Consider the following 144179-nt stretch of genomic DNA (forward strand, 5'->3'; position numbering starts at 1 on the left):
TGCTACCTGCTCACCCCTCCTAATACACAGGGACCAGACCTGCTCACCCCTCCTTATATACAGGGACCAGACCTGCACACCCCTCCTAATACACAGGGACCAGACCGGCTACCTGCTCACCCCTCCTAATATACAGGGACCAGACCCGCTACCTGCTCACCCCTCCTAATATACAGGGACCAGACCCACTACCTGCTCACCCCTCCTTATATACAGGGACCAGACCCACTACCTGTTCACCCCCCCTTATATACAGGGACCAGACCTGCTCACCCCTCCTAATATACAGGGACCAGACCCGCTACCTGCTCACCCCTCCTAATATACAGGGACCAGACCCGCTACCTGCTCACCCCTCCTAATATACAGGGACCAGACCCGCTACCTGCTCACCCCTCCTAATATACAGGGACCAGACCCACTACCTGCTCACCCCTCCTTATATACAGGGACCAGACCCACTACCTGTTCACCCCCCCTTATATACAGGGACCAGACCTGCTCACCCCTCCTAATATACAGGGACCAGACCCACTACCTGTTCACCCCCCCTTATATACAGGGACCAGACCTGCTCACCCCTCCTAATATACAGGGACCAGACCCGCTACCTGCTCACCCCTCCTAATATACAGGGACCAGACCTGCTACCTGCTCATCCCTCCTAATATACAGGGATCAGACCTGCTCACCCCTCCTAATACACAGGGACCAGACCTGCTCACCCCTCCTTATATACAGGGACCAGACCCGCTACCTGCTCACCCCTCCTAATATACAGGGACCAGACCTGCTACCTGCTCACCCCTCCTAATATACAGGGACCAGACCTGCTCACCCCTCCTAATATACAGGGACCAGACCTGCTCACCCCTCCTAATATACAGGGACCAGACCTGCTCACCCCTCCTTATACACAGGGATCAGACCTGCTCCTAATATTCAGAGATCAGACCCGCTACCTGCTCACTCCTCCTAATACACAGGGACCAGACCTGCTCACCCCTCCTAATACACAGGGACCAGACCTGCTCACCCCTCCTAATATACAGGGACCAGACCCGCTACCTGCTCACTCCTCCTTATATACAGGGATCAGACCTGCTCACCCCTCCTAATACACAGGGACCAGACCTGCTCACCCCTCCTAATATACAGGGACCAGACCCGCTACCTGCTCACCCCTCCTAATATACAGGGACCAGACCTGCTCACCCCTCCTAATACACAGGGACCAGACCTGCTCACCCCTCCTAATATACAGGGACCAGACCCGCTACCTGCTCACTCCTCCTAATACACAGGGACCAGACCTGCTCACCCCTCCTAATACACAGGGACCAGACCTGCTCACCCCTCCTAATACACAGGGACCAGACCTGCTCACCCCTCCTTATATACAGGGACCAGACCTGCTACCTGCTCACCCCTCCTAATATACAGGGACCAGACCTGCTCACCCCTCCTTATATACAGGGACCAGACCTGCTACCTGCTCACTCCTCCTAATACACAGGGACCAGACCTGCTCACCCCTCCTAATATACAGGGATCAGACCTGCTCACCCCTCCTTATATACAGGGACCAGACCCGCTACCTGCTCACCCCTCCTAATATACAGGGACCAGACCTGCTCACCCCTCCTTATATACAGGGACCAGACCCGCTACCTGCTCACCCCTCCTTATATACAGGGACCAGACCTGCTCACCCCTCCTAATATACAGGGACCAGACCCGCTACCTGCTCACCCCTCCTAATATACAGGGACCAGACCTGCTACCTGCTCACTCCTCCTAATACACAGGGACCAGACCTGCTCACCCCTCCTTATATACAGGGACCAGACCTGCACACCCCTCCTTATACACAGGGACCAGACCGGCTACCTGCTCACCCCTCCTAATATACAGGGACCAGACCCGCTACCTGCTCACCCCTCCTAATATACAGGGACCAGACCCACTACCTGCTCACCCCTCCTTATATACAGGGACCAGACCCACTACCTGTTCACCCCCCCTTATATACAGGGACCAGACCTGCTCACCCCTCCTAATATACAGGGACCAGACCCGCTACCTGCTCACCCCTCCTAATATACAGGGACCAGACCGGCTACCTGCTCACCCCTCCTAATATACAGGGACCAGACCCGCTACCTGCTCACCCCTCCTAATATACAGGGACCAGACCCACTACCTGCTCACCCCTCCTTATATACAGGGACCAGACCCACTACCTGCTCACCCCCCCTTATATACAGGGACCAGACCTGCTCACCCCTCCTAATATACAGGGACCAGACCCACTACCTGTTCACCCCCCCTTATATACAGGGACCAGACCTGCTCACCCCTCCTAATATACAGGGACCAGACCCGCTACCTGCTCACCCCTCCTAATATACAGGGACCAGACCTGCTACCTGCTCATCCCTCCTAATATACAGGGATCAGACCTGCTCACCCCTCCTAATACACAGGGACCAGACCTGCTCACCCCTCCTTATATACAGGGACCAGACCCGCTACCTGCTCACCCCTCCTAATATACAGGGACCAGACCTGCTACCTGCTCACCCCTCCTAATATACAGGGATCAGACCTGCTCACCCCTCCTAATACACAGGGACCAGACCTGCTCACCCCTCCTTATATACAGGGACCAGACCCGCTACCTGCTCACCCCTCCTAATATACAGGGACCAGACCTGCTACCTGCTCACCCCTCCTAATACACAGGGACCAGACCCGCTACCTGCTCACCCCTCCTTATATACAGGAACCAGACCCACTACCTGCTCACCCCTCCTAATATACAGGGACCAGACCTGCTACCTGCTCACCCCTCCTAATATACAGGGACCAGACCCGCTACCTGCTCACCCCTCCTAATAGACAGGGACCAGACCCGCTACCTGCTCACCCCTCCTTATATACAGGGACCAGACCCGCTACCTGCTCACCCCTCCTTATATACAGGGACCAGACCCGCTACCTGCTCACCCCTCCTAATATACAGGGACCAGACCTGCTCACCCCTCCTTATATACAGGGACCAGACCTGCTCACCCCTCCTTATATACAGGGACCAGACCCGCTACCTGCTCACCCCTCCTTATATACAGGGACCAGACCCGCTACCTGCTCACCCCTCCTTATATACAGGGACCAGACCTGCTCACCCCTCCTTATATACAGGGACCAGACCCGCTACCTGCTCACCCCTCCTAATATACAGGGACCAGACCCGCTACCTGCTCACCCCTCCTAATATACAGGGACCAGACCCGCTACCTGCTCACCCCTCCTAATATACAGGGACCAGACCCACTACCTGCTCACCCCTCCTTATATACAGGGACCAGACCTGCTCACCCCTCCTTATATACAGGGACCAGACCTGCTCACCCCTCCTTATATACAGGGACCAGACCTGCTCACCCCTCCTAATATACAGGGACCAGACCTGCTACCTGCTCACCCCTCCTTATACACAGGGACCAGACCCGCTACCTGCTCACCCCTCCTAATATACAGGGACCAGACCCGCTACCTGCTCACCCCTCCTTATATACAGGGACCAGACCCGCTACCTGCTCACCCCTCCTTATATACAGGGACCAGACCCGCTACCTGCTCACCCCTCCTAATATACAGGGACCAGACCTGCTACCTGCTCACCCCTACTTATATACAGGGACCAGACCCGCTACCTGCTCACCCCTCCTAATATACAGGGACCAGACCCGCTACCTGCTCACCCCTCCTTATATACAGGGACCAGACCCGCTACCTGCTCACCCCTCCTAATATACAAGGACCAGACCCGCTACCTGCTCATCCCTACTTATATACAGGGACCAGACCCGCTACCTGCTCACCTCTCCTTATATACAGGGACCAGACCCGCTACCTGCTCACCCCTCCTTATATACAGGGACCAGACCTGCTCTACCCTCCTTATATACAGGGACCAGACCTGCTACCTGCTCACCCCTCCTAATATACAGGGACCAGACCCGCTACCTGCTCACCCCTACTTATATACAGGGACCAGACCCACTACCTGCTCACCCCTCCTAATATACAGGGACCAGACCCGCTACCTGCTCACCCCTACTTATATACAGGGACCAGACCCGCTACCTGCTCACCCCTCCTAATATACAGGGACCAGACCCGCTACCTGCTCACCCCTCCTAATATACAGGGACCAGACCCGCTACCTGCTCACCCCTACTTATATACAGGGACCAGACCCGCTACCTGCTCACCCCTACTTATATACAGGGACCAGACCTGCTCTACCCTCCTTATATACAGGGACCAGACCTGCTACCTGCTCACCCCTCCTAATATACAGGGACCAGACCCGCTACCTGCTCACCCCTCCTAATATACAGGGACCAGACCTGCTCACCCCTCCTAATATACAGGGACCAGACCCGCTACCTGCTCACCCCTCCTTATACACAGGGACCAGACCGGCTCACCCCTCCTAATATACAGGGACCAGACCCGCTACCTGCTCACCCCTCCTTATACACAGGGACCAGACCGGCTCACCCCTCCTAATATACAGGGACCAGACCCGCTACCTGCTCACCCCTCCTAATATACAGGGATCAGACCTGCTCACCCCTCCTAATATACAGGGACCAGACGTGCTCACCCCTCCTAATATACAGGGACCAGACGTGCTCACCCCTCCTAATATACAGGGACCAGACGTGCTCACCCCTCCTAATACTCAGGGACCAGACCTGCTCACCCCTCCTTATATACAGAGATCAGACCCGCTACCTGCTCACCCCTTCTTATATACAGGGACCAGACGTGCTCACCCCTCCTAATATACAGGGACCAGACGTGCTCACCCCTCCTAATACACAGGGACCAGACCTGCTCACCCCTCCTAATACACAGGGACCAGACCTGCTCCTAATATACAGACATGAGACCCGCTACCTGCTCACCCCTCCGTATACACAGGGACCAGATCTGCTCACCTCTCCTTATACATAGGGATCAGACCTACTACCTGCTCACCCCTCCTTATACACAGGGACCAGACCTGTTCCTAATATATAGAGATCAGACCCGCTACCTGCTCGCCCCTCCTTATACACAGGGACCAGACCTGCTCACCCCTCTTAATATACAGGGACTAGACCCGTTATCTGCTCACCCGTCTTTATACACAGGGACCAAACCTGCTCACCCCTCCTTATACACAGGGACCAGACCTGCTACCTGCTTACCCCTCCTTATACACAGGGATCATATCTGCTCACCCCTCCTTATACACAGGGATCAGACCCGCTACCTGCTCACCCCTCCTAATATACAGGGACCAGACCCGCTACCTGCTCACCCCTACTTATATACAGGGACCAGACCCGCTACCTGCTCACCCCTCCTTATACACAGGGACCAGACCTGCTCACCCCTCCTAATATACAGGGACCAGACCTGCTACCTGCTCACCCCTCCTTATACACAGGGACCAAACCTGCTCACCCCTCCTAATATACAGGGACCAGACCCGTTATCTGCTCACCCGTCTTTATACACAGGGACCAAACCTGCTCACCCCTCCTTATACACAGGGACCAGACCTGCTACCTGCTTACCCCTCCTTATACACAGGGATCATATCTGCTCACCCCTCCTTATACACAGGGATCAGACCCGCTACCTGCTCACCCCTCCTAATATACAGGGACCAGACCCGCTACCTGCTCACCCCTACTTATATACAGGGACCAGACCCGCTACCTGCTCCTTATACACAGGGACCAGACCTGTTCCTAATATATAGAGATCAGACCCGCTACCTGCTCGCCCCTCCTTATACACAGGGACCAGACCTGCTCACCCCTCCTAATAGACAGGGACCAGACCTGCTACCTGCTCACCCCTCCTTATATACAGGGACCAGACCTGCTCACCCCTCCTTATACACAGGGACCAGACCTGCTACCTGCTCACCCCTCCTAATATACAGGGACCAGACCCGCTACCTGCTCACCCCTCCTAATATACAGGGACCAGACCTGCTACCTGCTCACCCCTCCTAATATACAGGGATCAGACCTGCTCACCCCTCCTAATAGACAGGGACCAGACCCGCTACCTGCTCACCCCTCCTTATATACAGGGACCAGACCTGCTCACCCCTCCTAATATACAGGGACCAGACCTGCTCACCCCTCCTAATATACAGGGACCAGACCTGCTCACCCCTCCTAATATACAGGGACCAGACCTGCTCACCCCTCCTAATATACAGGGACCAGACCTGCTCACCCCTCCTTATACACAGGGATCAGACCTGCTCCTAATATTCAGAGATCAGACCCGCTACCTGCTCACTCCTCCTAATACACAGGGACCAGACCTGCTCACCCCTCCTAATACACAGGGACCAGACCTGCTACCTGCTCACCCCTCCTAATATACAGGGACCAGACCCGCTACCTGCTCACTCCTCCTTATATACAGGGATCAGACCTGCTCACCCCTCCTAATACACAGGGACCAGACCTGCTCACCCCTCCTAATATACAGGGACCAGACCCGCTACCTGCTCACCCCTCCTAATATACAGGGACCAGACCTGCTCACCCCTCCTAATACACAGGGACCAGACCTGCTCACCCCTCCTAATATACAGGGACCAGACCCGCTACCTGCTCACTCCTCCTAATACACAGGGACCAGACCTGCTCACCCCTCCTAATACACAGGGACCAGACCTGCTCACCCCTCCTTATATACAGGGACCAGACCTGCTACCTGCTCACCCCTCCTAATATACAGGGACCAGACCTGCTCACCCCTCCTTATATACAGGGACCAGACCTGCTACCTGCTCACTCCTCCTAATACACAGGGACCAGACCTGCTCACCCCTCCTAATATACAGGGATCAGACCTGCTCACCCCTCCTTATATACAGGGACCAGACCCGCTACCTGCTCACCCCTCCTAATATACAGGGACCAGACCTGCTCACCCCTCCTTATATACAGGGACCAGACCCGCTACCTGCTCACCCCTCCTTATATACAGGGACCAGACCTGCTCACCCCTCCTAATATACAGGGACCAGACCCGCTACCTGCTCACCCCTCCTAATATACAGGGACCAGACCTGCTACCTGCTCACTCCTCCTAATACACAGGGACCAGACCTGCTCACCCCTCCTTATATACAGGGACCAGACCTGCACACCCCTCCTTATACACAGGGACCAGACCGGCTACCTGCTCACCCCTCCTAATATACAGGGACCAGACCCGCTACCTGCTCACCCCTCCTAATATACAGGGACCAGACCCACTACCTGCTCACCCCTCCTTATATACAGGGACCAGACCCACTACCTGTTCACCCCCCCTTATATACAGGGACCAGACCTGCTCACCCCTCCTAATATACAGGGACCAGACCCGCTACCTGCTCACCCCTCCTAATATACAGGGACCAGACCGGCTACCTGCTCACCCCTCCTAATATACAGGGACCAGACCCGCTACCTGCTCACCCCTCCTAATATACAGGGACCAGACCCGCTACCTGCTCACCCCTCCTTATATACAGGGACCAGACCCACTACCTGTTCACCCCCCCTTATATACAGGGACCAGACCTGCTCACCCCTCCTAATATACAGGGACCAGACCCACTACCTGTTCACCCCCCCTTATATACAGGGACCAGACCTGCTCACCCCTCCTAATATACAGGGACCAGACCCGCTACCTGCTCACCCCTCCTAATATACAGGGACCAGACCTGCTACCTGCTCATCCCTCCTAATATACAGGGATCAGACCTGCTCACCCCTCCTAATACACAGGGACCAGACCTGCTCACCCCTCCTTATATACAGGGACCAGACCCGCTACCTGCTCACCCCTCCTAATATACAGGGACCAGACCTGCTACCTGCTCACCCCTCCTAATATACAGGGACCAGACCTGCTCACCCCTCCTAATATACAGGGACCAGACCTGCTCACCCCTCCTAATATACAGGGACCAGACCTGCTCACCCCTCCTTATACACAGGGATCAGACCTGCTCCTAATATTCAGAGATCAGACCCGCTACCTGCTCACTCCTCCTAATACACAGGGACCAGACCTGCTCACCCCTCCTAATACACAGGGACCAGACCTGCTCACCCCTCCTAATATACAGGGACCAGACCCGCTACCTGCTCACTCCTCCTTATATACAGGGATCAGACCTGCTCACCCCTCCTAATACACAGGGACCAGACCTGCTCACCCCTCCTAATATACAGGGACCAGACCCGCTACCTGCTCACCCCTCCTAATATACAGGGACCAGACCTGCTCACCCCTCCTAATACACAGGGACCAGACCTGCTCACCCCTCCTAATATACAGGGACCAGACCCGCTACCTGCTCACTCCTCCTAATACACAGGGACCAGACCTGCTCACCCCTCCTAATACACAGGGACCAGACCTGCTCACCCCTCCTAATACACAGGGACCAGACCTGCTCACCCCTCCTTATATACAGGGACCAGACCCGCTACCTGCTCACCCCTCCTAATATACAGGGACCAGACCTGCTCACCCCTCCTTATATACAGGGACCAGACCTGCTACCTGCTCACTCCTCCTAATACACAGGGACCAGACCTGCTCACCCCTCCTAATATACAGGGACCAGACCTGCTCACCCCTCCTTATATACAGGGACCAGACCCGCTACCTGCTCACCCCTCCTAATATACAGGGACCAGACCTGCTCACCCCTCCTTATATACAGGGACCAGACCCGCTACCTGCTCACCCCTCCTTATATACAGGGACCAGACCTGCTCACCCCTCCTAATATACAGGGACCAGACCCGCTACCTGCTCACCCCTCCTAATATACAGGGACCAGACCTGCTACCTGCTCACTCCTCCTAATACACAGGGACCAGACCTGCTCACCCCTCCTTATATACAGGGACCAGACCTGCACACCCCTCCTTATACACAGGGACCAGACCGGCTACCTGCTCACCCCTCCTAATATACAGGGACCAGACCCGCTACCTGCTCACCCCTCCTAATATACAGGGACCAGACCCACTACCTGCTCACCCCTCCTTATATACAGGGACCAGACCCACTACCTGCTCACCCCCCCTTATATACAGGGACCAGACCTGCTCACCCCTCCTAATATACAGGGACCAGACCCGCTACCTGCTCACCCCTCCTAATATACAGGGACCAGACCGGCTACCTGCTCACCCCTCCTAATATACAGGGACCAGACCCGCTACCTGCTCACCCCTCCTAATATACAGGGACCAGACCCGCTACCTGCTCACCCCTCCTTATATACAGGGACCAGACCCACTACCTGGTCACCCCCCCTTATATACAGGGACCAGACCTGCTCACCCCTCCTAATATACAGGGACCAGACCCACTACCTGTTCACCCCCCCTTATATACAGGGACCAGACCTGCTCACCCCTCCTAATATACAGGGACCAGACCCGCTACCTGCTCACCCCTCCTAATATACAGGGACCAGACCTGCTACCTGCTCATCCCTCCTAATATACAGGGATCAGACCTGCTCACCCCTCCTAATACACAGGGACCAGACCTGCTCACCCCTCCTAATATACAGGGACCAGACCCGCTACCTGCTCACCCCTCCTAATATACAGGGACCAGACCTGCTACCTGCTCACCCCTCCTAATATACAGGGATCAGACCTGCTCACCCCTCCTAATACACAGGGACCAGACCTGCTCACCCCTCCTTATATACAGGGACCAGACCCGCTACCTGCTCACCCCTCCTAATATACAGGGACCAGACCTGCTACCTGCTCACCCCTCCTAATACACAGGGACCAGACCCGCTACCTGCTCACCCCTCCTTATATACAGGAACCAGACCCACTACCTGCTCACCCCTCCTAATATACAGGGACCAGACCTGCTACCTGCTCACCCCTCCTAATATACAGGGACCAGACCCGCTACCTGCTCACCCCTCCTAATAGACAGGGACCAGACCCGCTACCTGCTCACCCCTCCTTATATACAGGGACCAGACCCGCTACCTGCTCACCCCTCCTTATATACAGGGACCAGACCCGCTACCTGCTCACCCCTCCTAATATACAGGGACCAGACCTGCTCACCCCTCCTTATATACAGGGACCAGACCTGCTCACCCCTCCTTATATACAGGGACCAGACCCGCTACCTGCTCACCCCTCCTTATATACAGGGACCAGACCCGCTACCTGCTCACCCCTCCTTATATACAGGGACCAGACCTGCTCACCCCTCCTTATATACAGGGACCAGACCCGCTACCTGCTCACCCCTCCTAATATACAGGGACCAGACCCGCTACCTGCTCACCCCTCCTAATATACAGGGACCAGACCCGCTACCTGCTCACCCCTCCTAATATACAGGGACCAGACCCACTACCTGCTCACCCCTCCTTATATACAGGGACCAGACCTGCTCACCCCTCCTTATATACAGGGACCAGACCTGCTCACCCCTCCTTATATACAGGGACCAGACCTGCTCACCCCTCCTAATATACAGGGACCAGACCTGCTACCTGCTCACCCCTCCTTATACACAGGGACCAGACCCGCTACCTGCTCACCCCTCCTAATAGACAGGGACCAGACCCGCTACCTGCTCACCCCTCCTTATATACAGGGACCAGACCCGCTACCTGCTCACCCCTCCTTATATACAGGGACCAGACCCGCTACCTGCTCACCCCTCCTAATATACAGGGACCAGACCTGCTACCTGCTCACCCCTACTTATATACAGGGACCAGACCCGCTACCTGCTCACCCCTCCTAATATACAGGGACCAGACCCGCTACCTGCTCACCCCTCCTTATATACAGGGACCAGACCCGCTACCTGCTCACCCCTCCTAATATACAAGGACCAGACCCGCTACCTGCTCATCCCTACTTATATACAGGGACCAGACCCGCTACCTGCTCACCTCTCCTTATATACAGGGACCAGACCCGCTACCTGCTCACCCCTCCTTATATACAGGGACCAGACCTGCTCTACCCTCCTTATATACAGGGACCAGACCTGCTACCTGCTCACCCCTCCTAATATACAGGGACCAGACCCGCTACCTGCTCACCCCTACTTATATACAGGGACCAGACCCACTACCTGCTCACCCCTCCTAATATACAGGGACCAGACCCGCTACCTGCTCACCCCTACTTATATACAGGGACCAGACCCGCTACCTGCTCACCCCTCCTAATATACAGGGACCAGACCCGCTACCTGCTCACCCCTCCTAATATACAGGGACCAGACCCGCTACCTGCTCACCCCTACTTATATACAGGGACCAGACCCGCTACCTGCTCACCCCTACTTATATACAGGGACCAGACCTGCTCTACCCTCCTTATATACAGGGACCAGACCTGCTACCTGCTCACCCCTCCTAATATACAGGGACCAGACCCGCTACCTGCTCACCCCTCCTAATATACAGGGACCAGACCTGCTTACCCCTCCTAATATACAGGGACCAGACCCGCTACCTGCTCACCCCTCCTTATACACAGGGACCAGACCGGCTCACCCCTCCTAATATACAGGGACCAGACCCGCTACCTGCTCACCCCTCCTTATACACAGGGACCAGACCGGCTCACCCCTCCTAATATACAGGGACCAGACCCGCTACCTGCTCACCCCTCCTAATATACAGGGATCAGACCTGCTCACCCCTCCTAATATACAGGGACCAGACGTGCTCACCCCTCCTAATATACAGGGACCAGACGTGCTCACCCCTCCTAATATACAGGGACCAGACGTGCTCACCCCTCCTAATACTCAGGGACCAGACCTGCTCACCCCTCCTTATATACAGAGATCAGACCCGCTACCTGCTCACCCCTTCTTATATACAGGGACCAGACGTGCTCACCCCTCCTAATATACAGGGACCAGACGTGCTCACCCCTCCTAATACACAGGGACCAGACCTGCTCACCCCTCCTAATACACAGGGACCAGACCTGCTCCTAATATACAGACATGAGACCCGCTACCTGCTCACCCCTCCGTATACACAGGGACCAGATCTGCTCACCTCTCCTTATACATAGGGATCAGACCTACTACCTGCTCACCCCTCCTTATACACAGGGACCAGACCTGTTCCTAATATATAGAGATCAGACCCGCTACCTGCTCGCCCCTCCTTATACACAGGGACCAGACCTGCTCACCCCTCTTAATATACAGGGACTAGACCCGTTATCTGCTCACCCGTCTTTATACACAGGGACCAAACCTGCTCACCCCTCCTTATACACAGGGACCAGACCTGCTACCTGCTTACCCCTCCTTATACACAGGGATCATATCTGCTCACCCCTCCTTATACACAGGGATCAGACCCGCTACCTGCTCACCCCTCCTAATATACAGGGACCAGACCCGCTACCTGCTCACCCCTACTTATATACAGGGACCAGACCCGCTACCTGCTCACCCCTCCTTATACACAGGGACCAGACCTGCTCACCCCTCCTAATATACAGGGACCAGACCTGCTACCTGCTCACCCCTCCTTATACACAGGGACCAAACCTGCTCACCCCTCCTAATATACAGGGACCAGACCCGTTATCTGCTCACCCGTCTTTATACACAGGGACCAAACCTGCTCACCCCTCCTTATACACAGGGACCAGACCTGCTACCTGCTTACCCCTCCTTATACACAGGGATCATATCTGCTCACCCCTCCTTATACACAGGGATCAGACCCGCTACCTGCTCACCCCTCCTAATATACAGGGACCAGACCCGCTACCTGCTCACCCCTACTTATATACAGGGACCAGACCCGCTACCTGCTCCTTATACACAGGGACCAGACCTGTTCCTAATATATAGAGATCAGACCCGCTACCTGCTCGCCCCTCCTTATACACAGGGACCAGACCTGCTCACCCCTCCTAATATACAGGGACCAGACCCGTTATCTGCTCACCCGTCTTTATACACAGGGACCAAACCTGTTCACCCCTCTTTATACACAGGGACCAGACCTGCTCACCCCTCCTAATATACAGGGACCAGACCTGCTCACCCCTCCTAATATACAGGGACCAGACCTGCTCACCCCTCCTAATATACAGGGACCAGACCTGCTCACCCCTCCTTATACACAGGGATCAGACCTGCTCCTAATATTCAGAGATCAGACCCGCTACCTTCTCACCCCTCCTAATATACAGGGACCAGACCTGCTCACCCCTCCTTATACACAGGGATCAGACCTGCTCACCCCTCCTAATACACAGGGACCAGACCTGCTCACCCCTCCTTATACACAGGGATCAGACCCACTTGCTGCTCACCCCTCCTTATACACAGGGATCAGATCTGCTCACCCCTCTTTATACACAGGGATCAGACCTGCCCACCCCTCCCTATACATAGGGATCAGACCCACTACCTTCTCACCCCTCCTTATACAAAGGCATCAGACCTGCTCACCCCTCCTTATACACAGGGATCAGACCTGCTTACCCCTCCTAATACACAGGGACCAGACCTGCTCACCCCTCCTAATACACAGGGATCAGACCCACTTGCTGCTCACCCCTCCTTATACACAGGGATCAGATCTGCTCACCCCTCTTTATACACAGGGATCAGACCTGCCCACCCCTCCCTATACATTGGGATCAGACCCACTACCTTCTCACCCCTCCTTATACAAAGGCATCAGACCTGCTCCTAATATAGAGATCAGACCCACTACCTGCTAACCCCTCCGTATAGAGAGGAATCAGGGATCATACCTTTTCACCCCTCCTTATATACATGTGGTGTCCCACCACAGGTGTTTTGTAGTTCACACCTGTCGCAAAAAGCCTCTTACTCAAAGCTAAGTAGTGATGAAGGTAGTTTATTATTTCACCACTAGATGTCAGTGTTTTCTATGTGAGCTCTTTTATATAACACAGCTGAAGTAAAGAAAGGGTAACTGTTTCTTATATATTTTGTACTTTTATTGACCAATGAAGATACTCTTCTTTTCTGACCTATCCTTTCTCTCCTCTTCTTTGCACACATTCTTTTCCACCACTTACAGGGACTTTTACACATCCATGTAGGAAGTAGTCATGTGGTGGAAGTGTAGCTTCAGTCTTACTCAAATTCTCCTGGGAGGAGGACACACAGAGCACAGAGCTTTGCCAGGACCGTTGTGTTAGTGGGTCAAGACACGTGTATGTAAAACCAGAGACACTCAGCTTTCCTAGTCTATCAACTATTTCTATAATGCAGTGCTAGACAGTACAAGAGGGAGAAAGTCGGGATCATATCACGCTGAGAACCACTCTACAAAGTGCGGGGCAGTATCCTGAAACACAGAGGAACTAGCCTGGATAGAACAAAGCTACCAGAGGGTCTACGTATCCTATCTCGCAGTGCAGGTGACACTGGGAAACCTCAGATACTTAGACTAAGGACACTTGTATCACCCTAGTAGGATGAGTACTTTGACACTGTATAGCAGAAGGTGGTCAGACACAGTCTAAACACAGGTACAAGTAAACTTCTTACTCTCAAGTATTTCTCTCAAAGTTCCAGCAGAGCACAGTACTTTGGTTTAGGACTCCCTTTGTGGTGTCTTACTATGGGTGTTACTATTGGTTACACCCTTCAGAAAAGTCTGTAGTTATTGTATAGAGGTGGTGATGATGGTAGTGATAAAAGTTTCGCCACTAGATGTCGCTGTTTTAGATATGTGTATTCAGATGCTGCACAGCTGAAGTGTGTAAAGGGTTATTGTTTATTTGTATGTCACATGAATTTGCTAACCAATAGGAATCTGTTGTTCTTCTCTCCTATCACCTCTCTCTTTACTTCTTCTATTGCACTCTTCACCCACTCACAGCGCACTTTAGATACGCTGAGGAAGGAAGTCACATGGGCAGAGGAGGTGCATAGTTCTTTGGAGCTGGACATTGTAGAGGAAGGACCCAAGCTAGACAGCTCCCTACAGTGGTCCTCTCTGGGCCCAGGCCCTCGCCCTCTGCCAGGTCCCCTACTCGGGTCAGTCTTAGTCAGAACCCCGTATGGGTAGAAAGCAAGACAGGACACCACTAACAGTTTTCTTCTCAGTAACGCTACATAACACAATGCAGTGTTAAGCCTCTTCAAGAGAGGACAAGTCAGAGACAACCTCAACCCACGCCGCGGACTAGGAGAGTCACAGAGCAGGACAGTATCCCCAGACAGCAGTAAGCTAGGAACTAATCTGGATAGAGCAAAGATGCGATAAGCCTAGGAACTCTATCTCGCAGTGCGGTTGTCAGCAGGAAACCCTCAGCATTCCGCTCATTCCAGGTATCAAGGTCTGGGCCTTGTGTCACCCTCTAGGACGGGTCCCCCAAATCTAGTGGGCATAAGGTGGTGTGAAGACTAACAAGTCAATACACGGGCACAAGTATTCTCTTCTTCTACTAAGTATTATTCTACCTCATCCTCCAACATCCCGGCAGAGCACAGTACTACTTGGGTTGAAACTCTCACCTACTTGGGTTGAGACATTCTGCTCTCTGCTTTTTTGTATCACTCAACACGCTTCTCAATCAGCACGACTGTACTCTATACTACATTCCTATCTTAGATTTGGTAGCTGTATTGTCACGTCTTCGTCTAGAAGTATTACCAAGTGTCTTATCAAGTGCTTTATCAAGAGAAAAATCTACTGTCAGGGCACAACTGTATAACCTGCTGCACGCACGTACTTTCCTAGTAAAAGTAGGCTTGTTTATGATAAAGAGACTCTGCGATCCTTCGCCTCACACTAACACAGTACACACCGCAACCTTGGGACATTTCCCCTTTCTTTGGGTGGCGGTTCCGATAGTCCGGGAAGGTCATTACACCGTAGCAGCCCGGCAGAACAATGTCAGCAGGGGAAAAGGGTACAACCGGCCTTCTAAAATAAAAGCAGGTGTACCACTTCATCTGTGTGCCCCACTGGCACTGGTGTCACGAGATAACATTTTAAGGTCTGGCTGTATCTCGGTCAACCACCACCCGAGTGGCGTCACACACTACCATCTAGCAAGTGACCGGCCGATCCTACGACACAACATTACCAGTGGCTCACACCACACCTTGACAAACTCCTCTCCTCTACGCTGCTCCACTCTACTCTAAACTAGGGATGGTCTGAACCTGCCGAGGTTCGGGTTCGTACGAACCTGAACTCTCGGCGATGATTCCCGCTGTCTGCCTGCTCCGTGGAGAGAATGGATACAGCCAGGGGACCGCCTGGAAAACTGGGATATAGCCATAGGCTGTATCCCAGTTTTCCAGGCGGTCCTCCGGCTGTATCCACACTCTCCACGGAGGTGGAAGACAGCGGGAATCATTGCCGAGAGTTCAGGTTCGTACGAACCTGAAGCTCGGGAGGTTCGGACCATCCCTACTCTAAACTCTCCAAGCACCTCTATACCTACCTCTATTGTATTCAGCACTTCCAAGTATCTCTGCAGCACAAACCAAGTTAAGCACTCAAGTCTGTACCAAGATTATCTATTTGCTGCCGAGGTGTTCTGTATTATTCAGAGACTGCACAGTAAAGCTGTTCTATTTATTCACCGATTTATTCATCAGCATCAGTGTGGTGTGGTACTACCGGTCATGGACTGAGGTGGTAGCGATGACGCCACTTCTATGGTGGTTGGTAGTGTAGTACAGCTCTGCCAGTGATGGAAAGGTTGTGATGCCAGTGCTAGTTCAGCACACAGGTGTGGTGGTATACCTGCTTTTATGTTAGGGCTGGCTGTACTGTTTCCCAATGGTCGGTGACCTGCCGGGCTGTGATGGGTCCCTTGGGCTCTTGTCACGGTGGTCCAGAATGGGGAGATGACCCACCCGGACTGTCGGTACCGCCACCCACAGAAGGGGGAAAATGACACAAGGAGTATATAGCGGAGAGGTGAAGGTGCTGGTGCAATGATCACTGAATCCCAGTAAAATAAATATAATGGCTTTACTAACAGTCTCTTAGGATACAGGATAGCTTGGCAATAGATAACTTCTGTTAGGTACAGACTTGTGGTCACTGGATCTGTGCGGGGAGATACTTTAAGTGCTGAGGTAGAATAGCGGTGCTTGTGTAGCTTAGTGTTGAGCAGTGAAGAGAAGAGGAGAGGAGTTTGTCATGAGGGTCGCAACCCAGGGTAGAAGTGTGCTCTGCCGGAACTTTAGGAAAAAGACTTGAAAGAAGAATACTTCAAAGAAAAACTTGTGCAGGTGTTTCAACTATAATGTTGCTGAAGCACCTTGTGCCCTGCAGTGTCGGGGTACCCGTCCTATCAGGGTGAAACAAGCCTCAGTCTTGGTTACCTGAGAGTAGCTAAGTGTCTGAAATTATCTGGTTTCACCTGCGCTGCAAGATAGGGTACGTAGATCTTTGTTACGGTTGCTTTGCTCTATCTAGGTCAGTTCCTCTGTAGCTAGGATACTGCCCTGCACTGTTTATAGAGGTTCACAGCGTGGGCTGGGATGATCTCCGACTTATCCTCCTGTTGGGGTCTAGCACTGCATGGTGTATATAGGTAAAGTAGAAGAGAAAGTCTCTGGCTGCTCCATACACGTGTGTCTTTACTCTACTAACACAGCTGGACTGTCCCGGACAGGGGCCCTGGCAGAGCCAGACCCTGGCAGGGATGCCTGTTCTGTGTGTATCCTCCTCCCCAGAGAATCAGAGAGAAACTGATGCTACTCTTTCTCCCACCGACAACTACTTCCTACCAGGGTGTGTAAGAGCCCCTGTGAGTGGTAGAGAAGACAGTGTGCAAAGAGAGAAGTATAGAAATAAGTAGAAGGGAAAGGAGTATCTCCATTGGACTACAAGATCACACAATACAGTAACCCTGTGTTAACTACAGCTGTGCAACATATATATAAGCTCACATACAAAATACTGACATCTGGTGGCAAAACCAATAAATATCCTCATCACCACCTTACTTTTGAGTGAAAAGGCTTTTGTGACAGGTGCCATATAAGGAACACCCGTGGTGGGACACCACCAGCACCTATACACATCCACTACACACCTTGGACCATTTTCTCCCTTTCTGTGGGTGGCGGTACTGATAGTCTGGGTGGGTCAATTGCCACTCAGGACTACCGTGACAGGAGCCCAAGGGACCTATCACAGCCTGGCAGGTCACCGACATTTTTATGGGGATACAGCCAGCCATCCACTACAAAGGTACCGACACCACATAGGTGTGCTGGACTAGCACTGGCGTCACAATATTTACACCTTTGGCTGAGTTGTATCGTATCACTGATAACAACATCAGTCCCAGTGGTCACCACATACAGTGATCAGACCTCTCACCTGCACCTAATATACAGTGATCAGACCTCTCACCTGCTCCTAATATACAGTGATTAGACCTTTCACCTGCTCCTAATAAACACAGATCAGACCTCTCACCTGCTCCTAATAAACAGGGATCAGACCTCTCACCTGCTCCTTATACACAGGTACCTAAACATCCAGGATAAGGGCCGGTTCACACTGAGCAAACACGGTGCAATTCTGCGGCGGAGCTCTCCGCCGCGGAATCCCACCGTGCTCAGTGTCCTGATTTGAGCGAATGGGAGAGCGCGCGCCTGTCCGCTCCCTCTCCTCTCCGCTCAAAGAATGAACATGTTTATTCTCAGAACGGAGAGCGGCGGCAGCGGACGAGCGCGCACCCTCTCCATTCACTTAACAGCAGGACACTGTGCACGGCGGGAATTGCGCCGTGTTTGCTCAGTGTGAACCGGCCCTAAGGGTCTATGTACACAGAAAGATTATCTGACAGATTATCTGCCAAAGATTTGAAGCCAAAGCCAGGAACAGACTATAAACAGAGATCAGGTCATAAAGGAAAACATGAGTTTTCAAATCCATTCCTGGCTTTGGCTTCAAATCTTTGGCAGATAAACTTTCTGTGTAAATGGACCCTAACTGGCACCATTCGCATTAATTTTCCACAATAAAATAATTAATGCAATAAATGATTTTTCATTGAGGGGAGAGGAAATGTGGACGTCATCAGATAATAATACGCCCCTGCTGTTCTATAGGGATGGACGTGTGACACAGGAAGTCATTGCTACGTGATAACGGACTGACAGGAAAATTCCTAAATTATAGTCTGGAATAGGGATCACCAACCTGGAACAACAATTTCCATCTTCCCCGCTCAGGCTACAGATCTGCAGGCATGCTGGGAATTGTAGTTCTGTAACAGCTACATATTACCATTGTGCATAGTAGGGATGAGTAACCTGCCGCCCTTCAGCTGTTGCAAAACTACAATTCCCATCATGCCTGGACAACCAAAGCTGGACAGAAGCTCAGAAGCTATGGTTCTCCCCTCATATGATGCCCCTTGATGCCGCCCCCTGTTGGATGGAGAAATAGTGACACATGACAGTGTGAGGTCAGGGCAGCTTTATTGATGGGTGGGCACAGGCATCGGGCAGGTTATGGATCTTCTAGCTGTATAGGAGCCGAAAAGTCTTCACTCAGGAAGGGAAGCAGAGGGAGCAGCACTCAAGGCAAATGTCCAGGCAGTCTGATGAGCGGCAGCCCTCGTCCAGTATGGCACAACCAGGGTCACAAGGCCACAGACGGGCACACATTAATCCATCGGGGCACAGGGACCCACACAGGGCTCCGTCACCGCAGAGTCCGCAGCTGAGACACCCCAGGACTGTGGAGCACAGGATGGAGACCTCGCAAAACAGGACGGCCAGGAGACAGCGGGCACACCGGTCTATGGGGAGAAAGAGGGGTCAGACAGCGGGCACACCGGTCTATGGGGAGAAAGAGGGGTCAGACAGCGGGCACACCGGTCTATGGGGAAAGAGAAGGGTCAGACAGCGGGCACACCGGTCTATGGGGAAAGAGAAGGGTCAGAAAGCGGGCACACCGGTCTATGGGGAGAGAGAGGGGTCAGACAGCGGGCACACCGGTCTATGGGGAGAAAGAGGGGTCAGACAGCGGGCACACCGGTCTATGGGGAGAAAGAGGGGTCAGACAGCGGGCACACCGGTCTATGGGGAGAAAGAGGGGTCAGACAGCGGGCACACCGGTCTATGGGGAAAGAGAAGGGTCAGACAGCGGGCACACCGGTCTATGGGGAAAGAGAAGGGTCAGACAGCGGGCACACCGGTCTATGGGGAGAGAGAGGGGTCAGACAGCGGGCACACCGGTCTATGGGGAGAAAGAGGGATCAGACAGCGGGCACACTGGTCTCTGGGGAAAGAGAAGGGTTAGACAGCGGGCACACCGGTCTATGGGGAAAGAGAAGGGTCAGACAGCGGGTACACCGGTCTATGGGGAAAGAGAAGGGTCAGAAAGCGGGCACACCGGTCTATGGGGAAAGAGAAGGGTCAGACAGCAGGCACACCGGTCTATGGGGAGAAAGAGGGGTCAGAAAGCGGGGACACTAGTCTATGGGGAGAAAGAGGGATCAGACAGTGGGCACACCGGTCTATGGGGAGAAAGAGGGGTCAGACAGCGGGCACACCGGTCTATGGGGAAAGAGAAGGGTTAGACAGCGGGCACACCAGTCTATGGGGAAAGAGAAGGGTCAGACAGCGGGCACACCGGTCTATGGGGAGAAAGAGGGATCAGACAGCGGGCACACTGGTCTATGGGGAGAAAGAGGGATCAGACACCGGGCACACCAGTCTATGGGGAGAAAGAGGGGTCAGACAGCAGGCACAACGGTCTATGGGGAAAGAGAAGAGTCAGACAGCGGGCACACCGGTCTATGGGGAAAGAGAAGGGTCAGACAGCTGGCACACCAGTCTATGGGGAAAGAGAAGGGTCAGACAGCGGGCACACCGGTCTATGGGGAAAGAGAAGGGTCAGACAGCTGGCACACCAGTCTATGGGGAAAGAGAAGGGGCAGACAGCGGGCACACCGGTCTATGGGGAGAAAGAGGGATCAGACAGCGGGCACACTGGTCTATGGGGAGAAAGAGGGATCAGACACCGGGCACATCGGTCTATGGGGAGAAAGAGGGATCAGACAGCGGGAACACCAGTCTATGGGGAGAAAGAGAGGGGTCGCACAGTGGGCACACCGGTCTATGGGGAGAAAGAGAGGGGTCAGAAAGCATGCACAGCAGTCTATAGGGGGAGAGAGAGGGGTCAGACAGCGGGCACACCGGTCTATAGAGAGAAAGAGGGGTCATACAGCGGGCACACCGGTCTATGGGGAGAGAGAGGGGTCAGACAGCGGGTATACCAGTCTATGAGGAGAGGGGTCAGACAGCGGGCACACCGGTCTATGGAGAGAAAGAGGGGTCATACAGCGGGCACACCTGTCTATGGGGAGAGAGAGGGGTCAGACAGCGGGCACACCAGTCTATGGGGAGAGAGAGGGGTCAGACAGCGGGTATACTAGTCTATGGGGAGAGGGGTCAGACAGCAGGCACACCAGTCTATGGGAAGAGAGAGGGGTCAGACAGCGGGCACACCAGTCTATGGGGAGAGAGAGAGGTCAGACAGCGGGTATACTAGTCTATGGGGAGAGGGGTCAGACAGCGGGCACACCAGTCTATGGGAAGAGAGAGGGGTCAGACAGTGGGCACACTAGTCTATGGGGAGAGAGAGGGGTCAGACAGTGGGCACACTAGTCTATGGGGAGAGAGAGGGGTCAGACAGCGGGCACACCAGTCTATGGGGAGAGAGCCTCCAGTGGAGGGTCACGTAATTTGTAGACTTTATAGGTCTGGTTTGGCATCTCAGCCTTATTCATGTGAATGAGATGGAGCTGGGTCTGAGCTGCAATACCAGACACTACCACATATACTGCAGTGGTGCTATAGCGACTCCTGGGACCCCCAGCAATCCCCCACCAGTCACACAGCGATGGACTATTCCATACGACTAATTATTAGATGCTTTCCCGCTCAGGAGACAGCAGGCAGGGTGCAGAAAGACAGGCACAAGTGACAGCAGACAGAGGAGGAATGACCTGGGTTAGTCAGCGGTAACACATTTCAGAGATTTCCATGGCCAATTCCAGACACTCGGCCGTATGCTGACACAGATCCAGGAACTCACAGTCCATGTTAGTGCAGCAAGAAGAAGAGCAGCAGCAGCAGAGGTCATTCAGGTCCGGGAGACAGCTGTAGGAGCAGAGACAGCGCACGCCGGAGCTACAGGTGCCCGGGATGAGGACCAGACAGTCTGAGAAGTGGCAGAAGAGACAGGCAAGGAGCAGAGAGGCCGTGAGGTCCGACACTGTGGGCAAAAGACAACATTCACACTCTGGCCCATACATGGATCAATTTGCCCTGTCAGGAACTGTCCATGTCAGGAGAGGTTCTCTATGGGGATTTGCTGCTGCTCTGGACAGTTCCTGACATGGACAGAGGTGTCACCAGAGAGCACTGTGTCAGAGTGGAAAGAATACACCACTTCCTGCAGGATATACAGCAGCTGATAAGTACTGTAAGACGTAAAAGGTGTAAAAGTAAATTACAAATGTCTGGCACTTTCTGGCACCAGTTGATTTAAAGAAATCTAGTGAACAACCCCTTTAACAAATAAGAATATGACACTAGCCCCACTCACCGTCCCCTGCGGCCTCCTCTATGTGACTGGCAGACAGTATGGGCCCCTGCAGGCTGCTCCTCCGGGATGATTTCGGCTTCTTACAGGTGACATCTGGGCTTCTCAGAATCTGCTGGTGAGGAGGGTGCGTTACCACCTGGACGTCTCCTAGAACAGAAGCGCACACTGGTGTAATACCCCATCTATATAGGGTCGGATAATGATAAGACTTATGAGGAAAAATAGCAGGATTCTCCAATTTATTCATTATATGCTGAGAAGTTGAAGGGGTTATCCAGAGTTAGAAAAACATTAGTGTTTTCCTACAGAAACAGCACCGCTCCTGTCCTGTGTGTGGTATTTCAGCTGAGGAAGCTGTTACACACAAACTAGGGACAGGGGTAGCGCTAATTTTGGAAGAAAGCGGCCATGTTTTTCTCCTTTAAATCTTTTATATTATACTTTGTGTTTTCATCGCTCCCTGCTGTCAGTGAATGGGGAACCTCCTGTTTACATCCGAAGAGGAAACCCTAACACTTCTCATAGGTGAAGGTTTAGAAGTATATGAAGTCTGGTCTATCTATCTCCTATCTATCTATCTATCTATCTATCTATCTATCTATCTATCTATCTATCTATCTATCTCCTATCTATCTATTATCTATCTATCTCCTATCTATCTATCTATCTATCTATCTATCTATCTATCTCCTATCTATCTATCTATCTATCTATCTATCTATCTATCTATCTATCAATCTATCAATCTATCTCCTATCTATCTATTATCTATCTATCTCCTATCTATCTATCTATCTATCTATCTATCTATCTATCTATCTCCTATCTATCTATTATCTATCTATCTCCTATCTATCTATCTATCTATCTATCTATCTATCTATCTCCTATCTATCTATCTATCTATCATCTATCTATCTATCTCCTATCTATCTATCTATCTATCTATCTATCTATCTATCTATCTATCTATCTTCTATCTATCTCCTATCTATCTATCTATCTATCTATCTATCTATCTATCTATCTATCTCCTATCTATCTATCTATCTATCTATCTATCTATCTATCTATCTCCTATCTATCTATCTATCTATCTCCTATCTATCTATCTATCTATCTATCTATCTATCTATCTCCTATCTATCTATCTCCTATCTATCTATCTATCTATCTATCTATCTATCTATCTATCTCCTATCTATCATCTATCTATCTATCTATCTATCTATCTATCTCCTATCTATCTATCTATCTATCTCCTATCTATCTATCTATCTATCTATCTATCTATCTATCTATCTATCTATCTCCTATATATCTCCTATCTATCTATCTATCTATCTATCTATCTATCTATCTATCTATCTCCTATCTATCATCTATCTATCTATCTATCTATCTCCTATCTATCTATCTATCTATCTATCTATCTATCTATCTATCTATCTCCTATCTATCTCCTATCTATCTATCTATCTATCTATCTCCTATCTATCTCCTATCTATCTCTCTATCTATCTATCTATCTTCTATCTATCTATCTATCTATCTATCTATCTATCTATCTATCTATCATCTATCTCCTATCTATCTTCTATCTATCTATCTATCTATCTATCTATCTATCTATCTATCTATCTATCTATCTCCTATCTATCATCTATCTATCTATCTATCTATCTCCTATCTATCTATCTATCTATCTATCTATCTATCTATCTATCTATCTCCTATCTATCTCCTATCTATCTATCTATCTATCTATCTATCTATCTATCTATCTATCTATCTATCTATCTATCTATCTATCTATCTCCTATCGAACTCCTATCTATCTATCTATCTCCTATCTATCATCTATCTATCTATCTATCTATCTATCTATCTATCTATCTCCTATCTATCTATCTATCTATCTATCTATCTATCTATCATCTATCTCCTATCTATCTTCTATCTATCTATCTATCTATCTATCTCCTATCTATCTATCTATCTATCTATCTATCATCTATCTCCTATCTATCTTCTATCTATCTATCTATCTATCTATCTCCTATCTATCTATCTATCTCCTATCTATCTATCTATCTATCTATCTATCTATCTATCTATCTATCTACCTACCTATCTATCTATCTATCTAGTCTAATCCACATACCAGCTCCTACTGCTGTAACCATAATTTTATATATATATATATATATATATATATATAATTAAGCAGCTTCTGATTTGCAGTGTTCCTGTCCCTGTCTTACAGCCGCTGTATATCTGATACTGTTGAGCGGCTGTTGCTATATGATGTTAGGGTACCATTTATTCTGTGTATGTACTTCTGATTCACTTGTCACACTTAGCAGCATACACCGAAGGGTTTTGTAAATGCAAGAGTTAAAGGGGTACTCCGGCAAAAATCTTTTTCTTTCAAATCAACTGGTGTCAGAAAGTAACATAGATTTGTAATTTACTTCTATTTAAAAATCTTCTCATACCTATCAGCTTCTTTCTATGGTTTTCTATGGGGATTTGCTACTGCTCTGGACAGTTCCTGCCATGGACAGAGGTGTCAGCACAGATCACTGTGTCGGACTGGAGAGAATACACCACTTCCTGCAGCACATACAGCAGCTGATAAGTACTGGAAGACTGGAGATTTTTTAAACAGAAGAAAATTACAAATGTATATAACTTTCTGAAACCAGTTCCCCTTTAATGATTTTCAGATGTATCACTGTGCCACACCTGTGATACGTACGTATGTATGTATGTATGTAGTCTGGTCACACCGCCCCTCCCTCTCTAAATCTGTCAGAGAAGTTCCAAAATCACCTCACATCTCTCCACCAATGGGAGCAATAATCCCCCCATGTCTCTCCACCAATGGGAGCAATAATCACCTCATGTCTCTCCACCAATGGGAGCAATAATCACCTCATGTCTCTCCACCAATGGAAGCAATAATCCCCCCATGTCTCTCCACCAATGGGAGCAATAATAACCTCATGTCTCTCCACCAATGGGAGCAATAATCACCTCACATCTCTCCACCAATGGGAGCAATAATAACCTCATGTCTCTCCACCAATGGGAGCAATAATCACCTCACATCTCTCCACCAATGGGAGCAATAATCCCCCCATGTCTCTCCACCAATGGGAGCAATAATAACCTCATGTCTCTCCACCAATGGGAGCAATAATCACCTCACATCTCTCCACCAATGGGAGCAATAATCACCTCATGTCTCTCCACCAATGGGAGCAATAATCACCTCACATCTCTCCACCAATGGGAGCAATAATCACCTCATGGCTCTCCACCAATGGGAGCAATAATCACCTCATGGCTCTCCACCAATGGGAGCAATAATCACCTTATGGCTCTCCACCAATGGGAGCAATAATCCCCTCATGTCTCTCCACCAATGGGAGCAATAATCACCTCACATCTCTCCACCAATGGGAGCAATAATAACCTCATGTCTCTCCACCAATGGGAACAATGATCACCTCATGTCTCTCCACCAATGGGAACAATGATCACCCCATGTCTCTCAACCAATGGGAGCAATAATCACGTCATGTCTCTCCACCAATGGGAGCAATAATCACCTCACATCTCTCCACCAATGGGAGCAATAATCACCTCATGGCTCTCCACCAATGGGAGCAATAATCACCTTATGGCTCTCTACCAATGGGAGCAATAATCACCTCATGGCTCTTCACCAATGGGAGCAATAATCACCTCATGGCTCTCCACCAATGGGTGCAATAATCACCTCATGTCTTGCCACCAATGGGAGCAATCCCTGATGCATAAAAGGGTGGACTGACACAAGTCTAGGAAGTCTTTACAGATTGACCTCTGGCCAGGGATCATGTCTTTTAGCGCTATTCCTGTCATCCATGAGGCTGTAGTTCTCTATCCTTTTCCCTAAGTCTGCTGAGGCCTACTTCAAGATTCAGATTTCCAGAGGTGTCTCTGAGGTGAACACGCTACATGCAGATTCCATTCTGCTGCCTTTGGGAGCCAAATACAACACTTTCCAAAGTCATGTAAATCTTCGTTCTTTTTTCTAGACCAGGGTTGGAGAAATTGCTTCTTTCTTAGGGGGCCCCTGGCTTTGCCATCCTCTATAAGGCCTCTGGTCAGAGACGGTGCTTGATCGCACTGCGGCATACATCCCTCCTGGTGTGGTTGGACAGATCTGCAGAGCTGTGAGGACAATTGTTCTCTTCTTCTCAAATCACAGCAAGCAAAACTGTGAAGATCCTCGTCCGCAGAGTGAAGCCTAATTGGACTGTGATCTCTTTAGGTAGTTGTTTCTCATACCAACCAAGCTACATATTCCCTTAAACCCGGGCTCCTCAGTTAATCTGCTAAGAGCAGTGATCTTAAAGGGAAAGTGACCAGATATTGCTACTTTCAAGTATTAAAGCTGTAACTTCCTGGTGTGTGTTTATTGTATTTTGCACATGTTAATTATACCACCTGCTGCAGCACCTCCTGCTCACTACAGGTTGTGCTGTTACTAAGCGCTATAGATCTAAACTACAATCAGTGGATGATCACACGGCTTAGCACAGTACCGTGGTCAACAATGATTTCCCCAAAATGGATTTTTGCTGATTTCTTTGCAGGAGGAAGACGCTCTGATGTCCTCACTAATGTTTCAGCGCTGCTGGATGCACAATCACTCATCTTGTGATACCTGAAAACATAAGCAAACAAGAGTGACTATATACAGAGTCTCTCATATCCAGTCACTATACACACAGCCCGTCCCCTCCGGTCACTATACACACAGCCCATCCCCTCCGGTCACTATACACACAGCCCGTCCCCTCCGGTCACTATACACACAGCCCGTCCCCTCCGGTCACTATACACACAGCCTGTCCCCTCCGGTCACTATACACACAGCCCGTCCCCTCCAGCCACTATACACACAGCCCGTCCCCTCCAGTCACTATACACACAGCCCGTCACTATACACAAAGCCTGTCACCTCCAGTCACTATACACCCAGCCGGTCCCCTCCAGTCACTATACACACAGCCCGTCCCCTCCGGTCACTATACACACAGCCCGTCCCCTCCAGTCACTATACACACAGCCCGTCACTATACACAAAGCCTGTCACCTCCAGTCACTATACACCCAGCCGGTCCCCTCCAGTCACTATACACACAGCCCGTCCCCTCCGGTCACTATACACACAGCCCGTCCCCTCCAGTCACTATACACCCAGCACGTCCCCTCCGGTCACTATACACACAGCCCGTCACTATACACACAGCCCATTCCCTCCAGTCACTATACACACAGCCCATCCCCTCCAGTCACTATACACACAGCCCGTCACTATACACCCAGCCCGTCCCCTCCAGTCACTATACACACAGCCCGTCACTATACACCCAGCCCGTCACTATACACCCAGCCCGTCCCCTCCAGTCACTATACACACAGCCCGTCACTATACACACAGCCCGTCACTATACACCCAGCCCGTCCCCTCCGGTCACTATACACCCAGCTGTCCCCTCCAGTCACTATACACACAGCCCGTCACTATACACACAGCCCATCCCCTCCAGTCACTATACACACAGCCCGTTCCCTCCAGTCATACACACAGCCCGTCCCCTCCAGTCACTATGTGGTGAGCCCCCAGAGGATGTTGTAGCAGTGGGACGGATGCTCACTTGCTAAGTGGAAGTGTGATGCCACTACTTGTGGTGGATGGCCAAGATACAGCCGGACCTTTAAGGTTTTGTCACGTGACGCCAGTGCCTGGTGGGCACACAGGTGTGATGGCACGCCTGCTTTTAGAGGATAATGCCGGTTGTCCCCTATCACCTGTGGTCGGTGTCTTGCCGGGTTGCTGCAGGGTCCCATGGGATAGTGTAGTCACGGGTGTTCAGAGTGGTGTAGTAACCCTTCCGAATATTGGTAGGACCCGCCACCCACAGAAAGGGGAAGTGTCCCAAGGTTGAGGTATAGTGCTGTGCAGGTGGTAGCCAGTAATCACAGACTCAGTAATAATGTTGACTTGCTTTACTCTTTGTAAATGTGCAGCAGGTAATACAACGGATCTTCAGGTACACGTCATACAGTTCCAATAAATACATATACAGAGAACCAACAGATCTGTGGGATAAGTGCTGAGTAGGATGTAGTAGAGTTGATAGGGTTGCAGTGAGGCAGTAGAGAGGAGGGTGCCGTGAGAGTCTCAACCTAATTAGTAATGTGCCTGGGAGGTTGGAGTGTATAGAAGAATACTTGTAGAATAGGAAGAAGAAATAACCTGTGCCTACGTTTCAACCTTGTCTATAGTCTTCACACTAGTCTTCTGCCCACTAGCTTTGGCTGAACCGTACTGATGGGTGACACAGGCCCCAAATTCTGTTATCTGAATGGTTAGAGTTCCTAAGTACACTAGCGCTGCAAGATGAAGTTCATAGACTTTCTTAGTAACTTTGCTCCACCCTAGCTCCTAGCTCTCTGGCTTTTTTTGCGGAGACTGTCCTGCACTGTACTGACTCCTATTCCTCGGCGTGGGTTGAGGTTATCTGTAGGCTAGTCCTCTCCCGAAGGGCTTAACAGTGCATCACACAGCTTGTGTGGTGCCTCTAGAAAGAAGTTTGTAAGAAGGCTCTGCTCTGCGTCCTACCCAGCTATCTGAGCTCCGTCCTTTCCCCTACAAAGCTCAACTAAGACTCCCCTTACCCAAGGGACTAACTTCCTACCCAGCGCGTGCGCTGCATTGTGGTTGGGTGGAAAGAGTGCAATAGGGAAACAGGATAGAAAAGAAATCCCACTGGACAACAGAATCAGGTGCATAGACAAATAGTAACCCTTTAGTATACTTCATCCGTGCAGTTTCTAGACTTTAGTTACACACTATAGCAACATCTAGGGGTCATCCGTAGTAACACAACATCTATAGTAAAATCACAGATAAGTACAGACTTTTGTGAGGGGTGTAAAGAATAGCAACACTGACAGTGGGACACCACAACTACACACCCAGCCCATTGCTTCCAGTCACTATATACACAGCCCGTCCCCTCCAGTCACTATACACACAGCCCGTCCCCTCCAGTCACTACACATAACCATACCCTTCCCCTCTATCCGCACCTTTTTCGCTCCCTTGGTTGGACGTGTATCTTCTTCCTCAGTACGAGGTATCATGCTGCATGTAATACACAGTGTTGCAGTCATTCATCATACCCCCAGCAGTCACTTGTCCCCGGTATGGCGGTATGGTCAGTGTACTCACCTTTGCAGGTTGTGCCGGTGCTGTGGATAGATCAGCTCTCATCCCCTCATTGCTCCACACTGACTGTGTTAGTCTTCACACCCTTTCTTATTCTCTCGCATCATTAAACCGTGGATGGTGTTAAAAAGCTTTTGCTGGCGTCACCGTATCCTGAGCGGAGGGAGGAGGGAGCAATGGACAGAGATGAGATGGATAGTGAGGATGGAAAAGAAAACATCGCACTACACAACAGGAAGCAGCACTCACACAGCGCCCCTCATCAGATGCAGGAAAACCCCCACCATCCACACCCTGCATATCTGATATGTGCTGTATCAGGGAGAGGGAACCTTGCAAAACTACAACTCCCATCATGCATGGACAGCCAAAGCTAAAGCTTGATGGGAGTATTTTTGCAACAGCTGGAGGGCCAAGGTTCCCTACCCCTGTGCTGGATGATAGGACTGACGACACATCTCGCTCTTATTATCAGAAAGTCAATGGGGAAAATGTCAAAAATTCACCAAAAATTCATTACACCTGCAGAGTCTTCTTTATCTTTTCAAGGCGGCAATTCCTTCAGTAAGACGGGGTAAGGGGGCAACATTATCAGTCAGACCCCATTGTCCTGTGCCATGTAGGTGTGGGTACGGATCTCTGGAGCTTAAGGGTTATTCCCTCGGGTGGAGGGTCTTATGGGCCCAGTTGTGGGTTGTGTAAACCCAAAAAGGTCTCACATATGGTAGCCATGTATACCTTACCCCTGCACCACCCAGCTGGCAGTCTATGTCCATGTGTCAATGTGCTCCAGCAGCAACCTGACAAGTGTTTCGGCCCCCACCATGGGTTTCGATAGACGTAGTATGGGACGGTTATGGGACTGGCTATGCCCCCTTATAAAGCAAGGCTCAGACAGTAGTACTCTGCGTAATATGTACAGTCCAGGGCAGAGGTTTCAGGGCTATGGAGAGAGACTCTACTCTGCCCTTATACAGATGTGTGAATTCTATGGCTGTGCACATTATGGACCATGGAGTTTGATCTTCTCCCATAGGCAGGATGATAGGCTCGCACTCTCTCCAGGAATACATGGAGGCCTCTATGGGACGGAGCAGAACTCTGTGATTACTGCTGTGTAAGAGAGTGAGTAATGTAAATCCAGAGCTGAGTGCAGGCCGTGTCAGATCCAGATGAATTATTCATCCAGGACTTCAATCACTGTTTGCGGCTGATCCCAGGAGGATCGTAAACCAAAATTATGTAAGATATTGTACGATGGGATGAGGAGAGTGTAACACCATCTTAGTGCTAGTCACCCAGAAAGTGCCGGAAGAGGCTCACCATAGCTGTAAACTCTGACACATGATATTACGTAAGGAAGGATACTGGGGGACTATCTATAGGGGTACACCGATACCATAAGTAAGGATACTGGGGGACTATCTATAGGAGTACATGGATACTATAAGTAAGGATAACCGGGACTATGTATAGGGGTACACTGATATTATAAGTAAGGATACTGGGGGACTATGTATAGGGGTACACTGATATTATAAGTAAGGATACTGGGGGACTATGTATAGGGGTACATCGATACCATAAGTAAGGATACTGGGGGACTATCTATAGAGGTACATGGATACTATAAGTAAGGATAACCGGGACTATGTATAGGGGTACACTGATACTATAAGTAAGGATAACCGGGACTATGTATAGGGGTACACTGATACTATAAGTAAGGATACTGGGGGGGACTATGTATAGGGGTACACCGATACCATAAGTAAGGATACTGGGGGACTATCTATAGGGGTACACCGATACCATAAGTAAGGATACTGGGGGACTATCTATAGGAGTACATGGATACTATAAGTAAGGATAACCGGGACTATGTATAGGGGTACACCGATACCATAAGTAGGAATACTGGGGGACTATGTATAGGGGTACACAGATACTATAAGTAGGAATACTGGGGGACTATGTATAGGGGTACACCGATACCATAAGTAAGGATACTGGGGGACTATGTATAGGGGTACACCGATACCATAAGTAAGGATAACCGGGACTATGTATAGGGGTACACTGATACTATAAGTAAGGATACTGGGGGACTATCTATAGGGGTACATGGATACTATAAGTAAGGATAACCGGGACTATGTATAGGGGTACACTGATACTATAAGTAAGGATACTGGGGGACTATGTATAGGGGTACACCGATACTATAAGTAAGGATACTGGGGGACTATCTATAGGGGTACACTGATACTATAAGTAAGGATAACCGGGACTATGTATAGGGGTACACCGATACCATAAGTAATGATACTGGGGGACTATGTATAGGAGTACACTGATACTATAAGGATAACCGGGACTATGTATAGGGGTACACTGATCATATAAGTAATTATACTCAGGGACTATCTATAGGGGTACACCGATACCATAAGTAAGGATACTGAAAGACTATGTATAGGAGTACACTGATACTATAAGGATAACCGGGACTATGTATAGGGGTACACTGATATTATAAGTAAGGATACTGGGGGACTATGTATAGGGGTACACTGATACTATAAGTAGGGATACTGGGGGGCTATGTATAGGGGTACACTGATACTATAGGTAAGGATAACCAGGATTATGTTGAAAGGTACACTGATACTATAAGTAAGGATACTGGGGGCTATGTATAGGGGTACACTGATATTATAAGTAAGGATACTGGGGGACTATGTATAGGGGTACACTGATACTATAAGTAAGGATACTGGGGGACTATGTATAGGGGTACACTGATACTATAAGTAAGGATACTGGGGGACTATGTATAGGGGTACACCGATACTATAAGTAAGGATACTGGGGGACTATGTATAGGGGTACACTGATACTATAAGTAGGGATACTGGGGGCCTATCTATAGGGGTACACCAATACCATAAGTAAGGATACTGGGGGACTAGGTATAGGGGTACATGGATACTATAAGTAAGGATAACAGGGACTATGTATAGGGGTACACTGATACTATAAGTAAGGATGCTGGGGGACTATGTATAGGGGTATACTGATACTATAAGTAAGGATACTGGGGGACTATGTATAGGGGTACACTGATACTATAAGTAAGGATACTGGGGGAGTATGTATAGGGGTACACTGATACTATAAGTAAGGATACTGGGGGGAGTATGTATAGGGGTACACTGATACTTTAAATAAGGATACTGGGGGACTATGTATAGGGGTACACTGATACTATAAGTAAGGATACTCAGGGACTATGTATAGGGGTACACTGATACTATAAGTAAGGATACTGGGGGACTATGTATAGGGGTACACTGATACTATAAGTAAGGATAATGGGGGGAGTTTGTATAGGGGTACACTGATACTATAAGTAAGGATACTCAGGGACTATGCATAGGGGTACACTGATACTATAAGTAAGGATACTGGGGGACTATGTATAGGGATACACTGATACTATAAGTAAGGATACTGGGGGACTATGTATAGGGGTACACTGATACTATAAGTAAGGATACTGGGGGACTATGTATAGGGGTACACTGATACTATAAGTAAGGATACTGGGGGACTATGTATAGGGGTACACTGATACTATAAGTAAGGATACTGGGGGACTATGTATAGGGGTACACCGATACCATAAGTAAGGATATTGGGGGACTATGTATAGGGGTACACTGATATTATAAGTAAGGATACTGGGCGACTATGTATGAGGGCTCCAGACTAAAAAATTTACCTGGGAGCCATTGGCTCCTAACCTGAAAAATTTAGGCGCCAAATAGAATATTTGGTCGCCAACATTTTAAACCATGTAAAATTAATGTTATGTTAAATGGGACTTACTGTGTGCAGAGGCCACGGCAGCATCCTCCTCCTTTAGATCCTTTCTTTTCTTAGTTTGAAAACGTTCAACATGGAAACTTGCAACTTGACAACCATATACCCCCCTGCTGCCGGTGTGTTCCCTCAGCTAGCTGCCATCTTACCGGCAATGATCTACTATATTATATATAGCCCCCGGCAGCCGATGACATATAGCCCCTGTGGCAATGTATATGGGAAGTGGTACTGTGCAGTGTATACATACACACACACTGAGGGAAGTGGTACTGTGCAGTGTATATACAAACAGACACTGAGGGAAGTGGTACTGTGCAGTGTATATACAAACAGACACTGAGGGAAGTGGTACTGTGCAGTCTATATATACTGACACTGAGGGAAGTGGTACTGTGCAGTCTATATATACAGACACTGAGGGAAGTGGTACTGTGCAGTCTATACATACACACTGAGGGAAGTGGTACTGTGCAGTCTATATATACAGACACTGAGGGAAGTGGTACTGTGCAGTCTATACATACCCCCCCCCCCCCTCGCACCCCACACGCACTGACTACAGCACCTGGCCACCATCACAACAGACACACTACCAATCCCCCGCCCAGGCCGCGGTCCCCCCCACACACATTACTGGCCGGCCGCCACCCCTGCCGTCCCTCCGATTGTACTCACCCACTCACCCACAATCTAAGCTTGGTGCCGCTGGGGTGAACTTGAAGAACTGCCGGGTAAGGAGAGGCGGGAGAGAGGCGCTGGAGGAGTGTGGCGCCTCTGCGGCCGTCCGTCCAATGAATGACGGACGTGCTGGATGACGTCACTGGAGAAGCGTGTCCCCAGTGTGCGGGGACACGCTTCGGTGCAGCGTGCGGAAGGCGGTCATTGTCCTTAAAGAGACAGCACGCCGCCGCCGGGGCCAGTCGCAAATGGCGCCCAGATTAATAAATCTGGGCGCCATTTGCAAGATGTCAGTCGCATTGGCGACCATTTTGGTCGCCATCTGGAGCCCTGTGTATAGGGGTACACCGATACTATAAGTAAGGATAACCGGGACTATGTATAGGGGTACACTGATACTATATGTAAGGATGCTGGGGGACTATGTATAGGGGTACACCGATATCATAAGTAAGGATACTCAGAGACTATGTATAGGGGTACACCGATACTATATGTAAGGATACTGGGGGACTATGTATAGGGGTACACCGATACCATAAGTAAGGACACTGGAAGACTATGTATAGGGGTACACTGATACTATAAGTAAGGATACTGGGGGACTATATATAGGAGTACACTGATCATATAAGTAATTATACTCAGGGACTATGTATAGGGGTACACTGATACTATAAGTAAGGATACTGAAGGACTATCTATAAGGGTACACTGCTACTATAAGTAGGAATACTGGGGGACTATGTATAGGGGTACACTGATACCATAAGTAATGATACTGGGGGACTATATATAGGAGTACACTGATCATATAAGTAATTATACTCAGGGACTATGTATAGGGGTACACTGATACTATAAGTAAGGATACTGAAGGACTATGTATAGGGGTACACCGATACCATAAGTAAGGATACTGGGGGACTATGTATAGGGGTACACTGATACTATAAGTAAGGATACTGAAGGACTATCTATAAGGGTACACTGCTACTATAAGTAGGAATACTGGGGGACTATCTATAGGGGTACACTGATACTATAAGTAAGGATACTGGGGGACTATGTATAGGGGTACACTGATACCATAAGTAATGATACTGGGGGACTATATATAGGAGTACACTGATCATATAAGTAATTATACTCAGGGACTATGTATAGGGGTACACTGATACTATAAGTAAGGATACTGAAGGACTATCTATAAGGGTACACTGCTACTATAAGTAGGAATACTGGGGGACTATCTATAAGGGTACACTGATACTATAAGTAAGGATACTGGGGGACTATTTATAGGGGTACACTGATACTATAAGTAAGGATACTGGGGGACTATGTATAGGGGTACACCGATACTATAAGTAGTGATACAGTAACAGACACCGGCACTAGCCGGACCTATTGGGGATCTATGGCAGTGGTATTGCTCGGCTTGATGACTGATCATAGTTCTCAGCAAGTGCAGAAATATGAGAAAAGTCTATATGTGACTCCAACATGTAAGAAATACTTGCAGCACTCACCAATACGGTAAAACTATGAAATAGCGCAATAAAGCTGTCACCTGTTCCGCATCCCCAGCCATGGTAGAAGTCTATCGCTTTTAACACATTGGTGAGTGGCGCAAGTCTTTCTTTCTTACATGCTGGATTATTAGTAGTGATCCTCGCCGGCTATAAATAAGGAGGTGCTGGCAGCATTAAGTTTTTATGGAGTACTCTGCCACTATAAATAAGGGCTATAAATAAGTACTATTTAGAGCAGCGGTACGGAACCTTGGCTCTCCAGCTTTTGCAAAACTACAACTCCCATCAGCTAAAGCTTCGGCTGTCCAGGCATAATGGGAGTTGTAGTTTTGCAACAGCTGTAGGGCCAAGGTTCTCTCCTCAATTTAGAGGGTGCTCTTAGAGCACACGGACTACGTGACCGGGACTATATTACACCTGTCTGGACAATATTCCTTCTCTTACCGCCCACCTGTCCTTTCAGTTAATGCTGCGTTTACACGGAACGATAATTCGCCCGATCGTACGATTAACGATTTTTTTTTTATAACTATCAGCGTTTAGACTTCACGATATATGGTACGGAAAATTTGTTTTGCGATCGCTTAAGCCTATCTCGCACATAGGTAAAATCGGTGAACGACTGTTTACACGGTACGATCTGCGTATTTTTTGCGAACAATGATTTCAGAACATGTTCAAAGATCAAAATGAACGATTTCTCGCTTCAGAAGCAGCATGGAGGACATTACAGAGCAGCACTGAGCAGTCTAAGCAGGTTATGTCTCCATTTGTATTTCACCTGATGGAAAAATACGCAGTGGAATCTTTTTCACGAGGACGACGCCTACCCTTGATTTCCTGCTATCTTTTTCACAATTTTGGCCCCTTTCGGTAAAGCTAATCCACATCCCGCCTACCATACAATCCGTGAGATAAACACTGCATGGAAAATCATATTTTCTGAATAAACTTGGTAACAATAAATCAGATTACGCATTAAAAAGGCAACATGTGAACACAGCCCGAGATACTCGCTGGTATCACCCCTAAGCATGCTGGGAGTTGTAGTTTTGCATCTACAGATAGGCAAACACTGGTATGGGGAGCGCCACCACAGGTGACACGTAGTATTACACCGTTGTATGTAACCCTCAGACCAGCTGTGGTGACGCTACAACTCCCAGGATGCAGGACACACTGAGCGTCGTAGGTTACAGCCACCACGTCCTATCAGCACACGAAGTAAACTGTAACACCGAACCGCCGCCTCACAGCGTATAAATACTAGCCCAGGCGTGACGTCACCGCCTGTCACCCGGAACCGGAAGCCGCGCCTGTTGCCGCGGAGACAGAAGACCGGAAGCGGCGGTCATGGTAAGAAAACAACAGTTTGGTGGTGTAAATATGCGGCTATTCTTCCTCCCCTGACCCCTATATTCTGTACAATCCCTCTAAAGGCGCCCCCTGTGTGTGTGTGAGTGACCTGCGCGGCTCTCTGCCAGCGGCCATTGTCACTCGGTCGTTGTCTTTGTGTGCGGACATGGCTGCGGTCACCTGATCCCCAGGCTGTGGTGTGAACACGAGCCTACCCCCTGACATGGAGACCCCCCGGCTTCTGTACTTACAGGATCCTGCCATTAGATTTGGGTGACCTGTGATTTCAATCACGTGTTTGTGCCTTATTTAAAGGGGCTTTCCATGTTCAGCAGATGCAGCCTATGGGTTATATAGGAGACACTGTGCGGTTTTCTGACATGGATTTGTCCTTCTTTACATAATCTCAGCTTGCTGTCAGTGAATGGGGAGCCACATTGGCCTCGTGGGTCATGTGACCTGCATTGTTTACATTGGTCATGTGATCGCACACTGATTATTACACAGTACGCGCAGGGCGTGTTCACACCTAGCAATCCTTACCTGTATTAGGCCCTATTCCACGGGACGATTATCGTTCAGATTATCGTTAAATCGTTCGGTTGAATAGCTACTAACGACCGAACAAGAAATTCTCGATTGTTTAATAAGACCTGGACCTATTTTTATTGTTGCTCGTCGCAAATCGTTCACATTGAATAAGACGTCGTTCAGTCGTTCGCAATGGTGGCGAATGCAATAGCGGCGATAAGACGGCCGCAAGAACGATCATAAGTAACGATTATCGGTCCATGGAAATGGGTGAACGATTTCAGGTCTTTCGCAATAGCGGTCGTTTGGATCGTTTATCGTTAACGATTATGCAAACTATAATTGTCCCGTGGAATAGGGCCCTTAATCTTCTGGTGGATGAAAGGCGTCTTTGATGTATTTGCTCTGGAAAAGTCATGTGACTGATAACCGCGTCCATAGTGACGTGTGACTGTGCAGTGTGAACACAGCCGTGTGATCCCACAATCATAGAAGAGCCTCGTATTCTGGATTTAATATTTTATGAGGGCAGAGATGATAGATGAAGATACAGAGTACAGGGCTGATAGAATGGGGGATGACGGGGTCCTGTGTATCTTTATACACTCACCGGCCACTTTATTAGGTACACCATGCTAGTCAGGGCCGGCTCCAGCTTTTTGTGGGCCCTCGGGCGACAGAGTCTCGGCGGGCCCCTTTGAGGAGCAAATCATGGAGAGACAGGTGAGGAAAGATTTGCAGCAAAAGAAACATGCAGCTGCTGCATATCTTTCTCCTCCTGTATCTCCTGATCTCTCCTGCATGCAGCTCCTGCTGTGTGTGTGTGTGTGTGTGTGTATGTATATATACAAGCACACACACACAGAGCAGGAGCTGTATACAGGAGACCTAGCAGCACCAGCATGATTATATATATATATATATATATATATATATATATATATATATATATATATATATATATAAACATGGTGAGACCCCTAGTTCTCCTATATACAGGTCCTGCAGTGATATACAGTGTGTGTGTGTGTATATATATATATATATATATATATATATATATATATATATACATACATACACACTGAACATCACTGCAGGACCTGTATATAGGAGAACTAGGGGTCTCACCATGTTTATATGATAGAGACAGAGAGACAGAGAGAGAAGATAGATAGGTAGATAGTAGATAGTAGATAGTAGATAGATAGGAGATAGATAGATAGGAGATAGATAGGAGATAGATAGATAGATAGGAGATAGATAGATAGGAGATAGATAGATAGGAGATAGATAGATAGGAGATAGATAGATAGATAGATAGATAGGAGATAGATAGATAGATAGATAGATAGATAGATAGATAGATAGATAGATAGATAGATAGATAGATAGATAGGAGATAGATAGATAGATAGGAGATAGATAGGAGATAGATAGATAGATAGATAGATAGATAGATAGATAGGAGATAGATAGATAGGAGATAGATAGATAGGAGATAGATAGGAGATAGATAGGAGATAGATAGGAGATAGATAGATAGATAGATAGATAGATAGATAGATGGTAGGTAGGTAGATAGATAGATAGATAGATAGGAGATAAATAGGAGATAGATAGATAGATAGATAGGAGATAAATAGGAGATAGATAGATAGATAGATAGGAGATAGATAGATAGGTAGATAGATAGGAGATAGATAGATAGATAGGAGATAGATCGATAGATAGATAGGAGATAGATAGATAGGAGATAGATAGATGATAGATAGATAGGAGATAGATAGATACATAGATAGATACAGATATCTAGTTGTTTTGTGTATAGAGGTCCTGCTGTAACATATATATATCCTGCTGTAATAGATATATATATTACAGCAGGACCTCTATACACAAAACAACTAGAAACCAGCACATACAGAACACTTAGCTTGCAGAGCCTACCGTGCTGCCCTCTATCAGGTCAGGTGTCCGATCACATGACCCGTGACATCATCAAAGGTCCTACACACTCAAAGGTCCTTTCCTACTCGGCTGTAGGGAAGATTTGTGAAGGAAGACAGGTGCCCGGGGGCCCCAGTATGTATCGGCGTGGCCCCTAACTGTCACATGCGGCCTCTAGGGGCCCAGTCCCCTTTGTTACTACACTTTTTTTTTCTTTTTTACTAACAAAAAAATGTAGTAACAAACGGGAGTGGGCCCTGGCATTTGCCCTAGTTAGCCGGGTGCTGACGCCGTCCCTGATGCTAGTAAGGGGTTGGACCCCCTTTTGCCTTCAGAACTGCCTCAATTCTTGGTGGCATAGATACAACAAGGTGCTGGAAGCTTCCTCAGAGATTTTGGTCCATATTGACATGATGGCATCACACAGTTGCCGCAGATTTGTCGGCTGCACATCCATGATGCCAATCTCCCGTTCCACCACATCCCAAAGATGCTCTGTTGGATTGAGATCTGGTGACTGTGGAGGCCATTGGAGTACAGTGACCTCATTGTCATGTTCAAGAAACCAGTCTGAGATGATTCTAGCTTTATGACATGGCGCATTATCCTGCTGAAAGTAGCCATCAGATGTTGGGTACATTGTGGTCATAAAGGGATGGACATGGTCAGCAACAATACTCAGGTAGGCTGTGGCTTGGAACGATGTTCAATTGGTACCAAGGGGCCCAAAGAGTGCCAAGAAAATATTCCCCACACCATGACACCACCACCACCAGCCTGAACCGTTGATACAAGGCAGGATGGATCCATGCTTTCATGTTGTTGACGCCAAATTCTGACCCTACCATCCGAATGTCGCAGCAGAAATCGAGACTCATCAGACCAGGCAACGTTTTTCCAATCGTCTACTGTCCAATTTCGATGAGCTTGTGCAAATTGTAGCCTCAGTTTCCTGTTCTTAGCTGAGCGGAGTGGCACCCGGTGTGGTCTTCTGCTGCTGTAGCCCATCTGCCTCAGAGTTGGCCGTACTGTGCGTTCAGAGATGCTCTTCTGCCTACCTTGGTTGTAACGGTTGGCTATTTGAGTCACTGTTGCCTTTCTATCAGCTCGAACCAGTCTGCCCATTCTCCTCTGACCTCTGGCATCAACAAGGCATTTCCGCCCACAGAACTGCCGCTCACTGGATGTTTTTTCTTTTTCGGACCATTCTCTGTAAACCCTAGAGATGGTTGTGCGTGAAAATCCCAGTAGATCAGCAGTTTCTGAAATACTCAGACCAGCCCTTCTGGCACCAACAACCATGCCACGTTCATAGGCCTCAAATCACCTTTCTTCCCCGTACTGATGCTCGGTTTGAACTGCAGGAGATTGTCTTGACCATGTCTACATGCCTAAATGCACTGAGTTGCCGCCATGTGATTGGCTGATTAGAAATTAAGTGGTAACGTGCAGATGGACAGGTGTACCTAATAAAGTGGCCGGTGAGTGTATATCATACAGGGGTAGGGCTGGGCGGTATACCGCAAAAATACCGATACCGTCACTGGCGTCGGTTAACCGACTTCAACTTAGCCAGGACGGTAATTGCGGTATTTTTATGTCCCTGCGCCCGTCCGGTCAGAGCCCCACGCGCACACACACACAAGCGGCCCGGGAGCTGAAGGAGCAGCAGGGCCCAGGTGACCGCCCGCACCGCCCCCGTCTGGTCCAAGCAACCATCTCCCCGCCCCCGTGCGCGCACCTGTCCGCCCTCTCCGAGGCCCCGTCCTGCCGCACCGTCCATGCACCCACCACCCGTCCGGTCCGGCGTCCCTGCTCACTGTGGGGAGTACAGGACAGCCGCCCTCACGTGCTGCTGCTCCTCCAGCTCTGACATGGCCGCGTCCCTGCACACACAGGACAACGTGTGCAGCGCTCGCCGGCCGGGTGTGGGGGGGCGCTCGGACGGAACTGTGCTGGTCCCCCCTCCCGGACCAGTCCTGTCCGAGCGCCCCCTCCCCCGGCCGGCGAGCGCTGCACACGTTGTCCTGTGTGTGCAGGGACGCGGCCATGTCAGAGCTGGAGGAGCAGCACTTGGGAGCAGCTGACCTGTTATTTCATCCCCTCAGTAACAGTACAGGAGTGTAACATAGGAGGAATAATGGGCTGCAGCGGGCAGGATAACTTATAGCTGTGTGTGGTATCCTGCCTGCTGCAGCCCATCCATTCCTCCTATGTTACAGTCCTGTACTGTTACTAAGGGGACTACAGTCATACACCCCTGTCCTCCTCCCCTATACAGTCATACACCCCTGTCCGCCCCCCTATACAGTCATACACCCCTGTCTCCCCCCCCCCCCTATACAGTCATACACCCCTATCCTCCTCCCCATACAGTCATACACCCCTGTCCTCCTCCCCATACAGTCATACACCCCTGTCCTCCTCCCCATACAGTCATACACCCCTGTCCTCCTCCCCATACAGTCATACACCCCTGTCCTCCTCCCCATACAGTCATACACCCCTGTCCTCCTCCCCATACAGTCATACACCCCTGTCTCCCCCCCCTGTATAGTCATACACCACTGTCTGCCCCCCTGTATAGTCATACACCACTGTCTGCCCCCCCTGTATAGTCATACACCCCTATCCCCCCCTGTATAGTCATACACCCCTGTCCCCCCTGTATAGTCATACACCCCTGTCCCCCCTGTATAGTCATACACCCCTGTCCCCCCCGTATAGTCATACACCCCTGTCCCCCCCCCCCCCGTATAGTCATACACCCCTGTCCTCCTCCCCATACAGTCATACACCCGTCTCCCCCCCCCTGTATAGTCATACACCCCTGTCCTCCTCCCCATACAGTCATACACCCGTCTCCCCCCCCCTGTATAGTCATACACCCCTGTCCTCCTCCCCATACAGTCATACACCCGTCTCTCCCCCCCCTGTATAGTAATACACCCCGATCCACCCCCATATAGTCATACACTTCTATCCCTATGTACCTCCTGTATAGTAATGCACCCCAATCCATTCTCCCCATATAGTCATATACACCTATCCACCCCCCATATAGTTATACACATGTATTCCTATATGACCCCCTGTGTATACACATCCTGTAGAGGCTGTATACCTGTATATACACATCAAGGTCTCTGCTGAGACCCCTAATACTGACAAATAGTAATAATGATAATAGACTAACCATGGTTTGCAGTTCAGTTCTTTTTTACTTTTTCTAATCAAAATATCGCCAGTTTGGCATGGCTAGTGGGTGTGGTTTGCTAAAAGGGTGGAAAGAATACACCACTTCCTGCAGGACATACAGCAGCTAATAAGTATTGGAAGACTGGAGATTTTTGAATAGAAGTAATTTACAAATCTATACAACTTTCTGACACCAGTTGATTTGAGAGAATTTTTTTTTCTGAAGTACCCCTTTAATGTTATAGACAAACAAAGGATGAGACTAAAGAATTGTCATCAAGTAATATAAACCTAGGATGAGTGATATTCCTGTAACCCTCATGATCCTGCAGACTTGCATTAGCGCTGGTGAGCCATACCATTACATAGCGCTGTAAGTGACTTATCCTAACAACATATACTTTGATCCACAGGAAAGTGAATATTCAGATCCAGACATGGCCGGACTGGGCGAGGCTGAGAATGGAGAGAACGCTCCGGTGTACTGCGTGTGCCGCAAACCGGACATCAACTGCTTTATGATGTAAGTAATGGGGTGGGGGACGGGAGTGGATTTCATTATTCCATGTCGCTAATCATATCAACGGACAGTAAACCTCACCAACATTGTCCCCTTATAATCACCTCCGCCCCCCATCGCATCTTGGCAGATAATAATCTGTAAAACTAATTAAAGATTCAGATATTTACAGAGATAAATCGGACATGTCTGTAGATGTAACCGTGAGACTTACGGCTGGCGTTCTCTGTTTTCAGAGGTTGTGATCACTGCAATGAATGGTTCCATGGACACTGCATCAATATCACTGAGAAGATGGCGAAGGCTATCCGGGAGTGGTACTGCATGCAGTGCCGAGGTGAGAGACTCATGTACTGTCTATATAGACACGTCCTGCTCATGTCTTTCTCCTCACAGTTATGCCCCTCTGTCAGTCTTGGATTTGTTTCTTCCATACTTAATCTGAGATAACTATTCTTGACTGTTTAAAGGGGTTGTTTATTTGTAATTTGCTTCTATTAAAAAAATCTCACGTCTTCCAGTACTTATCAGCTGCTGTATATCCTGCAGGAAGTGGTCTATTCTATCCAGTTTGGAGAGCAGGAGAGGTTTTTTATGGGGATTTGCTGCTGCTCTGGACAGTTCCTGACATGAACAGAGGTGGCAGCAGAGAGCACTGTGTCAGACTGGAAAGAATACACCACTTCCTGCAGGACATAATAAGTGCTGAAATATTTTTAATAGACATAAATTACAAATCTCTGTCCCTTTCTGGCACAAGTTGATTTGAAAGAAATTTTTTGGGTGAACTACTCCTTTTAAGATGTTACAGGGGTGTGTGTGATCCGTTATGCAGGATTAGGGAAGCACCGCTACGTTCTTGCAAAAAGCAGCACCACCCCTGACCTCAGGTTGTGTGTGGTATTGCATTTCAGTTCCAATCACTTCAATGGAACTGAAATGCAAAACAGATGCCCAAACTGAGGACAATAGTGATGCTGTTTCTAATAGAAAGTGGCTTTTAAAAGATGGAGATGAGAAGGAAATTGTCCAGTCTTTAAGGGGATAAAAAGGTGAGGAGATCTGCTGATGTGTATGCGAGCCCACATACAGAAGTGTCTGTTTATCTTCACCATTCAGAGAAGTATCCACATCTGGAGATCAAGTATCGACACAAGAAATCCAAGGACCGGGAGAGAGAGACAGACAGAGAGGAGAATGAGGAGCCACAAAGGAACGACAGGAGGAGGAACAGCACTGGCAGCGGAGGCAAGGTAATATAGCCTGTGCAGAGGTCAGAGCTGCCTGTACGGCTCCAGGAGTCACCCCCTAGATATTAATATGGGGCAGGATGCTGGAGAACCATCATATGCTTCTTGTTTTCTGACATCAGATCAAGCGCTCGGCTCGTATGTGTGGTGAGTGCGAGTCCTGCAGCCGCACCGAGGACTGTGGGCAGTGCGACTTCTGCAGAGACATGAAGAAGTTCGGAGGTCCCAACAAGATTCGCCAGAAATGCCGTCTCCGACAGTGTCAGGTCCGAGCGAGGGTAAGAACGAGCTTTATTACCTCATTTCCCCATCTCGATGTAAGTATATGTGTATATATGTGATGTGGATGTGACTGATAAAGCTGCGTACAGATGGACGGCCATTGTCTCCCATTGCTTCAGGGAATTGATCATATACAGTGAAGCAGCTTTGCAGTAGGTTATTCCCATGTTTCCTACTGTTTAATTTTGACAGCTGTAATGCAAATTCTGCATCTCCATTGTAACAGATAGCGAAGCAATTCTGCGTGCTGTAATCCTGCTGTCTCATGCATTCTTCCCTCTGTTGTCCCCCTCCCCACCTTGTGCCAACTGCAGGATCAGACTACACAGAGATTGTTGGTAGTCTGTTACCATGGAGACAGCCTGCGTAGGAGCAGTAGGAACAAAACGGTAGGAACCTATTGCAAAGTTGCTTCCTTTTTTATTTTCTATGCATCAAGGAATGTAAGCGATGTTTGCTTTATTGGGTTAGTAGCTTAACATTCATCCATGGACAGGCTGTACGGAACGCAATCCCTTTGGCTTCACCCACACATTGGTTTTCTTTCTGTCTGTGAATCAGGATCCTGATTTATGGACAGAAAAACGACCCATTGATTTTTATGGGGTCGTCCACACACCAGCTTTTGACCACTGATTCATTCTGCAAAAAAAAAAGTAGGATCTACACTTAGGCCTAATTCACATGCCCGCATTTCTGTCAGCAGCTGCTGACAGAAATTAGGACCCATGCATTACAATGGCCCCGTTCACATGTCTGTACGTGTGGATGAGGATGGGTCCTAGTGTGGACCCGGAATTGCAGCATTTGCCACTATCTTCAATGTAGTGGTCCATGAATTGTGGACCACCAGGGAAGCTCATCCGCAGTGCTGGCTGCAATTACGGCCCACGCTACAGAGGCCTTATATGGTTTCTTCAGAAGGTAGGCTCCTCCGATAGAAGTCTATGGGTCCATTTTAAATGGACGACATGTGGATGCACCATCCTTGTGTCGCCTGTTTTTACTGAAGCATTGTCCGGCAACTTCTTGGCAGACATTTCCCTGCCATGCGGATGGTTTCTCCAGGACATCACTCATTCAGATTTCTGAGGTTCCCAGTAGAATAAAAAACGATGTGTGGATGAGGCCTTTAAGGGGGATATCCAGGGAATTATTATTATGGGTGGGATTAAAAAAATAAAATAAATGACACACCTGATGCCGATTCTTTAGTTTGGACCAATGAGCAGCCCGCAAATACATTTCATTGCTAGGTCGTCTCTATATGTATGTGGCTGAACGTCTTGTGCCTGCTGCATGTATTACCTGAACACTGTGCATGTGTTTAAGAACGGTGACATCCCTCTAATTCGACATCCAATAATCCGGAAAGTCTGATAATCTGTCGCTTCAATTAAATGTGGAATATTGTAGAAAGAATCAATTGGTAAGGCCTCACTAAAACACTGAATAAAATAAAGAATGGAAAACTTGTATCCGCCGTTTGAATGAATGAAGCTGTATTTGCACTTCTATCACTATATAGGATCTGTGGAACGGCACTTTTTTTTTAATGCATCAACAGGTTGGCACATGTATCTGTGCTCCATTTATTGTCTATTGGTCTCCCTAAGAGAGTGGATCACTCAACAGGGGAGACCAGTAGTCAAATTGGAATACTAATTTAAATTTGCAATACAGACTCTTCTTGAAGAGACTCTCAGTAAGTTTTTGCTGTTCTATATAGGAGCAGCATAAACTGGTATGATGGATCGCTTACATTGAGGACAAAAAGTGGTCTTCTCCATTGTGTGCATGTGCTCAGTAGTACTTGATATTCATGAGCACAAGTAAACTCTCCCCACTAGCTGCTGATTGGCAGTTATCTATCCATGCTGTGAATATGCAGTTAACTGTCAGTCAGCAGCTGGAGGGCGGGTGGAGGGGTGCGGCACAAATCCCATCCTCTTGTATTTCAGGAGATTGGCTGAACAGAATGATGTAAGTGATGCACTGTTCTGTTCAGCATCTCTGTCACTCGTTTACACTGCTCTCATTTAAGGCAGCATAAACCTCTCATTACAAAATAAATTATCCCCCTTACTCTCCTGATTGTTGGGGATTCTCTTTAAACCTTGATTTTCCAGTAGCTGCTGAGGCACAGATCAAGGATTGAATCCTAGTTTGACTTTTCTTTCTTCAAGCTCTGAAATGATTTTTTGTGACTGTCCAGTAATCGACAGAATCTGATAATCCGTCCCATTGATTTTGGATTAGAGGGCGTTGTGTATTATGATATATACTTTCACTGCTTTGGGTGTACTTCCTGTTTAGAAAATGCTGCGTGTGAAAGATGATGAGCTCTCAGCGTACAGGGACACGCCAGAACCGCCCAGCCTGGCTGATTCACTGTCCGACGACGAGCTTCCTCTGGACCCAGAACTGTATCAGGAGCTGTGTGCCGGAGGAGCCTTCGATGACCATAACCTGGTAACTCAGCATTGTTAGGGGTGGGTGGCTGTGACCTTGCAGGTCTGGTATTATCATAACCATCCTTGCGTTTCCCGTAGCCTTGGCTCAGTGACACGGATGATACGCCATTTCTGGACTCTGTTCTGAGAAAGAGAGCCGTCAAAGTCAAGCACGTCAAGAGGCGCGAGAAGAAATCTGACAAGAAGGTAACTGACTAGATCAGGTAGCTGCATTAGGATGGGTCTAATCTCCATAGATTTCTGCCACAAGTCGGCGGCAACATCTGCACACTATACATTTACATTTCTACCATGGATTTAGCTTTTTTCCATGTAGCCGGGGTGAAATCTTTGGATTTGTAGCGAGGAGCTTTGTATGATGCTGTACACCTAAGTCCTGTCCATATCATTGTCATTATGCTTCTTACTCCACAGAAAGATGATAAATACAAGCGACACAAGCAAAAGCAGAGACATAAGGACAAAGCCAAGCACTCTGAGCGCATGGAAAACCGGGACTACTCCTCCCTGCGCCAGTGCTTGGGGCCCAGCTGCGTGCAGCCAGCCAGAGCCAACTCCAAGTACTGCTCTGATGACTGCGGCATGAAGCTGGCGGCCAAGTGAGTCTCATCCATGATCTGATGCTACTTTGTATGTCTATTATCTATCTATCTATCTATTATCCGTCTATCTATCTATCTATCTATCTATCTCCTATTATCTATCTATCTATATATCTATCCATCCATCCATCCATCCATCATTGTGTCCAGTCATTTATTCTCCTTTTCGCCTTGTCTCATTCAGTCGCATCTATGAGATCCTCCCTCAGCGGATCCAGCAGTGGCAGCAGAGTCCCTGTGTCGCTGAGGAACAAGGGAAGAAGCTTCTGGAACGCATCCGTCGGGAACAGCAGCAGGCGCGCACTAAGCTGCAGGAGATGGAGCGACGCTTTCACGAGCTGGAAGCCCTAATCACCAAAGCCAAACAGCAGCAGATCCGAGAGGACGAGGAGGTTCGAGCAGCCAAGGGTTGGCCTGAAGGGGTTTTGCATGGGCAGGTGATCTGGGTCATGTTTGCTAACAGTATTTTTTTTGCTTGTTGCAACAGACCAATGATGGGGACAGCGATGACACTGACCTGCAGATCTTCTGTGTGTCTTGTGGCCATCCCATTAATCCTAAAGTAGCTTTAAGGCACATGGAGCGCTGTTACGCCAAGGTTAGTCACTCAGCATTGGGGTTGGCAGGCGATAAGCGCCCAGCCATTATTATGTCGCCTTTTCTTACAATATTCCTTTCTTGTTCACCAGTATGAAAGTCAAACCTCATTTGGATCCATGTACCCAACAAGAATTGAAGGGTAGGTCGTGTGTTTTGATTTTCTGTCTCTTAAAGGGTACGTTCACCTGGTGGGATTGAGCGCAGGATCTCTCCCTAAACTGTGTCTCATTATCTAATGAAAGAGTTTCTGCATCAGCTGAGATGTTTGTTGCAAAGAAACTTCCCTCTAGAATTTGAGCGGTTTCTTGGTCTTGAAACTTTAAGTGATTGGTAATGTCCGTATAATTCACAGAGGGGGGGGAAGCCCTCCTATACACTCCATCAGAACCTTAAAGGCCTCTGTAGCAGCCTGTGTGCCCCGACCCGCTGCCATAGAGAATCTGCCTACTTTCTCTCATGAAATGTTCTTTTCAGGGCAACCCGTCTCTTCTGCGATGTGTACAACCCGCAGAGCAAAACCTACTGCAAGCGCCTCCAGGTGCTGTGTCCAGAGCATTCCCGAGACCCCAAGGTAAGCCACCACCCTGTATTGCGGGTTACTGACTGGTAAAGCTCCGGCTGTAGACATTGACTACTGTCTTTCCTGGCGCAGGTGCCGGCGGATGAGGTGTGTGGTTGCCCCATCGTGAAGGACGTCTTTGAGTTGACTGGTGAATTCTGCAGGGTCCCAAAGAGGAAGTGTAACCGCCATTACTGCTGGGAGAAACTCCGCCGCGCCGAGGTGGACTTGGAGCGCGTTCGGGTGGTATGTATCCTTTCAGGGTGGTCTCTCTGATGGCATTCCGGGACTTGATTGCCCTTAAAGGTGTACTCTGGAGACGAGGGGTATTTTTTTTTTTCTCTTAGCTGCCACCAGTTTTTATGCTGGTAACTGCCGCTGACCCTGCCCTTTATCAGTAGCGATGTGTGGCAGTGCTTGATCATAGCAGGGTCTGGGCCCTGCAGTTCCTGATATGAACATTGGTGGCAGCAGAGAGGCCCGTGTTTAGTGGTAAAGAAAAAAACACATACATTTATTTTTAAGGGGTATTTCCATCTTATCCCAGATTCAGTTTGGCATGGTTGTGTCCCCTCTCACATCCTGGTTTGGTGCTGGAGTAGCAAAGACAAGGGTGAAGCAGTGGTGAGCCAAATCAGCTCTGCATCGCTGTCTCTCCCACTGAGCTTACATACATGTCCAGGGTTCGCGGAGTGTGTCTGGAGACTTGTGTAAGCTCAGTGGGGGAGTGAGTAAAAACATACAAGCTGCCAAGCATCCCGCTCACTCGAATAATGTCACAGCCCGCCCATTGCTCTCAGGGCGTGTGCAATGGGCTATCAACACTACAGGGACAGAAAGGGTCCAAAATATGAAAAAAGGTATTTTGTTAAAGGGGTTATCCAGTGCTACAAAAACATGTCCGCTTTCTTTCAGAGACAACATGACTCCAGTTCAGGTGTGGTTTGCAATTAAGCTTTAATGGAACTGAGCAGCACAACCCCACCCAAGCTGGAGACAAGAGTGGGGCTGTCTCTGGAAGAAAGTGGCCATGTTTCTGTAGCGCTGGATAACCCCTTTAAATCAAAGCATTTGCAAAATTGCTGCCTTTTGCATTCTCTATCACTTAACAAAAGTTTAGGTAATGAGAATATCTGTTAAATGAAGTTTTAGTAAAGAGTAATATAACTTTATTAAATCAATGTATTAACACTGGAGTATCTCTCAATTTTGTGATTGAAAAAGTCTGAGGTTGCTGGTTCCATTCATTCTCTATGGAGCTGACAGGAAGCTGAGCGCTGTACTCTGCTCTCTGGTGATCTCATACTGGTCCCCTATTTTGTGGATAGTGGACAATGAATGGTGCCCTTTGGGGGTTTTGAAAGTACAGTGGTACCTCGGTTCTCGAACTTAATTGGTTCCGGAAGGCAGTTTGAGAACCAAGTAGTGTCTACCCATAGGAAATAATGTAAATGTGATTAATTGGTTCCAGCAGCCACCAATAATTACCTACAATACTCATTTATTACACTGATAAGTGCTCAGTATAATCACTACAGTACAGTACAGAACAGCACTATATACTGTACAGGACATTAAACATAAGAAATGTTCTTCAGAACCAGCAATTATAGTACAGTAGTCACCAACTCCTCACCCATCCATTACTGTATAGCCTCCCCCCCCATCCAAGCAGTGTAATGTATGGGAGATGGTGGTGCACTGCCTGTACTACAACTGCACTGTATATGCACTCCAGCAGTCTTATACAGCACTGTACTGTATGTGAAGCCTCACCACTGCTTAACTCGCCAGGTACAACCCACCATCCACGCTCGCAAAAACCTTCGAAAACCGAGCAAAGTTCGAATTCCAAACACTACTTCTGGGTAAATTTTTGTTCGAATACCAAGCAGTTCGAGTTCCAAAGCGTTCGAAAACCGAGGTTATTACTGTATCTGTGGAGGTTCACATACTTATGTCCAGTGTATTCCTTCCAGTCTGGAGAGCAGGAGAGGTTTTCTATTGGGATTTGCTGCTCTGGACAGTTCCTGACATGGACAGAGGTGGCAGCAGAGAGCACCACTTCCTGCAGGACATACAGCAGCTGATAAGTACTAGAAGACTGGAGATTTTTAATAGAAGTCATTTACAAATCTCTGGCACAAGTTGATTTGAAAGAATTTTTTTTTTTTGGTGAACAAACCCCTTTAATGAGAGTTCTGTTGTAGACGCCAAAAGTGTCTTAGTGTCAGCTTTAATGACCATCTTTATATAAGGGAGGATCAGGACCCCCATTCTGTGGGGGTGATGTAGCTGCAGGACGTCACTCTCCTGTGTTCCAGGCTGTCAATCACTCCGCACATTCTCCTCTTCTCTTTGCAGTGGTACAAGCTGGACGAACTGTTTGAGCAAGAACGTAATGTCCGCATGGCGATGACTAATCGCGCCGGCCTCCTGGCTCTCATGTTACATCAAACCATCCAGCACGATCCTGTCACCACGGACCTGAGGACACACACAGAGCGCTGATAGCGGGGGAGGGGGCTTTTCTATTTAGAAAGATTTTGTATTTAATGTTTCTTTAAACTTTTTATATAGATCGTGTGGACCCCACATTATAAGAGACTGTACTTTGTGCTCAGATGACCCCTCGTATCCCAGGTGTATTCCTCCAACATTGTATAAATGATGGTGTGGGAGATCCAGGACTTAAGGTGGCTGACAGCTCTTTATCTGGTGTTCAGAGCAGAGGGGTTATCTGGGATCAAAAAACACAGCCACTTTCTTTCATAAACAGCGCCACCCCTGATTGTGTGTGGTATTACAACTCTGCCCTATTCAGTGGACCTGAGCTGTAATACCACATTCAACCTGAGGACGGTAGAGGTGCTGTTTCTGTAAGAGAGCGGCAATGTTTTTTAAGCCTGGACAAAGGAGCTGATTCTTCGGTGATATCCTTAGCATAGACCTAGGCAGGCCATAGACATAAGATGGCTGTCAGCGGGATCAGACTACATTTCTCTGATTTGTATGACCAGCTCTATGATATACATTGTCCTTGTAAAATCATTGCTAGCACAGAAATAGGATTGATCAAGCTCCAGTTGTTGTTGTTCCATCTACATATTGAGTTGTCATCTTGTAAATACATTGCATTAAATATCCTGTACTGATCCTGAGTTACATCCTGTATTATACCCCAGAGCTGTACTCACTATTCTGCTGGTGGGGTCACTGTATACATACATTACATTACTGATCCTGAGTTACATCCTGTATTATACCCCAGAGCTGTACTCACTATTCTGCTGGTGGGGTCACTGTGTACATACATTACTGATCCTGAGTTACATCCTGTTTTATACTCCAGAGCTGCAATCACTAATCTACTGATGGGGTCACTGTGTACATACATTACATTACTGATCCTGTACTGATCCTGAGTTACATCCTGTTTTATACTCCAGAGCTGCACTCACTATTCTGCTGGTGGGGTCACTGTGTACATACATTACATTACTGATCCTGAGTTACATCCTGTTTTATACTCCAGGGCTGCACTCACTATTCTGCTGGTGGGGTCACTGTGTACATACATTACATTACTGATCCTGAGTTACATCCTGTTTTATACTCCAGAGCTGCACTCACTATTCTGCTGGTGGGGTCACTGTGTACATACATTACATTACTGATCCTGTACTGATCCTGAGTTACATCCTGTTTTATACTCCAGAGCTGCACTCACTATTCTGCTGGTGGGGTCACTTTGTACATACATTACATTACTGATCCTAAGTTACATCCTGTATTATATACTCCAGAGCTGTAATCACTATTCTGCTGGTGGGGTCACTGTGTAAATATATTACATTACTGACCCTGAGTTACATGGTGTATTATGGTATCGGTGGTCGTTGATATCATTGGGGCCTCTCGCCTATATAAAGGGGCAGAAGTGCTGAGTAACAGCCAGGCCTCTATAGTACACCGTCATAGTATAGTTGAGTTCTTGCCCCTTTTAACATGATATTGCCCTTTAAGTTGGCTGTGAAGACAGCTTCCTGTGGGTAGGGGGGACGCTACAAAGTATTGTTCTGTAATAGGAGTAGAACATAGAATATTATTGTAGGTGCAATAATTATGACATAAGTAATCAAATTACTCTATACTGCCCCCTATATATACAAGAATATACTATAATACTGCTCCTATATACAAGAATATACTATAATACTGCTCCTATATACAGGGATATAACTACTATAATACCGCTCCTATATACAGGAATATAACTACTATAATACTGCCCCCTATATACAGGAATATAACTACTATAATACTGTCCCTATATACAGGAATATAACTACTATAATACTGCTCCCTATATACAAGAATATAACTACTATAATACCGCTCCTATATACAGGAATATAACTACTATAATACTGCTCCTATATACAGGAATATAACTACTATAATTCAGGAAAAAAGACATGTAGTAGCACTCACCCGTACTTCAGCTTAGCAGCTTTATTGCATCCGTAGGTAGCGGGGAGGGGGAAGGTTCAGGTGTGTTCGCGTCCTGGGACGGCCGTTTCGGGGGTACGCCCCCTTTGTCGACCTGGTCGACAAAGGGGGCGTACCCCCGAAACGGCCGTCCCAGGACGCGAACACACCTGAACCTTCCCCCTCCCCGCTACCTACGGATGCAATAAAGCTGCTAAGCTGAAGTACGGGTGAGTGCTACTACGTCTTTTTTCCTGAACTGTAGTACACCTTACCTCTGTCGTTTGCACCCCCGCCCAGCAGCCATATCCACATTCATTGTCTGGCTCAGGACCGTTCCACAGACCCATTCCATAAAGTGCAACATTTGGAGCGGTGCAGGTCTCTACATCTCACAACCCACAAAATAACTACTATAATACTGCTCCTATATACAGGAATATAACTACTATAATACTGCTCCTATATACAGGAATATAACTACTATAATACTGCTCCTATATACAGGAATATAACTACTACAATACTGCCCCTATATACAGGAATATAACTACTACAATACTGCCCCTATATACAGGAATATAACTACTATAATACTGCTCATCTATCTATCTATCTATCTATCTATCTATCTATCTAAACAAATCCAAGGTTGGAACAGCGGAATCCCCTTACAATGCACAGTCTCCGTCAGGCAAGCCCGCACCTGATATTCAAGTAGTGAATATATATATAATTACTATACTGCCCCCTATGTACAAGAAAATAATTTCTCACAGTTTTACTATAAATAACTCGTGCCCCGCCCCTTATCGCCCCGCCCTCAGCTGTAGCCGCCATTTCACTTCGCTTGTTTATCAGCCACAGCCAATAGCGTCTTAGGGGTGTGGTTGTGTGTCGTGCGTCATCCCACCCCGGGCAGGTGGGCGTGGCCCCGGCCTCTGCGTTCCATAGCCGCCTTCCTGTGGCCGCGGATTATGGCAGCCGTGCTCGGGGTGTACTCCGTCGGACCGGAACAGGAAGGAAGTTGGTTTCCGTTTCCTGCAGCGCTCCCGCCCGTCTCAGAGTTATCAACGCAGGATTAGTAGGCGGACAGGTGAGCGCTGCGGCGGCGGTCGCGGTTACGTTGCGTCTTGGGGAGGGGGCGGGGGAGGTTGTATGCGGAGCTGTCACTCACATGGTCACATGATCACATGACTCTGACAGCAGTATCACTATATGCACTGTAGTATATACCCCTCCTCCTGTGTATACACTGTAGTATATACCCCTCCTCCTGTGTATACACTGTAGTATATACCCCTCCTCCTGTGTATATACTGTACTGTATACCCCTCCTCCTGTGTATACACTGTAGTATATACCCCTCCTCCTGTGTATACACTGTAGTATATACCCCTCCTCCTGTGTATATACTGTACTGTATACCCCTCCTCCTGTGTATACACTGTAGTATATACCCCTCCTCCTGTGTATACACTGTAGTATATACCCCTCCTCCTGTGTATACACTGTAGTATATACCCCTCCTCCTGTGTATACACTGTAGTATATACCCCTCCTCCTGTGTATATACTGTACTGTCACTGTATACCCCTCCTCCTGTGTATATACTGTCACTGTATACCCCTCCTCCTGTGTATATACTGTACTGTATACCCCTCCTCCTGTGTATATACTGTACTGTATACCCCTTCTCCTGTGTATATACTGCACTGTATACCCCTCCTCCTGTGTATATACTGTACTGTTACTGTATACCCCTCCTCCTGTGTATATACTGCACTGTATACCCCTCCTCCTGTGTATATACTGTACTATATACCCCTTCTCCTGTGTATACAATGTAGTATATACCCCTCCTCCTGTGTATATACTGCACTGTATACCCCTCCTCCTGTGTATATTCTGTACTGTATACCCCTCCTCCTTTGTATATACTGCACTGTATGCCCCTCCTCCTCTGTATATACTGTCACTGTATACCCCTCCTCCTGTGTATATACTGTACTGTACACCCCTCCTCCTGTGTATATACTGCACTGTATGCCCCTCCTCCTGTGTATATACTGTACTGTATACCCCTCCTCCTGTGTATATACTGTACTGTATACCCCTCCTCCTGTGTATATACTTTCACTGTATACCCCTTCTCCTGTGTATATACTGTACTGTATACCCCTCCTCCTGTGTATATACTGCACTGTATACCCCTCCTCCTGTGTATATACTGTACTGTATATCCCTCCTCCTGTGTATATACTGTACTGTCACTGTATATCCCTCCTCCTGTGTATATACTGTACTGTCACTGTATATCCCTCCTCCTGTGTATATACTGTACTGTATACCCCTCCTGTGTATATACTTTCACTGTATACCCCTCCTCCTGTGTATATACTGTACTGTATACCCCTCCTCCTGTGTATATACTGTCACTGTATACTCCTCTTTTGTATATACTGTACTGTCACTGTATACCCCTCCTGTGTATATACTGTACTGTATACCCCTCCTCCTGTGTATATACTGCACTGTATACCCCTCCTCCTGTGTATATACTGTAGTATATACCCCTCCTCCTGTGTATATACTGTACTTTATACCCCTCCTCCTGTGTATATACTGTACTGTATACCCCTCCTCCTGTGTATACACTGTACTGTATATCCCTCCTCCTGTGTATATACTGTACTGTATACCCCTCCTCCTGTGTATATACTGTACTGTATACCCCTCCTCCTGTGTATATACTGTACTGTCACTGTATATCCCTCCTCCTGTGTATATACTGTACTGTATACCCCTCCTCCTGTGTATATACTTTCACTGTATACCCCTCCTCCTGTGTATATACTTTCACTGTATACCCCTCCTCCTGTGTATATACTGTACTGTATACCCCTCCTCCTGTGTATATACTTTCACTGTATACCCCTCCTCCTGTGTATATAATGTCACTGTATACCCCTCCTCCTGTGTATATACTGTACTGTATACCCCTCCTCCTGTGTATATACTGTCACTGTATACTCCTCCTCCTGTGTATATACTGTACTGTCACTGTATACCCCTCCTGTGTATATACTGTACTGTATACCCCTCCTCCTGTGTATATACTGCACTGTATACCCCTCCTCCTGTGTATATACTGTAGTATATACCCCTCCTCCTGTGTATATACTGTACTGTATACCTCTCCTCCTGTGTATATACTGTACTTTATACCCCTCCTCCTGTGTATATACTGTACTTTATACCCCTCCTCCTGTGTATATACTGTACTGTATACCCCTCCTCCTGTGTATATACTGTACTGTATACCCCTCCTCCTGTGTATATACTGTACTGTATACCCCTCCTCCTGTGTATATACTGTACTGTATACCCCTCCTCCTGTGTATGTACTGTACTGTATACCCCTCCTCCTGTGTATATACTGTCACTGTATACCCCTCCTCCTGTGTATATACTGTCACTGTATATCTCTCCTCCTGTGTATATGCTGTACTGTATATCCCTCCTCCTGTGTATATACTGTACTGTATACCCCTCCTCCTGTGTATATACTGCACTGTATACCCCTCCTCCTGTGTATATAATGTCACTGTATACCCCTCCTCCTGTGTATATACTGTACTGTAATTGTGTACTCCTCCTCCTGGGTATATAGGTGTTTGCTATTTGGATTGATCTCTGCTTTTGCACCCATTTTTACACTAGTACTGCTCCTCCTCCCTCCACTATCACCGCTAGTACTGCTCCTCCTCCACTATCACCGCTAGTACTGCTCCTCCTCCCTCCACTATCACCGCTAGTACTGCTCCTCCTCCCTCCACTATCACCGCTAGTACTGCTCCTCCCTCCACTATCACCGCTAGTACTGCTCCTCCTCCCTCCACTATCACCACTAGTACTGCTCCTCCTCCCTCCACTATCACCGCTAGTCGTGCTCCTCCTCCCTCCACTATCACCGCTAGTACTGCTCCTCCTCCCTCCACTATCACCGCTAGTACTGCTCCTCCTCCCTCCACTATCACCGCTAGTACTGCTCCTCCTCCACTATCACCACTAGTACTGCTCCTCCTCCCTCCACTATCACCGCTAGTACTGCTCCTCCCACCACTATCACCGCTAGTACTGCTCCTCCTCCACTATCACCACTAGTACTGCTCCTCCTCCACTATCACCACTAGTACTGCTCCTCCTCCACTATCACCGCTAGTACTGCTCCTCCCTCCACTATCACCACTAGTACTGCTCCTCCCTCCACTATCACCACTAGTACTGCTCCTCCTCCACTATCACCGCTAGTACTGCTCCTCCTCCACTATCACCGCTAGTACTGCTCCTCCTCCCTCCACTATCACCACTAGTACTGCTCCTCCTCCCTCCACTATCACCGCTAGTACTGCTCCTCCCACCACTATCACCACTAGTACTGCTCCTCCTCCCTCCACTATCACCACTAGTACTGCTCCTCCTCCCTCCACTATCACCACTAGTACTCCTCCTATCACTAGTACTGCTCCTCCCACCACCAATATCACTAGTATTGCTCCCACCACCACTATCACTAGTATTGCTCCTCCCACCACTATCACTAGTATTGCTCCTCCCACCACCACTGTCACTAGTATTGCTCCTCCCACCACTATCACTAGTATTGCTCCTCCCACCACCACTATCATTAGTATTGCTCCTCCCACCACTATCACTAGTATTGCTCCTCCCACCACTATCACTAGTATTGCTCCTCCCACCACCACTATCACTAGTATTGCTCCTCCCACCACTATCACTAGTATTGCTCCTCCCACCACCACTACTATCACTAGTATTGCTCCTCCCCCCACCACTATCACTAGTATTGCTCCTCCCACCACCACTATCACTAGTATTGCTCCTCCCACCACCACTATCACTAGTATTGCTCCTCCCACCACCACTAACACTAGTATTGCTCCTCCCACCACTATCACTAGTATTGCTCCTCCCACCACTATCACTAGTATTGCTCCTCCCACCACCACTATCACTAGTATTGCTCCTCCCACCACCACTATCACTAGTATTGCTCCTCCCACCACCACTATCACTAGTATTGCTCCTCCCACCACCACTATCACTAGTATTGCTCCTCCCACCACCACTGTCACTAGTCCTGCTCTCTAGCAATATCACCAGTACTACTACCTCTACCATCAGTATTATTGGTTCTACCTTCAGTATTTTTCCTTCTGCTGTTCCCACCACTACTGGTACCACCCCTCTATTACTACTACTGTCACTACTACTACTGCTGCTATTATCACCACCACAGTTATTACTACCATTGCCTCTGCCCTCAGTATTTTGCTACCACCAGTGTATATTCCTCGCCACACGCAGCACCCCTGCTCTGGTCCTGAGGTAGGGATGGCGCCTATTGTCTTATTCTCTGTGTTGCCCATAGCAACCAATCACTTCTCACATTGCTCTGGTAAAGTAAAAGCTAAGCTGTGATTGGTTGCTACGGGCAACAGCATCTCTGAACTCAGCGATTGGCTACTGCGGTGACATGCGTACGCTGGTGGGGTATGTCCATATTTAGTGGGTGACTATAGTGTGCAAAGGGTAGGGCATTAAGGGCGAAGGGGGAGATTTATGGCGCTGTGTTATAGTGAGGGTCTCCTCATTGCCCATAGCAACCACTTAGCTCCTGTAGCAACCAATCACAGCTCAGCTTTCATTTTACCAGAGCAATGTGAGAAATGAAAGCTGACCTGTGATTGGTTGCTATGGGCGACAAAGAAAATCTCGCTATAAGGGTTAAATCTCCCCCAGAAAGTCATCTTAAAGGGGCTCTCCAGCTACAGTACACATCAGGAATTGATCCTAAGAGTATGCTGGGAGTTGTAGTTAGGTGAAAGCCCAATCATCGCTGATCTGGGAAATAAGGATCGGGCAGAGGCCTTGTTCCCCTGGGAATAAGCGACGCCATGTACATCTGACCGCCCCTGGTCTCCTGCAGTGTTAGGGAGTTGTGCGTCAGGAGAGTAGCGGAGGGTGTATACAGTCTCTGCCTCCATTATATCCGGGTGACACATTGTGGCGGCCATATTGGTTGTAGTGACTAGTTAGCGGCGGCGGTGGTATGTGTAGGTGTATAGTACAGATTTGGCAGGGTGATTTATTGCAGGGTTTGGCCCCCAGGGGCACTACAACTCCCAGCATTGTTTCCCATGGGACGGGTGGCTTGCGTGCAGAGATCAGCTGATCTGGCTTCCAGCGCATTGCAGGGTGTTCCTGTCTGCTCCACTTCCTCCCGCAGCCTGTCTTGTGGGCTGGAGCAGCAGGAATGTAGTGAGTCAGAGACTCCGGAGAGCGCGAGCGAGCGAGAAGCATCCATGTGTGTCTCCAGCGTGAGTCCCCCCACCCCCCACCGCCTTATTGCTGCTGCAGCTGCTCCACACTTCCAGGCTCATTGATCATCTCCCCTTATTGTCTCAGGCATCTCCCTCCACCATGTCCGAGGGCTGGGAGGATTGGCCGATTCTGGGTCCCGGCTGGAAGAGACGCACGGCCGTCCGCAAATCTGGAGCCTCGTCTGGCCAGTCGGACACTTACTATCAAAGGTATGGGGGGAGATGGGCTCAACCTTCTGCCCTTCAGCAGCTTTTATCTTATTCCAGGAAAGCTGGGTGGCTACCATGATGGTTATCCTTAGAGGTCACGTGACTCAGCTTTTCTGGGCTCCTAAATGGCAAAGACATATGGCCTGGATATGTCATTCCGGGCCCTAGGAAACCTGCAGTAGCTGATGTGGCGGCCATAATGGTTCTCACCAGCAATAAGTTTCCTATAATCTGGTCACTTAGCTTTGACTCAGCTTTTCTGGGCTTCTGAATGGAAGTTATGCAATACTGTGAAAAGCAAATGTTATTCAAGGCTGGGTGACATAATCCTAGCCATGGCGGCCATATTGTTTATCACTAGGCTTCCTGGAATCTACTCAGTTGCACTTTGACCCAGCTTTTCTGAGCTACTGAATGGAAAAGACGTATGGACAAGATACGTCATCCAGGAAACCCAAGGAAACCTGTAACGGCTGAAATGGCGGCCATATTGGTTGTCACCAGTAGCGAGTTTCCTGGAATCTGCTAACTTATGCTTTGACTCAGCTTTCCTGAGCTTCTGAATGGCAAAGATGTTCAATACTGTGGAAAGCAAATGCCATTTAAGGCTGTGTGACATGATCTGAGGGACCTAATCCTTACAATGATGGCCATAGTGTTTATCATGAAGCTTCCTGGAATGGACTCGGATACACTTTGACCCAGCTTTCCTGGCTTCCTGAATGTCAAGTTATTCAGTAATATAGAAAGAGGGTCAGAGATATCATTCAGTTGTAACAGCTCAGAGGGTGGCCATATTAGTTATCACCAGTTTTGAGCTTCCTAGAATCTTCTTACTTATGCTTTGACTCTGCTTTCCTGGGCCCTGAATGGCAAGGTTGTTCAATAGTGTGGAAACGTGCAAATGTTATTCAAGACCAGTGACATAATCCTTGTAATGGTGGCCATATTGTATATCACTACGCTTTCTGAACTCTACCTGGTTACACTTTAACCCAGCTTTCCTGGCCTCCTGAGTGGCAAAGACACATGGACTGGATATGTCGTTCAGGGCTCCAGGGGACCTGTAGCAGTTGACATGTGGCCATATTGGTTGCCACCAAGCTCTCTGGAATCATTGACTTATGCTTTCCCGGGCTCCCGAAAGCAAAGTTATTCCACACTGTGTAAAGCATATGTTATTCTGGGCTCCCGTAAAGCTGGGTGACATGACCCCTGTGATGGCCGCCACATTGTTTATCACCAAGTGTTTTGCTTCCTGAAATCTGTTCACTTATGTGACGACTCGGCTTTCCTTGGCTCCTAAATGGTAAAGTGATTTTATCCTCCAGAAAGTGTATGCTATTCTGGACTCTAGGAAAGCTGGGTGACGTTATAGATACAAGAAAAGTATTCAGCGTTTTCTTAGTTATCTGTACCTTAGAAAGCTAAGTGACTGCTCATGCGGGAGCCATGTTTGCTGTCACCCAGCTTTTCCAGAAATGGAATAACAAATCGCCCAGTGCTGCTGATGCTCAGGCCTGTATCCTGTCTGACAAGAGGGATGGGCCGTTCTGGACTCTAGAAAGCTGGGTTCCCGCCCTCCCCTTGTGACGGTTCAGTCTTCTCTTTAGTCCAACAGGTGTGCGCTTCAGGAGCAGGAATGAGCTGGCCAAGTACCTGGGGGACTCGGTGGACCTGTCCTGGTTTGATTTCAAGCGCGGAGTAGTATTACCATCCGACAAGGTAAAGTGATGTCATCCAAGGCAGTCACATGCATGATGATGTCATCAGTGGGGGGCACTAAAATGAAGGTCTGCAATTTAGGCTCTTGCCTGATAATGGGGGACAGCAGACTGTTAGGGTCCTATTGCACTGATCGTTTTTTAACGATTATCGACTAACGATAAACAATCGCAAACGAGATTGTTTATCGTTAACCTGAAATCGTTCACCATATTACACAGAATGATGGTCGTTAGTTACGATCGTTACTATGATCGTTATTGCGATTGTAACTTTGATCGTTTATTCCTTCTGATCCCAGCAAAACAATGAACAATGTGCAATTTCACTGAACGATTAGTGAAAAAATGCGGAACTTGAGAGAACAAATGTGGAATTACAGCGAACGATTAACGATAATTTTACGTTCAGATCTATATCGACATACGAATGATTTTTCGATCGTTGCCTGCAATTACACAGAACGATTATCGTTTAAATTCGAACTATATAACGATTTTTCGCACGATAATTGTCCCAAGGAATAGGGCCTTGTCCTCGTTATATTGTTCGAATTTAAACGATATTCGTTCTGTGTAATTGCAGGCAGCGATTGAGAAATCGTTCGTATGTCGCTGATATAGATCTGAACCTAAAATTATCGTTAATCGTTTGCTGTAGTCCCCGATTTGTTCAATAATCGTTCAGTGTAATTGCACATTGTCCTTAGTTTTGCTGGGATGAGAAGGAGTAAACGATCATAGCAACAATCGCAATAACGATTATAGTAACTATCGTAACTAACGATTATCATTCTGTGTAATATGGTGAATGGTTTTAGGTTAACGATAAACAATCTAGTTTGCGATCGTTAGTCGTTAATCATTAAAAATCGCTTCATATAATAGAACCCTAAGGGCGGTATTACACAGGACGATTATCGTTCGAAAAATTGTTAGATCGTTCGGATTTAAACGATAATCGTTTCGCATAATGGTGCGTTTACGCAGAGCGATAATTCGCGCAATCGAACGATTAACGATTTTGAAGTAACGATTTGTTTTTTATAACGATCAGCGTTTAGACGAACGATATATTATTTGAAAAAATCGTTATTGCGATCGTTTTAAGATCACTTAAGCCTATCTTACACACAGGGTGAATCGGTAAAAGACTGTTTAGACTAAGCGATCTGCGATTTTTCAGTGAACGACCAACGGCGATTTGAGAACTTGTTGAAAGATCATGATGAACGATTTATCGCTCGTCGCTTGATGTTTATCGTTCAAATGCGATCGTTATTGCACAGATTTGAAGGATAATTTTTCTGTCTAGACGCACCATATTAAACGACCAACGAGAAATTGTTGGTCGTTTGATAGAATTTGGATCTATTTTTATTGTTTGATCATTTGCAAATCATTCGCACATCGTCAGCTCAGACAGGCCGCTCTGAAGCTGCAGCGTGCAGGACCCGGTGAGAAGAAGACCGCAATAGGAGCCCTGCAGCCTGGATAGGTAATTTATAGAGTTTGGAAATCATCAGCCGCCGGCCGCACACCGTTTTTACACGTAGCGATGCGCGGTTGGCGCCCGACAATTATAGGTCCGTTTATTACACGGAGCAATAATGGGTCGGATAGGGCCGATTCGGCCGATTATCATTCTGTGTAATAGGGCCCTTACCCTACAGGTTGTATATGGTATTTCACTTACAGCTGCAGTACCAGAGGCAGCCCAGGTGTGGCGCTGTTTTTGCTAGAATAAGCAGCCATGTTTTACCCCATGCTCTGCGTTTGTATTGACTTTTTCACCCCCTCTCCAGAGAAAACCTTTGAGGAACTCTAGGCGAAGCCCCAAAACCTCAAAGCGCAAGACCAACCCTCAGTCTAAGGAACTGAAGTCGCCTCTTCCTTTAGAGGAGGACTGTGCTGAGGAGGCCGACCCCAAAGAAGATCTGCAGAATGGAAAGGAACCGGAGTCGTCGCGGATTGCGTAAGTAAAAATGGCGGCAGAGTGTGCACCTGTCTGTTAAGGTCCTCAACCCGTGGCTCTCCAGCTGCTGAAAAACTGTAAGTAGTGCAGTACAAAAATATGGCTGCTTTTATCTAAGAACAGCGCCATAGCTCTTCCCAGGTTCTGTGTGGTAGTGCAGTTCAGACCCATGTTCATTCAGTGAAGCAGAGCTGCAGTACCGCATACCACCCATAGGCAGGTGTGGTGCTGTTTCTAGGAAATAGCGGCCACGGTTTTCCGGTTCTGTCCAGCTGCAAAATGATTCTGTAAATAATAATAAATAGTGGATATAGCAAGATATGGCATATAGAAGTCTATTGTATATATAGTGTATATACAGGTCTCTAGAGCTATGGTATATACAGATTTATTGAGGTATGGTATATAGAAGTCTATTGAATATGTTGTGTATATACAGGTCTATAGAGCTATGGTTTATACAGATCTATAGAGGTATGGTATATAGAAGTCTATAGTATATATATAGAGGCATTGTACAGTGGTACCTTGGATTACGAGCATAATTTGTTCCGGGACCGTGCTTGTACTCCAAATCACTCTTAAACCAAATGGAAACCAACATTTAGAAAGCTGGATATGTCACATTATAAGTTACTGTACAGTATAGCAATCAGCATGTAGAGTATTATGTATAGTAAGTGCATAACAATGAGAAAACAGCAGTTTGTAGATACAAGATGGAGCTTCAGATCCCCATAATGCAGGAGCATAGTACAACAGGCTAGAATACAGAAGCAGGGCTGCTGTCAGAAGTCTGTGTGGTCACATGACAGCAATGGGGAAGGGGCGTGTGTTTAGCATGGACCAATCAGGAAGTGAGAATCGGAGCTGTGCAGGAGGACAGTGACAGAAACCTCTCTATACAACAGTGTATATAGCTGAGTGTAAGTGCAGGCACATTATAGCAGCAGTGTGTATAGCTGAGCGTAAGTGCAGGCAGAATATAGCAGCAGTCTGTATGGCTGAGTGTGAGTGCAAGCACATTATAGCAGAAATGGAGAGCATGGGAAACACAAGGGATGACAGAGACTGCAGGGAGCATGAAGCAATGAGCAGGGAATATGTGAGCACAGTATAGCAGCGCTCTCTGTCCGGGAAGAGAGGGTATACAGCTATGATGAGATTACCTCCACAGTCCTGTCCCCTGATGTAAGCCCCAGTCTGAAGTGGATCTATGATTTGGAAGGTGAGGGAGACTTCCTGGGTCAGAGTACGGTGCTGCAGACCCCGCTATGCAGACCATACCCCTCCCCCACTCCCCCTCCCACCCAGTACAGGAATCTCTTACACCAAAGCAATGCTCTTACACCAAGTTACAGTTTTGAAAAACTGCAAAACGTCTTTAGTATATATAGTGTATAAACAGGTCTATAGAATTTTGGTATATAGAGGTTTATAGTATATATATAATAAAAAAAAAAATATATAGTCTATGGAATATATAGTATATATACAGGTCTAGAGAGTTATAGTATATAGTGACATGGCATATAGAGGTCTGGTACATAGAGTTGTAGTATATAGAGATATGATATATACAGTTCTATAGAGGTATTATATATACAGGTCTTTAGAAATATGGTATATAGAGGTCTGGTTTAACTGGTACTACCCTGCATAGTGACTGGCTCCTCTTGTTTTCTAGGTGCTGTAGTGGCTGTAACTCTTGGTTTACTGGAGTGGAGTTTGGTAAATCCAAGCAGACGGTGTGGTACTGTGCAAGCTGTAGATGTAAGTATATCCAGAAGTTTCTCCTAGTTTCCCAGGACTGGATACAGCTTTTCCCCGAACCCAGGGAGGGTGTCACGGAGCGGCAGTCTGTTACATGGCAGCCGGCTGATGAGCGGATTGCAGGGATAATGGATCACTTTGCTTTGTTATTACTGTAAATCCGCTCATCTCTCTATATATCTTACCTGTTATTATGGCTGCTATGCTTGTGTGTCATAAAACACATCCCCCCTTCCTCCCCAACCGTGGATAGAATAAGGGGCTGTGGATCCTGCTGTCGCACCTCTTCGATCTCTTATTCCCAAGTATTGTTGAGTAAACCTGGCCACCAATTGCTTTAGTCTGCATCATTGCATGGATACAGTCCATGGAGCCCTAAGATTGTCACCCTGGCACCTGGAGCACTGATTTATGCAGACTAAAGCAATCTATATGGGTTCGGCTGCGTTTACTGTAATTTCGCTTAACGCTCTGTTGATAAAGTAGGAAAAATAGGGGAAGAAATAGCAAATGTATTCCTGCTTAGTATACACAGCTGCTGCACAGACCTTTGCGTCTCCGTGGTTCCAGACTACAAACTGTAGTCAGAGGCCGCAGTGGTGTCACTTCACCTTCTCTCCCGCGTTGCTCTGCCCTCCGAGTGGATGATTGGAGTGATGTGACTACAGGTCTGTGCTGGTTTGTAGGGCTATAGATGGATGTATCTAGGCCGGGTCTGGAGAGTTTGTCACATCTAGGTCACCCAGCTGTTCTATAGTTGGTACCAGTGCCCCATTATTTTCACACCAACCTGATGGATCATTTTGCTTCCTCACAGCTTCCAGACGAGCCTTTAACAAACAACAGAAGCTCTTAAAGGTGAGTCGGGGTAGTGCCCGCCTATACCCGTGGCGAGGGTTGTCTATGGATCTCACCATTGTCTGGACTCTTTTGAAACCATTGGCCTGTAGCCAGACGTCCTCTTGTCCCCTGTATGGGGGTCACCTATGGTTTCGTCAGTATGGCTGTGTTATGGCTTTGTCTATGTATACCCTGCACAATGAGTCCTGGAGACACTGCCGCCTCTTAAACCTCTTTCTTATATACAGAGCAGCGGCTGCGGGACGTGCACCGCCTGCCGGCTGACTGAGAACTGCGGACATTGCTCGTTGTGTCTCCTCCGATCCAAGAACCCAGATTTTGGAAGCTCCTGGAAGTGTGTGAGGAGACGCTGCCTGCAGGTTATCAGAAAGGTCTGAAAAGCCAATACTGGGGGCCCTAACGGTAGATGGGGGGGGGGGTCCAGACAGGTTCCAGTCCAATGTTTCTTAACCTGCGGCTGCCCAGCTATTGCAAAACTACAGCTTCCATTTGAAGACTGTCAGAGGCATGATGGAAGTTGTAGTTTCGCAACAGCTGGGCAGCCGCAGGTTGAGAAACACTGATCACAGAGCTGAGGGGCCCCTTACAGTGTATCAGTCCAGTAGGATGAATCTCAGTGCTTCATGTGATGCAAACAACTTATTGCTCCCCCAATAAGTAACGCTGTGTTGTATCCTCTGTATCCATAGGGCAGGACCTGTGGCCGATGTCCGGGCTGCACCATGAAGGAAGACTGCAATACCTGCTCTGTGTGCGTCAGTAAGCAGGAGAATCCCGAGAAGGAGGTCGCTGACAAGTGTCTGAAGCGATGGTGTCACAATAAGGTGAGGAAATTCACTACTGCTGCCTCCTGTATATCACTATATATCAGTCACATTTGGTATTGGGGTTCTGGGAAAGCTGGGTGACTGTAATGCTGGCCCTATGGGTTCTTACCCAGCTTCCTCAGATAGTTTAGAAGACCATGTTAGGTAAATTGGGTTCACCTGCAGTACCAGACACAAGCCATGGTCAGAGGTGGTGCTGTGTCTGGCCCCTTTTTTTACCCTTAGACCTATGCATCTTATGCCTCATTGGCTTTTTCTTTCATGCAGACACAAAAGATTAAAGCTCCGCCGTCTAAGAAGCTGACAAAGAGGTTGAATATGGTGTGTATACTGTGACCTTTAATAGAAGCTACTGCCCCCTATAGGTGAACAGCAGAATGAATGCTCTCCTGCCTGGTCTTTTTTCACAGGGAGGAAACTGTGGTCATTGTATCGGCTGTGGCACTACAGAAAACTGCGGCGCCTGCTCTCTGTGCGTCAGAAAAAGGCAAAACCCAGGTCGGAAGATCAAAGGGAAGTGTGTGAAGCGGCGGTGTCACAATAAGGTGAGGAAATCTGACAGCTTCAGGTGTGTGGTTAACCTCTAGTACTCCTGGCCTGGTAGACTACATAGACAGACCTATAGACAGTATGAGATATTCCCTCTCCGTATGATTGTATGACTGCTTCATAGAGGGAGGTCCAGCCATTCGGTAAGGCCTGTGTGGTGTACGGTCTGTGATTGTGGGCAGCCCATGAATGCCATCTGCGGACCACCCGCAACAACAGACCATTCACCTGTAAAGTGTCTAAGGCCTATCTATGGTTGGGTACATTGGCCTGTAGATTAAGCCGGGTGGGATACTGTGCACAGTGTCAGATCCACAGTTAGGGACATGCTGGACAAATAATTTTGGATTTATATTTTTTCCCCCCAGAAGAAAAAAATAAAAGTGAAGTCGAAAATTGGGATCGGAAAGGTCAGTAACGTACGGGGTAGAGCTGCCTTTACTGGATGCATCTTTAGCCTTCTCCCTGCTTCTTCCATGCTGCATCGGTGGCTGCAGTGCCTCCATCTTTCTTTCCTGTGCATGAACACCTAGTACCTATAGCAGATTGTCCCCCATCCCGGTTCTTCTGTGTGCTTCAATACATTTACATGTATCTCATTGGGGGATCACCGTACACCTCATCCTCCTCTCCCCCTTCTTCTATTCCTCCTCTCCGTCTTGCTTAGTACTTTTAAGCATTATATTATACACAACCTGGCTGAGGCCGAGCACCTGATCTTCTCTTCCTTGTCCCTCTCCCCTCCCCTATATTCCACAGCAGTTGGCAGGCCGCCGCAAGAACCGAAAATGTGGGCAGTGCGAGGCCTGCCTTAAGAACTTGGACTGTGGCGAATGTGACTTCTGCCAAGACAAGCCCAAATTTGGTGGCCGCAATCTTAAGCGGCAGAAGTGTCGCTGGCGGCAGTGCCTGCGTTTCGCCGTGGTGGGTTAATAACATGCCTGGACGGCGTCTCTCCAGCTCTTATTACTAACCCTGATCCTGTATAGTAAACTCTTTCCTAATGTCTGACCTGGGCTTCTCGTTCCCAAACCCCCATGCTTCTCCTGATCTGTAGCAATGTCAGCTATGGACTGTGTATATCTAATCACATAGATGGTAACATCTAAGTGTCTGCTTAAATAGCCATTCCTTAGAATCAGTCGCGGGAGGGGAGCAGCGTGTTATGGCAGATTGTGGATTATGGACTGCCGTAAAGCAGCTTTTCTTTGCAGCATTGTGGTATCAGTAGCTGCTAACAGGACTCCGTCCATGTGAGGAATTGTTACTTAAGCGAGTCGTACATCAAGTTGTTGGGTGACTTTACACATGGCCGACCATTCCATGCTGATTTACTTTTTGTTTTGTTCTTCTCTGCAAACTGTGCTTCTGGTGCCCTGTTTACGTTAGAGACGCTTGTGGGGGGAGGATGGGGGATATGGGAAACGCCCTGTGCCCTGTATTGACTTGGCTTATGATGGTTTATTTCTTAGGAGAAGAACATACCACTATATCTGAAATATTCTAATCACCCCATAATAGTGGAGCGTACAAAGAAGGAGGCGACCGAGGCTGCCGAGACCATGGCACTTGTGGTTAGTATGACATCACGTTTAATAGTTCTGTGACCATCAGTGCATCGAAAATAACTAGTTAATAAAAAAAAAAGTCTTGTGCATACAGTTCCTGTGCAGACCCATGTGTCTCCATGGTTACAGACTACAAACAAACCATCTGTAGTCAGATCCGTCACCAGGCAGTAGAAGAGGAGACAGTGAGTGACATATAGGGTGAGACTACGAAGGGTTTTGTAGGTCAGCAAGGGAACGGAATACACAAAATGGTCTAAGCGACACTCTGCCATGCTTCATTTCCTTATTTCAGATGCCCTGGAGCAATGAACATTGGGTGCAGATCTCTGCGTATCCTCTGAGTGTTCTTTTACAAGCGTTTGTGTCAGAACATTATTCTTTAATTCCTTCTCTGTAGAAACAAGAGGAAGAAATGCCTTCGCCGCCCAAGATACCAGTGATAAGGCTTGCCCTGAAGAATGGAGGCTACCCCTCTGCAGATGTAAGACACGTTGGGTGGAATTTATCAAGACTGGAGTACTCATACACTGGTCTTAAATTAGGCCCCGCCCCCAACTGCCCCGCTAGATTCACTAAGAGGCACACTCTTCTTAGTGAATTAGGCCCGCTACGGCCGGCGCAGAAATCTACACCAGGCCTAAATCATAATAAATAAGGCGCAGGAGGAGACCATGCATCCTCCTCACCTTGCCGAGTCCAGCCCGCCTGCCCATTGGGCAAGTGGGGGATACGGCAGGCGTACGCCAGGAAAAAGGGGCGAAACTCTGCCTTCTCCCTGGCATATGCCCCGGCTGTAACTTACATAAATCTCCCCCTTTGTCTTTAGTGGAAAGATCCGTGCAATCACATTGGAAAATGGAGATCTCATCCTGAATGCCCTTTAATTCTGCAGCTATAGGAAGGTGCTAGGGATACCATTGGTTATGTGCCCCGTGTCCTTATAACTGGCTCTACCGCTAGCAATACATGGAGAGCTACGGACATATACCATTGAGTGGCTTCACATTGCTACCTATTGTCTGTTACAGGGGACACGTGGTGGCTGGGTCATAGGTGGTGTGGATACCAAAGGGGTAACAGAAGAGATTGAGACCACTATCATTGAGGACGATGACGACGAGCAGCCCCTGGTATGCCGATATTTCTCATGTCTTGCTTTCAAAGTACAGTCATATCGGCGCTCTTCTTACACTTTCTGCTTATTTTCTACCAGGATCTCCATTGCCCGGTGAAATCAGAGGAGTATATAACAGAGGATAATGACATAGCGATGGCTGATGAGAGTACTCCAGTGGTAAGACGACATATTATAACTGGGTATTGTAGCCAATAAAAATTATTTTTTTTTACATTTCTTTATTAGAATTATAAAAATAAATCAATTCTATTCGCTGGAATTCTCCTTTACGTGCTTGACTGTGTGCTGGATGTTAGATGTTACGTAGATGCTGGAAGAATATGCTATAAGCTGTCTGTAGGGCAGCTGATCCCTAGGCCTATTGCACAGGGTGGGATCGGCCTATTCCGTTAATAATCACCCTGTGTAATAGGGTCTTTACACTTGGGGGGTCTACAAATCATGACTAATGTTTAACGCTTGTTCTTTGCCATTGCTCAACAGATCATGGAGATTTTCAGTCTGGGCTCCTACAATGCCACTACTGGTCTGGACCGGGTTCTGCTGGAATTTATGGAGGAGTTAAACGAGATTCCTTTGCCGGCTCATTGGGAAGTACTGACTCCCACCGGCCCCAACCTACACCTAGTCCAGAGGTCCAGGATGTCCACCATGGCAGAGACAGTCATCCACATACTACCTGGGCTTCATTTTGATATTGCTGTGAGGAATTGCACTGTTCCTTCCTACCATGAACTATTCAGCAAGCACCCAAGTCGGCTAACCACTGTGGACGAAGTAGTGGAGCTCATTTGTGACCTGGAAGCTTATCGCCCTTGTGCAGGTCTTCCGAAACATGGGCCACGTTCTCCAAACTGTCTGGTCCTGGTGTATGAGGAACGGTGCCCCGAATGTTGCACAGTGCCCTGGCCATCAGGCAATTATCACTGAAGCCAGGGGGGGGCTGAGGGTGGGCCAGCGCTCAGGGACAAGGAACTGCTCATGAGACTTTAGCAGAGGAAAGATTGGATTGTACATTCAGAAGAAAGGAACTTGTTGGAGACCTTTTGCCTGTCTGGACAAACCTGTGTATCCAGTAGCAGTGATTCAGCATGGTGGATGGTTAAACATCCCCCTCCCGTTAAAAAGAAAAAAAAAATTGCACCTCAGTAAACTGCAACAATTTACACTTCTTAATAGAATTGAGCAAATTTCGAGCATGCTCATGTTCGTAGCATTTGATTAGCTTACGGCCTATGGCTTTATCCATGTTTTCCTGGACTCCCTAGGGCTGCATCCAACTTCAGCTGTCACCGCTAATCAAATGCTGCACGCTCGGGATGATGAACCTGAGTGTGCTTGAAGTCTGTTCATCTCTACTCCTTATACATAGTTCTCCAAAGAAAAGTGACCGAGGAGCGCCGTATTCTCTGGTTATTAAGATGGGCTTCCTGTTGGCTCAGACGTTTAGTTGTTCAGGTAAAGGTATCCTTATTTTAGCTGTCAGTAGGTGTATCTAACCCTACATCGGCCTAAAGCTTCCATCTCAGTTTCAGTAATAGGGACCAAATAAAAGCCATGTATTTTGATTAGCGATATGTTAGTGTGTGTAGGCTGCAGAGGTAACCGCAAGGGCAAGTAAGACGACCCCCCCTGCCCCCTTCTTCTTATAAGGACATTTACAGCGTCAGGATTGTTCACGCTAGTCACAGAGGAGCCTCCTCTCCTGATGGACCAGGCGCAACTATACATCACATGAGCGACCATTGGATGGGGAGACACAACTATAACTTTCAGAATATCTGATTGCTAAAAAAAGCTGAACCCCAGATTATAACCTTGCATCAAGAATGTGTTACCGAGTTCTTTCACCGAGATAAAGACCCTCTTCGCTTTGTGTTTTCCAACATATATCTGAGGCAGGATCAGTGATGGTCTGGCTGCTGTCAGGACCTCCATCCACAAGATGAATGACACGCATCTCTGCATTTATTTCAGTGGAAAAATCTGGGAGCATTTTTGGGTGTCCTTACCTTCCATTGAGATGAGTGCTGGAAGCCATCGCGGGGGGTTGGGGGTGTCGGGGAGTCTTAAGTCTGGAGTAGTACAAGCTGTGCCTATAGTGTTTTTGTTCTTTTGTGCGTTGTATTGTGATGTGAGCTGTTCTCAGATTGGTAGGGACTAGATGATAGGTGTTTAGGGGAACAGCTTTAGGACACAGATTATTTTTTCTTTTTCTACACTGGACGTAACTGAGGCTGGGCCGCAGATATTATAAAGTAGTTAAAGTTCTTCATGAATTACTTTCAGGTTATATTTTCAAAGTTGGTTTTATTTTATTACTGTCTCAATAGTCACATGTAATAATCTTTTAACTAAGACCCGTTTGACTAGTCTTCCTTTCAGCCTCTGCCCTGTCCAGGGACGGATTTTTTTTTTTTCCTTTTTGCCGACAGTAGAAATTGTTCCTCTCCTTCCTCACCGTAGCTCTCGTTGGAAGAAAAAAGTTGCTGCTTTTTAAATAAAGGATAAATATCTTTATATTTGTTAAACTGTACAGAACTGTCTGGTTTGTATGTCACGTTGACCTATCAGAGTTGTATATAGCTGTGAACATGGGCCAGTTGTTCGGGATGGTCCTCTTCTATGTTAGAAAGCTATTTTTGGTAGTTGCCATCTGGCACTGTTATACACCCCGTTAAATGATAGTAGATGCAAGATCCCCAAATAGAGGTGAGCTAGTGGGGGCGCAGTTTCAGAGCTTCTGATGGGCCAAGGATAGAACACATATGTTAGATTCAGGTCTCTGAGTCTATATGTTGGGGGGCTATTTGGCCAGAACTGATGTCCCCCAGTAACTCACCTAAATAGGAACATCTTGTAAAAGCTTCCTTTTAATTCTATATAAAAGTTATGTTACTGTATAGATATGTTAGCTTACCTTGTACTGATCCTGAGTTACATCCTGTGTACTTCACAGCTGGGCTCACTGTTCTGTGGGTCGAGTCACTGTGTACATACATTTCATTATTTATACTTAACATGAGTTACATCAAACGCTCCACTAGCAGAATAGTGAGTGCAGCTCTGCAGTGTAATACATGGAACTCAGGATCAGTTCAGAATAACTAATGTTTGTACACAGTGACTCCTCAAGCAGAACAGTGAGGGCAGCTCTGGAGTATAAAACAGAATGTACTCAGGATCTGAACAGGATAAATAATACAGTTAATTGATAGCGAAAATTTATATAGCCACAAGAAATCAAGCGTTTTCCTGTTGATCAGCTGATCACTGGCCCATTACAGGGACTGGTTATCAGGACTGAGTGTAGGAATGTTAATTTGCCCGATAATGGTCCCATGTTTAAGGGCATTTAGAAATCCACTTTTTAACTAGTTGTATGTATAACTAAAAAATTTTCAGCGGTGGGGCTACCTTTAAAGAGTTCCACCTCAGCAACACATGACAACTTTGCAGCTTGAAGTCTCAGACTATTCCAAAGAATGAAGGCAGTGAACTATTATATTATTACTCAATATTTTATGCCAGTAGTCAGATGGAGTTGCCCTTTAATTAGATCACATACGTATTTCACATCATTCCATGCACCCTCATTTGTGAGAGACTACTCTGATGTATGGGTGTCATAGTATAAACACTGGAGCATGTCCATAGTGGAGTAAATGTCCTACTTGTTCTCAAGAAATTTTATGCCACCTCCTAAGAATTAAGTTTGCACTGCCAAACCCAGGTACAGTATTATCTTCCCAGATAGATATAGTATCAGCTTGGGCAACCGTTATTAAAGTGGACCTGTCATATAATTGTGGAGGGGTCAGCCATTGTACTGGGTGAACTACTAGGAATTGTGTCATCTAGAACTGTTGATAATTCCCGACTACTCTAGATGGGTTCCATGTTGTGTTGTGGGAAACCTTGTCATGCATACTTATTGTTTTTAGCTGTAAACAGCAATGGCCGCCTCCGCTGTGTGTGACAGATCCACCCTAAGGCTTCATGTTTTATTTTTCATCTGCCGTAACTGTAACCGAGTTACTCCTTTCGGGGAGGTTCATATTTCCTTAATAAATTTTATTTTGTTTACAACAATCTGGTTTCCGCTAATTTTGTATCTTGTCTGGAGCAGTCATTGAGCGTAACATGGAGCAGATAGAATTACGACTTCAGGGGTGGAATCACTATTAGAGGAAAGATCTTCCTCAGAGACTCCTTCACCTGCTTGTTCCTTAGGCTGTAAATAATAGAGTTGAGAAGAGGAGTAAGCTTGGAGTACACAAGACTTACTGCCTTGTTGTCTTCTACTGAATTGGAAGAGAATGGCTGGAAATATGAGAAAAAGACAGTACCAAAGAAGAGGCCTACAGAAGTTAGGTGAGAAGAACACGTTGAGAAAGTTTATCTTCCAGAGGATGAGCGCATTGCTAGGATGATACTGAGGATCCTACCATAGGAAACCACTATAAAAACAAAGGGACTCATCGTGACCAAAGATCCTTCTGTAAACACCAAAAGCTCGTAATTTTAAGTATCTGAGCAGGACAAGGCAAGCAAGGGGGGCAGGTCACAGAAGTGCTTGTGAATGTTATTTGGCCCACAGAAGTCCATGGAAGAAACAATACAAATGTGTAGAAGTGAATGTAAAGAGGTAAATATCCAACAGGACACGATAAGGGCTGTACATGTCTTCCTTTTCATGACGTAGAAGTAACGAAGAGGATTGCTGATGGCAACCAGTCTGTCATAAGCCATGACGGCCAGGACAAAGCACTCCATACTGGCAGTGCAGAACAGAAAGAACAGCTGGCTCATGCATCCTGTAAAGGAGATAGTCTTTTGTTCCCGAAGAAGATTGGCCAACATAAGCGGTGCTGTAACAATTGAAGCAAATGTCAACAAAGGAAAGGTTCCCAAGGAAAAAGTACATGGGCAAGTTCAGCCTCTGGTCATTGATGATGGCGATAATAATCAGCAAATTGGCCAGAAGAGCCAGCAGATACATAGAAAGGAAAACGGCAAAGAGCGCAATTTGATCTTAACCATAGGAAAGACCCAGAAGGAAAAACTCATTGACACTTGACACGTTAACATCTTCCATTAACTGCCCATCCATCAATGTTCTATATGTGGCAACCTACCTGTGCCAGTTGGCAGACACATATTTACGGATTGGGTACATAGTGGTGAGTCCAGAGGGCCAAATTTAATTTGGGGACAACAGGGAAACCTTTTCTCATCAAATGAACAAACAGTAATATCTTAATATCTGAAGTTTGACATAATGGGGCCTAAGAGTCATACAGTATTAGACTTAGAATTAGGTTTGCCCACAGTGCTAGGCTTATGGCGTGGTACGAGAGCATAGTCACATGAACATGCCCAATTAGTGGCCAGTACTGTCTGGCACAGTTGTAGAAGGCTGTTAACGTTAACAATCTGCTATCTAGGTGATGCCACTAGCCAGATGGTAATCAGTATCTGGATGGTTGGTCGCTGAGACTACATCCACAGTATGGAAAAGCCATGTCTACTGCATGTTCTCTGCCTTCATACAGTCCTAAAGAATCCTCCAAAAACACCCTCCGAAGAAATAACATTTTGATAAATTGCTACTCCATCACAGAGGTTGGCTCTTCTCACATATATCACTTGTTTAGTTGTGTTGAGTCACTTATGGATACTACAAGCTTCCAAACCTTTGAGGTGATGTCACTGAGATACCTGTATGACGCAGATGCTGTCAGCTGGAGGCGCTGTGTACCATGCACCTACATTTAAGTTGGACTTAAATGTAAAAAAGCAGTAAAGAAACCTGGACAGTTTCCTCGAGTCCACTCAAAACTAGCCTCAGGCATACCTATATCACCAGAATCTGTAAATCGGCTGTGTACATCTCCATTGTCGGATCGCCACAAGACCCGCTAATTATAGTGGCCTGATTGTGGCCAGCTAAAGTGTAAGTTTGGGCCACTTTCTTAGTGTATCCATGTTTTTTCCCTATAGTGCTGCAAAAAACGCTTTTCAGTCCGAGCCAAAACTCTTATACACTCGGAAAATTGTTCAAACGTAGTGATAAGCTGACTGCATGCTGACCATTAAAAGAAATAGGGCCCTATCCCATACACGGATAGGTTGGCAGCAGATTTTTGGCCCTTGAATCACAAACTATGGTGTGAACCTATCCTACCCACACACACACTTTCTTTTTGTTAGGACTGGAAGAGGAATGTTTTTGGTTTCAATCTTGTCTCACCTTGGCACAATTTATCTATAAATGATCATCTCTCAGTAGTGATGAGCAAATTTACAGTATTTAAGCAAATCCCTTCGTTAGCTTGGTAGTCGGCTTATCAACCGCCTGCCTTTTGAACTCTGACCCAGTTTTCTTAGAGGGTCAAATCTAAGTTTTTGTGCTTAAAACACATTGTATTAGAGTTTTTTTTAGATGAGAACTTCTCTTGTAGGTTATAAAGGTTGGAGATCTGCCTATTGGTTGGTCTGGTGGAATCAATATCGTTTGGTTGTTTGACTTTATCCAAAGATGACACATATGTAAAACTTTTTCTACATGGTCTGTAAATTGGGCAGAAATTCTATTGATCATTTGACTCTTTCATTGATTCAACTCCCAGTAACTAATCACTTACCTCCTGTTTGACAGACCAAGATAATAACCAACAAAACAACATAAATAGAAAAAAGCGCCTTTATATTCGAGCCCGCTTTACGGTAGAGAAGGAATCTGTGCTGCATTATATAGCGTTATACAGTCCCCGGTGTTAAATTAAGGAGGCAAAGTGCAATTTCTAGCCGATGTGTTTACAGTGTCTGCACATATGGCATACCGCAATACTATATGCTCTGTTAGTTCCTATAAGACGCATCAGCTGCAACCAGCCCAGAGCGTGTCAGTCATGGGGTAGTGCCTACAAATTCCAGAACAGCTCTTATGCTCCCATCAGATATATACAGTACACTGTGACTTCCATCCATACCACTATGTCCTCCATCCTTTGTTGAGCTTGGTAGTTCTAGCTACAGACCTAGAGAGAAAGAGAAATGGCTGCACCTCACACCCATGGTTCACACTAATGCCTCTCGGCTACATTTAAAAACCAACACCAGAATGTTGGTATATAATTTGATCAAACCTTATTGCCCCATGTACCGCGTGCAGGTCTCCGGGCTCACATGAGTTCTAGTTACGTGTATCAGTTCTAGGTACATTCACATTCGGGTTCCCGATTTTAGGAGAAACCTAAACCTAGAAAATATTAATTCTATACCATATTTTCTAGTTAAAATACATTTTTAATACAGTGATTAGATAAACTCCACCATTCCTAAGACATCCGGTTGCCATCTTGTGTTCATGGAATCCCCATTGCTTTTCTCATTGCCCGTTTTACCTCCCTGTTTCTCAGGCTGTAGATAACAGGGTTCAGCATGGGCGTCATGATGGTGTACATCACAGCCACTACTTTGACATCTTTGTCCATGGCGTAGGTAGAGGACGGCCAGATGTAGCTGAAGATCCCGCTGCCGTAATATAGAGACACTACCAAGAAGTGGGAGGCACAAGTAGAGAAGGTCTTTTGACGACCTTTGCTGGTGCTAATATTAGTAACTGCAGCAATGATCCGGCCATAAGTTACCAATATAAATATGAGGGGTCCCATCCCAGCAACTACAACCACTATCATGAAAAGTCCCTCTCCGACTTTTGTATCAGAGCAAGACAACTTGAAGAGTGGGGTGACATCACAGAAGAAATGGTCTACCTTGTTCGGACTACAGAAGTTAAGATGACTTACTGATACAACCTGGACAACTGAATTCAGGACACCACTGGCCCAGCAGGCGAGGACAGTCCTGATTCTCACTGCTCTACTCATAATAAGGGTGTAGTTGAGAGGGAAACAGATGGCCACATACCTATCATAAGCCATCACTGTAAGAATATAGCACTCCACCACCATGCATAGCTGAAAGAAGTAAAGTTGAGTGACACATCCTGCATAGGAAATTGACTTCTGGGCTGTGATCAAGATGTACAAGAGTTTGGGAACGGTGACAGAAGACAAAAAGATGTCGACCACAGCAAGGTTGGCCAAGAAGAAGTACATAGGCGTGTGGAGTCTCTGGTCAATGGAAATCACACTTAGAATCATAATGTTACCGATCACCGTGATGAGGTATATGGCAAGGAAGACAAGAAAGAGAAGGATCTGAGGATCTGGTGTTTCCGAAAGACCAACTATCAGAAAGATGGAAACCGCTGACTGGTTCCTCCAGTTAGTGTCTTCCATTGGAAATGAGTTGATCTAAAAGGTTAATAGATAAATATTAGGTAGATTTAAACCCTGAACCCAGGACTGCAAGTACGCAGCGCTACTCACGGAGCGTCTATGCTGCCCTCTAGAGTGAAAGTCATTTATACAGTGGTACTTTCCAGTTGACATTGGCCACAGCCCAAATCCTGCAGACATGTGAGGAGATACATGGCTCTACTGGTTTATAAACCTTAAAGGAAATCTGTCACTAGGTTTATGTTGTCTTCAATGAAGGCAGCATAAACTAGAGATAAAAATGCTGAACAGATCTGTGCATTACATAATTCTTACATCATTCTGTTCAGCCGTTCTCCTAATATGCAGGAGAATAGGATTCTTGCTGCACCCCTCCCCCCGCCCTCCAGCTGATGATTGACAGGTGACTGCCTATACACAGCATGGATAGATAACTGCCACCAGAGTTTTCTGCTGCTCATGAATATTCAGGACTACTGGGCTCATGCACATAATGGAGAGGACTCCAAATCAGCTGCACTGAGCAATGTAAGCGATCCATCATTCTGTTCAGCTTCTCTGTTGCTAGTTTATACTACCCTGAGATAGAACAGCATAAACCTGCTGACAGAGTCTCTTTAACCATCTAGGAAGACTCATTATTGGGTGTGAGGGAATTGTTGGTTGGAGGATGAAAGCCAATGGCCCCATTGCTCTTCAAGGCCCTGAATCGTGTACAGGTGGTCAAACGTGAGTGGTGGTCTTGTAGTTTAAGGGGATGTCTGGGTTTATAACATTGATGGCTTACTCTCAGGATCACCACACCTGGCGACCAGCCACTCAGTTGTACCCTGATGTTACTGGTAGCCCCTGGGCCATGTACTGTCTACCGGTGGTGTGGGTTACTGCAGCTCAATTACCATTTAAAACAGCACAGGTAGTGATCCACAATGCTTGTTGGTTTTCAGAGGTATACACTTAAAGTGGTACCCCAGTGAAAATCTCTTTCTTTCAAATCAACTGGTTTCAGAAAGTTATATAGATTTGTAATTTACTTCTACTTAAAAATCTCAAGTCTTCCAGTACTTATCAGCTACTTTGTGTTCTGAAGGAATTGGTGTATTCTTTCCAGTCTGACACAAGCTCTCTGCTGCCACCTCTGTCCATGTCAGGAACTGTCCAGAGCAGGAGAGGGTTTTCTATGGGGATTTGCTGCTGCTCTGGACAGTTCCTGACATGGACAGAGGTGGCAGCAGAGAGCTCTGTGTCAGACTGGAAAGAATCCACTACTTCCTGCAGGACATACAGCAGCTGATAGGTATGGGAAGACTGGAGATTTTTAAATAGAAGTAAATTACAAATCTAGATAACTTTCTGAAACCAGTTGTGTACTCCTTTAAATAGTTGCTCAGACTTTGTCCCTGAGTGAGCAACATGGTGATACACAGTATGTGGTGTAGGCGGCATCCACTGCCTCACACGTCAGGTGGGCTTTCCTCTCTCCCACCGCTGTCACATACAGACATGGAGCACTGATGTCTCTCTCGCTGGGTTGGAAACCTGCCCATTTTAAGGGGTCACAGAGAATTGCCCATAAAATGGTGGAACAGTATTAGGGTCCTATTACACGGAACAATAATCGGCCGAATCGGCCCTATCCGGCCGATTATCGTTCTGTGTAATAAACAGCGATCAGCCGATGATCGTTGTCATCGGCTGATCGTTGATATAGGTTCAGACCTATAATTGTCAGCCACCGACCGCGCACCGCTACGTGTAATAGTGGTGCGCGGCAGGCGACTAACGATTTGCAAAAGAATACATTACCTATCCATGGTCCAGGGCTCCTCCTGCTCCTCTTCTCCCCGGGTCCTGCGCGCTGCAGCTTCAGTGCGGTCTGTCTTAGCTGATGGCCAGCCGCGGCCAGTGATTGGCTGAGTGGCCTGTCAGCTAAGACAGACCGCTCTGAAGCTGCAGCGCGCAGGACCCGGGGAGAAGCAGACCACAAGAGGAGCCCTCGACCCGGCATAGGTAATGTATACCAGTTTAGCAAGGGCTGCAAGGACATCGGTAGCGATGTCCCTGCAGCCCTTGTTAAACGATTATCGGGCCGTGTAATAGGCCCCGTAAACGAGGGCCGATCTAGCCGATTGGCGCTCTTTTACATTTATTATTGGGCCCCTATCGGCCCGTCTAATAGTACCCTTACACACCAGTCACACAGTGGGCTCCATGTGATTACTCCTACTAGCTGCCTATGACTTTATAAGATCCAGGGACCAACTTCGCTGCTGCCCTGTTGCCGAACCACACAGATGTCACAGCAACAACATCCCAAGCACATGTAAATTATGTTTCAGAGGAAGGTCGTCCCATTAGGAGAGCCCCTTTAAAGTGAATGTACCATTAGGCCTGGGCTGAAGCACTGGAGGTGGAAACCCCCCCCCCATCCCTCTATGATACGGCTCCATTCATTCTCATAGAGCTGCGTCATAGAGGGGCGGGGGTTTCCTCCCACTGGGGGGGGTCGGCTCACCTCCAGTGCTTCAGCCCAGGCCTGAGGGTACATTCACTTTAAAGGCTTGTTTACTCCTATCCATAGCATGTTCCCACAATGTGAAAATCGAGCCATCGTATCGCATGTAAATGGATAAAAAAGGCCTGACATCTAATTTTATGACCAATTATATGTGGACACTAGGGGACTCTACCCGTTAACTTCAATGAGGGCAAAATATGGCTTCTGTGAGCTATAAAAGCTAAAAACAAAAACTGGCAAATACACCAGAGGGGGCAATTTACCAAGCTACCTTATAGTCAGAGTGTCAGTGTTGCCCATAGCAACCAATCACAGCTCAGCTTTCACTTTAAGGCCCCCTTCACACAGAGCAAGAACGGTGGAATTCCGTGGCGGAATGCCGCCAGCCTCTGTGTCATAATGACACTCTACCGGTGGCACGCGCGGTTCCTCTCCCCGCGCTGAAGAATGAACATGTTAATTCTTCAGCGCCAAGAGATGCAGAGCGCTAGCCTCCCATAGAGTGTCATTATGAGAGGGAGGCTGGTGGACGATTCCGCCACTGAATTCCACCGTTCTTGCTCTGTGTGAACGGGGCCTAAGGGTGCCTTTACACAACTCGCAGCAGAAATCTCGCTGTGAGTTTTGCTGTGAGATCCGCTATAAGCTAAGGTCCTGGCAGGCCCCTGTGACTACATTATGAGTATGTAATGCAGCCGCCCCCCTTAACCCCTTCATCGGCTCCCGCACTGTCTCTATACATTACCTGTCTCCTTGCTGCACGGGGCCCCGGGTTTCTGCTCTGCCGCCCAGCCAATCAGTGTGTTGCCCAGCCGCAGCCACTGATTGGCTGGGCGGCAGCGTATAGAGACAGCGCGGGAGCCGATGAAGGGGTTAAGGGGGCGGCGACATTACATACTCGCAGGGGCCTGCCAGGACCTTAGCTTATAGCGGACCTCGCTGCCAAACTCGCATCAGGATTTTGGCTGCGAGTCGTTACATGTGAAGGCACCCTAAGGGTAGCTTCACACACACCATATTGATGTGGATTTGCAGCAGATTTAAATAACTGAACACAGCCCTGCTGGCCCTCGTCACCGGCCGGGGAGGGGGATGCTTTCCTGACCTCAGCCCTTGTTTCCCTTACTACTTCTTTGGTTCCTGATTTTGTGCTGTGTTAGGAGAACTCAGGGCTGGGGTGATTTTTGGCAGAATGCTGCAGGTGGTGGTGAGGGGCGACCATGTTACTTCTTTCATCCTCCCCAACACTCTGCCAAAAGTCACCCAAGCCGCAGTTCTCCTTTAACCCCGACCTGTACAACGATCTCTGTTCTGTTTCCACTATAGCGTTACCGTGGTTCTCCGCAGTCGCCTAGGACTGTTTGAGGCAAGTAGGCCGGTCAGCTGGGTGGGACCAGGCTAGGGCTCGCTACCTATGTCCTTGCCCTGTCCCTTCATTATAGTACTATAGTCCTGACAGTGACACAAAGTATCTAACTATAAATGGAGCAATAAATCTTCTTCCATAGTGGGAACATACAGCGCCATGATTCAGGAGTATCGCAGAGCTCTATAGCAGCGATCAACAAATCAGGTGTCTACATCCTCTAGAAACTACTGTAAAATTAAGCCATTTAAGATGTTCAGAAATTCATGAAAAAATCACAACAGAAATGAAAAGAATAATTTTCTTCTGCTTTCAAAATGTTTTATCCTAAAAAAAAAAAAAAAAAAAAAAAAAAGCAGGAAGGATAAGGTTACATACCCCACATGGTAGCCACCATAAAATGTATAAATCCCTTTCCAAACTATAGTAATAAGGATAAAGGCCGTATTACACGGCAGGATAATGAGGGGGAAGCGAGCGCCGATCTGTCAGGTCAGTGCTCGCTTCCCCTGCTTACTGTCTATGCTATTATGCAACAAGCGGGGGGCAGCTGCCCATTGAATTTGGTGGCAGCCTGCTGCTGCAGCCCCTCTTCTACAAAGCATGAGCAGCAGACTGTCGCTGACATGAAAGACCACAATCGGCAATCATGGTGCACGTCTTATTACATCAAATTCGTTTTTTTTTTAATGTACACAAAAATGTGGTTGAATACGTTTTTGTGTATGTTAAAGAAAGACGCGCTTTGATCCTTTATTTATAATGGAAGTCAATGAGAAAACCGCTCTAAACGGATGCACACAAATGCACCAGTTTTTCTTGCAAAAACGTAGTGTGAACCGCGCCTTACCTTCCTCCTCTGCGCCATTCCCATGCACTTAATCGCTTACTCCGTGGTCTGGTTACACTGTTTGGAGCACGGCCCCCCATAGCACCGATCTGCAGGCCTGGCATGAGCACAGGGCTTACACGGGCAAGTGCCAGGGTCCACAGCATCTCTAGGGGCCCAGAGAGGGAGAGGGGCCTGGTTTTCTGATGTTTTCTGATGCCCGCTCACTGAAGTGCATGGGAATGGGAAGAGGGAGAAGACTGATCTGTAAGTGCTGTGTGTCAGTGTCTAAGTGTGTGATTGTGTGTGTCAGTCAGTGTCTGTGTCAATCTGTGTCAGTCACTCAGTGTCAGCCAGTCAGTGTCTATGTCAAACGTGTGTTTGTGTATGTTGGGGGGGGGGGGGGGGAGGTTAGGGCTCCTGTGATTACTGACAGCTTCAGCATGATGGGAGTTGTAGTTTTGCAGCTGAACCATCCGGTGATATAAAGCTGCAGAAATGTTATTGTGAATCCACAGAGGTCTGTAAAAATCATTCTATATACCTGTATACACATCATACCCTCTGTAGTGTCAGGATATATTCGGATGATTATTATTACATTGCTAAATAGAAGAAGTTAATTATTAACTAGTTAAGAATAGTAAAAAAAAGTATAAAAATCTATTTCTCAGAGTAGAGAAGACAATAATTTTCTATCGGAAAAGAAGATGTTTTTAGGGTTTTAGAGATTGTTAACATTTTCCAGAATGATAGGCTAGACGGAACAATTCAGATTCAGTAGATAACGTACATTGTATGACTAGAAGGTAAGTGCCCCCCCATCCCTGGCATTGATGTGCTGTACCTGGTATCATCTTCCAGTCTGTCCTCCCCTGTTCTGTCCTCTCTGCTCTGATATAAACCCTACAGAGAGATCCCCTTGTGACTCTGTCTCCTCTGAAACTGAGAAACTTTCTAAAAGTTTGTGCTTGCAAAACAATCTAAAACCATAAAAAGTATAAAGAATTAAAAATATGATATTCTGTGTCCTATGTCTATGACTTATCGATCCTTAACTTGGAGATGTTACCAATAACAGTCAACCAGATCCAGTCTACTGGCACACCATGGATACCGTGACTTAAAGAGTACATTTATTTTATGGCTGTGAATTGAAATCTGCTCTCAAAGTTCTTGTCCCACCATTAAGACTCATCCCCTATCTACAGAATTAGTGTATGATCAAGGGTGGTCCGACAAGGGGAACAGGGTCTCATACATGCCTACCGCCATACACATACATGTTACAGAATCTTTTATTGAATGACAGTAGGTGACTATTCATGGACGGCTGTAGATATTAGAGGCCTAGTTCATTTCTTTGCTCCCCAGAATCTTTTTCATTGCTCGTTTTACCTCCCTGTTTCTCAGGCTGTAAATAATGGGGTTCAGCATGGGCGTCATGATGGTGTAGAGCACAGCCACCACCTTAACATCTTTGCTCATGGCGTAGGTAGAGGACGGCCAGATGTAGCTGAAGATCCCGCTGCCGTAATACAGACCCACCACTGTGAAGTGAGAAGCACAAGTAGAGAAGGTCTTTCGACGACCTTTACTGGTGCTGATCTTGGTGACTGCAGCAATGATCCGGCCATAGGTGACCAAGATGAAAGTCAATGGCCCCATCCCAGCAAGCACGACCACTAATAAAAATATGGCTTCACTGAGCCTTATGTCAGAGCAAGACAACTTAAAGAGAGGAGTAACGTCACAGAAGAAATGGTCAACTTTATTAGGACCACAAAAATCAAGACAGGAGACTGAAATGGCCTGGGCCACAGAGTTTACTAGACCACAAACCCAACAAAAAACGACCATCTTGAACCTCACCTCCCGACTCATGATGAGGGTGTAGTTGAGCGGAAAGCAGATGGCCACATATCTATCATAAGACATGACGGCAAGAAGGTAACATTCTGCCACCACGAAGAACTGGAATAACGATAGTTGGGTGACACAGTCTGAGAAAGTGACGGCTTTTCGCGCTGTGACCAGGATGAACAGAAGCTTAGGGACAGTGATGGATGAGAAAATGATGTCAATGATGGAAAGGTTGGCTAAGAAGAAGTACATGGGGGTGTGCAGCCGATGGTCGAAGGTGATGACACTGAAAATGACAATGTTTCCCACAACTGTGATGAGGTAGATGCCAAGGAAGATGAGGAAAAGCAGAACCTGAGGTTCTTCAGCATCACTTAAACCCACGACCAGAAATACGGACACAGACGACTGGTTTCCGGCTTCTGCCATGAGATTCCTGGAAATCTGAGCAAAAAGTTCAAGAAGTCACAAACATTCTCAAGAGTGCAAACAAATTCCATTAAAAATCTCAGCAAAAGTTCTTCCCCAAATTGTTATAAACCCCTCAGCTTTCCAAGGGTAACGGCCCATGTGTGCCAGATGGGGGAGTATGGGGCATCTGGGTAGAATGTCACATACAAGCTGGGTAAATCCTGGAGACAAGTGGTCACCAAACCTTTACATAAAAACTGGTGAAAAGGATGGAAGCTTGGAAGCTTTTTGACTCTGAATTTTTTTTTAGTTGTGTTTTATTGGGTGAATATTAAGTGGAGCCTGGTCATACAATCTTTTTTATGTTTGGTATTCAGATTTTCACTTTTTTTTTATTCCTGGAAGGTTGTTCTGCAGGAGTAACCCCCTTAGAGGAGTGATGCCCCTTTGCTGCATCCCCACACTGAATTAGTATCCTGTGAAATAGTAGAATTAATACCTACCCAATGGGGGATATAGGAGACCATTATGTAGGCCTCCTCAAGCCTATGCAGTGATGCCAGCAGCCACGGTAACATCACCCCATCGCACCGGCCTGTGCTGGAGTCCGTCCAGGTTCTTTATGATTACAGGCCAGTATATACCCACAGCTCACAAGACTCCTGTGCGGGCCCATAGTAGAGGATAGTGTATAGTTCTCAGGCTGGGGAGATGCGACTGTAGTGTTCAGGACCCCCCCCCCCCCCCCATAACCTCTACTTTATGTCCCATATCTTCAGTGCTGAGACCCCCAAGAGGCATTTACATGATATCTTCCCAGCCAAAAAGCTAATAAAAAAATAGCTGAAAATACAAAGTACTAACAGGAACACATAGAGAATGAATTATCCCTTAACCTCCCCCCCCCCCCCCCAAAAAAAATAAAAATAAAAAAAAATACACACACACATATGACGAATCTAACTTGCTGATAGCCCCCTATAGCACTGGGGACGCTGAGGAGGAAGGTATGTGTCTTCCCTTCCTCCTCGGCGTAGATCCTGCACTGTTAGTTGGGGTACAGTCAACTCCGGAGCACTGCTAGGAGCACTGCTGCATCATCCGGCCCCCCTACTTCCATTGACTATCATTAGAAGGGTCGGGCCGGGTGACGCGGCAGTGCTCCCAACACTGCTCCGGAGCTGGTTTTACTCTAACAGTGCAGGACCGGCGCCGAGGAGGAGGGGAAGACACATACCTTCCTCCTCAGCGCCCCGTATGCTATAGGGGGCTATCAGCAGGGTAGATTCATCTAACCTGCTGATAGCTCCCCTTTAAAATAAATAAAGAAAAGAGGTTGTGCCACAAAGCATTAAAGAGCAATCAATGACATTTTTTTGCAGTTAAAATGCTACAATAAATGCCAGAAAAAAAAACCATAAGTAATATCCAAAAAAAGCTGCTACTAAAAACAATTATTCTTATTAGAGATCCAGCTTTTCCAGGCACCTGGAGCAGAGGGGCACTGACTGCAAAGCTAACAAAGCTCTCCGCTTCGTAATACTGTAAATTTATTCATTTGCTCTAATAATAATAATAATAATAATAATAATAACAACAATGATGTATATATATGAGAAGGAGGCAGAGGAGATACTGGAAAGTCACAGATGTCAGGGCACAGTCCGCAAAAAAACAACAAAAACACACACACACAAAAAAAAGCATTTAAATTATGTGTGAAGACGGGTCCATATATAGCCCACATTTTCTTCTATGACAAAACTACAATCTGCTGCAAAACCCACAGGTGTTACATGTAGAAGACCCCCTCCCATCCGATGGAGGAATCTGCAGATACAGATCGGCAGCAGGCTCAGATTTCCATATGGGATTTGCCTGTGCACAAGATCAGCAGAGCCTCAGCCAAGATCAGCGGAGCCTCAGCCAAGATCAGCGGAGCCACAGCCAAGATCAGCAGAGCCTAAGCCAAGATCAGCGGAGCCTCAGCCAAGGTCAGCAGAGCCTCAGCCAAGATCAGCGGAGCCTCAGCCAAGATCAGCAGAGCCTAAGCCAAGATCAGCGGATCCTCAGCCAAGATCAGCAGAGCCTCAGCCAAGATCAGCAGAGCCTCAGCCAAGATCTGCAGAGCCTAAGCCAAGATCAGCAGAGCCTCAGCCAAGATCTGCAGAGCCTAAGCCAAGATCAGCAGAGCCTCAGCCAAGATCTGCGGAGCCTCAGCCAAGTTCTGCGGAGCCTCAGCCAGGATCAACATGGCCTCAGTCAAGATCTGTGGAGCCTCAGCCAAGGTCAGCAGAGCCTCAGCCAAGATCAGCGGAGCCTCAGCCAAGATCAGCAGAGCCTCAGCCAAGATCAGCGGAGTTTCAGCCAAGATCTGCAGAGCCTCAGTCAAGATCAGCAGAGCCTCAGTCAAGACCTGCAGAGCCTCATCCAAGGTCAGCAGAGCCTAAGCCAAGATCTGCGGAGCCTCAGCCAAGATCTGCGGAGCCTCATCCAAGATCAGCGGAGCCTCAGCCAGTCTCCTGGTGCTGTGATCTGCTGCGGATTCTACTTGTGCTAGTCCAGCAGCATGTCTGCCGTGTGTGAATGTGGCTGAGGAGAGCAGAACAATGTGCAGGCTAAAGAAATGACATAAATATGTAAAAAAAAAACCTATAAAATAAAGGTAATGAAATGTGACGTTGTGTAAGGGGCTGAGCACACCTGCATATACTGTATATACATATATACCTGCAGCCTCAATGATATCTCAATGAATGTACAAACAATGATGAGAAGTTTGGGTGTAATAACTGTTCTTCTGGGCGCGGAGTGATGGGTGATCCGGAGGTGTCAGAGACGTTACAGACATCATCTCTGCGGCGGGGGCGTCATACACACAGTCCTCAGGCCTCCCGCACCTCTTCTGTCCTCCCCTCTCATATAAACCCTCACAAATCCCTATAGAGAAGATCCCGAGTGCCTGATCTGCACCTGATCCCGAGACCTGGCTACAAGTTCTTACTGAGAGATTTCATGGATCTTTCAGCCCTGCCAGGTCCCTGTGAGAAGTAATTGCCAGGTTACCAAATTCTATTGACCGGTGGCACCAAGGCCCGATCATTGCTAGACCTGTCAGATGTAAACATCACTTAAAGGGATAGTGTCATCAGAAAATTACTTATTGTTTAACTAATGTTTTTATGTTAAACATATTTTTTAAAGAATTTTTGGTGAATTTTTTTCTAATTTTCCATTTTTTCTATATTATAAAATAATCCCGAGATCTTGCAGTTTTAATTCTCACCACTGGGGCTAAAACTAAGCTGAGACTTCCTGTTCTGTGTGTGGTGATAAGAGGAGGCTGCTGTAAAGTGAACTGTACCGCATCGCAGCGTCATGTGACACTAGTAGAAGAGACAATAGCAGCTCCCTGTATAATGAACTCCTCACAGGTCACAGAGCGTGCTCAATGATGTTTCACATTCATCTCAAGGGGACATAGCCTTTCTATTGTCATCTATGTTCATGAGTCTGGCTGTAAAGCATGTCACTAAATGCTGTTAAGAAGGACCCAGGCAAGATGGCAGCCCCCATAACACTGTACAAAAGGAGGAGGGGGGGGGGGGCATCCTCTTTAATCTGACGCAGGGATAGATTGGCGCCGTCACGGGGAAGCCGGTGCCGTGGTCCGTTTTTTGAACCGTGACCTATCCATGGGTACCGGGTCGGAGCTGAAGTACAGGAGGCCCACTCCCAGTGGGAGGAATCCCCCGCCCCTGTATGACGCGGCTCCATTGATTCTTATGAAGCCGCGTCATAGAGGGGAGGGAATTCCCTCCCACTGGGGGCGGGCCAGCCCTCCTCCTGTGCTTTAGCTCTGGCCCGGGACCCATGGATAGAATGGCGCGTACACTGGAACCGGGTTGCGGTTGAAAAAACGGACCACGGCACTGGCTTCCCCGTGACGGCGCGGATCTATCCCTGCGTCAGATTAAAGAGGATGTACCTGATGGTAAATTCTCCTTAAGCCACCATCCACAGGGCCAGCCTTAGGGTAGATGGCGCCACCTAATGGATTCGGTTACAGTTGGTCACCTTTTTTTTGTATCTTTATTACATCACTGTGAAGTGAGAGGCACAAGTAGAGAAGGTCTTTCGACGACCTTTACTTGTGCTGATCTTGGTGACTGCAGCAATGATCCGGCCATAGGTGACCAAGATGAAAGTCAATGGCCCCATCCCAGCAAGCACGACCACTAATAAAAATATGGCTTCACTGAGCCTTATGTCAGAGCAAGACAACTTAAAGAGAGGAGATTATCCGTTTTTTGTTTTTGACTTTAGGCGTGAATGGCTTTTTTGCCCTTTTTGAGACTAACAGAAGGATTCCATTCAACTCTATGGGAGAGAAATGCCAAAGCTTGCAGAAAAAAACGCCCCCCCCCCCCCCCCCCCCTCACCATGCTGCTTCTGGTGCCATAGAGCCAAAAAAAAAAAAAAAAAAAATGCCAGCGAGATGAAAACTCCACAGAAAAAAAAAAAACGTCAAGTATGTATAGCATTTCACAAAATGCCATTGACTTAAGGCCCTATTACACTGTTGCGGCCGATAATCGCTTTGTCTATTAGAAGACAACAATCAGCAGGCATACACGATGTCGGCTGATCGTTGTCTTTCAACACGTTGAAAAATCATGATAGCAGCGGTATGCCGCCGTCTGTCTGTGGAATAGGAGCGGCAGCAGTAGACCGCCGCTATCTTCTATGGGCTGTCTGAACGCATCCAAGAAGACCCCCTGCAGCATCCCGCGGCCCCCAAGGCTCTTCCCTGTATAATAGCGCCGGCAGTGAGAGGGGAACGAGAAGCAAGTGAGCGCTGACCTGACAGGTTGGCGCTCGCTTGCTCCTTCTTGTTGCCCCCGTGTGATAGGGGCTTTATAGCTAACATCTGGTCCTGGGCGTTTTTTGCACAAATAAAAATATTCTGCCATGGATCTGACAAAAAAAAATCACATAAAAGGATACACAAAAAAACCCAAACCCTATAAAATATAAAAAAACAAAACAAAAAAAACGTACAAAATAAAGGTAATGAAATGTGACATGATGTAAGGGGCTGAGCAAACCAGCATATACTGTATATATATATATACCTACAGCCCAAATAGTGTTACAATCAATGTGCAAAAAATGATGGAATTTTTTTTGTGAAATAAATGTTACTGAGTGACAGGTGATATTGACATGTCAGAGATGTTACAGGCCAGATATTGGCGGGGTGAAAATGTGGCGTCCCACTAGCGGTGTTACTATTGCATACACCCTTCGCAAAGGTCTGTACTTTTCGTGGTCTTACTATGGTGAAAGTAGTACTAAAAGTTGACCACTAGATGTCGCTGTATTATGTTTTAGTATATGAAGCTGCACAGCTGAAGGATAGCAAAGGTATTGTTATTGTGTTTGTGTGTACCATAATCTGTAGACCAGTAGGATTTCTGCTTTCTTCTTTCCTATCACCTCTCCTCTCTCTTCTTCTATTGCACTCTGTTCACCCAATCGCAGCGCACCCTACACGCTGTAGAGGAAGTTAGTCCCATGGGTGGAGGAGGAGCAAGAGCTTTCAGTTCGGGATGGTGTGGAGAAAGGACGCAAGCTAGATAGCTCTCCACAGCAGTCTTGTCCGGGCCCCGGCCCTCTGCCAGGTCCCCAAAGTTCAGTCTTAGCCAATGCCCCGCATGGGTAGGACGCAAGACAGCACACTGTTACCAACCTTCTTACAAGTACCCACACAAAGCACTATGCAGTGTTAAACCTCTTAGGAGAGGACAAGCCAACAGATAACCTCAACCCACGCCGTGGACCGGAGAAGTGACAGAGCAGGACAGTATGCACTATAGAGCCAAAGAGCTAGGAACTGATCCGGTTGAGCAAAGTTGCAGTAGCCTATGAACTCCATCTTGCAGCACGGGTGTCAGCAGGGAACCCTCAGCATTCTGCTCAACCTGGGTAACAGGGTCTGGGACCTGTGTCACCCATTAGTACGGTTCAGCCAACGCTAGTGGGCATAAGGTGGTGTGAACACTAATGTAAAGGTCAATACACAGGCACAGGTGTTCTTCTTCTACAAGTATTTTATTGTATCCTCAAACATCCTGGCAGAGCACACTACTACATGGGTTGAGACTCACAGCATCCTCCTCTCTGCTACTCTACCTCAGCACAGCTCTACCAACACAACTATCTTCTACACTGCACTTATCCTACAGATCTGGTTGTCCTACGTTTACGTCTTCTATTGGAACTTTATCAAGTATATATCAAAGCTCTTTTGTATTACCTGCTGCAGATTTACAAGTAGTAAACCAACTCAATGTTACTCCAAGAGTCTGTGATCATTGGTCACCACCACAGAATATACACCGCATCCTTGAGACACACCTACCCTTTCTGTGGGTGGCGGGTCCTACTATCCGGGAGGGTCATTACACCGCTCTGGCCACCTGTGACATTATCCCAAGGGACCCGGCAGGACACCGACCACAGGGAAAAAGGGTACAACCGGCCTTACCCTTTAAAAGCAGGCATGCCATCACACCTGTGTGCCCACCTGGCACTGGCGTCACGTGACAACATAATAAGGTCCGGCTGTATCTCGGCCATCCAGCACAGTAGTGGTGTCACACTACAACACCTAGCAAGTGACCGGCCGTCCCACCACCGGGGGACCACACTACCACCACGGGGGTACACCACAAAAACACCTGGGCTGCCGCCATGTACATAAAGGTGGTGCCGGTCCTCACAACTCAAAGCGGGACCTGACTGATTGGTGCAGCTGCCCCCCCCTCCTATATTATTTGTGGGTCAGGTCCGCTGTGCCGCGTCATGGTCAGTGAGGTGATATGGGTTTTACTGGGTTTTACTGGGTTTTATCTGTTTGTCCTTTTGCATTTATCATTCTGCGGGGATTTGTCAGATGTAGCCAATTCCTTCCATCTCAAGTGTGGTGACTTTTTTCCATCCTGTCAGTGGGGGGCGTCATATTCACAGTCTGTCCTCAGGCCGCCCACAATGCGGCTAACCCCCCTGTAAGACCCCCCCCCCCCTAATAAAGATAGAATAATTCCTCTAAACCAAAATGTCTTTGGTGTCATTATTTGTGGGATTATTTCCTGATTCACTTACCACAACATACAGGGGTTCAGACATTGAGGGGTGCTCTTGGTACCCCCCCAGGTGAGGGGAGTAGTATGGCTTAGAGCATGGGTCTTCAAACTGTGGCCCTCCAGCTGTTGCCAAACCACAACTCCCATCATGCCTGGACAGCTAAAGCTTTGGATTTGGCTGTCCAGGCATGATGGGAAATGTAGTTTTGCAACAGCTGGAGGGTCGCAGTTTGGAGACCCATGGTTTAGAGGAACTGTTCTTTGATATTATGGCGATCTAATCATGCAGACACCCGTACAGCTCCCATCCTGCATCAATGTGGATATGGGCGCAGATGGTTGCCATGTGGATGTGAGTGCCAATGGTTGCCATGTGGATACGGGTGCAAATGGTTGTCATGTGGATGTGGGTGCCAGTGGTTGTCATGTGGATGTGGATGCCAGTGGTTGTCATGTGGATGTGGATGCCAGTGGTTGCCATGTGGATGTGGGTGCCGATGGTTGCCATGTGGATGTGGGTGCCGATGGTTGTCATGTGGATGTGGGTGCCAATGGTTGCCATGTGGATGTGGGTGCCGATGGTTGTCATGTGGATGTGTTGCCAATGGTTGCCATGTGGATGTGGGTGCCGATGGTTGCATGGTTACAGTTGGTCACAATGGGTCACATGACCAGAGCTGACGGTATGACGGATTACTATGATGGTAGTTCAGGCCATCAAAGCAGCGGTCAGGCTGACACTTGTGGCCATAAATCCTTATTCACACCTTCAGTATATTTTTCTGGTCCGTGCATAAAGTAAACAATTCTTCTCTTCAATCTGCCAAAAAAAAAAAAAAAATCGTCTTTACTGCATCCATATGCCATCAGTGTCGGTATTTTTGGCGTGAAGTTTCTTGGTGGATCCGCGTTTTATTGTGGAAACGCATTTTTTTGTGAGTGTTACAGACAACAATCTGCAAAAAACATGGATCCCATTGACTTCAATAGGAAAATCATAAGCAGAATGAAAATCCGCTGCACTAGGACATGATCCGTAACACTACGCACAGTGTGAAAAGCCCCATGGAAATCAATGGGACCTAGATCTGGTCGTAATTGTGGATCCGGAATTACGGAAACAACTATGGAACGTGTAAATACGGCCTTACAGGGAGGCAGACATGCAGCGGGATTATGAGAGCAGCCTTGGGGTATGTTCACATGGAAACAACATGGGCAACACAGACGCCGAGGGTTTCCCACTCACATCAATGGGAACCTTGGTGCTGAATCACACCACATGTGAATGTTCCCTTATAGTAAACTTGTCCAAAGTCCAAATAACCATCGGAGGGATTGATGGCTCTCTGCCTATGTTTCTCCATAGGGCTGTGTTCAGACACATTGTAAGACCCCCATTGCAGGACTGTTGTGATACTGCAGCATCTTCACAAAAATGATGCATTGCTGTAATGAAACTGCAATGTGTGAACACAGCCTAGAAGTCAATGGCTGTAATACATCATACGATGAGTGATGAGAAAAATGTGTGTAGCAAAAACCCAGCCCAGAATACCTCCCCCCCCATCCCCATCATTAGGAATAACGCAGATCACCTGCCCCGGCCCAGGAAGATAAAACCCACAGGGGAGGAGACAGCAGGACACGTCTGCTCAGAAGGTGCAGTATTGCTGGTGAGTCCTGGACAAGCACATGGGTACCTGAGGGCGGCTACTAGGTGGTGATGGGGTGATGGGGTGATGGGGTGATGGGGTGATGGGGTGATGGGGTGATGGGGTGATGGGGTGATGGGGTGATGCTATAGATTGCTGGTTTTACCTGTGAGATATATATGTCTGTGTCTCTTCCTCCATGTAGTGTGTCTTGTATTGGTGAGGTCCATGCACTCTGCTAATCTCCCCTAAAGTTCTCCTCCTCACACATTGCAGTCCTGTTGAGGTTCTTGTATGTCTCAGAAACCACAATATGGCTGTGATGTGTAAATTAACCCTATGACTCCATGATGTGTTGCGATGCTACCTGTGATCCTATATAATAATCACACATAGTCAGGCCTACACTAAGGCTGGGTTCACACTGTGTTTGCAATCTGTTTTTTTTTTTTTTTTTTTTTTTTTTGCACAAAATGGATGGGGGTGTACTTTATTTATTTGTGCATTGACTTCCTTTTTTTTTTTTTTTTTAACACAAATGAGGTTGACTTGTTTCTGTGTATGTTAAAAAATGGATTTTTTTTTTTTTTTTTTTTTTTTTTATAATGGAAGTCAATGCAAAATTGGATGCACAGAAAGGCATAACTTTTTTTTTTTTTTTTTTGCAAATAAGTGTGAACCCAGCCTAAGGGCCTTATTACACGGGCCGATTATCGGTAAGGAGTGTTGCTAGAAATGCGATCGGCCTGTGTAAGAAGTGACAGCGATTGGCCGAGGAGCGGAGGTCACTTGCTTGTTGGCTGATCCCATCTTTTGTGCAGATCAATAAATCATTGTTCATCGGCTTCTCATCTTTGTGAACAGGGCATGTGTGGCTGATGGCTATAGACTTTAATGGTCGCATGAACGATACTGATCATTTGTGTGGCCCGGCCGTGTGTTGTGCTGTGTAAAGTGACTGCAAGGTTTTGTATGGATTCTGGCAGGGAAAATGGCGGCTCTTGCATTTCATTGTCAGGATAGCCTTAGGAAACTGGGAGGTATTTTCCATAGCAGCCATTCAGACTAGACTGGTTATGATGGGCAACCCCTCCACTTTTCCCATGTATTACCTTCAGTAAGGTGCAGCTTCCCCCTCCCACAATCCTTAATCTTACGCCTCCTGCATGTGGTCATGTTGGGTTTGTACTTGGCAAAACCAGATCCATGATCTCATCCATGCCTGGAATTAGACTGTGCACAATGTAGGAGGTGTGAGTCTGAGCCTGGATAAGTACGTGTCCTATAAATATATGGGTCGGTCATGTCCATTGGCCCATAGTATTATACTCTGGGTCTAATATGGACTATGTATTATGGCCTTGTGCAGGAGGCCTCACCCATGTGTCTTTTATTGGTTAACCCTGTGGTTCTTTCTCTTACTGTTGGTCAAAGCCTCTCTGGGACTCCTGACTCTCCACCAACAGATTCAGTGGAGATAAGTTGGGCATTGAGGAAATCCACCATGCTTTCTTTCCAGAGATAATCTGTTGGTGGAGGGTCTGGAGGCCCCCATACACATACTGTCTGTATTGCTATGGGTGGAATAAGTGGACTCCAGAGCTCTCTGGCTATGGCTTTCCACTCCCCATGAATGTTCAGTTGAGTCATTGAAAATGTATGGCCACTAGAGATGAGCGAACCTGGAGCATGCTGGAGTCCATCCGAACCCAATCGTTCGGCATTTGATTAGTGGTGGCTACTGAACTTGGATAAAGCCCTAAGGCTATGTAGAGAAAAAAAAAAAAAAAAATCAAATGCCGAACGATCGTGTTCGGATGGACTCGCGCATGCTCCAGGTCCGCTAATCTCTAATGGCCACCCTTTCTCAGCGCTCCTACATGCATCACTGTACTGGTAGTAGCGGTGGTGTAGGGTATGCTTGAATTCTGCAGTACCTTATGCACATGACCCTAGTGATGGGAGCATCCCAATCCTACATTTATCACCTGACTGGGAAGGGTAGGTTGAGGCATTGCAATCTGACCAGTTGTCTTTTTCCCATATCTACCTGTACCACCAGAGGTCACCCATTACTTTCTTAGATCTTTTTTTATTTCTATTTACAGGATCTACTAAGTCCCTGCGGTCTCCAGATGGTAAGAAAAACATGTATTTTTTTTATTTTCTCTATGGTTAGTAATGGATGCAGTAGATGGGAACAGAAGAGCATTTCCCCCATGGGTCATAGGGATGGGATGAGTACTTCTCCCAGTTTCCCGCACTGGATCCAGCTTTCTTAGGCACCCGGAATGGCACTGTTCAAAGGCAGCCGGCTGACAAGCCTAGTGAAGTGCTTTGCTAGTACTTCCCTAGTCACAATACCCCTGAGTTATCAAGTGACTATTTTCCCTCTTTTTGGGAAATTAAGGTTGCCAAAACATCACCGCTCAAAGTCCAGAATGGAAATGAGTGTCTCCTGTGTGATTGGGATGTGGTGTTCTTAGGGGCCTATTCCACGGAGCGATAATTGGCCCGATTCGGCTGATTGTTCTCTCTATTCCACGGAGTGATAATCAGTGGCGACTATTTCAGCAGCATCATACACTACCTGTCCGGGCTGCAGGTCTTCTCCTTCTCCCGGTCCCGCGCCGCAGCAGCTTTGGAGCGGGGCTGTCTCAACTGACAGACCGTCTAGCCTATCACTGTCCGGAGCCGCCCCAGACAGCCCCGCTCCGAAGCTGCTGTGGCGCGGGACCAGGAGAAAGAAGACCTGCAGCCCGGACAGGTAATGTATGACGCTGCTGAAATACTCAGTCGCCGCTGATTGTTCTCTCTGGCTCATTGGACCCAGACATGGACTCCCTTCTATGGTTGCCTATCTTTTACGCTCGGGCCTTATTGGCCACATTTACTGTCACTTGTTTTGCATTGATTACAGGCGCACATACATTACTACACACCTTATGTTAGGTTTTGGTACAGCAGCCTGTAACATCATATGAGCCATTGAAGGGGTCGATACACTTGTAGATGTCGGGGTACCTGCTGGGTCTGTGCTCACTCTGCACAGTTCCGTGTGTGTTTTAAATGATTTTATCTTGTCTGTCTTGCACCTGTAGCTTTGTACATTTTCTATATTTGTTTTGAGGACACAGTTAATTATTTCACATTATCATTAACTCTTTTGTGGATGTGCCACCCTTCATTTGTGGCATAGCCATAGTTTATGCCATGCTGGGTAGAGCACCCCGTATTAGTTATCCATTTAATTGAGTAGTGCCTTTTTTTTTTTTTTATTTTTTTTTTTTTATTTATCAAGGTATTGTACTATATGAAACAACGGCTGCAAGGACATCGGTAACGATGTCCCTGCAGCCCTTGCTTAACGATCTAGCAGATGTAAACGATCAGCGCTAGTTTACATTGTTGATTGGGCAGCGCTAGTTTACATTGTTGATTGGGCCCCCATCGGCCCGTGGAATAGGACCCTTAGACTGACTTTTCACCTTCTTTCTGCAGGGTATTTCAAAAGGTCTTGGACCCCTCAGTATGTACGTGGGTGCTGAGGAAGGTGTCTCCTTCCAGACGGACAATGAGATGTACTGGTGCTCGGGTTGTAATGGTAAACAGTACCTGATCTATGCCCGAGAGATGAAGGACCTTGGCAGCAAGTTTCGTATATCCGTGCTCCCAAATGGCAAGGTTCTGCTGCAGGATTTTCGAGATATGTATGTCAGCTGGGCGAATTTAGATGGCATTGTCCATTTGGAGACTGAGAAGTGCATGCCAGATGAACTTTGTGAGTTTGATGTACTCCATGATGGGCAGAAGGTAATCTTTAAAGCCTCCAATGGCCTCTATGTATGCCGGACCTTCCGAAGCCATGAAGTCAACATTGAAGTCGGTCGTTCCAGCATGGAGGAGTGTTGCAGGTTACGTCCTGGGTTGGGAGACATGTATGGCCCTTGTTTTGACATCTCTAGCATTGAGTTGGGTGACATCTCCAAGCTCGTCTGCCGCCCTTGTGTGCTTAAGAAAGATACCTTTGTCAACAAGACGGAAGTTGAGCAGAGCCATGGTTTTGCTCTTAGTTGGGAGACCCGAACCACTGAAACTACTCAATGGAATACAACATGGGGCCTTAACACCAACTTCTCGGCTTCCTTCACTGTCCTGGGTTTTGAAGCAAACATAACCTATAATGGTACAATGCAAAAAGTTGCATCCACCAACAGGTCTATTGTGGAAAAGCGAAGCATCACGGTCAATGTCCCACAACGCACTAAAGTTACTGCTCAACTAGTGGTCTCCAAAATGGAAAATGCAACCATCCCTTTCACTGCCTACATCCGCAAGACCAAAGTAAGTGGGGATATTGTTGATCTGGAGGAAAAGGGGGTCTGGAAGGGACTTGTATACAGTGACGTAACGCTGGAGACCAAGCAGGATTCCCATGGAGATTTTGAATATACATGCCTAGCACTTTAAAAAAAAATTGTCACTACTTCCCTGATGTCCAGAAAGTCACTGCTGCTATGAATAAAGGCGATCCTGAATGGGACTATGCTAGACCTGGCCATTCTAGACAACTTATGGCTGCTGTCTGCTGGAACTTCTTGGACACTTCAGGCTGGAGTTCAGGTCACTGAGATCTTCTAGGAAAGTTCCCCGATATCTCCTGCACATGAGAACCTACTACCAATAACCATGGCTGCTGCCCAATGTATTTATAGCTTATGCTTCCGTACTGTTTCATGACCTGGGTGATTGCGCTATATTTGTCACTTTAGTTGGGGGACTGCTGTGTTTGAGTAGATTTGCACTAGTTTTATGGAGGTACCCTTCACAATGATTCTAAAATGGTCTGAATAATAAATCGCTATCTGCATTGAAATACCATGGCTGTGTTTTCACTTGCATACTATCTAGACGGTAGACTATTCAACTTTTTCTTTTTCTTTTTTTTTTTTTTTTTGGGGGGGGGGGGCCATTGCTGACAGTAGTCCAGCAGCTTTTCTCCCTCTTCTACTGAAACCACATGTGTACCGGGGTGGGAGAGCACAAAACATAGGTGCGTGGTATAGTTATCACACAGATGTACATGTAGATCCTCCATTTATCCTAAAAACACCAGAAACTGACCAGAAACTCACTGCTTGCGGACCACACAGATCTGATACTTCACCATTTATTTTATAGAGTATAGTGGTCACCACTGCAATGTGAAGGGGTTCAGAAAAAATGACCCCTTGTCCTTAGTTTGGGTGGGGTTTTGCAGCTCTGTTCCATTGAAGTGACTGGAGCTGTAATGCCGCAAACAACCTGAGGACAGGAGTGGTGCTGTCTCTGCAAGAAAGTAGCATTGTTCTTTTAATCCTAGATGGCTCCTCTTTTAAAGAGCTGAACAAACCAATATTTATAGTTTGAAATTGGGCCCTAATACATGGCGAGACTATCGGGAAGATCTGTGGCTAATGAGCCAACGTTTGTTCACTTATCGGCTGATCGTTGTCTTTTAACATGTTGACAGAACCTGCTGTGACTAAAGCAAAGTGCTGCACGGTCATTTCTAGCGATATTTGTGCAGCCCTGGGCGTGTGAGCTGTGTAATTTGGCGATCTTACCAAGCCTGTCTAGTGGATTAGGGCCTGCTTACTTTGTGAGCCATGTAATATGTACTCTAGAGACTAATGCTTTAAAGGAATTGTCCAGTAATATCAATTGATTTGAAAGAAAGATTCAAAGTTATAGACTTGTAATTTACTTTAAACTCAAGTCTTCCCATACTTATCAGCTGCTGTATGTCATGCAGGAAGTGTTTCTTTCCAGTCTGACACAGTGCTCTCTCCTGCCACCTCTGTCCATGTCAGGAACTGTCCACAGCAGGAGCAAAGCCCTATATAAAACCTCTCCTGTTCTGGACAGTTCCTGACATGGACAAAGGTGGCAGCAGAGAGCACTGTCAAACTGGAGAGAATACACCACTTCCTGCAGGACATACAGAAGCTGATAAATATGGGAAGACTTGAGTTTTTTTTTTTTAACTTTCTAAAACCAGTTAATTTGAAAGGGGTACAGCCAAGTACCCCTCTAAGAGGATGCCACAGCCAGCTGAGTACACTACATAACAGCCATTCAAATGGCTGTCTATACAGGGGGGCAGACACTTTGTGTGGCTCATACTAGTAGTTACTCAAGCTCGAGGACATCTATTAAGTCCTGTAAGAGTTGCTATCTTTAGCTATCTTTAGGAAATCCCTTTGAAGGGGGTTGTCCAGCAAAAACTTTTGTTTTCAAATCAACTGATATCAAAGTTTAATAGAAGTAATTTACGTCTATAAAGTATCAAGTCTTCCCATACTTATCAGCTGCCATATGTCCTGCAGTCTAACACGGTGCTCTCTGCTGACATGGACTCTGTTCTGGGTTCTGTATGAACCCTATAGAAAACCTCTCCCCTGGCTGCAACAGGAACTGTCCAGAGTAGATGTCAGCAGAGAGCAGTGTCAGACTGAAAATAAAACATTTCCTGCCGGACATACGGCAGCTGATAAGTATGGGAAGACTTGAGTTTTTTTTAAATAGAAGCTACAAATCTATATAACTTTCTGACACTAGATGTAAAAGATTTTTGCTGGAGTATCCCTTTAAATGTGTTGTCTAGTCCTGATATGAAGGTATTGTTGCTGGTGAGAACCCCATTTTAACCTAGTGTGTGTGTGTGTGTGTGTATATATATATATATATATATATATATATATATATATATATATATAAAATTTTTGTGGTGAATTTTAGGAAACTTGGGGGGAAATTTATCAGACTGGAGTAAAATTCTACTTTACTCAAGTTGGCCCAATCAGATTCCACTTTTTATTTGTCTGTGGAATCTGGTTGGTTGCTAGGGGCAACTTAGAAAATTCTACTTTACTCCAGTTTGATAAATTTCCCCCTTTGTGCTTTATCCCCATGTTCTTGATGTTACCTAATGGGGTCCTGATAAATCTCACCCTGAGAGGATTATTGGGATATAGGTTTCCATCATGTTGTATAGCTGGAACTTTACTAGAACCTGTTACTTTAGCTTCTACTTAGAACTTTTATTACACAAGGTTACGTGTAGCAGCCGCCGCTTTCTCCCTTGAGGTCGTATTATGGAAACATTGCTGCTAATAAGGACCTAAGAGGGTGAGGGGCCGGAGGTTGTGACGGTACGGGCCCCTGAGGCCTTGGTGCCTCCTCCGGGAGATGGTGGAAGCTTTGACTTCATTCCGTTTTGTTTTTCTGTAACAAACTATACCCAGCGGGAAGTATGAGGGAAATTAAATTGATGCTGGATTGTTAAACTTAGAACATCTACTAAGAATGAATATAGAGAAGTCCTATAGGCTGGATCCTAAATGACTAGTATTATCTGATGGCAGATCCATAAACCTTTTTATGTACTGGTGCAGTTATTCTATTAAAGTCTAAAGCTCCTATTACACGGGCCATCTGTGAGGAGCAAATGATCGCTTCCCCGCTCGCTGACGCCGCTATCACACATGGCTGGTGAGAACCGGGGTGCGGGGGCTGCCTGGGTGATCGCTTATCCGAGCAGCATATAGCAGCGGTCTTCTGCCACCGCTCCTACTCCATGATCGTTGCTATATGAGTCGTTTTGTCTTTCGACCTGTTGAAAGACTAACGACTACAGCGATCAGCGTTCATTCCGGCTGATCGTTGTGTTCTATTACACAGGACAATTATTGGCAGATAATCGTTCCGTGTAATAGGGCCTTTAAGGTCCTATTAGATGAACAGATGACGGTTCTATCGGTAATGCCGATCGGCTAGATCTTAAGTCTATTACATGGATCAGTTATCGTTAGCGATGTTTGTGCAGCCCTTGCCATGATATACATCACCTCTCTGGGCTCTCGGTCTTCTCCTGTTCTCTGCTTCCTCCCCGGTGCCATAGCTTCAGAGCAGCCGGTCTAAGCTGACGGGCTACTCAGCCAATCACTGACCAGGAATGCTGCGGTCTGTCGGCTCAGACAGGCTCCTCTGAAGCTATAGCCGGGGAGGAAGCCAAGACCAGGAGCGTGAAGAGGTGATGTATAACAAGTCAGTTGTTAGCAGCCAAGGATTTTAGGTCTGGACCTAAAGACACGATCATTGGCTGATCGTTGTGTCTTATATGGAGCAATAATCGGCCAAATGGGCCTGTTTTGTCCAATTATTGCTCCGTGTCATAGGGCCCTAAGGGCTTATTCCCACCTCCGTGAAACACTGACATGGATAGGGACATCCTGTAGTGGGCTTTCCCCCCTCTGTGCAGCATTATGTATCAATATCATGCCGGGAGTCCACTACAGGGCTTCCCCGATCCATGTTTCACGAAACGTGGGAATAAGCCCTTACTATTTGGGAGGCTGAGGAAATGGGTGACAATTTCTGTGACCGTGGTGGTATCCTATAACACTGACACAGTGCTACTGGGCCTCCACAGAACAATGAGGATCTTGGGGTCAGGACCATAGGCTGCAGTCCCTCACACAGCGGATCTCCTGGCATCATTCATGATGATGCTGTGAGCTCTCAAATTGTAAAATCTCCAAGCTACTGTACTGACACAGCATGTCCGTACAGTAGCATAGAGATCTAACACTATCGAAGCTCACAGCATCATTGTGATTGATAATGCCAGGAGGGCCGAAGTCCAGTCTGTAACATATCTATGGAATATGCCAATGCGGCCTAACCCCTGTGGAGATATATCATTGGATCAAGGATGATGGTTCATGGACATGGGGTCATCAGAGCAATATGGTGTCACTTGTGGACCAAAGGCAATGGCTCATGGATAAGGACACAATGTAAGATAGAGACTCGGGCATGACAGAACAACGCTACTCTGACACTTGGAGCCCAGAGGGGGTGAAATGTTTATGTCTGAAGGACACTTGGGGACCAAGGACAATATAACATTGGCAATTTGGGGAACCAAGAATAGTGCAATATCCCGTTTTGACCATTAACGATCGGGACTAAAAAAATTGCAATGTTCTGTTTGGACTTATGGACATTTGGGGCCGGGAACAATGTAACATAGACACTTGAGGTAACAGAACAATGCTATGCTGCCACTCGAGGACCAAGGAGGGTGCAATGTCCCATGGACGCTTGGGGACCAAGGACAGGTCAATGTCTCATTTGGAGCTTACCATCACCATTGTGGTTTATAAACCCAAGCCCATGTCCCTAAATACTAAAGGTTCTTCCTGAGGTCTAACACCATGAACGTCCTCCCCCGCAATGTCACACTTAGGGGAGACTCCTCGGGAAGTGGGGGCCGGAATTCCTTTCATCTCAGGTCAAGGATTCAGGGAAGGGCTCTTCCTGCATTCCTGGGTCTCAGATTCGACAGGACAACAGCTGCCCCTCTGATATGTGTGTAAATGAGGCCGATCTGGGTAACGCTGCATATTCTACACCCTCCCTCCCCGAGAAGGGGGTCTATTTAAATATCATTGAATGGAATGAAGCAATTAAGCCCCCCGCTGGGGACAAACAAAAGGATTCTAAATCTCATGGAGGCAAAAGTCCACACCCTCCTGAGATAGGAAAGGTCACCTACATGTTACAGATACAAGGGGGGAGACAGAGACCCTCAACCCAAGCTGCATTTATGAATTATAGCATAGCTGGCTAATCTGTTAATCCGTCTGTATACCGGCCACTATTCATCCCTGTATTTAGCTGGGATAGTGTATCTACCATCATAAGGACAGCAGGTTGTTTGCAGTAATTGTGAGCATAGCCCTCGGGGCCCCCGGTGATAAGGGAGTGATTGGGGTGGGATATCGTCTGCCCCTCCTGACCTTCTATACCTTATAGACCATTGCCCTATGATTAGGCTACAATATCCTAAGACCCCCATGTGCTTGATGCTAACACCTGACGAAACCCACCAACTCCAGCAGAACTGATCAAAGTGTATGGGGGTCCTCCGACTATACCCAACACATGGGGGTGGGGGGAAGGGTCGTGGATGGTGGATCTCAACTGCTTGACCCTCTTGTTCTTGGAGCAGAAGTTGAGTTAACTGGCAGCGGCTTACCCCAAGTCTCTCCATAGAGAAGAGCTGAACGTTCATGTGTATAAAGAGATCAGCCAACAACTATTTAAAGTGCATGTCCGCCTTAAAGGGGTATTCTCATCTTATACTTACATAGATAAACTTGTACAACCTCAAGCTAAATAGTTTTGCACATATGTACATTTAACTTGCCTCCTTCTCCTACTACGCTGCTCTTTTCCTCCAGTTGGTGATAGCTCGTTGCCTAGGTTACCGACCACCACTCTGCTCTAAAAGCAGTGGTCTAGCTGGTGTATATATAGCTGTAGTATCCATATTTATATATTCTACAGTATACATGCCCCATATTGCTATACATCGACATCATGTGTGTCAAACTCTGGCCCTCCAGCTGTTATAAAACTACTATTCCTATCATGATCTACATTATATATATATATATATATAGTCAAACCACAGACTGATGGTCGGTAACCTAGACAACGATCTATATGAATTTGCTAAAATATTTAGCTTGACCCTACAATATTAAAGAGGTACTCCAGCGAAAATATTTTTCTTTCAAATCAACTGGTGTCAGATGGTTATATAGTTTTGTAATTTACTTCTATTTAAAAATCTCCAGTCTTCCAGTACTTATCAGCTGCTGTATATCCCGCAGGAAGTGGTGTATTCTTTTCCGTCTGACACAGTGCTCTCTGCTGCCACCTCTGTCCATGTCAGGAACTGTCCAGAGCAGCAGCAAATCCCCATAGAAAACCTTTCCTGCTCTGGACAGTTCCTGACATGAACAGAGGTGGCAGCAGAGAGCATTGTTAGACTGGAGAAAATACACCACTTCCTGCAGGACATACAGCGGCTGATAAGTACTGGAACACTGGAGATTTTTAAATATAAGTAAACTACAACTCTCTGGCACTTTCTGGCACCAGTTGATTGAAAGACAAAGATTTTCGCTGGAGTACCCCTTTAAGGGTGGGTTCATACTGAGGAATTCTTGCTGATAATGTCCGTATGTCTGCGCAGCCGTGCTCCATAGACACGGCGTATTCCGCTATCCGCCGAAAGAAGTGACATGTCGATTCTTCCGGCGGAAAGCGAATCAGTGACGGAATTTTCAGCGAGAAAAATTCCACAATGTGAACAAAGAAGCGGAAAGCCCATTAAAGCCAATGTACATTCACAATGTTCATTTTTAACAGGCAGAATTTCGGGCGGATTTCAAGTGTGCATTTTGACATAGAATCCGCCTGACATTCTGCGTGTATTCCTCAGTGTGAACATACCCTAAAGGTAGGGGGGTAACATACAGGGAGATGCCCATATAAGCAGCCTAATGCTGGACAACCATCTAATGTGTAAGGGGGGCTCTCAGATCTTCCCTGGCACCAAACATTGGCAGAGAGAACGATTGGACTTTGGATTTCAAGTTCCTGATCCTTTTGTTTTAGGGAAATAAGCCACTGCCAGGGGAGTCTGGCAACTACCTGCCCCTATCTCCATCTCCAGACATGCCCGCTCAGCGGAGCCCATCATGCATGTGTAAGGGAATCGGGAAAGAGAGGTGTCACTCGAATGAGTGTTTGACAGCTAACGGGTAAGAACATCATTCTACTTAGGAAATAACTATTCACTTTTTTCTGGCGCAAAGTATTAAATTGACCATAATCATGAGAATTGTGGGTAGAAATGAAGCAACAGGACAGATGTGATCAATGAAAAACGTTCTGGTGTAATAATAATCTATGACTAATGGGATCATATAGAAGATATCCGACAGAGGGAGCTCTGGAATCCCTTGTTGTCTGAGTATGACGGGTATATCTGCACCCCCTATTGTTATATATAACCTCTTATTGTTATATCTGCACCCCCTATTGTTATATATAACCCCTCATTGTTATATCTGCACCCCCTATTGCTATATCTGTACCCCCTATTGGTATATATGCACCCCCTAGTGATAGCCTCCTGCATGTTTAAGTCCCATGGAACCCACAGAACATGATGTATGGTCTATGAAGCCGTCTATAGACACACATTCGGTCATCATGGTCACAAATAGTTTCTTGTCCCAAAAAGTTTGTCCTTTCTCTCCTTCCTTACGAGGTCACGTAGACTGAAGACGGAGAGAAGAGAGTCTTGTTTCGTCCCCCCATAAGGTGCTACAGCTGAAACCCAAGTCCAGATCACGTGGGTGTTGAGGAGCCTCAAATCTATTGTTTTTCCTAAGAAACTATGACATTTCGGTGTCGGCCACCATAACAGATGACTTTGGGGGCACTTTTGCTGCCACAAAACTCCTCCAATCAAATGGTGTCAAAAATTACAAAAATTTGAGTTGGGCTCCCAAAGCAAAATGGAATTTGGAAAAGGAAGACTGATTGTCTCATATACCCGACTGTGTGTATAGATCTATTATGCCGCACCTATCTGTGGGCCCATACAATGCCCCTATGTGACTGTATATGGTTAGTTGCCCCCTCCCGGGAAAGAAACTGCAGTATTCCCATAAAGACATTCGTTTTGCCATAAGACCCACAAACCCCATATTTATTAACCAATTAGATTTAAGTTGGAAATTGAAGTTCTTTGACCCCTTATGGAACATCTGTTCAGGGCCCCTCATGTGCCATCTGGCATGGTTGGGTGGCAGAGGGGCCTAGTGTTTCCCTCAGGAACAAGGGGTCGTGTACCTCCTATAGCTATACCACTGGATTAGCTTTGACCCTTCAATGCCAACAGCTCCGCTTCTCCTTTTGTGCCACCATATATAATGTCTTAGACCTTCTGAACACCCCCAAGTTAACTTTGCCAGAAATTTATGGTATTTTTACAGTTAGACTCAACCTGTTAAACAAGTGACACCACCGAGACCTGTCTCCAAGGATCTGGGATGTCTAGACTGCGGTCTCCAAGGTCTCTCCTCCAGCCCCCCACTATCAGCCCATCTTCCTGAGTCCTCTGCAGGTTCTTGCATATTTATTAGATTCATTGTGAATGCGCCGAGCACAGGATTTGACCTGATAAACATTTCTTTGAAGCTGTAGGAGTGTTACAATTCAATGCCAAATCCACCTCCCCCGGGCCGTGTACCTGACCAGCAGGGCCCGGGGCTCGTTGTCATGTTAATGTGCTCAGTAAATCCCAACAAGTCCTAATATATTACTTCTATTCTATTAGTCTAAAATTTAGATTTAGGAATAGGTCTAGGGTCATATCTCCATAAATTGCAAAAAACTTTTTCATTGGAGCCACCATGTAAATTGTGGAGGACCACCAAGTATTTCAGCGTTGGAATCCCAGATGGGCTGATTCCATTTTTTTGTAAAGAGTTGAAGCTTCATGTTCCTCTCTTTGTGCGTTGCCCTTTAAGTTGTAGTTGACCTGTAGTTGTATCCTCGGGTCAGGTCATAACTATAATTGCAGGAGTCCAACTAGAAGTACCCTCCCCGACAATCCCAAGAATGGGGACCCCAATCTTCTGACATTGTCGGTGGGAGCTGTAGGAGATAGATGATGCAACGTTTTGCTCTTTCCGGCTCCCAGAACGAATGAATGGAGCCACCAGAGATACATCTCCCACACGTCCATACAGACGGGAAGCTCAAGCCCGCCCATTTTACAGATTGCAGGGGGTCCCCACAATATCATAATTATCCCTTATGCCCTAAAACTCCCATTGACATTATATGTTATAGGCATCCCCCCTGTTTTCCATTGGAGTCAGTAGGAGCCGGTTTTCTGTGGTGACACCATGCTGTTGTTGAGGTGGAAATTGGCGCCTGTTTCCACGTCTTTTGCCTATGTGAACAGAACCTTAGGCTTCGCTACTCATACTTTTAACACAGCATTTTCTGCCCTTTTTTCTCCTCCATGTAAGCAGTTTTTGTAGCTTTCCCCCAAAATAGTGTGTATTAGGTTTTTTGGTATTTTTTTTTTCTTGTGCTCCTTGGTGGCATTGCAAAATCTCAGCAGGCTAAGGGTATGTATCCCGGCATAGCACATGGATTCCACAGCTCACACCTGCTCACGGACACTGGAGGCTGCGCGCATCTCCACTGCTCCCATAGGCTTCATTGTGTGGTTTGCCAGATTCCACTGCCCACCTTAAGAATAAGCGGGTTCATTCAAATTTTTTTGGTCAAGAAATAGGAGCGCTTGTTCCAAATCCTGGAATCACATAATGAAAGAAAAAACAGCAGATTAAAAAAACAACAACATACTAATATACGCTTAAATGAGAAAGCGACAAAAAAACTGCAAAAAAAACGCTGTTTTATGGGGCATTTTTACACACTCAAAAAACACCACGTAAAAAGCGGCCAGATGTTAGCTGGAGGTCAATGGAAGTTTATGATCGGTCTTACACACATGGCGTTTTCTGGGGGTGGCGATTTTCTCTCTCTCTCTTATGGTGTTTCTGAGGCTCTTTGGCAGTTTTTCCAAAACATAGCATAATGAGGGGGGTGTCGTTTTTTTTGCCAACTGTCAACTTTTTTCTACCATTGACTTCAATGGGATTGTTCTCGTTGTCTCAAAAACGCCATTGCTGTGGATATAGCGTTTTTGTCACCTTTTGTGGTCCAGGAGCTAGGTCATGTGATGCCAGAGGAAAAAAAAAGGTTCAGCACACAAAAATGCCTAAACCATAAAAAAGATCATTCACACATCAAAAGGTCAAGAAAATAGGTGAGAAATAGAAAAAAAGGGACAAAAAGTGTCTGTGTGGGCACCCTTAGATTTTTTTCTGGTGTTTTCCCAGCTCACATGATTCTAAGATTTTTGTCGTTAAATGTTAGTAGAAAATGCTCAAAAATGATTAAAAGATGAACGTGCACATTGAGGGTATATGCACACTGAGCAATTCTCACGGATTCTGCAAGGAATTGGAGAGGAAAGATTTCTGCTTGAATTCCTTTCCTAGGAGCGGAATTCGAGCAGAATTCAAGTGGAATGCAAGCAGAATTTCAAGCAGAATTTAGGCCCCATTGACTTCTATAGGATTCCTCTAACGAATTCCATGTGGAATCCGAATGGAATTCCGGATGGAAATTTCCGCCGTGTGCACTAATGCGCAAAATACAATAGAAAACAATGGGAGCCAAGACTGTTTTTTTTTGCGGGTGGAATTTCGTGCGGATTCTGTGCTCATTTTGAGGTGGAATCCGCTCGAAATTCCACAAGAATTGCTCAGTTTGCATATAACCTTATAACACGTCAGTATATTTTGAGTGCGCTATTTTTCATCCCCGATCCGTAAAATTCTATCTGTATTGCATCCATAATTTTTGCTGATCTGCAAAAATGAAAAAGTGTACTTAATAATAAATGTGTCTCTATGTACATATTGCGGATCCGTATTTTTTGTGGATCACATCCGCAAAAATACGGATCCCGTAGGGTTCTACCGGTGTGTCCGTGGAGGAATTTCTGTCCACACTAGGACCTGTCTTTTTTTTTCCCAGCACGGATCACGGCCCTGTACACACCTACCGATATGTGAATGGGGCCATTGAGATACATTGACCCTATTTGCGGATCCACAGTTGCGGACAGAATTGCGGACATTAAATAGGGTATTACACACTGTTTTTTTTTTTAATGGAAGGAAAAACACTATTAGGTAAAAAAAAAAAAAAAAGAAATCTGCAGAAGGTGCTTTGGAATGATCCAAAAATGGTGGCACTATTGTGAAGAAATAATTTATCAACAGGGGGCGGGGCGGGCGTATCACATGGGCCGACATTAGCTGTAAGCGAGTGATGATTTGCTTAATTGGCGCTTGCCTACAGAGCCTATTACACGGCTCGATGATCGTGAAGCACGGCTATATATATATATATATATATATATATATATATATATATATATATATATATATATATATATATATATATATATATATATATACGTCATCAGCCAAGTCCATGTAGCCCTTGCTGCATATATAGAAAATTATAGAGTTATACTTACTAGAGATGAGCGAACCGGGTTTGGGTTCGAGTCCATCCGAACCCGAACGATCGGCATTTGATTAGCTGAGGCTGCTGAAGTTGGATAAAGCTCTATGGTTGTCTGGAAAACATGGATACAGCCAATGACGATATCCATGTTTTCCACATAGCCTTAGGGCTTTATCCAACTTCAGCAGCCACCGCTAATGCCGAAAGTTCTGGTTCGGATGGACTCGAGCATGCTCCAGGTTCACTCATCTCTAATACTTACCTGTCCAGGCTGCCCCAGTGTCCTCCTGGCCTCTACCCGGTCATCACAGCTGCCCCTCGCACGTCTCTGCTCAGCCAATCACTGATCGAGACAGGACAGCTAACGGCTAATCATTGTCGTGTAATTGCGATAACTGCCCGATTCTGCCTGATAGGGCAAATGCCCCCATGTAATAGAGCCCTAAGTAATAGGGGATCTTTTCATAGACAGATTTTCCATTCAGGATTTGCCCCCGGCATACGTCACCTATAGGGTCCTATTTGTAGCTATTTCAGCATCAAAAACTTTTCATGCAAAAAAAAAAAAAAAGAGAAAAACTAATCTTCAGTTTTTTACCATTTGGTCTTTTTACCAAATGGGATTTACCAGTCAATTTTCTGTTGAATTTAATAGAAAAACAAACATTTTGGGGGTCTTTCCCCCCATTTTTATTTCTATTTTTACAGCTCAGAAAATACTATGTGTGAGCGTGGTCTGTAGATGTATACCAGCCGCTACCTAAGTGTACTGTAAAGGTATAAGAGCAGATCTGGGTTATGGGTGCTGTAGTTATACATAGGGTAATAATGGTTATTTTATATGGGGCGATGGATAATGTGATCTTCTCTACATGAAGCTGGAAGGACGTGTCCGGGGCCCCTCACACCCCGGGCCAGGTGTCAGATGGGACAGGTATGTGGATTATATGGAGCCGCTTCATTAGCATGAGTTAATCAGGATGCAAGGCTGCGAGGTGTCGGGGGCCCATTGTGTCCCCTGGATATCGAATATTCGCTCAGGGAGGAATTTGCAATTTAAAAGACTCCAAGAGATAAAGAGAAAGGTGTTGATGTGAAAAGTAGATTATCCCAGGACTAGGACTGTCCCTCCGCAGAGCGGGATAAGACCCCAGGGCTCGGGGCCGAATCCATAGTATGCCTCCCGAATACAATATATTAAAATCCCACTGGGAACAATTATACAGAATAAAATCTTCTTGACTATCAGAGTTACGTAATATTCGTCCACCAATCTACATTAAGACTCTGTCAGTTTGGGACACATTTTTAGGTACCCCAAAGTTTTTTTTTGCCTTAAGGCCCTCACACACACTTTTTGCCTGGCGTTTTTCAGGGCAAAAAAAAAAACAAAAAAAGCAAAACAAAAAAAAAAAACAGAAAAGACGCCAATTTTTAAACTTTAAACATGAACGATCTTTTTTAAGGTTTAGGCATTTTTTGTGCGCTGAACTTTTTTTCCTCTGCCAGCACATAACCTAGCCGCTGGACCACGAAAGTTGACAAAAACGTCAGAAAAAAAAAGTCATACACACATAAATGGCGTTTTTAAAACAATTCAAAACGTCAGCGTTTTTGCAAAAAAAATAATAAAAAAATTCCCAAGGATTTTAAGGCAGTGTGCAGCTAGCTTTGATGAAAAAAGTTATGGAACCATGAAAAATACTGTGTTAAATTATAATTAATTCTGGATCCACACATTACCATTAATTCCAGTGGGTACGGAGAACTTCTGCATTTGCCCCATGGTGGCGCTGCAGAGGAATTTATCACTTGCTGCCAGATTCCCCCACGGATTACAGCTGACCGATGAGGATACCCCCCCCCCCCTCAATTGGCGGATTGTTGGTGGATCCTTTATTGTACGACCTCTTGTCGGTATACTCTAGTAAGCAAATATAATTATGGATAATATATAACAATTTATTAAAGGTGTCTGGCAGCGGCTTACCCATCCCCTCTCCATCCAAAACATATGAACGTTCTGCTCCCATGTATGTGGTGAAGAGGAGAGATCTATCTCTCACCCAATACACCCAACTATTGAGGGTGTATGGGCACCATTACTCTATTGCCCTTCAATCTACAGATGACCTGTGTTAAAGGGCTTATTTAGGATTAGAAAAATATAGCCATTTTCTTCCAAAAACATTGCCACCCCTGTCCTCAGGTCGTGTGAGGTATTACAACTCAGCTCCATACACAGACGTTCAGGTGTTCTGGGAGAGACGACTGACAAGAGAAGATTGCAAAAATTCAGCATGGTGGAAAAGAGACCCCTATACACCTTATACTGTTGGCCATACCATCACCAGTGACTTTAGTGTAAGGTATATGGGGACCTTCAGTTTCTTGGTTTGTATTTTCAGCCTCCAAAAAAAAAACTCCATGCAATTTTTCATACATAAAATGGCTGAAGATCGCTGGTATGGTGTTTTTGATCGCTTTTTGAAAATATATTTTTCTATGGTTTTCTGCATATCTCAATGTGTAATTTGTAAACCAGTCATTTTGTGGTACACAAACAGCCCCAAAACATGAAAAAAAATTAAAAAAATTTTTTAAGCCGTAACCCTGGCACCTAATTTTGTGGCTGTAAGAGTACAACCATTCAATTTCCCAATTGGGAATTACCAGCTGCTTCTTAAAAAGGGGTCAGGGTGGCGGGGTCCCCTCGGAAATGGAAATGTCCGCCCAGCCAATCACTGACTGAAATGGGGTGCTATTACACGGAACGATTATCATTCAAAAAATTGTTAAATTGTTCAGATTTAAACGATAATCGTTTCAGTAATAGCAGACAACGATTAAACAACCAACGAGAAATGGTTGGTCATCTATAGATCGGATCTATTTTTATCGTTTGATCGTTCGGTGTAATAAGTCATAGCTGAAATGTACACAATAGCGACAACAAAACGTACGCAAGAACGATCCTAAATAACGATCAGCGTTCCATGTAACTGGGCAAACGATTTCAGGTCGTTTTCCATAGCGGTCGTTTGAGATCGTTTATCGTTAATCGTTAGTCGTCAAAAAATCATTTGGTGTAATAGTACCCTTGGGCTATGTTTACACGCTGTCAAAATGACTTCCGTTTTTATTGGACGATCACCATTTGACAATTAATCCTTTATCCCTTTATCTTATAACAATGACCGTTATTCATATAATATGGGCCGTTGTTAGGAAAATAAAGGCTGTTATGTGTCATTAATTGACGGCCGTCCAAGAAAAATGGACATAATTTTGAAGTTTTTTCGAACATAGCCTTATAAGGATGATCTATAGGGAAAACTGTCTATATTCATCCTGTAGATGTATCATGGCACCTTGACCCCCACTTAAATAATTATTGACCCTCAACCTTTTTTCCCCCAGTTACAAGACCCTCCAGCTAACTTCATTAGTGCACAGATAGTGACTCCAGGAGCAGCTCAGCCAGTTCAGCCTTTAGGATGTAAACATCCCCCATTGTCTCACAAGGACCATTTGAATGCGTCTTCCCACCATGAATAGATTTCAATCTCTATTTTAATTCAACATTTGGTTCCAAAGGGTCTCTTTAATCAGAGTCTCTCTGCCCACCCCCGTTTGTTCACAGTTAAACAATACCTCTTCCAGTGATATGCAAAGCAATCGAATGATGTCGTATGAACTTGATTGGGCGGTGGTCTTCCCCAGGGACCCTTTAAAAGGCGGAAGACTTACAGGAGACTGGAGATCACCCAGATGACCAGGTAAGTTCTCCACATCTCTCCTGGTGCTTCTTTTAGATATTTTATCTCCTCTCTGCCTTGCTTTACTCCACTTGGGTGGTCTTGTACCTCCTAACTTTTTGTAACTCTACTTGGATTTACTCTTTAGTTTGGATCTCCTTACAATTCTCTATAGTCTAAAATCTTTCCCTCCACTTCTCCCTCAGTCTTGGGCCAGTGAGACTTTAGGTTGGCTTAGAAAAATTAGTTTGAAAGTCATCTTAACTTTTTATAGATTTTTTTTATTGTTACATTAGTTTTCTATTGTAGTTTATTTTCTCTTTTTGTTGTGTTCATTTTTTTTTTACTTTTACCTAACTTAGCATTTAGACCATTTAGTATGTTTGTACATTTGAGCTCTTATTGTTATTTTAGGACCCCGGGTAGTTTAGATGTTTGATTTACAGAGTTTTTACCTAGAAAGTAACTCCAAATCTTAATTAAGTTTTGAATATTACTTTTATGATATTTTAGCTTTTTTTAAAATATTTTACCTAAAATTGTTATAGGACTCTAAAATCTATTCTAGTATTTATCCTTTCTTTATACCTTTCTTGATTCTCTAAGGGTCATGTAGATTTTATGGGATCAGTAGAATCAATCTGAATTCTTCCCATAACTTTTTTTAAAATTGTACAACGAATTCTAATTATTATTATCATCACATTGTAAACTTGGTATTGTGTTTGTATTATGAAGGTGTTGTTCATGAGTTTTTTTGCTTTTATACTAATGTTTTCTTCATTGTTTTTCTTCTAGGTTTCCAAAACTTTTGGATAGAAGCAGAGAATTTTCCAATGTTTCTGGACTTGAATTCCTCGATAACACTGTCTTTCCATGCTCTTCGATACTTTTGTGTCTTCTCTTTTACTCCTGACTGTCTTCTGCCTGCACAGAACCCTAAACTAAGTGCTTTCCTGTATGTATTATTTGGGAAAAGTGCTTAATTGTTTGGGGCATTGTGTAAGGTTTTGTGTTTTCTAAGATCTTTTTGAATCCACAATCCTCTCTCTATCTCCTCACGGCTTCCTTCACACTTTTGTAGATGTTCTTTTTTATATTTCCATTGTATTAATGTTCTTAAATTCATTGCCATCTTTGAGTGTTCCCCTCTCTTTCTCTTATCCATATCTTTGGTCCCATTGATCTCTTTATTTACCCTCAACTTCTCCTCTATCCAACCTATAACCCTCATGTCCTCCAGTTCTTCGTTTTGTTGTTTTACGCATCAATCGATCTAGGGCACTCGCTAGTTATGTCCTCATGGTAAGTGCTTACTAGTTCGGTTGGTATGTGAACAATCTTTACTTCAATGACTGGATGCTTTACTTACTAGGTGATTTCTAGGTGGCTTCTTGCAATATATCTACCTGTGCAAAACCCCGAACTGAGCACTCTTCCTGTGTTCACATATGGGGAAAGTGCTTTAATGTTTGGGGCATTGTATGGGCGGCATGGGATGCATGGTACAGTCTATAAAAATACAGAAGGGGATTAGGACAGGCTAGCTTATTTCACCTCTTGGCTAACAAATCTGACCTGTTTTTCCTGTTCCTTATCCATGGTGTAACCCTGCTTAGTTTCAATATTTCTCCCATAGCGTTCCAAGTTATGACTGGTTGACCCTTGTTGAGTTGTCTGTGTATCAACCAGACTAGGGCTCTATCTGTGTTGTGTATGAGTAAGTGCTTTCTAGTTCGGTTGGCACACGGGCAAACAAAGCAGCAAAGATCGGACAGTGTCAAGGGCTGATGGTCACGTTGAAGGGCAATGTCTATGTGTGTCCATACAAAACCCTAAACGAAGCACTAACCTGTGTCAAAACTGGGGTAAGTGCTTCCTCGTTTGGGGCATTGTATGGGCAAAATGATCAACATGTTTTATGCAATTAACACTTTTTTGCTCCCCCCCCTTCTTCCTAGGACATCCATGTTGTGTCTGCGCATCAGCTAAACTAGGGCCCTCTCTCGTTATTAATACCCGAGTAAGTGCTTTCTAGTTTGGTTGGTGAGTGTACGCATGAAAAATCTAGTGCCAAATAATCATCACAGAACATCACCGCATGGTCTTTTATGGTCATCGGTTAGCCAAACAAGAGCGCTGTCTTGTTTGCTCTAGCGAGAAAGTGCTTCTTGTTCGGCTGATTTATGCACCATGCTGTCTGACAAAACACAGTTTTCTCTCATTTCTGAACACAAAACACCCCAAACGAAGCCCTATCCTGTATATATATCAGATGGGTAAGTGCTTCTCGTTTGGGGCATTTTGTGGGCAGCTAAGTATCAGGATCAGAATCAGGATCAACATCTAAAATGTTATAAAATCCTTAACTATATTCGGCTTCTGTCAAGTCTACAAAATTTCTTAATAACATGTTTTTCTTGGCAGTAACCACCATGGACACCATTTTAGCTCCTGTGGGTGTTATCACAACTTTTCCCAGACTTCCAAAGTTCCTATCTATTTAGTGAGGCATTGGAGTATACCCCATGGCGGGACCTCTTCATATCGTGAGGTTGGGTGATAAGTGGTTGCAATCCATAAAAACATATGATTAAGAAATTAACTTTTCCAGATATCTTTTCTCCCCATAGTTGCCCCAATTTTTCTAATTTGTTTTCTGTAAGTTCCAGGCAACAACATACGGCTTTCCTCCTATGACGAGTCCTCTGATGTGACAGTGGTCACCTCTGCTCATGGGTCAGCCGAACAAGGGCTCTATCTTATATTTTAAAGTAAGAAAGTGCTTCTTGTTCGGCTGATTCATGTACCAGTACACCTGCGGGTATTCATCGTACATTATATACATGTGGTTATAATTTGTTTTCCAAGCTTCTCCAATTTTTGAAATTTTTGATGTCATTCTCTGTATAATGTGGACTAATAAAAATATATATTTACACAATTTTTGAGCTTTTTATTTCTTACACGCTACTCTCAGGGTTAAAACATGGTGTCTCGAGGCATCGGGGATAATATTGGGAGGGGGTCAACACATAAATAATACATACTTTGCAATAAATACCACAGTACATATATTATACTGTCACATAATGTTCATATAGCAAAGCTCTACAGTGGCTAAATAAGTGTCCCAAGCAAGGGATCTGGTCTATTGGCTGCTTGGCCACCATTCTGGGCATCACAGTTGGTCAAGGCCCTTGGGCAATCACCTCTTTTGCCCCTGCTTTGTTGTAGCAAATATACAGAAAGCTCCATTATGTGGATAATACTTACAATGCCCACTGGTAATGGGGTTAACAAGGGTCTTATGTATCAAGTCAACAGTGTATATTGTGCAGGAAGCTAACAGGGCATAATGTGTCAGGTCCTATTAGGTTCCTTTATATGGTAAAAATATTCTTGTTTCAGGGTCACATAGGCAAATTCTATTCAGCCATTTTTAAAAAATAAAATAAAATGGCTGTCAACCAATATGGCTGGCACCACAGCTCCTATGGTAGTCATCATCCACTACTAAATACCAATTATGCAGTACTACTAGGTAAAAAACTCAATATAATTGATGAACTACTGGATGACTTATATTTATTGGTGACTTCTTGTGGTCATAATAATCCAAAAATGTGTCTTCTTTAAACCAAAAATTCAACAAAACACAATTAAACAAAAGGTTAAATGCAAAAAGTTAATTACAGTATAAAACCCTGACCCTGTCCAGGAAGCTTCCCCCCCACCCACAGCTCAATCCCGCCACCTCCACCCCCCATGGAGACATTTTGCTGGAAGCTACATTGTTTATACTGACCAAACCTTCATCTAACTTAATTAGTGAACAGATAACAATTACAGAAGCTTTAGGGATGTAAACGTCCCCATTGTCCCACACCAGAGCTCTTTTAAATGCGCATTCCCACCCATGAATAGATCTCAATCTCTATTTTTATTCAACTTTTGGTTCCTATGTCTAATCTGACACTGTCATCCTCCCAGTTGTTCCCAGAAAGACAAAGCAGCTTCCAGTGATAAGAATGTAAAATACCTGATTACTGTCATGCAAACTCGGGGCCATAAAGAAGTATTTAAGGACTTTGAATCATCCCGTGGGGTCATCTGCAGGAAAGTCTTAGGTCACATAATATACCTTAAGCCGAGAACTAGAAATGATCTAATCCCTAGACCCAAGATTAATTTAGATTCAGGATGTTCTCACTGTTAGTGAGACTGTTGGTACCGCCATGGGCACGGCAGAAGGTCCAACACCAATTTAATTAACTTCCTGGTTTTAGGCACCTACCAGAATTTTAGTGTTATATACTCTGCCCAAACTATTGCATTATAACTTATTGTAAGGGCAAAAATTTGAAATTTAACCCCTCCCTTGACTTTTACATATGTTAATTGGACAAAGCAAAAGTGTCACCAAGGTGAAGCAATGCTTTACATATATAAAGTTATTCCTAATTTTGCACATATACAATGCTTATAAATAATAATATAAAAGAATTAACCTACATGATCAATTTATGGTCTCACCATGGCCCAAAAATAGTTATAAATGTTAAAAATGTAACCAATAATAATCAAATATCAAGTTTTGGTCATTAACTAGATTTATAGTCCATTAATACATTCCAGTAGATCCAGAACTTTTGTTTTTCCTACATGAGAATCCAGAGAGGATACATCCTATAACTGATAAAGTCCCCGATGAGATATAAAAGATTTCAGTAATATTCTCTGCACCATCGGGAGAAGAGAAAACCTGAATATAAAGGGTCAGAAATAGCAATGAAATGAACGTATTGGGATGATTTAAGGTTAGTGTGATTCTACGACTTTCCTCCTGGTCTATAGGTATGTTTGCTTTATGTAGGATTTTATGTCTTGTTTTTTTTGTGCGGTTTTGAGCTTTTTATTTTTTATTTTTGAAGATATAGCTATTGGGTCCACTAAAGGGAACCTGTCACGGGGGACGTGGGCACAGAGCGTGCAGCCCCCGGATACTTACCCTTTCCGACGAGTCCCGTTCCTGGAGCCGGTCCTTGGACGAAGATATCAGCGCCCGAAGCAGTTTGTGCACACCGCTGAGGTGAGTCCCATGGCCATAGAGAATGAATGGAGCCGTCATTCTCTATGGGCATCGGACTCATCACACGGCTTCGGGCCCTGATATCTTGGTAACGGGACCGGCTCCAGGAACGGAACTCGTCGGAAAGGGTAAGTATCCGGGGGCTGCACTGGGGGGTCGGGCGGGATCTGTGCCTGCGTCCCCGGTGACAGGTTCCCTCTAAGTACTCAGTTCTCTTCCATTCATTTTGCTGCTGTCAGAGTTATTCTACCAGAAATCTGGTCTCAATTGTTGCAAAAAGAGTTCCTGCTATTCTGCATAGTTTTTGGATCCCACAGATGGGATCAGTCTGTATGGACATCAAACTTGGATCAGGCTTTTTGATGGGAGTACCATCCGCTATACCTCTGTGTGCATATATATATATATATATATATATCTCAATGCTATTCCTCAGACTATTTTTCTAATAATTAACCTAGAATTTTTTGCTGAATAATTTTTGGCTACAAGTCGCCATATTCTGTAAACAACGAGAAATAGCTGAGGACCCCTGCTGTCACATGGGTCCTGACTACTAGTCGTGAATGAGATCTTTTTAGCTCCATTGATGTTTGGGCAGTTTTGGAAGTTACATCTACTCTTTTCTGTGTCGTCCTGTTTTGTATCTGTACACGTTACTGTTGCTTGTAGGAGGAAGTTGATCGACTTGAGGAAGTTGATCAATAAGGTTTTCTTTGTTCTAATCCCTTCATTGCATTTCACAAGCCATGTGTTTTTTTTCCGGTCATTATAGCCATATGAGCGCTTACCTTTTGCAGCACAAGTTGTATAAGAGCACTTTTGTGGGGCACAATGCTGCTATTGGCATTTGTGTTGTTGTTGTTGTTGTTGTTGTTGTTTTTTGACTGTTTATTAACCCCTTCCCTCCCGGGCCACTTTTCATTTTAGCACTTTTGCTTTTTTTCTCCTTGTGTTTAAAAGACCATATCATTTGCATTTTTTCACCTACAGACCCATCCTTTATGTTTTGCGAAATCAATTGTACTTCGCAATGACAGACTTAATTTTTCCAATAAATATGCTGCGAAACTGGAAAAAAAATTATTTCCGCAAGGAATTAAAAAAAAACAAACACTTTTTTCATTTTGGGGGATATCGTGTTTATGACGTTCGCCCTATGATAAAACTGACATGCTATCTATGTTCCTCATATCAGTTAGGTACACTGGCGCCCCCTAGTGGGGCTAAAAGTTAATGTAGTAAAAAAAAAGTTATTTTTAATAATAAAAAATCCCATCCTATACTAAAAGTTTAAATCAGCCCCCCTTTTCCCATTTTATAAATAAAAATAAATAAACATATTTGGTAATGCTACATGGGAATTGCTCAAACTATTAAATTATCACATTCACATACATTACCAGTATGATTACTATAGGCAAATTGTACATCTTTTTTTTCTGACTGCTTTTAAAAAATGAAAACATTTAAAAAAAAACCTAAATGTGTTTAAAATTTCTCCATTACCATCCTTATAACACTGGTATTTTTTGGTTTATGGGGCTGTGTGAGGTGTCTTTTTTTCCGCCATGATCTGTACTTTCTATCGGGAGCTTGATTGTGTATATGTGACTTTTTGTTCACTGTTAATTACAACTTTTCCAGATTTGATGTGACCAAAAATATGCAATTACCGTGCAAGATCAGGAATGTGATAATGTAGTTTGGGCAATTCCCATGTACCATTACCAAATATGTTTATTAATTTATTTATGGGTTTTTTTTTAAATAAAATTGGAAAATGGGGTGATTTAAACTTTTATTATAGGATGGGATTTTTTTTATTATTAAAAAGGATTTTTTTTTTTTTTTTTTTTTTTTTTACTAGATTAACTTTTAGGTGGGCACCAGTGTACACTTAACTGATTTTACATAGAGATCAATGCAGTAGGTATGTACTGCATTGATCTATGTAATTGGCACTGGATTACTATGGGCTGCTGGTCAGTGCCGAAACGCATAAAATGCAAAATCAGGCCAATCACAGGCCGGGACCGCCGCGGCTAGTGATTGGCTGAGCGGCCTGTCAGCTGAGACAAGCCGCTGTGAAGCTGGAGCGCGCGGGACTCGGGGAGAAGCACAGAGGAAGAGGAGCCCCGCAGCCTGGATAGGTATGTATACAGTTTAAACAAGGGCTGCAAGGACATCGGTAACGATGTCCCTGCAGCCCTTGTTAAACGATTATCAGGCCGTGTAATAGGCCCAGTAAATGAGCGCCGATCTAGCAGATGTTACAGGTATTATCGGGCCCCCATCGGCCCGTGTAATACCACCCTTAGATTAGGAGTTAGGTGTGTCATTAATTGTTGTTCTTAACCATTTTCTACCCTAAAAACAGTAAATCAAATAAAACAGCCATATTGAGCCTTTTTTTTCCCCTCAGTGATCAACCTATGGCGGCCAGCAATCCAGCCAACATTACCACCATCATCTTTGTCCTTATGGGTCTACCTAACACGCCTCAGCTTCGTTGTGTGTCCTTTGTGGTCTTCCTGAGTATTTACCTCATGACGTTAGTTGGAAACCTGACTATCCTCACGGCCATTGTCTCAGATGCCCGTCTTCATACACCCATGTACTTTTTCCTGGCCAACCTGTCTTTGATCGAGATGTGCTACACAACTGTCACTCTACCGAACATCCTCAACAACATAGTAAGACAAAGTAACTTGATTTCCTTCCGAGCCTGTATATGTCAGGTCTATCTCTTCACACTTTGTGCCACTGCTGAGTGTGTCCTACTTGCCATCATGGCCTACGATAGGTATGTTGCCATCTGTATTCCATTAAGGTACCGGATTATCATGAACCAAGTAGTGTGTCTTCAATTGGCTTCTACCGCATGGATCACTGGGATCTTGAACTCCATCATCCAGTCCCTCCCAACATCTCTCTTGCCTTACTGTGGTCTCAACAAGGTTGACAGACTCTATTGTGAGGTCCAACCCCTACTCCAGCTGTCTTGTAGTGACACAACCCTCAACAAGATGCTGATCACCTTGTCTGCCTCTTTATTTGGGGTCGGCTTCATGACTTTTATCTTGGTGACTTATGTCTTTATAGTTTCAGCCATTGACCGAATCCCATCATTATCTGGGAGGTTAAAAGCCTTTTCCACCTGTAGCTCCCACATCACAGTGGTCATCATGTATTACGGAACCCTCATCTTCATGTACTTGAGGCCAACGTCTAGTGACTCCTGGACGAGCGATAGAGTTATGTCCGCCATGTACTGCATGGCCATCCCTGTCTTAAATCCCTTTATCTACAGCCTGAGGAACAAAGATGTGAAACGTTCTATAAGAAACTTTTTGGTGTTGAAAAGAATCCCTTGAAGGAAGTGATGTCTATTGTTATGGCTACATCTGAGCAGAAAAAGTCAATGATGAAATAAAATCTATAGATGGAACCTATGTCTCCAGAGATCTTCCTGTGCTTTTCAGTGCTGTCAGCCCCTTAGGAAGCATATTGTGTCTCACAAGAAGAAGGATTGGAGATGCTTCAACCCAACATCCCTGATCCTTATTTCCACCATTGATTACAAAGGGTCCTATAACACAGCCCGATCTATTATGTAAACAAGTGCCGATTTGCTAGATCGGTGCTTGTTTACTAAGGCTATTACACAGCTTGATAATTGTTTAGCAAGGGCTGCACGGGCATCGTTATCGATCTCCGTGCAGCCCTTGCCCTAAACTGTATACATTACCTCTGCACGTTCCCTGGTCTTATGCCCTCTGCTCGCATCCCGGAGCCACCACTGTAGCTTCAGAGCAGTCTTTGAACTGACAGGCCACTAGATAGAACCGCTGTGGCCAGTGATTGGCTGATCGCCCAGTTGAGAGACCTACTCTGAAGCTACAGTGGTGGCTCCTGGAGGCAAGCAGAGGGTAGAAAAACACCAGAAGTGTGGAGAGGTAATGTATACAGTTTATTTTTTTACACAATTGTCAGCTGTCGGCCGAGCATTATTATTACACGTAGCGATGCGTGGTCGGCGGCCACAATTTTAGGTGAAGACCAAACGAAATAATCAGCCGATGATCATTGTGTTTGACTGATCGTTGTATCTATTGCAAGGAGTGATAATTGGCCAAATTGTCCTGATTGGGATGATTATCATTCTGTGTAATAAGGCCCTAAGCCCCGATATACATTAGATCATTGACAAATCATGCAACTCAGCAGGTTTGACTTAATAGATAAACTTAGGTTTATCTAATGTGTATGGCCAGCTTAAAGGGGTTGTCATAGACCACAAATCGTCATAGACCACAAAGATGAATGATCTAAGTATTTGATATTTTCCTAGCTTCCCGATATCTGGGTTTGTAGGGTAGAATGGAGCTTTATCACCTAGGACATATGTTCTATAGGCACAGCATGATTCTGTTATTGGTCATTGGGGAGAGTTAGACCCCCTTGATCTCGTCCATTTTGCTGTTAGGTATCAAGAAGCTGCCCAGTACTCCCCTCTATACAAGAAATCTAGTATAAAATAATGGAGAGAGGGATAGACTTCCATGGGGGCCCTTGGAAACAGGGGGTCCAGGTTGATTTCATCAGTGTTTCTATTGGGTACCTGATCAGAATTACCCTATAGAATTAATTTAGAATACAATTTCTAAAGTGCATCAACATCCAAGGCAACTGGGCCTCAATGTATAGACATGTATCGTATCTGACTAAATGGTTGCAGCCTCACTTATTGCATATAGTCACAGTGTGCATGTATGTGCTGGCAGGTTGGGTGTGCATTGACTGTGTGATGGTTAGTGTGCTCACACCCATCACCAGTGTTTAGGTCACTACCAGCAAGTGTTACTGAACACCCCCTCCTCCTGCTGTGTAAGTGTTTCACTTTCAGGGGGAGAGTTCTGTGTTGCCACATTTATGTTTTATGCCATATAGAGTTTATCATTACCTGTTTCTTCATACCCCATTGTAACCCATACTGACCCCGTATTGATTTTTCCAAACATTAAATTGGTGCATGGTTCCACATTACTTCTCTCTGTGATTATATTACTTATAGCATATTAAATGTGTACCAAGCTAGGTGGGAGTTTCCTGAGTCAGCCCCTGGCAGAAGAGTGAAAACCTCCTGCATACCACACAAGCTCTTGTCAAGAGTCAAGGTGAAGGCACTGGGCTAAAAGAGAAGGTTAAACAAACCCCCCAATTACACTGGAAAAGAAGCTACATTGGGGGTGTTACATTCAATCATTGGCTGGGACGGGACCGCCGCAGCCGGTGATTGGCTGAGCAACCTGTCACTTCCCAGACCGGCTCTGAAGTTGCAGCGGTGGCTGCGGGGAGCCCAGAGAAGAGAACACCAGAAAGTGTGGAGCGGTAAAGTATACTTCTTATTTTCTTTACAGATTCATCAGCCGGTGATGCGCGCCCGGCAGCCGATGACTTTAGGTCTTTATTGTCTTTATTACACTCTGTATAATTGGGCCCTTACAGAGTGGAGAACAGGACAAATTACACTTCTTCTATGAGGATGTTGGTATGAGGTTGTCCAGATGTCCCAATTTGATTTGATTATAGAATCTTGCAGGAAAGTATTTTTTTTTCAGATAAAGAAGAATATAGAGCGTATCCACTCATGTAGTGGGAGCCCTTGTGGCCGTCCAATATTTGCAACTAGTTTACAAACTTTAAAAGAGACTCAGTGACAAAAGTTTTATAAAAGTGTGATGACTCTGAGCAGTATAGAATAAGCAGGTCCTAAGGTTATTGGGCACCCGAGTACTCATGTAGTCATTCAGGAACATAATCACTTGAACCCAATACCCCATAACTTTAGGGCACTGCCAAAGCGGATGGAAAAAAAGTGTCTGGGAGAGACACACATCAGGGTACTGTGGTCTAAAGCAATGTGAGCTATGTGTGGAGTAGTAACATCTATAAAGAAAATATACTACAATGTTTGACTGGAATACAGGTACTTGGACTCTGCAGAAACACACATGAAGCCCTTCTCTCCTGGGTGGAAAAACTGGGACCATAATGGAGCGACTATTAAAATTCCTGCTGGATATTGGATAACCACTGTGTTTTTCTCTATCTCAACCCCCATTATTTTAGGGGCAAGGGTGGTGAGGACCTCTATGAAATCCCTTGGATCTTCTTAGCTTGTTAACCAGCATTGGAGAACACTACAGAAGTGCTACAAGACATTATACATTCTTTGGTAAGGGCACTGTGATACCCTGAGCTAGGGCTTCACTTCTCCTCCATTCTTGATTGGTCCTGGTTGACCAAAGTGCTTGTCTATATCTCAGCCTCCATTATTATAAGGTAAAGGTGGTCAGGACATCCATGAGATCTTATTGGTCTTCTTAACATGTTAACTAACACTGGGGTGCACATGAGCCCTATGGAGCTTTGCACAGCCATTGGGGAAGTTATTGAGCCAATATGAGCCTCAGGACTCCAGTGCAAACTCACCATAGTATACATAGACATAAAATAGTTAATTCAGTCATGCGTTATGTAGTCTAGCAAAGAGCTTCCTTGAAGCCTGCTGAACATCCTTGTTCCTCAAAGTGTAGATGAAGGGGTTTAACATGGGGGCAAGAATGGTGTACACCACACCTGCTATCCTGTCCTTGGTCAGTGAGAAGCTAGATGAAGGGCGAAAATACATAAACAATATTGTACCAAAATAAAAGGTCACTACGGTCAGGTGGGAAGAGCAGGTGGAGAAAACTTTTCTTCTCCCTTCAGCAGAACGGATTTTGAGAATGGCAAAAATTATGCGGATATAGGAGGCCAAGATGAACAGAAAGGGGCCACCTACTACAATCAGTCCTTCGGTGAAGATGACCAGTTGATTGATGGTGGTGTCTGAGCAGGAGATTTTAAAGAGGGGCACCATATCACACAAATAATGGTCGATGTAATTGGAATTACAGTACGAGAGTCCTGATGTCAAGGCGGTATGTAGAATGGCATTGGCTGTAGACAGTGCCCAGCAAAATGCAACAAGCTGCGCCCTCAGTCTCCTTTTCATCAGTATTACATAATGAAGAGGGTAACAGATGGCTATGTATCGATCATAAGCCATCACGGCAAGCAAGAAGTCCTCAACATTGGCAAATGTCAGAAAGAAGTAGATTTGGGCCATACAGCCGCCAAACAATATGACTCTTCTCTTTAGATCCAACATGAAATTCTTTAACATTTGAGGAACTGTGACTAAGGACAGGCAGATGTCTACGAAGGATAGGTTGGCCAAGAAGAAGTACATTGGGGATTGTAGTTGAGGGTTGGAGAAAATCAGTGCAATGATTGCCAAGTTTCCGGTTATGGTGATGATAAAGATGAAGAAAAAAGCCACAAAGAGCTCGAGCCAGTAACTCTGGAGATCAGCAAATGTGGAGAGTATGAACACTGTCACCAATGAGGAGTTGTTGGTTTCCATGTGTCTTGGAATTGTTATTATATTTCTTACGCCATAAAACAGCAATTACAATAAATCACTTAAAGTTACTACAAAACAACAAGATATTGAACATTAGACGGATTCAGCCTTGTGGATGATCTGGAAACGATAATGATCACCAAGATGAATGCTTGTGTACAGATGGCCTAATAGGCTCTGTACACATTACCATTTGTACCATATTGGACGGAAAGGCATTGGTTGCCCACCCATATAATGTAGGGGACAAAAGTAGTTGTTTGGTCATACTGAAGTGATGAATCAATTATGGGTCCACCAGAATCCTCATTGTAAACTGTATGATCACAGACAGTATTAAACTAAAGTTAATTTATTATATGTAAAAAAGATGACCAACAGTAGCAGAGGGCCTAAATATGGTACACCTACAATAGATTGTCCTAGGCAGAACCTCATGGGCTTATCTGTAATATTGTGTCAGACCCATAAGGGAATCCTCTGGTCTTCTGGTGGGACACATCTTCGATTGTGTCTGGGGGTACTATCGAAACTCCACCAACACATAAAGCAGAGAGGCTTTAGGTCTTAGTGGAGTCCACAAACCCGTATCAGGAGCTTCCTTAAGATTTCTGTCATTTGAGGTCTTTTAACAAATAGCTTATGATTTGTTTCTGGAGTCTATGAAGGAACTAACAGTAACTTAAATCATGAATGAACATTCAACAAGACCCACATCTAGAGATGAGCGAACCTCAAGCATGCTCGGGCATTTGATTACCAGTGGCTGAAGAAGTTGGATGCAGCCCTAGGGAATCTATGACCTTTGGCTGCATCCATGTTTTCTAAGGCTCCTTAGGGCTGCATCCAACTTCTTCAGCCACTGGTAATCAAATACTGCAAGCTCAGATGAACTCAAGCATTATATAAGGTTTCGGTTTTCATTTGCTTGGTCAGAGAACGGTCATGGTGGCTTAGTGTTATTAGATGAGGCCCCAGCATCCTCTTGGTCAGTCTGGTGAGGCCCAGGCATCGTTTTGTCTGTTGGGTGAGGCCCCAGTAGAAAAAGTTTGAGAAGCGCTGGTCTATACCCATAAGATCCATCTGTATAACTCCTCTTAATTCTCAAGAGTAAGCACAAAGTCCATGGCTTTCTGTTCCCAGTCATTATGGTGGGCACTGGACCATAGCTGTAGCTCTATATAATCACAATTCATTATTATTGATAAGTAGGTATTATATACAGCTCCGCATTCAGGACCCATGTGCTCAACACAACTTTGAGACCAGTATGGTATATATGAGCTTGTGTGGGATGCAGTATAGTACCAGCAAGCTACAGTGATACAATAGTGCCAGTCACAGTGACTCACAGCAGTCCCAGCCAGCCCCAATGTCTCAGACAGTGCCAGCTATCAAAAATGACCTATAGCAGTGGCAGCTGGCCAGCTACAGTAACCTATATCAGAACAAGCCATGATGCCTTCATCCCAGTAGTAGATGTCCATACGCCAGATTTCTTCTACCAGGAAGTGTGGTATGCTGGTTTGGAGGTTATCTGGCACTGTTAGTGCTCTGTAAATGTAGAAGTCCTTAATTTGCAAATACATATAATCCGCCATCCAAGTATTTATCAAGATCATGGCTACTGGTGGTCACTACTGTGGAAAGTACTGGAATCATGGAACTGGTACCAGGAATAGACTGGGTAATGGAAAAGAATATTTCAGCCATCACCTCGTATTAGGGTTTGGGGTAATCTGGAACAGGGATACTATATAGAGTGTTATTGGAACTGGGGTACTATACAGAGTGTTACTGGTACTGGGGTAATATCAAGAGTGTTATTGGAACTGGGGTACTATAACGGGTGTTACTGGCACTGGGGTACTATAGAGTGTTTTTGGAACTGGGATACTATACAAAGTGTTACTAGCACTGGGGTACTTTACTGAGTGTTACTGGTACTGAGGTACTATACAGAGTGTTCTGGTGCTGGGGTACTATACAGAGTGTTCTGGTGCTGGGGTACTATACAGAGTGTTCTGGTGCTGGGGTACTATACAGAGTGTTCTAGTGCTGGGGTACTATACAGAGTGTTCTGGTGCTGGGGTACTATACAGAGTGTTCTGGTGCTGGGGTACTTTACTGAGTGTTACTGGTACTGAGGTACTATACAGAGTGTTCTGGTGCTGGGGTACTATACAGAGTGTTCTGGTGCTGGGGTACTATACAGAGTGTTCTGGTGCTGGGGTACTATACAGAGTGTTCTGGTGCTGGGGTACTTTACTGAGTGATATACGTAGTTCTGTCTTCCAGTGACAAACTCACCTGCATCTCCTTATCATTAGGGGCACAGAGAGCGCCGTTGTGGTTCATCACCTATATTATATCAGTAGAGGTTGCGGTGTATTCCCTCGGTGCCGTCCTTCTGGGATCAATTCAGTCTACATATAGTCAAATAATTGATCCCTGGAGACTAGATTAATGAAAATACTTACAAAATACCCAGGATAATTGGAAATTTGACCAAAACAGCGACAATTCCCATCACTTGTTATTATCTACAAGAGTTTGAGTATAATTGACAAATGCTCGTTGGACGAAATTTCAGATTCTTCAGTGTTTATCTCATATACGAGGGGCTGCTGATAAGTCTTTGGCTTTGTGTTCTTTTTTGTTTCTTTGATAACGAATGTTAAATCACATAAAAGCCTTATGTGTCTATTATATGTTTTTAAAAAAATTTTGTTTGTAGCTTATGGCAACAATGATCTAGACGTGCAGCAAAACAAAATGGTGGCGTCTAAGGCAATATTCACAGCAAATGAGAGCAGAGGAGTAATACAATTCTTGTTTCTGCAAGGAAAGTCTGAGAAGGATATTCATGGTGATGTTGCAGACATTGGGGGATCAATGCTCTTCCTATTCTACAGTTAAGAGCTGCCTTGCCAAATTTAAAACGGGCCGATTCAGCACCAATGATGAGGAACGTCCTGGGTGACCGATAGTGGTTGTTGTTCCAGAGATCATCGATGCTGTGCACAACCTCATACTGGAGAATCGTCGAATTTCAGGTAAAGAAATAGGAGACATCATGGGTATTTCTCGTGAACGCTTTAGGTGTCATTATCCATGAACATTTGAACATGGAGAAGTTATCTGCAAAGTGGCTCCCCAAATGTTTGACAACAGATCGGAAAAGCTTCCGAATGAAAACTTCCCGCTGGTTGACCACCCACCTTATTCATCAGATCTAGCTCCCTCCCACTATCATCTGTTTCCAAACCTGAAGAAACACCTTAAGGGTACCAAATTTCCCACCTTTTCTGATGCCATGGCTGCTACAGATGACTGGTTTGGGGCACAGCTGAAATCCTTCTTTTTACAGAACTTGGAATACCGATGTAAGAAGTGTGTTGACATCAGTGGGGAGTATGTGGAATAAATGTAAAATTTCATCTTCCTATCTCGTTTCTTTCTGGGTAAAGCCAAAGACTTAACGGCAGCCCCTCGTATATGGCAGGTTTATTGTCAAGAGGTTGTACAGGATTGAAAAAAATTACAAATTTATTTTAGAAACAGCGCCACACCTGTCCATGGGTTGTGGCGGGGATCGGTTCAGTGACTGGGGCTCAGACCCCTGCATAAGGATATACCTACCTACCTAAAGGATGCCAGTAAATTTCTTCAAGCGTTACATGGCAAGATTGGTTTAGCTTGGCATCAGTCCATGTACAATGGGTACACCTGTGACTTGTACGCTAGCAAACCTATTTCTGGCAAAAGAGGTATATTTTTTTCAGAAGAAAACCTTTTAGATATTATTTCAATCCTAAGGTACACGGACAATGGATTTATCATGTGGGCACAATCCAGACACAATAGTAACTTGCAAACGGGGGAAACTTTACTGAAAGTCACTGTACAAAAATACAGACAAATTCTCTTGCGGTGCAGGGTTATAGAGGTGCAGTTCTTTAGGATTGATAGAATATGGGTAAAGTTCCCTTCCTTGTGGCTTTGTAAGCAGTTGTAGTTACACACTTTATGTACTTTATGTTACTTGTGGTTGTGTATATATACAGTCCATTCAGATTTTTCCCTACACGGGTTGGCCAAATATGATGTAGATGCTTGAGAAGTCTTTACTCACGGATAGGTGCAGCATATTACAAAGTGTAAGCTAAAGTCGATTGTGATGTATAAGCCACTCAGCACTAACTCCGGCGGCAAACCCACAAAGAGTTCATTGTGTGCAGGAGAGTCCTTGCACAGCTAACTTCCCTCTTCTGTCTAGACAAGTCTTCATCTCAGAGCAGGAACAGGATTTGAGTTGAATGCCCTCTAAGCATGGACTGGAGACGATGCCATGATCACCATGATCCGACCCAGATGATGCTTTAGCCACAGAAACTGGTCGCAGGGTCTCCGGTGTAGATAGGGTTTAATACGGATATTGAGAGAAAGGAGCTGCTGCACCTCGCACCTATGGCTGACACTAATGCTTCTTGGCTACATTTAAAAACCAACCCCAGGATGTTGGTATATAATTTAATCAAACCAAACCATATTGCCTCATGTACCACGTGCAGGTCCCCTGGGTCCCTACACTAACTGTGTCAGTCAGCGACCGCAAACCCCGCAAATCGAGCGCGAACAGGGAAGGGAGGCCATAGAATGGCCCTGCAACCCCACTGTCACAGGACCAAACCCCAAGGGCCCCCCCAGACCCAGCAGGTGCCGCCGGGGTTTGCAGTCGCTGACTGTCACAGTGTTAAGTTAGTGTAGGGACTCATGTGATCCAGGGGACCTGCACGTGGTTCATTAGGCATATGGCAATATGGTTTGATCAAATTATATACCAACATCCTGGCGTGTTTTATTTTACTTTTCTCTCTTTTCTAGGTGTTTGCACTCCTCCCAGACCCATGTGACCCCAATCAGCAGGAGGCACCTGTGCACACATGGCAAGTACCTCCTATTCTCCCCATTCTACCTGCAGGAGCAATGGTGAGTAGTAAGACCATGTTCACACTTGTGTTGCCACATGATCAAATTATATACCAACATACTGGCGTTGGTTTTTAAATGTAGCTGAGAGGCATTAGTGTCAGCCATAGGTGTGAAGTGCAGCAGCTCCTTTCTCTCCATGTCCTATAGTAGACAGGGTTTAGTTATCCCGCTTACAACAGGCTTGGCTGAAAACTGTTTTTTGACTATGGCTAAACCTGGTCCATACTCTCCCATTCTAATCAAGGGCAGCCAATGATACATCGCTACTCATACAGACCTCCCCATATACTGTATATTACTGTTACAATATACAGTACACTAGCGCAGTGTCCGTGGCAGCCTCTGAAGAACCAGGGGTGATACTGTCATCAGAATATACAAGTCACAGCTGGGAAGGGGGTTGGGGGGGTTCAGTAGCACTGTGTTAATTTGAATTTTATTATTATATATATTATAACATTTATTTCAACTGTATTAAAGCAATGTATAAAAACTTTTTTTTTTTTTACAAATAGTTACTCCCCGGGGCACCCCTGTGCCTAATGCCTGTCCAGGGCTCAGCTGAGAAAATCTGTTCAACTCTTAAAGAGGGAGAAACAGGACAAATTACGGAGGTGGCATCACTTCTATGGGGGTGTTAGTATGAGGCAGACCAGCTGTCCCAATTTGTTTTTCTTATTGTGGTGAATATGAATCAATAGTTTAAGATGAAGAAACAAGGTTATAAAGCATATCCACTCATGTGGCGGGAGCCTTAGTGTTCAGGCAATATTTTGCAACCAGTTCATTGGCTTTAAAAAGAGCCTGAGAAGCAAAGGTTCACCCTGGGGATCATGGAGTCATTCAGAAACTTAATCACTTGAAGCCAATAACCCATTACTTTAGGGCAAAGCCAAACCAGATGGGAAAAAGTACCAGACTGGGAGAGACACACCAGGGTACTGTGGTCTAAAGATGTGAGCTATGTGTGGTGTAGTAACATCTATAAAGAATGCATATTACAACAATTAACTGGGATACGGGTACCAGGACATGGCAGAAATACACACCAAGCTTTTCTATTCTGAGTAATAAACTTGGTATCATAATGAGGGAACGTGTTATTCTTCGATTTTGGGTTTTCTATGCACAATACTTTCCATAGCAACTATTACAACTCCTGGTTGGTACTGGATAACCACAGTGCTTGTCTCCATCTCAATCCCCATTATTGTAGGGTAAAGGATGGTGAGAACCCTATGAGTTTCCTTAGTTCTTCTTAGCTTGTAGCAATGGGGAACACGAGTCCTACAGGGCATTGTACACCCATGGTAAGGGCACTGTGCAATCCTGAGCTAGGGCTGCACTTCTCCTCCATCCCCGATTGGTCCTGTTTGACCAAAGTGCTTGACTATATCTCAGTCACCATTATTATAAGAAAAGGATGGTCAGAACCTCTAAGAGTTCTCATTGGTCTTCTTATCATGTTAACTAGCACTGGGGTGCACATGAGCCCTATGAAGCTTTGCACAGCCATTGGGAAGGATATTTATCCAACATGAGCCTCAGGACTCCAGTCCAAACTCCCCATAGTCTATTTAGACATATGGGTAATTCAGTCATACCTTACTTATTCTAGAAAAGAGCCTCTTCGAGGCCTGCTGAACATCCTTGTTCCTCAAAGTGTAGATGAAGGGGTTCAACATAGGAGCAAGAATGGTGTACATCACACCTGCTATCCTGTCCTTGGTCAGAGAGTCGCCAGATGAAGGGCGGAAATACATAAACAATATTGTCCCAAAATAAAAGGTCACTACGGTCAGGTGGGAAGAGCAGGTGGAGAAAACTTTTCTTCTCCCTTCAGCAGAACGGATTTTGAGAATGGCAAAAATAATGCGGATGTAGGAGGCCAAGATGAACAGAAAGGGGCCACCTACCACAATCAGTCCTTCGGTGAAGATGACCAGTTGATTGATGGTGGTGTCTGAGCAGGAGATTTTAAAGAGGGGCACCATATCGCACAAGTAATGGTCAATGTAATTGGAATTACAGTACGAGAGCCTCGAAGTCAAGGTGGTATGTAGAATGGCATTGGCTGTAGACAGTGCCCAGCAAAATGCAACAAGCTGCGCCCTCAGTCTCCTTTTCATTAGTGTCACATAATGGAGAGGGTAACAGATGGCTATGTATCGATCATAAGCCATCACGGCAAGCAAGAAGTCCTCAACATTGGCAAATGTCAGAAAGAAGTAGACTTGGGCCATACAGCCGCCAAACAATATGACTCTTCTCTTTAGATCCAACATGAAATTCTTCAACATTTGAGGAACTGTGACTAAGGACAGGCAGATGTCTACGAAGGATAGGTTGGCCAAGAAGAAGTACATTGGGGACTGTAGTTTAGAGTCTGATAAAATCAGTGTGATGATTGCCAAGTTTCCGGTTATGGTGATGACAAAAATGAAGAAAAAAGCCACAAAGAGCTCGAGCCAGTAACTCTGGAGATCAGCAAATGTGGAGAGTATGAACACTGTCACCAATGAGGAGTTAGTGGTTTCCATATGTCTTGGGATTGTTCTTACACAGTTAGAGGAATAAGTATTTAATACACTGCAGGTTTTCTCCTACAAAGAATGGAGAGGTGTGTATTTGTATCGTAGGTACATTTCACATTTGAGAAACAGAATCTAGAAAAAAATTCAAGAAAATCACATTGTATGATTTTTTGATAATTTGCATTTTATTGCATGAAATTGGCATTTGATCATCAACCAGCTGGAATTCTGGCTCTCACAGACATGTTAGTTTTTCTTTAAGAATCTCCTCCTACTCTGCACTCATTACCTGTATTAATTGCATCTGTTTAACCTTGTTACCTGTATAAAAAAAACACCTGTCCACACATGCAATCAACACTACAACCTCTCTACCATGACCAAGACCAAAGAGCCATTAAAGGACACCAGAGAATTATCGTAGACTTGTACAAGGCTGGGATGGGCTACATGAAAATAGGCAAGCAGCTTGCCAACCTATTAGTGCAATTATTGCAGTTATTAGAAATTGGAAGAAACACAAGATGACTGTCAATCTTTTTTGGTCTGGGGCTCCATGCAAGATCTCACCTCGTGGGGTAAGGATGACTCTGAAAACGGTCAGGAATCAGCTGAGAACAACCCAAGAGGACCTGAACCTTGACCTGAAGACAGCAGGGACCACAGTCTTAAAGATCACTGTTAGTAAAACACTACGCCATCATGGATCCTGCAGGGCACACAAGGTCCCTCTGCTCCTGCCAGCACATGTCCAGGCTCATTTGAAGTCAATAACCATCTGGATGATCCATAGGAGGCATGGGAGAAGGTCATATGGTCAGATGAGACTTTGTTGCGAACTCCACTTGCAGTGTTAGGAGAAAGAAGAAGGACAAGTACAACCCCAAGAACACAGTACTCCCAACAGTGAAGCATGGGTGGGGGTGGGGGGGGGGACATCATACTTTGGAGGTGCTTTTCTGCAAAGGGGACAGGATGACTGCTCCGTATTGAAAGGAGGATGGATTGGGGAAGGTATCACAGGATTTTGGTTGAGAACCTCTTTCTTTCTCAAGCATTGAAGATGGGTCATGATTGGGTCTTCCAGCAACTAGGGAGCAGCTCTGAAAGAAGCATTTCAAGGTCCTGGAGCGACTTAGCCATTCTCCACACCTAAACCCAATAGAAAATCTTTGGAGGGAGCTGAAACTCAATGTTACCCTCAACGACAGCCCCGAAACCTGAAAGATCTTGGGAAGATGTGTATGGAGGAGGGAGACACAATTCCCGCTGCAGTGTCTGCAAACCTGGTCAAGAACTGCAGGAAATGTCCGACCTCTGTAACTGCAAGCAAAGGTTTATGGACCCAATGTTCTGTTTCTCTATTGTATCAAATCATTTCCTATAATAAAATGCAGAATAATTATGTATATGTCCTACAATGGGATTATCTGGAATGTTCTATAGATTCTGTCTCTCACAGGTGAGTTTACCGACCAGAAACATTACACACCTCTCTATTCTCTCTATTCTCTGTACGTGGGAAAACTTGCAAAATCAGCAAGCCAAGAGCGGGTGGAGAAGAACACAGCCTTAGGACACTAGGCCACACCTCATTGACAGCGCTAGTGAAGAACAAAAGAAAATTTTTTCCAAAATCCACAGCACCAGGCGCATTTTGCAGTACCCGATGGGACAGGATTTCTGATCACCATATGAACGGTACCAGTAGTTTGGTGGTGGTGGGCGCATATGGATACAGATTTGCTTTTCACTTGGAACAGAACAACAAGAAATTTATCATAACAGTCAATCAAGCAGATTGAGCCTTGGGAAGGATCTGTAAATGATCACAAAATCAGGACATCTAATAAGTTCTGGGCAGGGTTGACCTTTCGTTGGATGGTTTCTTATGCAATATCTTCTGTTGATGCCCGTGTCGCTCATGGTGTGACACATACTACCCAAGTAACATGAAGATACAGTTTCACGGAACGATTATCGGCTATATTCGGCCAATATCGGCCAATAATCGTCCCGTGGAATAGGAGGCAATGATAAGCCGACATCGTTCATGTCGGCTGATCGTTGAAGTCGTTATATCCTATGGGCTGCCCAGACAATCAGCAATCACCCAGTAGTACCCCCCCTCCCCCCGCAGCTCACCTGGCCTTACCCACTCGCTGCAGCAGCGTGTAATAGCGGCAGCAGCGAGCGGGGAACGAGGAGCAAACGAGGCACCAAGTGTGGGATCGGAGATGCAAACTCCTTCATCAATGCCCTGGGCAAGTGCACCTGGGTTACACTCTCAAAAGTCATGTATATTGGTGTATGTATGGAGCCATCACCCATCCTTCCTATTGTTTATTTTACCACAATGGAATCAAAGGCATCGGCTTCCCAACCATATGATCCAGAGAGCAAAAGTAGTTATTTGGTCATACTGGAGTGATGCAGTATTAGAGTATTACCGGTCCACCAGATTCATCATTGTAAACTGTTTGTATAATTTCGAGACAGTGTTAATAGATTATACGGAAAAATGATGGCCGACAGTAGCAACGGTTCCTACTCTTGATACACCTACAATGGATCTACCCTAAACAGAACCTCATGAGCTGAGCTGTATTACCGCGTCAGAACCGGGATTAACAGGCGATACCTCTGGTCTTCTGGTAAGCCGCTATACAGAGTGTTCTGGTGCTGGGGTACTATACAGAGTGTTCTGGTGCTGGGGTACTATACAGAGTGTTACTGGGGCTGGGGTACTATACAGGGTGTTCTGGTGCTGGGCTACTATACAGAGTGTTCTGGTGCTGGGGTACTATACAGAGTGTTCTGGTGCTGGGGTACTATACAGAGTGTTCTGGTGCTGGGGTACTATACAGAGTGTTCTGGTGCTGGGGTACTATACAGAGTGTTTTGGTGCTGGGGTACTATACAGAGTGTTCTGGTGCTGGGGTACTATACAGAGTGTTCTGGTGCTGGGGTACTATACAGAGTGTTCTGGTGCTGGGATACTATACAGAGTATTCTGGTGCTGGGGTACTATACAGAGTGTTCTGGTGCTGGGGTACTATACAGAGTGTTCTGGTGCTGGGGTACTATACAGAGTGTTCTGGTGCTGGGGTACTATACAGGGTGTTCTGGTGCTAGGGTACTATACAGAGTGTTCTGGTGCTGGGCTACTATACAGAGTGTTCTGGTGCTGGGGTACTATACAGAGTGTTTTGGTGCTGGGGTACTATACAGAGTGTTCTGGTGCTGGGGTACTATACAGAGTGTTCTGGTGCTGGGGTACTATACAGAGTGTTCTGGTGCTGGGATACTATACAGAGTATTCTGGTGCTGGGGTACTATACAGAGTGTTCTGGTGCTGGGGTACTATACAGAGTGTTCTGGTGCTGGGGTACTATACAGAGTGTTCTGGTGCTGGGGTACTATACAGAGTGTTCTGGTGCTGGGCTACTATACAGAGTGTTCTGGTGCTGGGGTACTATACAGAGTGTTCTGGTGCTGGGCTACTATACAGAGTAATATACGTAGTTCTGTCTTCCAGTGACAAACTCACCTGCATCTCCTTATCATTAGGGGCACAGAGAGCGCCGTTGTGGTTCATCACCTATATTATATCAGTAGAGGTTGCCGTGTACTCTCTCGGTGCCGTCCTTCTGGGATCATTTCTTTCTACACGGAAAATAGTCAAATTGATCTCTGGAGACTAGATGAATGAAAATACTTACAAAATAACCAGGATAATTGGAATTCTGAGCAAAACAGCGACAATTCCCATCACTTGTTATTACCTACAAGATATTGGCTATATTGATAACTCATATGAACCTGAAACAATGAAATATTTGGCCCATTCTTGGGGCCTATGGAAGAATCCAGAATATCCGACAGTGATCTATAGATCTCCCATTGCCCCAGGCGAGCACCTCACTAGTATAAATATTCCAAGTACCTTCACTATTCAGGATCGGATTATGTGAAGGGGACTAATAGTGGCATCACAATGGGCTCCTATTGGCAGGAGAGATGGGGGTCGGAAACGCTTGTCATGTCCTATCACTTTTTTGCCAATATTGCTGTAATCCAATCCTATGTAAACTCACACAGCCTACTGGAAAGCTGTATTGGGCCAGACTAAGGGCCCTATTCCACCGGACGATTATCGTTCAGATTAAATCGTTAAATCGTTCGAATCTAAACGATAATCGTTTGGCTGAAATGCAGTTAACGCTTAACGATTGAACGAGAAATCGTTGATAGCTTTATAAGACCTGGACCTATTTTTATCGTTGCTCGTTCGCAAATCATTTGCATTAAATAAGACGTTTTCGGTCGTTCGCAGTAGATACAAACACAATTGCGAAGGAATAGCGAAGAAAAAACGATCGCAAATACGATCATCAGTAGCGATTATCGTTCCATGGAAATGAGTGATTGTTTTCAGGTCTTTCGTAATAGCGGTCGTTTGAGATCGTTAATCGTTAACGATTATGCGAACGATAATCGTCCGGTGGAATAGGGCTCTTGAGCTGTATCTTTAAAAGTTTGGCCGACAGTTCTCTCTCTTATCCTCCCCATACACATGTAGTCTTGGTATAGCTGAATGTCCCTGTGTTCTGCAGCCAAACTACTGCAAAGTGGTTGACTATACACCCAACCAGTGAATTTTGCAGCATTTCTTAGTGCCTCCACTTTACTTTGAACTGTCCTAAGAGTAATACCTGAGGATTGGTGCCCAAAAAACATGCATGGAGGATGGAAAAGTTCTGTCAATCTGGCCATACAAAATTTCAGATGTCCATTATGCAGACAAGGTTTACAAGATTTCCAGTGTCCATTATCCAGACTTGTCATTCATGGATGGTTTGTGATGTACACTATTCAGGAAATTTAAAGGATAGCTCAATGGTTGATCTCTGTCTTTCATGTTTAATAGTGAACCTGTCAAAATTTTTGAGTTCGGCAACATTAGCCAAACCCAAATGCTCTGCGTTTCATTCACCATGGCTTCAGAAGTTGAATGCCGCCCTAGGGAGTCTTGGAAAAAATGGATACTATCACAGATTGTGTCCATGTTTTCTAAGACTCCCTAGGGCGGCATCCAACTTATGCAACGCAGAGCATTCAGGTTTGGCTAATGTTGCCGAACCCAAACATTTTGACAGGTTTGCTCAACACTAATCTTGAACATTCTCCCTATAGATCGTAAGCTCTTCCATCAGGGCCTTCACTCACTCAAGTTAACCTAAATTGGTTCTTTTAGCCATTTGTATGGATCACCTTATATTCTCCTGTGAAGTTACTGCAATCACAATGGAGTTGACCATAAATACAAATAATAATTTAAGGGTATGTGCACACTACGGAAATTGGGCGAAAATTTTAAGCAGAGTTTGCACAACGGTCTCTGCTTGAAGCTCCACCTGTCCCATAGACTCAATAAAATTCTGAAGCTCAATCCGCCTTCCACCCAAAGAACTGACATGTCGATTCCTTGGGCAGATGTCATATTGAGCTTCAGAATATCATTGAGTCTATGGAAAAGGCAAAACTTCAAGAAGACTCCGCTTAAAATTTCCACCCAAATTCTGTAGAGTGCACATACAATAATAAATAACTAATCTATCTCCTGGTCAAACAGCTCTTGGTTGGCTCTTTGCTCTGTCTTACTCTTTGAGCTGTAGATGTCTGGGGCTTTACCTGGAAATACAGGACCCGGAGCATAACCCATTTCTGGTAGTTATAGTACTCACTGACTTTCTTCTCCACAAATTCCAATCTGTAAGGTGAGGTATAGCTCTTTAAGCCACATGGATGACTAGGCCCGCCATGAAACTCACTAGGGCCTGGAATGCAATGAAAGACTTGTACAGCTTATCGCCAATAGCTAGAACATGTTCTCCATTCTCTTTTCCCTCCTCTGTATCCCTTTAATAATGGAAAAAGTGACTTTAACAGCTAAGAAATACTAGAAAGGGGAACTTCCACTTTCTAAGGGTTCCCAATTATAACTATATGGGGCATGTATGTGCATAGTCTCCCTGTCTAAAGTTGTAACTCAAGACAACCACTAGGTAATAACACTCAAATGTATAATGACATATTTACAATGCATTGACAGTTCACACAATAGACACATAACATAAAGTGTAAACACAGTACATAATGCAAAGGTAAAAAAAATAAGGCCTTTACATACAACCAATGGACAACACAAATAACATACACTGTGACAATGTGGAAAAACAAAAAGAAGATGGTGAATAATAAGTAGCGTTGTACTGTACTGTTTGGGTTCAGCGACGTTCTCCAAACCCGAATGTTCAGCATTTGACTCCCGTCGTCTGGAGAAGTTGGGTGCTACCTAAGAGAGACCTGGAAAACAGGGAAAAAAGCCATAGGCAGTATCCATGTTTTCTTGGCAGCCCTTGACTTCTCCAGATGCCGGAAGTGAAATGCCAAGCATTCAGGTTCGGAGAAAGTTGCTGAACCAGTAGAGTTTGGCAAATCCGCTCAATACTAATAAAAAAGGTTTTCAACAAATTTTGCCAACTAACTGAAAAAATGAGGGAAGCTCTAAACTGACAGTCATCCATGTTTAATCCTGGCAAAGAGCTTCTGTGCAGCCTGCTGAACATCTTCGTTCCTCAAAGTGTAGATGAAGGGGTTCAGCATGGGGGCAAGAATGGTGTACATGACACTGGCTATCCTGTCCTTGGTCAGTGAGTAGCTAGATGAAGGGCGAAGGTACATAAACATTATCGTCCCAAAATAAAAAGTTACCATGACCAGGTGGGAGGAGCAGGTGGAGAAAACTTTTCTCCTTCCTTTAGCAGAACGGATTTTGAGAATGGTGAAAATAATGCAGACGTAGGACACTAAGATGAGCAGAAAGGGACAAATGATATCAATGGATCCTTCTATGAAGATGACCAGTTCATTGATGGTGGTGTCTGAGCAGGATAGTTTAATGAGTGGAACCACATCACACATATAATGGTTGATCTGGTTGGACTCGCAGTATGAAAGTCTCAAAGTCATAGTGGTATGTAGGATAGTATTTGCCGTAGACAGCATCCAACAAAGGGCAATAAGTTTAACACAGAATCTCCTATTCATTAGTGTCACATAATGGAGAGGGTAACAAATGGCTATGTATCGATCGTAAGCCATGACGGCAAGCAAAAAGTCCTCAACATTGACAAAGATCAGGAAGAAGTACATTTGGGCCATGCAGCTGCCAAATAGTATGACTCTCTTATCGAGTTCCAGCAGGAAATTCTTCAACATTTGAGGAACCGTTACCAAGGACAGACAGATGTCTGTTAACGACAGGTTGGCCAAAAAGATGTACATTGGGGTTTGTAGCCGAGAGTCGGAGAAGGTTAAGAGAATGATTGTTAGGTTTCCTGTTATGGTAATGAGCAAAATTAGGAGAAACACAACGAAAAGTCCCAGTTGGTATTCATGGAGATCGGCGAAAGTTGTGAGGAGGAATTCAGTCACTATGGAAGAGTTAACGTTTTCCATATTTCTTGTGTCTCTTGGACTTTTTAGTCCAAGATTAAATATAATTTAAATTAAATATAAAATAAATTAAATATAATTTGAAGATTCTTGTAATGTTCTGTTCTATTTTAAAAAGTAAAAAAAAAATCTCAATGTTAACGTTATAACTACTTATTTGCACTCTTATCTGTCTACAAAGAGCATCTACACCCCTGGAGGATCCAGTATGGCTGTTCATTACTTGGCCAGCCTATCGTTTCACTTGAACACTTCCTGCCCAGTTCTCTATGGAGGATTTAATGGGACCTGGAACCTGGATGGAATACAGGGACAGATAGACAACTCTAGTACTAGGCCTCCCAAGACTGTCCCTGCCTAGTTGCTGGTCTTGCACTAGGCTTCAAGCGACAACTGGACAGTGGTCACTTCACTGGGTAAGTGAAACACAGAACAAGACAAACAAAATAAAAAATGGTCAGGGAGATGCAGGTCAAACTGGATATAACAAAATGGTACGAGAACAGCAGGAGGTCAGAAGGGCAGGCAAAGAAGATATAGCTCCAAACAAGACAATCCAATATAAGATGCTAGCTACAAGAGACTATCACAAAAAAGGCCACAGAGCACAAGTGGAAAACTTATGAGATGCCAGAGTGCCGGTCAAGACAGTGATTGGACCAGCCCTCTGGCATCCAGACCACACAGAGTAAAGACTGGCAGGGAGGGGAGAAGAGTGGTGAAGGCAACTATCACCACTCTAGACAATCTGCAGCCCAGGACTAGAGCTAGCAAAAGAAACCAGGCGGGTGTGGCGGAGAACCTGTCAATCACAACACAGCAAGTACTAGAATCAGACACAGTTCAGACTGGTACAAAAAAAACATTAAAATTAGGCACTGAATCATGGTCGGCACTCGCTTACACTAGGCACTGGGCCGTGTATTACAACGTGATGTAAGAGGCTCTCACACGGTGCCCTCTTTATTCGTGAGGATGCAGCACACCCATAAGGCCCACCCTAGGGGTCACCCAGTCAGGAAGTCTAGTGGTTACTCAGCAACCTGGATTGATATGTTAGTTGTAGTCCTCACTAATATACTACAACTTTATAAAGTTTGTGGAAAAAAGCACCAGATGTCTGTAATGATTGGGTGGATGAAGATGAGACGTAGTCATCGCATAAAGGGGTATTCTCCTCTCCTAAATCCCTATACACATAAATAGGGATAACAAGCTAACCATGGGTGTTTGACTGCTGGAACCCCCATTGATCAGGAGAACAAAGTAAAACTGTCGCCTAAATGAATAAAGTTAAACGATTGTCAATGTTCCATAATCCTATAGACAATGGACTGTGCTCCATTCAGAGGAAAATGTTCCTCAGTTCTCCTGATCAGTGGGGGTCCCAGCAGAATGACCCTTCCCATCAGCTCCTGTGGATAGAGGATAACTTTAGTTGTTGGGAATACCCTTTAACTTTTGGGAAATACCTGCCATAGAACATGTGGAGAGCCGGGATTGTATGGGGACCATAAAGCTGCTATTGTCCTCATAGAGAGGGAAGACGAAGATTACGTTGTCAGGAATAAGGTGGAAGAAAGTGGCCTGAGGAGGCCATAGCAGGGCAATGAAGTTGGGGACCCCATTGTGACTGTGACCGAAGGTTGTTGTTTTTCAACCCATCGGGCTTCATTCCATTCATAGCTACTGTCGGCTTCTCTTTTCT

General features: G+C 45.8%; 10 protein-coding genes and 1 pseudogene across 28 annotated transcripts; 4 read left to right on the top strand and 7 right to left on the bottom strand.

The window, feature by feature from the left end:
* Nucleotides 1-19570: 19570 nt before the first annotated feature.
* LOC138766313 (myoD family inhibitor-like) lies at nt 19571-37876 on the bottom strand. Of its 12 annotated transcripts, none has more exons than XM_069943825.1 (6): nt 37729-37876; nt 30024-30173; nt 27325-27446; nt 22727-22873; nt 22214-22393; nt 19571-19910 (listed from the first exon to the last, which is right to left on the bottom strand). In XM_069943825.1, the coding sequence occupies exons 3-6, from the start codon at nt 27434-27436 to the stop codon at nt 19660-19662; spliced, it is 690 nt and encodes a 229-aa protein (XP_069799926.1). In that variant the 5' UTR covers nt 27437-27446; nt 30024-30173; nt 37729-37876; the 3' UTR covers nt 19571-19659. The 12 variants fall into 12 exon arrangements, with proteins under 12 accessions (XP_069799926.1, XP_069799922.1, XP_069799920.1 ...); XM_069943821.1 differs by lacking the exon at nt 37729-37876 and adding an exon at nt 37587-37633; XM_069943819.1 differs by lacking the exon at nt 37729-37876 and adding an exon at nt 37376-37438.
* Nucleotides 37380-52598, top strand: CXXC1 (CXXC finger protein 1). Of its 3 annotated transcripts, none has more exons than XM_069943815.1 (15): nt 37380-37477; nt 43570-43679; nt 43913-44013; nt 44796-44929; nt 45049-45204; nt 45523-45597; nt 47525-47680; nt 47761-47868; nt 48097-48281; nt 48469-48676; nt 48772-48882; nt 48974-49023; nt 49359-49455; nt 49537-49689; nt 51808-52598. In XM_069943815.1, exons 1-15 carry the CDS (start codon nt 37475-37477, stop codon nt 51952-51954), a joined length of 1794 nt encoding a protein of 597 aa, XP_069799916.1. In that variant the 5' UTR covers nt 37380-37474; the 3' UTR covers nt 51955-52598. The 3 variants fall into 3 exon arrangements, with proteins under 3 accessions (XP_069799916.1, XP_069799918.1, XP_069799917.1); XM_069943816.1 differs by lacking the exon at nt 37380-37477 and adding an exon at nt 37730-37750; XM_069943817.1 differs by lacking the exon at nt 45523-45597.
* A 2245-nt stretch (nt 52599-54843) lies between these two features.
* On the top strand, nt 54844-75061 carry LOC138766042 (methyl-CpG-binding domain protein 1-like). 6 transcript variants are annotated; one of them, XM_069943345.1, is made up of 17 exons: nt 54844-55030; nt 60427-60551; nt 62165-62276; nt 64081-64250; nt 65938-66023; nt 66841-66881; nt 67112-67255; nt 67574-67708; nt 67979-68032; nt 68122-68256; nt 68629-68670; nt 69020-69184; nt 69733-69834; nt 70229-70312; nt 70860-70961; nt 71045-71125; nt 71453-75061. In XM_069943345.1, the coding sequence occupies exons 2-17, from the start codon at nt 60442-60444 to the stop codon at nt 71897-71899; spliced, it is 2010 nt and encodes a 669-aa protein (XP_069799446.1). In that variant the 5' UTR covers nt 54844-55030; nt 60427-60441; the 3' UTR covers nt 71900-75061. The 6 variants fall into 6 exon arrangements, with proteins under 6 accessions (XP_069799446.1, XP_069799444.1, XP_069799442.1 ...); XM_069943343.1 differs by lacking the exon at nt 54844-55030 and adding an exon at nt 59512-59530; XM_069943341.1 differs by lacking the exon at nt 54844-55030 and adding an exon at nt 59854-60338 and having other exon boundaries at nt 69023-69184.
* Nucleotides 75062-75127: 66 nt separating this feature from the next.
* Nucleotides 75128-76129, bottom strand: LOC138765854 (olfactory receptor 1f45-like; annotated as a pseudogene).
* Nucleotides 76130-78339: 2210 nt separating this feature from the next.
* LOC138765856 (olfactory receptor 5A2-like) lies at nt 78340-84030 on the bottom strand. Its single transcript, XM_069942960.1, has 2 exons — nt 84013-84030; nt 78340-79293 (listed from the first exon to the last, which is right to left on the bottom strand). The coding sequence occupies exons 1-2, from the start codon at nt 84028-84030 to the stop codon at nt 78340-78342; spliced, it is 972 nt and encodes a 323-aa protein (XP_069799061.1).
* A 1311-nt stretch (nt 84031-85341) lies between these two features.
* LOC138765857 (olfactory receptor 5A2-like) lies at nt 85342-86283 on the bottom strand. Its single transcript, XM_069942961.1, has one exon. It carries the CDS (start codon nt 86281-86283, stop codon nt 85342-85344), a length of 942 nt encoding a protein of 313 aa, XP_069799062.1.
* Nucleotides 86284-94184: 7901 nt separating this feature from the next.
* Nucleotides 94185-99876, top strand: LOC138803044 (uncharacterized). The gene is made up of 3 exons (XM_069986871.1): nt 94185-94606; nt 97177-97206; nt 98570-99876. The coding sequence occupies exons 1-3, from the start codon at nt 94577-94579 to the stop codon at nt 99536-99538; spliced, it is 1029 nt and encodes a 342-aa protein (XP_069842972.1). The 5' UTR covers nt 94185-94576; the 3' UTR covers nt 99539-99876.
* Nucleotides 99877-122382: 22506 nt separating this feature from the next.
* LOC138765858 (olfactory receptor 8U9-like) lies at nt 122383-123324 on the top strand. The gene has a single exon (XM_069942962.1). The coding sequence runs from the start codon at nt 122383-122385 to the stop codon at nt 123322-123324; it is 942 nt and encodes a 313-aa protein (XP_069799063.1).
* Nucleotides 123325-126479: 3155 nt separating this feature from the next.
* On the bottom strand, nt 126480-127421 carry LOC138765859 (olfactory receptor 1Q1-like). Its single transcript, XM_069942963.1, has one exon. It carries the CDS (start codon nt 127419-127421, stop codon nt 126480-126482), a length of 942 nt encoding a protein of 313 aa, XP_069799064.1.
* Nucleotides 127422-133516: 6095 nt separating this feature from the next.
* On the bottom strand, nt 133517-140675 carry LOC138765861 (olfactory receptor 1f45-like). Its single transcript, XM_069942968.1, has 6 exons — nt 140584-140675; nt 140428-140478; nt 135895-136102; nt 135521-135594; nt 134043-134972; nt 133517-133652 (listed from the first exon to the last, which is right to left on the bottom strand). Exons 1-6 carry the CDS (start codon nt 140673-140675, stop codon nt 133517-133519), a joined length of 1491 nt encoding a protein of 496 aa, XP_069799069.1.
* Nucleotides 140676-141532: 857 nt separating this feature from the next.
* Nucleotides 141533-142474, bottom strand: LOC138765863 (olfactory receptor 1E16-like). The gene has a single exon (XM_069942970.1). It carries the CDS (start codon nt 142472-142474, stop codon nt 141533-141535), a length of 942 nt encoding a protein of 313 aa, XP_069799071.1.
* Nucleotides 142475-144179: the final 1705 nt, after the last annotated feature.

This window comes from Dendropsophus ebraccatus, chromosome 10 (assembly GCF_027789765.1).
Source record: "Dendropsophus ebraccatus isolate aDenEbr1 chromosome 10, aDenEbr1.pat, whole genome shotgun sequence".
Taxonomy (NCBI): domain Eukaryota; kingdom Metazoa; phylum Chordata; class Amphibia; order Anura; family Hylidae; genus Dendropsophus; species Dendropsophus ebraccatus.

What these genes read in the sequence shown, in the direction of transcription:
- LOC138765863 (XM_069942970.1), bottom strand. Translation starts at nt 142,474, where the DNA reads ATGGAAAACGTTAACTCTTCCATAGTGACTGAATTCCTCCTCACAACT.
- LOC138766042 (XM_069943340.1), top strand. Translation starts at nt 60,159, where the DNA reads ATGGGACGGGTGGCTTGCGTGCAGAGATCAGCTGATCTGGCTTCCAGC. An exon ending in CATCCATGTGTGTCTCCAGC is followed by an intron (nt 60,339 to 60,426) that starts GTGAGTCCCCCC and finishes TTATTGTCTCAG; the next exon opens with GCATCTCCCTCCACCATGTC. An exon ending in ATGACGACGAGCAGCCCCTG is followed by an intron (nt 70,962 to 71,044) that starts GTATGCCGATAT and finishes ATTTTCTACCAG; the next exon opens with GATCTCCATTGCCCGGTGAA.
- LOC138765859 (XM_069942963.1), bottom strand. Translation starts at nt 127,421, where the DNA reads ATGGAAACCAACAACTCCTCATTGGTGACAGTGTTCATACTCTCCACA.
- LOC138765858 (XM_069942962.1), top strand. Translation starts at nt 122,383, where the DNA reads ATGGCGGCCAGCAATCCAGCCAACATTACCACCATCATCTTTGTCCTT.
- LOC138765861 (XM_069942968.1), bottom strand. Translation starts at nt 140,675, where the DNA reads ATGGGTTATGCTCCGGGTCCTGTATTTCCAGGTAAAGCCCCAGACATC. An exon ending in CAAAGAGCCAACCAAGAGCT is followed by an intron (nt 140,479 to 140,583) that starts GTTTGACCAGGA and finishes CCTTTTCCATAG; the next exon opens with ACTCAATGATATTCTGAAGC. An exon ending in GTTCAGCAGGCCTCGAAGAG is followed by an intron (nt 133,653 to 134,042) that starts GCTCTTTTCTAG and finishes GGAAACTCATAG; the next exon opens with GGTTCTCACCATCCTTTACC.
- LOC138765857 (XM_069942961.1), bottom strand. Translation starts at nt 86,283, where the DNA reads ATGGCAGAAGCCGGAAACCAGTCGTCTGTGTCCGTATTTCTGGTCGTG.
- LOC138803044 (XM_069986871.1), top strand. Translation starts at nt 94,577, where the DNA reads ATGCAGCGGGATTATGAGAGCAGCCTTGGG. An exon ending in ATTATGAGAGCAGCCTTGGG is followed by an intron (nt 94,607 to 97,176) that starts GTATGTTCACAT and finishes TTCTATTTACAG; the next exon opens with GATCTACTAAGTCCCTGCGG. An exon ending in GTCCCTGCGGTCTCCAGATG is followed by an intron (nt 97,207 to 98,569) that starts GTAAGAAAAACA and finishes TTCTTTCTGCAG; the next exon opens with GGTATTTCAAAAGGTCTTGG.
- CXXC1 (XM_069943815.1), top strand. An exon ending in GCACTGGCAGCGGAGGCAAG is followed by an intron (nt 44,930 to 45,048) that starts GTAATATAGCCT and finishes TTCTGACATCAG; the next exon opens with ATCAAGCGCTCGGCTCGTAT. An exon ending in AGTGTCAGGTCCGAGCGAGG is followed by an intron (nt 45,205 to 45,522) that starts GTAAGAACGAGC and finishes TGCCAACTGCAG; the next exon opens with GATCAGACTACACAGAGATT.
- LOC138766313 (XM_069943825.1), bottom strand. Translation starts at nt 27,436, where the DNA reads ATGAGTGATTGTGCATCCAGCAGCGCTGAAACATTAGTGAGGACATCA. An exon ending in AGAGGAGGCCGCAGGGGACG is followed by an intron (nt 22,394 to 22,726) that starts GTGAGTGGGGCT and finishes TTTTGCCCACAG; the next exon opens with TGTCGGACCTCACGGCCTCT. An exon ending in TTGCTGCACTAACATGGACT is followed by an intron (nt 19,911 to 22,213) that starts GTGAGTTCCTGG and finishes TTCTCCCCATAG; the next exon opens with ACCGGTGTGCCCGCTGTCTC.